The 106,242-nt window shown below is 46.7% G+C and overlaps 2 protein-coding genes across 3 annotated transcripts; both read right to left on the bottom strand.

The window, feature by feature from the left end:
• Window positions 1–32,482: 32,482 nt before the first annotated feature.
• LOC135900862 (scoloptoxin SSD14-like) lies at window positions 32,483–70,559 on the bottom strand. Its single transcript, XM_065430450.1, has 13 exons — window positions 70,384–70,559; window positions 67,804–67,995; window positions 66,517–66,639; window positions 57,364–57,461; window positions 55,992–56,184; window positions 53,004–53,167; window positions 49,699–49,852; window positions 45,038–45,106; window positions 41,240–41,309; window positions 40,539–40,726; window positions 37,265–37,502; window positions 34,060–34,188; window positions 32,483–32,898 (listed from the first exon to the last, which is right to left on the bottom strand). The coding sequence occupies exons 1-13, from the start codon at window positions 70,494–70,496 to the stop codon at window positions 32,755–32,757; spliced, it is 1,875 nt and encodes a 624-aa protein (XP_065286522.1). The 5' UTR covers window positions 70,497–70,559; the 3' UTR covers window positions 32,483–32,754.
• Window positions 70,560–71,601: 1,042 nt separating this feature from the next.
• On the bottom strand, window positions 71,602–105,337 carry LOC135900864 (scoloptoxin SSD14-like). Of its 2 annotated transcripts, XM_065430453.1 has the most exons (13): window positions 105,195–105,337; window positions 102,602–102,790; window positions 101,274–101,396; window positions 98,540–98,637; window positions 97,518–97,710; window positions 96,776–96,939; window positions 93,789–93,942; window positions 90,312–90,380; window positions 86,678–86,747; window positions 85,951–86,138; window positions 77,628–77,865; window positions 72,968–73,096; window positions 71,602–71,847 (listed from the first exon to the last, which is right to left on the bottom strand). In XM_065430453.1, exons 1-13 carry the CDS (start codon window positions 105,278–105,280, stop codon window positions 71,704–71,706), a joined length of 1,845 nt encoding a protein of 614 aa, XP_065286525.1. In that variant the 5' UTR covers window positions 105,281–105,337; the 3' UTR covers window positions 71,602–71,703. The 2 variants fall into 2 exon arrangements, with proteins under 2 accessions (XP_065286525.1, XP_065286527.1); XM_065430455.1 differs by lacking the exon at window positions 102,602–102,790.
• Window positions 105,338–106,242: the final 905 nt, after the last annotated feature.

Consider the following 106,242-nt stretch of genomic DNA (forward strand, 5'->3'; position numbering starts at 1 on the left):
AGGAAAAGAGGAGAAAAAGATAGGACACAAGGAAATAGGAAAGAAAATAGGAAAAGAACAAATTGCAGATGAGGAATCATAACGAAAACAGAAATGTTAATAAAACATGGGCGGCGGTTCCTTGCAAGTGTGTTTTAACCAAGCTAGTGTTTCTTCTTTCATTCTATCTTTTCTTTCTTTTTCTTTCTTTCTCTTTCTTTTTTATTTTCTTACCTGTAGCACATTCTCGCTTTTGCTATGCTAGAGCTTGTTATTCAGGATGTCGTACCGCGGGGAATGCTTGCAGATCTTTGAATTGCCGAACCGCCAATTTTCCCTTCGGGTACAGAAATGGAGGGAAAAAGTGGATTTTAGGCCTAATTCGCCCAATTTGCGCTGAGAGCTGCGATCTTTATTTTCTCGCGACATCTACCGTCTTATTTCACGCACAATTACACAGACAAACTTAAAGTGGTCATCTTAGTTCTTGTTTCGAACTTAAAAAGGGTCATTGGAAATGAATATCTTCCGGGCAGTCGATAATGAGCATGTCTGAACGCAACGCGAAGTGGTGTGAGTGAGTTCTGGTTTTCTTTTCCCTTTCGTTTTTTTTTTCTTTTTCATGCGCGCGTGAATGTATGCTCATATCGTACTGTAAAACACATGCGTCGCTACTCCCCGTCATTGCTTTTGAAATGTGTGTGAAGAATTTAGACAAAGCAAGTTCAAGCACGTTGAACAACTCGTATTTACACTTTTTACTTACCATTTGGTAATCGTTTTATTGTGTGGGGTCAGTTTAAGAAAAAATGTAAACCTCTATGGCATGACTTAAGGTAGGCTTGTTACACCTACGAGATTTCAACTTTTTTTTTACACGCATCCGACTGAAGCAAAATTAGTGCGATGGTTGCGAATAAGCAAAAAAAAAGAATTTTTCTCCGTTTTCGTGCATTTAGATAGGAACTCCAGAGATAAAGTTATAGTAGCTTCTTCATATTACGAGTGGGAAGTGAAATGAATGGAAGAGAGACAGGGAGGGAACGTGGGTCATAAGACATCATTTCCGGGTTCACCGAACATGGCCGTGAACACGTTTCGTCCATTACAGCGGCGGCGCTGTACGCTTGCTTCTCACTTTGCTCGACTTCCATTGTCCCTGTTATAACACCCTTAGCTGCTTCTGCTGTTGAAGTTGCTGATTCGCGCTGCCATTATTTCGACGACGTGACAAGGACTGACGATGGGCTTCTCGAGTTTTTTTTCGTGTTCCGCTTATCGCAATCTATAGTTTGATTGTGTTTTCTTACTTTTCTCCCGTACGCAAGTAGCGACGACCGAACAAAGAGGTCGAAATACACGACACCTTTACGCTCACTCGTTATCTCGTTCTGTTGCGCATAGCCGTGTTGTTTCAATTCACGTTGGCTTTTTGAGTGTGTTGCTTTCATCTCTTCGTGCCCTCTGTATTTCCCGTGCTCCCACATTTTGCCATTTCCAGGACGCCTGCTGGTTTTCTTTCTTTCTTTCTTTCTTTCTTTCTTTCTTTCTTTCTTTCTTTCTTTCTTTCTTTCTTTCTTTCTTTCTTTCTTTCTTTCTTTCTTTCTTTCTTTCTTTCTTTCTTTCTCTCTCTCTCTCTCTCTCTTTGTCTCTTTCTTTCTTTCTTTCTTTCTTTCTTTCTTTTTTTGCCTTGTTACCTTTAACATCTTCTTACTGCTTAACTTCGTCACTTCTGCTTCGTTGGCGTCTGCTGTACGCCGCCTGTTATGCGATGTTTACCCGAAAGTGGGGGCTGCCTCGGCGCGTCGTAGATTCACATTTCCGAAACGGGATGTCACTTCCCGGTCTCCCCGATTTCCTCGTGTAGGTGATAGCCGCAGGAGACGGTGAGCGTGAGAGGCAACTGGACATTTATTCTCGTTAGGAGTCTTTTAGGCGTCTTTAGGAGTCTTTTAAAAATGTGGGCCTCACCTAGTTCACGGCGCTCTTGTAGATAAAAAAAAAATATCCTTTAGTATTTCTCCAAATTCATTTTCCTTGGATAATCATAGTAAAGTCGAGTTCTACGCGAGTTTGCTGGTATATGGTATAAATACTGGCGACTTCGCGGCTCGCTTCTGTCTGCCGTTAGGCTTTGGGCAAGCCGAGACGAGCCAGGAGGGAATGCACGAACGGCCTGGGCAACCTCCCCCCCCCCCGCCCCCTCTTCCTGCCCCACATTCGAAGCAGGGAACTATACCGCGTACACTAAATGCTGTGAATGTAGAAATATACTGCAACATGGTCCTCTCCGTGTGCTCTAACTTCCTGTTTGCATTGCGAATAAGGGAGAACAATCGAGACGATCACTGCATTTCGTATGCGGAGGAATAATAGGCGCAACGACGCCGTGCTGCGTGTTCTGCATAGCGAGAGCCTGCGAAACAGCACAAGTGGCTCGTATTTCCTTGGCAGGCATCGGCGGCGAACGAGAGACGGCCTGCCCAAGGGGGCTGTTCGGATTTCGCATCCGCTTTGCGGAAACGACGGACACTCCGTGTCTCGAATAACGATCTCCTCGGCGTTGCACCAGCGAGCAAGGAGAAGACCCAAAGGGCAAATATGGACAGAGAGGAAAGGGCTTGTGCCGGAGCTGCACTGCGTTTCAAAATAATAGAAAGGAGACAATGCGGCGTTGTCGGGACTTCATGTAGCGAGCTCCAGCCAATCGAGGAACGGCTTCACAGTGCTGTTCACGCATGAGGTAGAAAAGAACAGAGTTTGGCGAGAGCCACATTGTCCGAAATAAATAAAATCTAAGAGAAACACGTTGCGGCTGTCAGAGCTATATACTAGCGAGCGCCTGAAAATGAAGAGGTTGAACTACAGTGCTGCTCACATTCGCGACTGGTAGGCTCACGTATGATGGCCTGTCACCACAGCCATTCATGCGATATACGTCGCAAAGTGCCACCTAATTATGAATCGCCACTCTTTGTGATAGCCGAATCACAAATCGTGTCTAATACCTTTCAAAATCACATTGATGGAAAGAAAGTACTAAAGGACGAAGGTGTAACACTGATGAAAACCAGCCAGACAGCTGGCTGTCTAAGTATTCACCGGCCACTCAATTTTGGTATCATAAGCTAACAAAAGATCATGATAATCATCTTCTTCAGCGCCGCCTTTCTTGTTGGCTTTATCGTCCTCATTTTTATGTCAAGCGCAGGAGGAAGGCATGTCCCGGCGCTCTCCTATTATACCTGTCTTGCTTTAGTTGACCCTGTCCAAGTGTTGAAGATTTGCTAATACCAATCACCACACACCCCCTCCCTCACCCTACTAATTTTCTGTCATTCTCGGCTAACTTTCTCTTATATTAGCAGAAATTATGTTACTCTTGTTCATAACCGTCTGTCTGCTCTACGCGTTATGCAAACTGCCGAACCTCCTTCTTCGTCTTAGTCTCAGAATATTAGCTATCCGTGTTTTCCTCCTAATCCATACCACTGTCTTCATGGTGGTTCAATCGCTCGTTGCGCGGTACATTTAGATACTTCTCACGAAAAAATAATGAAACCAGTGTTCGCGGTCTACCCTGCAGACTTAGGTTCACGCTTCCGAATGGTTCTTTTTGTCCTTACTTCTTTCTTTCTTTCTTTCTTTCTTTCTTTCTTTCTTTCTTTCTTTCTTTCTTTCTTTCTTTCTTTCTTTCTTTCTTTCTTTCTTTCTTTCTTTCTTTCTTTCTTTCTTTCTTTCTTTCACAGTAGCATGGCTTTTTGTCAACCAGGTACTTCTTTGTGGAATTTGAGCTCTTGATTAACCATTGCAGTCTCTCTCGAGCAGAAAGCTGCACTGTATCTTTCGGAAAAGACCAGAGAGGACATCGTAGAACTAGCGTCTCGTGCTGGCCATTTCCTCTCAGCTCAGTACTACTGCGCTTCATCCGTCCACAGAGGAAGTTAAGCATTGCACTACCAACACGTTAAACTAGCCGACCAACTCAGGGAAGCAGAGAACCTGAACCGAGCAAAGGCATTCAGACGCCGACTGTTGGGTCCCCGTACGACCCTCCACGTTTTCTTCCCTCCATCGAACGCAGTACACGAACGCGTGCGGAAGTTATACGACAGTACGACCGGCTCGCCGATCGTTAATGGACGCCGCTATCTCGCAAGACCAGATCGCAGAGCAATTACGAAACGAGGGTCCCTCCATCCTCGCTGTAGCGAAATTTGTGAAGCAGGCAGCGTAGAAGAGCGCCGTATATCTTGACCTGCAGTAGACAAATCCCCTTTGTTGGCCAAGCAGCAACGTTATCTTCAGTACCATAAAGCTGGACGCTCCTTTCAGTCATTGAATACAGGAGCGGGGGAACCACGACACATGGACCAGCTTTCTCGCTATTGCAGCTCTAACGGGTTCAGTCGGCTGTGCTGCCACGTGAACGGAGGTGCAGCGTTTATAGCAATAGTGAAATAGCGTGGGTAACCCGCTATTTTTCATATGGTATACGGCATATTCTTAATTTGTTGTGCTCTTTAATACGTTGGGATGGTGCAATGTCATATATGCGCAAGCTCAATGCTTTAAAGCAATAGTGGGCATACTAGCACGTACGTCTAAGAGCAAGTAGGTTAGAATTAGACCTGGTCAACCACTGTATAATTATTTACTACCGTTATAAACGTTGCTCTGGCGTACAAGTCAGTCACTTTTCCTGTTGCATGTATTCCTTCAGTTAAGAAAAAAAAATGGAATTGGAACTGAGAAGCAAATTGTACGTAAAGGTGCTGAGCTATATCACACTGTTTTAAGTTATCTATATGACACATAAGGAAGAACGCTTGGTGAAAAGCACTGGAAATGTAAACAAAACTTTCGGTAATTAATGGCTATACGCATGGAATGATTCTGGTCGAATTTTTTGAGCGTGAGACCCACGAAATGCTAAGAAGATAATAATAAAATTTTACACACGATTAGGAAAAGTAAGCTTCAACCTACACTAGAAGCCATTTCTCTTATATGGAAACAACGCCCAGTCACAAAGTCCCTTGTTAAAGTAAACGCCGACGAGAAAGGATTTGTTAACATAGCATACCTGGAGAAAATGGGTCATGCGTGAGACTGCGAACGTGGGATAGTGATTGATTACCCATTCCTCTGGCCTTCGCCGTAATTACCTTTAACCTCGACAGGTAAGCCTGTCGCAGGCAAGTTATTTACGGTCGCCTAAAAACAAATACGAAAAAATACGAAGAAAGAGAGAAAAACTATCGAAAAATTTAAAGCGACAAGGCAAGCATGTGAATAGCAGCGTATAAGGCGATCTCACAGATTTAAAATGACGTAATGTCCCCCCGTCTTATTATTTTACATCTTTTTCAGATAAGTAAAAATGTCGTGCCAGTCATGCAAGCTAAGCGCTTTTCTTTTGTGTTCGCTTTTTGTAATTGTCATGCACCACGTTTGCCCTCGGCATTTCTTAATTGGCTATCCCATTTGTCGAGGTAACTGATCTAATGCATGAGCATCGCGTGGCATGGGCAAGCCGCATACACCACACCAATTCCGCCTACATATATCGGGGAGACCGTCCCCGAAGCTTGTAGTTCAGCACATCTGGTGCAAAGTTTCTAGACAACGGAAATCGTGCTAAGCGCTGGACCACTACGGTCAAGAATAGCATCGCCCTTGGATTCTGTTCCAGTGTAGAGTAGACGAGGTCAGCGCCATGAGGAACAAACGGTGTCGAATGTCTGACACCACGAATACCTGGTGTGGATTGATTGATTGATTGATTGATTGATTGATTGATTGATTGATTGATTGATTGATTGATTGATTGATTGATTGATTGATTGGTTGATTGATTGATTGATTGATTGATTGATTGATTGATTGATTGATTTATCGCATATACGTGTGATGGGAGGCGAAGGGAAAAGCCATTCAAGGATGGCTTGAGGGAGTCCTTCATTCCATACCGGCAAATACAGCAGCAGAGGCACACACATTTTGTTCGCGTGGTCGTACAGTTTCACAAAACTATCGTATTAAACGCAACATCGTTCATGTTGGCTTCATTGCCGTCTTTTCTCATTCGGTGCCTTTTCCGGATCACTCACGGCTTCCGCTTCGCTGTACTCATAACCTTCCTTGTATTCCATTTTAGCAATAGAATTGAAAACTTGGCGCGTTGGGATCAGTTTATTGTTTTACTGGAGCTCGCACATGAGTCGCATGACCAATGTAGGCTAGGTGAAACAATTCAGCGGTGCTCGTTGATCCTGCCTTTGTCCTTCACGTTTCATGCGCACTCTAGAGTTAAATAACGAACGTCATTTACCCCTGCTAAATAACGTAATGTTTCAATTTAGTGCGCCTATCAAGGGGATGTTGTCAGTTGCGCTCCACAAGTTCGGTTTCTTGCTGTATTCTAGAACACGTATCATTGTTATTTATGCTTGTCTAAACTGTGTAGAGGAGGCACGAGCGCGTTATTGCAACGGGTATTTCTCTCCCCTGCCACAATGAACATTCTAGAGGCCAAATAACGCCGGAAAGAGCCATGCCTTTCACATCTGTAATTTCTCTATGTGTTGTTCATCGGCGATGCTGAACGGACACGAATATTTTTTAACATACAAGCCGCTATGAAACATGTAGTGCACTTTGCAACACCTCAACCGAAATGGTTCTTTTCTTTTTCTTCTTCGAGGGAGGGGGTGGGGGGGAGTGGGCGGGGGAATATAGAGCACATCGACGAAATAACAGAAACAGTAATCAGAAATCTTCAAAGCGCAGTGAAGTTTCCTTCGCCATAGCACTCGGAAAAAACTGTAGTACAAGCACCGAAGGGGGCAGCAGAAAGACGGCTGTGTCTCGGCGACAATCGATTCCTCCGAAATAGGATAGGAGCTCGAATCGAAGTCAGCTACTGTCGCGCGCACTTAACTATTTGTTCCCTTTTTGCCATAGAGCTGGGTTTCCCTTATTTGGTTGTTTCTGCGTTCCGAGAACACCTTACATCCTGCACTCTCAGCCGAGTTAAGTGCCGTACCAAGTTCTTGTGATAAGACGGTAACTCTCCAGCGCAGAAGCATTTCGATTACGAGGTAGCGATGGGGAATAGCGAGCTTATGATGGGACTCTTATCTCGACTCTTCCTTAAGTCCCGAACCGGATCAGCGGAACGAATAAAGCTAGCGCGCTGTTGCATCATGTTTAGCTGCATTGACGTCTTACTAATCAGCCGCGTTGCTGTCGCGAAACAAACGCAGAAGCAGCCGCCTGGGATTGAACACTACACTGGCGCACGAAATTAACTCATCTTAACGGCATCTCAGACCAAATTCACAGAGCTTTTCTTTAAAGAGAGATTGGCCTTCAATAATGATACGTACTATGTGACGACTGACGGGCAGCTATTTTGACAAGGAGCTCTAGCATAAGAACTACTTCGCGTATATAGGCCCTAGTTTTTTTTTTAGCATATTACTTAATTTCCAGTCATCACAACAGCACCTCACAAGACTTTAAGTGTCGTCCAAATGTATTCACTGCTCTCCGATAACAATCGGTCTCAACTTTCAGAAGCGGAAAGTACCTTTTTCATGGATACGAAGCTACTAGACGCTTACCCAATGCCATTCAGCTCGACTGGTAGCATTCTAAGGCATTTTTACAATAACGACCTGCTACAACCCGTCATGGTGGCTCAGGGACTAAGCCATCCTGCTGCTAAGCACGAGGCATTGAGTGTGATCTTGAATCGTGGCGGCAGCATTCCGGTGCGGTGAGTGTCTGAAAAACGCTGATTTATTTATTTATTTATTTATTTATTTATTTATTTATTTATTTATTTATTTAATCCGAGCTCCTAGAATTCTGGTGAAACCACGCATTTCACATTTTGAAATATTTTTGCTCCGATAATGCAGCGTAATTATTTCTTTGATATTGGCAGTGGAACCACATCACATCTGAGGTGTGTTTGTCGTGCTGCTTCATCGGCTGTTGTGTTGCCAGGAATGGTACAATGCCCTGGTATCGACTGGAATGCTACTTCCTGCTTCACTTGGCTTCCCTTTGTGAGGTGTTTAAGTGTTTCGTATATTATGCTGTCCCTGATCGTTTTTCCTTTCGTGCTGCAGAATAATGTTAGAACCGCCTGTGAATCGCTGAAAATTACCCATTACCAATTACCTTTTAAGACACACTTCATGCTTTCTCGCGCCGCGGTTGCTTTCTTCCCATTCGCTTGCTCCCGCATTGCTGCCTTCTCCCCTATCGGTATCCGCACGGGCGTCCACAGCTGCTGCGACTAAAGGCCAGAATACATGGAGCGAATATGCGACGAATAGTCGGCGTTCGACGCCCGGCGGCGTACGCGCGGCGCCCGGCGCCGGAGAAAACGTTCGCCGCCGATCTAGCTGGCGCAGAAAAGTTCGTCGGGCGTCGACGATACCGGAAGCGGCAAACGAGCGGCGCCCCAAAGCGAGCCAATCAGGTCTCACTATCCGCCCCGACTTCCGACCTGGCTTCCCCGCTTGTCCGTGTATCCCGATCCCGCTCTATCGTTCACGCTGGTCTCCCGCTTTTCGTCTGTTCAGAAGCGTGCCATCCTGTGGGACATTTCTAAACAAAATTTTACGCGTTTTTAGAGGGTTCCCCAATTCAAAAGCAATAATAGTTGTCGTTAAAGTTTTTTTTTTGTCACGTGTTTCACAACAGCGCTTTGGCTCGTCTAGCCACTCTGATAACAACGCAGCGACTCGCCGGCGGCGGCCGCCGTGTCTTCGCTCCATGTAGCGCAGCCCGACGAACATACGGCGTCGCGTCGCGGCAGATTTTCTGCCGCCCGAACTTCGTCGTGAAAGTTCGCTCCGTGTATTCTGGCCTTTAAAAGATTTCAGCGCGTGCCAGCACTGAATTTGCGGTTCCTGAATATCCTCTATACCACGAACTACGGCGCCGTCTGCCTCCCGACTTTCCCGTTGAATCAGTGCCGCAGCCGAGCGAACACTCGACGACTTTTGTCAGCCCGCTTCTGGCGGCTTCTGTGAGGCGTTCCCGCAATCTGTGGGCGAAGCGGGAAAGAAAGATGCACAAGCATTCAGGAAACATAAAGCTCAGACGATCGAAGTAAAACTGCAGAAAAATGCTGCGATCGGGCAATCCCAGCCTGGGTATCACATTTCCTCGTGGAGAGAGTAACGAAAAAACAACAGAACAGCCAAGAAAATAAAAGAAACAGAAAAGGAAAAAGGAAAGAAAATCCGCAGAGCTAGCAGGCTGGCGCTGGAGAAGTAATCCGAAGACTTGCGCGGAGGCGGAAGAGTCAAAGCGACGGATGTTAGGAAATTGAGGCAAACAGCCAGATGAAAGGCCTCCGTTCCAATCGGATGAACGACACCGTCACACCTAATACCACGACACCTGCGCAAGAAAGGAACCAGGAAAGTTGTATGAGCCGGGAGCTGAGAGGTGCAGAAAGCCCATCGCTCTAGCCCGGAGTGCAGTCATGGTTTCTCTCTTCGTCGAGTCCGCCCACAGCTCCCGCTGCTCGTCTCGGCTTGCAAAAGGAGATTTGCTCGCGAAAATCTCTCCTTTCTTGCGTCGGCCGCGGCAACAAATAAGGTTAAAAAAAATAAAGAAAGCAGAAAATAACGATGAGAAGAGGCGTCGGCAAGAGATCGAGATACGAGCTAATCACGTGTGTAATCTGAGCGCATCTTTCAAAGGAGCCGCCCGCAGTTCGCACTTTTTTCTTTCGCGTCCTGTTCTCACCGATGGGATCGCAGCTCATTGGTTCGTCTCCGGCTGACCGCTGTGCGGACCTTATCGGATGTTTTGTTTTGTCCCTTGGCACTTTGTGATTAGATTACACTCGACAGAATTAGAGCTGGGGACACGTCGCCACGATGAAGTGTACAGACGCACGTATACTCAATCTGGTTTTTGTTTTTAAGCGCCTTATTCATGTTGCATCGGGAAATTGCCTCCCGGCCGCGAATGCGTGCACGCGCCTGGCCGCTCGAGGCACTTTACGTGTATTCGCGAGCTCCTTTCATGCTTGGCAAAACACGTTTACGTAGCACGCATTGAGCAACAGCTGCATCGGTAGTTTTTCATGTCGTTCTACAATTTTGTCAATGACGCTTTTATTATAATTATAATACTTGAGAAGTTGATTAAAGAATCTAGACTGATTATCTAATTAGGCGGAATGAAAAAAAAAGTTTATCTCCAAGCGACGGCAAACAACATTACCTTGATTCTCCCCAGCTACGAGGCATTGGTATATTTTTAAACTCTGGCTAAAGTTAACTGGTATACCCTGTGTATACTTGTGTTTCGACTCTATACACTAACACAAAGCTTCGCTGATATTCATTCCAACTGGTTGAATCTGTCTCAATTTTTCATTTGACGCAGCTTAGTTGTTTTATTTCGTCAGAGGTAGGAGGGATTAAACACATCAGCGTGCTTCTAGAAAGATGGGAGCACGCACTGGGAGGTGACTTTGTAATAACTTAAGTTGCACTCACGTCGCAGTAGTTGCAAGCAGAGAAACAGATTTGCGTGTACAAGGCCTATGGAAAAGTAACTTCCCACTTGCCGGGGATGTCTGCGAAGCAGAGGAGTTACCCTAAGCAACGCAATAATAATAATAATAATAATAATAATAATAATAATAATAATAATAATAATAATAATAATAATAATAATAATAATAATAATAATAATAATAATAAATCAGAAAGAAGAAAGACGGTTATTGCGGCAGGAAATAACAACTGTTAGAATAAAAACAGCAACAACACAACACAGGATGAGCGAGTTAACAGGGCAGAGTGCTGTAGTAGTTTTTTTTTTGTATTACGTATAGATGCGAGCCCTGCAGGATGCGTGGGCAAGGAGGGACACGTACGATGCGTTTGGGAGTAAAGCACACAAATTGCTTGCACAATTTACACAAATTACACAAAGCGCTCAGTCCTGTTTACTCGCTCGTCCTGTGTCGCGCTGTTCCTGTTTTTATTCTACAGATGAACCAACCCGCCCCATTGAACACACTGCTAACAACTGTTAGTTCGAGGAGACCGAAAAAGACATGTAGCTGTAGTAACCCGATACGCAGATCTCGCTCCGCGTTCGACAGTAGAACGTGAAGTGCAACAAACATAACAGGCGAGCCTTCTTGTTTGCTTTATTTCGAATTTGTTATCTTTACTGATAGGTGAAGACATTAAGAATATTGAAGCTCTCATCTGCTCGCGATTCCGAAACTCGAAAGTGGCTTCAAATAAACATGGCGCTTTCTCGGCTGTAGTAACCTTACCTTAGACAATCACAAAGGCAGATGTCTCTATGTAACAAAATTTTCGATTAATTCATCCCGCAATTGTGGGCATGCATGACCAAAGCTTTTTTTTCACAGCATAATCTATGTTGATATTCGTTATAATGAAAAACTCTGCTCATTAATATGAACATGTTTTAGACGCTTGGTTTTCAAGTAACTACTCCCCAGCCTCTCTTGCAGGCGAAGCTTCAGTTTAGGCATGTGAAAAGCAGGAACACTTTGGTCTGGCCACCACTAAAATGATTCGGATTAAACTATAGTTCCATTCTACCAGCTGTCAGCGCACGTTCTTGCTTTATCGGCATGCCATTCAGCACTGTGTTTGTTGCTCTACCCATCTGAAAGCCGCATAAGCCACGGCATAAGCGCAGACGAGTTGCAGACGCCATCCGTGTCCTCTGCACTTTGTCCGCTTTCTTGCCTCACGTTTACCGCGTTCGAAGTGCTTCTCCAACACCCGCAGAGGAGAACCCATAATGCAACTAAAGCAGTAAAATAAGGGAGGCCATCGAAAGGAGGATTGCGTACAGCGCAAGGCAGAGGGAGAGTATTACAAGCTGCATGCAACCTGCTGAGAGCGCTGGTCTCTCGGGGCGCTGCGAGAGGGGCGAATTACGCCAATCGCACTTGGCACACAGCTCGAAAGCGGGTTTTGCGAATATGGCACTGCCAACCTAGGCCCTTTGGGCTGCTAGAACAGGCAGGTATCAGGAGCAGCTCGCAGCATCCCATCTTACAGGTAGAGCTCGGCTAGCGACTGGGAGCACAAGGGGGGATTAATCCACAATCCTCCTTCGTCTTTTACCCGAGACTATTCGAAGATAAGTTCCTTGCTGTTGCGGGTGCTCTACTTTTCGCTAGCCCAGGTAACATGCAGGCCATTTAATTAGGTTCCTATAAAATGTAACGACAGTACCTTCTTTTTTTTTTCCTCATTGACAATTCTCTCACTTCATTTGTCTTATTGCTTTTCCTTTAAAGATATTTTTATCCAGCGTTTTACGTAAGGAATTGTTGTCCATATAAAGGATTATTTGGGGCGCTTTCCCTACGTGGCGTTCTCGTCAACCAAGAGAGAGAAAACAAGGGTAAGAAAGGCAGGGAGGTCAACCAGAACAGCATCCGGTTTGCTACCCTACACTTGGGGTGGGGGAAAGGGGAATAGAAAGCGGAAGAAAGGGAGAGAGTAAACACTGAGTACGTGTGGGAAGGACACCAAACACAAGGACACTATAAACGGTCTGTTAAGCCCGTGCACTTCAAGTACTGCACTAGTGCACGAATCGCTTTTCGAGCCAGTGACGGGTGTGGCCACGGTCCGAGTATCTTTGACTCGGTGAAAGGTCTCGAGTCCAGTCTGCGTAAAGTTGCCCGCAGAGAGAGGCGTTCGACATCGTAGCGAGGGCAGGTACACAATAGGTGCTCGATGGTCTCCTCACACCCACAGGAGTCGCACATCGGGCTCTCGGCCATTCCCATACGGTAGGAATATGCGTTCGTAAACGCCACTCCCAGCCACAAGCGACACAACAAGGTTGCTTCGCCGCGGGAAAGGCTAGATGGTAGTTGTAGCCGTAGCGTGGGGTCCAGTTGACGTAATCTGCAATTGAAGCCACTTGAAATCCAGAGATCTTGGGACTTCTTGCGCGCAAGTTGGCGAAGTTCTCTGGCAGCGTCCGACCTCGCCAAAGGTGTTGGACGCGTCTTGGAATCCTCGTGGGCACACCGGGCAGCCTTGTCAGCTAGGTTGTTGCCGACGATGCCACAGTGAGCAGGGATCCACTGAAATATAATGTGGTGTCCTCTTTCCAGAGCATGATGGTGCAATTCCCTGATTTCAGATGTCATTTGCTCGTAAGTTCTGGGACGTAATGCGGACTTGATGCTGTGAAGGGCTGCCTTAGAGTCACAAAATACGACCCATTTCTCTGTTGGCTCTTCGGTGATGTACATCATAGCGGCATGGAGAGCTGCAAGTTCTGCCGATGTAGATGTAGTCGTGTGCGACAATTTGAATTTAGCTGTGACGTTCTTGGCTGGAACGACGAATGCGGCAGTTGAGCTGGTAGGTGAGGTCGAACCATCAGTATATATATGTATGCGGTCATCATACGTCTGGTGCATTACCAGGAGCGTAAGTTGCTTCAGAGCCGGCGATGGATGATTGGACTTTTTCGTAAGTCCAGGAATAGCAAAATTCACTTGAGGTGGTCGCAGGCACCAAATTTCCCCCAAAAGAAAGGCCCTAGTTCAGAGCAGCATTAGACAGTCCTTCTCGCTTGTTCTAGATTCTTGATGCCTTTGCTTTCGCTGAACTCTCACCATCAGGCTTAAGGCATACCAGCCAACAGGGCACCCTGCGAGGCTGTGGCTAGTTCGTGTATCGAACGAGCTCCGCAAGATGCCGCCTGGTTTATAAGACAGGTATAACCAACCCACGAAGAGTTTCCTAATGATAGCTCTCTTGGCGTCCGCATAACGGATTATCGTCTGTTGTAAACAGCTGTTGGAAGGCATTAAGGAGAGCAGCTGATGCGCCTCACATCCATGACCAAGAGTGTGGAGCGAACGCATTCTTAAACGACTAAGACAAGGTTGGTCTTCTGGCAGCGTCGACTTAATGGGAGTTCTTGCCCATATCTGTCATCTGCAGGGTGCGATCTTGTACGCGTTCCAAAATAGAACGGAGGCGGTTCGTTCTTTACGTCACGAAATAGGCGGTATGTTCCGTTCCGTTCTTCCGATAGCAGACGACACGGAATGATTGACAGCAGATATCACGTCACAATTGACGTCATGGCGTTCGGCACGGTTCAAATTGACGAATCGTATTTGGCTCGGTGGAACGAACCGCCTCCGTTCTATTTGGGAACGCGGACAAGATCGCACCCCAGGCTGCTGTCCTCTGTGCTGCACCTCTGCTTTGGCACGTGCGCGCATGGCACGTGCAGTTAGCAGCATCTGGCGTTGGGAGTCCATCGACCTTTGCGGAATGAGAGCCTGCAGGTTAACTTCAAATGACCTTTTCAGGCAGAACATAGATGTTTAATGCTAAAACTTCGCACAAATTGAGTGTGGCAACACTCGTGTGTTGCAATATACGAGAGGCAACACTGTCCAGACATGATGTTTTTTCAGCAGGAAACTTCGTTTTTATTCACCCGCTCGCGTATATAATACCTATAGACGCTCACCGATAAAATCCCTACACCACAGCGATGTTATTACGCAAGCAACACAGGTGTCGCTGTTCTCCGTTATCGTCTTACTGTCGGGTAGCCCGCGAAGAAGCGACGAAATTAAAAAAAAAAAGCGAAATGTCTTCTTTATTGCATCTACAAATCGTGCAGCGTTGTTATGCAAGGGGGTAAACGCCTCTTTTACGGTTTCCAATTTCATCACTCGTCTTTAGACAGCCCGCTACAAAGTAAGTGAACTTCTGCTTACGCAGCAAGGAACACATGCATGCATCCCCGCGGGCATACCCAAGCACACAAACATACACAACCAGACCGAGCTGCGTTTACTATTCTGCAATACCATACTGAATTCAATAGTAATGCTCACTCGAAGTGACGACGATGCGTCGGGGTTTGAGGCAGTCGACACAGCCGCCTGCAACCCGCAGGCTTCCGTCAAAAAAAAAAGAAAAAAAACGAAGAGAAAGAAAAACAGCCAGACAAATGAAAATTCTAGCCGCAGCTGACGTTGTTGTCTGGTTTTTAATCTGCTTTTCATCAGCTTTTCTAATTAAATCTTGACAGCCTGTTTCCTCAACGCTCTCTCTTTTCTATTGTAGAGGTAAATATTCTTGCAGGGAGTTCGTGCGCCACGACTGTCCCAACAATCCTTGTCCACTTGCGCTCCCTCCCCTGCCAAACGCCCCGCGCTTGCCTACATCCCCATCCCCACGCCCTTTCATTGGACCATCTATTGCGATGAGCATTCTTTGCCTTCTTCAGGCACTATGAGTCACCCCATCCACCCACCACGTTTACTGCCTCATGTATTTGTGTGTATATACTAAGCCTAGCAGCGGAAAGCGTCAGCTAGCGCCACTCAGAACCATGGGAACAGATGTGGAACGTTGTTTCGACGGCAGCACTCGCGTGGTGCGCGATCTTAGGAGCTCGCATCTGAAAAATAAATCTTCATATGCTACCTTGAGGCATCCTTACAGATTAGTTATTTGGAGGAATAATCGATTACACCGCAGATAAGTAGCTGTACATGTTGTAACATTCCTATGTGTCGATTCATATTTCCATTTCCCTTGAGTGACAGTGGAATCGGAAGCCCTAAATGTGAAAGAGGACATGATTCATCTCAGTGAAATTGAGGAAATTATTTCCATTCATATACAGAGCAATAAAGTTTCTCTTACACCTACAGCGCTTGTGTGGAAGTGGCATCCGACCACCGCCTTCCGACTAGGGCATTTTGTGTACACCTGGGAGTAGTCGTAAGTCTGTGAGAACGACACAAAAAATAAAATCTGTCAGATGACGTTCGTGCCGAGCCATGCACGCCACTAATTAATTATGCAACTCGTTAGCCATTTAGAAGCAGGCGAACGCTCTCTGTTAGGCCCACGTAACATTACCCTAGACAAAACAGATAGAATCTATGAAGCTTAAAAAGACGAGCAGCCCTTCGCTTCACTGGCAAAATTACCATCGCAACGACGTTCTATGCATTCTTCACTTGCCTCTATTTCTAGTGAGGTTTCCACGTAGCATGCGAAAGCTACCGATGTTTAATTAAGCGAAGACCCGAACGCAAGCAGCCCTGTGAGAAGAGTGTTTGCTCGCGTGACAGCCTATTTTGTCGTCACCTCTACGACCGGCTTAATATTTAGGCCGCGTTCTTTCCGTCAATATTATGTCTCGCTCTTTCTTATATGCGCACTCGTGCGAGGCGCTGGCATAATAAACAATGTTTGTGCTGCGCACGGTGTTACTCGCAGTAGCGTTCATTGATCACGCCACCAGCAATGGACGCTGACGCGCCTGTCATCACGTAATTACTCGGTGAACAGTGTCATATTTCTCCAGGCAAAATAAGTAAAAAACAAAGAGAATTAAAACCATCGTACTTACCACGCGACAATGGAGAGGCGCGAATGTGCCTGCACTCGTATGGCAAACATAGCGTCTCCGCCTCGCGGGTTCATATTGCATGAACGGCAAATGAGAGAGAGAAAGACACGTTTACTTTTTTTAGGATTATCGTTCTCTTATTTCAGCAACATCACAATTTACGAAGATTCTTCTATGACTCTATTTAGCATCGAGTTGCTAGGGGCGTAGGGCATATTAGTTAATGTTAGATGGCAGCGCGAGTAACTGGAGAAATTGTAAGCAGTTACATGACACATACAGCTGAAAGATTGGCACACGTAATGCAGTATAGCTACTGCATAATATGCATGGAATTACTGTGCGGTCAGCACCATGCCAAGATAGAACGTACAGAAAGAAAGGCGTGTAGATAGCTTGCAATCGCTTCACGTACTTCAGAGAAAAGGAAGCTATCACGTTACGATAAATAAAAGCATACAAAAATAAACAATCGAAAGGGCGGTGCAAGACACGCGAGACGCCGATATCTTCAGACGACACGTACGGGCTCCTCACAGTGGAGCCGATCTTCTTTCGTTATCTAAAAATGTGATGGTTCAGTTTCACTGAGCGAGGGTGTCAGCCGGGTAACCTGCTTTTCTTAGAGGAGAAAAGGGTTGGCGAGTACAGAAAGGGTCAAGGAAGGGAGGGGGACGACGACTTGGGAACGAAGTGGGAAGGAACGCGACTAGTAAGGCAGTAGTTAAATATACAAAGAAATAGAAATAGATAAAAGAGTAACGTAAGCCCGTTGACCGTGCGACAAGGTTGTAATACGACAGTGACGTAAGACACAAAAACGCACAACTGAAAGGAAGGCAAGTCCAGCGCGGAGAGTAAGGCGCCAACGGCCGGGGGACTGGAGAAGAGAACAAGGAAGCAGCGGAAAATATGCGTTGAGGAAAGGCCGAAGGCGGCAAAGAACATAGGCATGAACAGAAGGTGAGCGTGCAGTGACCTATATTATATATAACAAGAACGAAAAAGCAGTACAAAGAATCGAAGATGTAAATTGTCACAGAGGTCTCCGGTGACAGCCGGCGCAGCACTGCCCGTCTGTGCGTTATGGAAGAAAGAGAAAGAAAGGGAGAGAAGTTCAACCCTTTGACGCAAATAGGGCAGCCGAAGCAACCTTCATTTGAAAACCAAATCACGCCATTTTCTGAGAGGAAAAGGTTTAACATCTGCCCTCTAACCACTTCTTCCCACCCTTTCGTTCTCCCTGTTACATTTTGCTCCATTTCTTTCACTTGCTTGTTATTATTATTTTTTTTATCTGTCTTCTCATTGTTCTTTCACTACTTTTTCCTTCCTGAGACATGCACACGTCCGTGACTTCCAAGAAACTAAAGCGGAACATTTGCAACAAAGAAAATTAAATTGTTAAGCACGCACCACACTCAGAGTTTAAAGTTGTTGTGTTGCTTCAAAAGTTAGTTCTGCAAGCCGGGAGCTTTCCGTTGCTACTACCTATGTTTAGTTTTTTGCGCATGCGATGGTAGTACCAAAGCGTTTTTTTTTTGTGACCTCTTGGAGTAAAGCACCATATCGATCGCGCCCGTGTTCACCTTTTAATAAACACCGGGGGCTCTCGACTGCATCTGGACCGGGTCGTTTCTCGTGACTACAAGAACAGCGAGCGTCCATTGTGATCGCAACTGGAAACCGCAGTGAGTCACCACCGGACGCGAGCACGTGCAAAGTGTCCAGACTCCTCTTCACTTCTTTCTATCCCCACGTCCAAGTCCAAGTCCTCAAGCTTCATAGTTATCAGAGTTGCCATCTGAATTTTGAACGATTCAATGACTCAAGCTCGCAGGTTTCATGTACTTTTTGTACCCGAATATCACCCAATTAATTACGAGGCAATACATCGAAATCCACGACGTGACAACAGCGCGAACTTCAAATTTATTTACGTATTATGTGTTAATTTGTTCAATAATTTATTTATTGATACCTCAAATGACCCCTGAGTTGGGCCTAATGTGAAATGCGGATCAAATCAATGCAGAATACTTTCTTGGATCGCAGTCTTCATATAAGCGACGTCGAAGTGGTTTGTGCACAGCTACCCGGAGCAGTTCATTGCAGTCCTTGGTTGTTTAAACGACAAGAGATACGAGCAAAAATAATTGATAATAACGAGAACACGAACACCTTCCGCCTTCCTGATATTCCCTAAATGTGAACATCTTTTCACCTATAGTCAACGGACATTTATTTTCAAGGGAAAAAAAGTAATGCGTATCGAACGCATACGTTATAATCTGTGTCGCAGGACGCTTTGTTGAATCAGTTAAAAGCTAAGCAAGTAAATACGACGCCTACAATTATTTTTATTTCCATCCTGTGAAACGGTGTAATCTGATGTGAAGTTTACGTTTCGTGCACTACATCGTCCAGAAGCTATGCCGAGATGCAAACACCATATCCGGCATATGCACACTAACCTAACGTTACGCTCCAGTGCACCTTTAACTGCTCCGGAACTACTGGCGAGGAGCACTGCAAGGCTGTTGCAGTCTCCTGAAGTGGCTACAAGGTCTTCTGCAATATTAAAGCACAAACACTTTACTGCATTCGAATAGAAAAAAAAAATGCTACCGAAGTTCCTCGTGGGGGTGCGGGGGCAATCCTCAACACTTAAAGACGCCTAGCACGTCATTTGAGCGGTGGGGGGTACAGCTGACCGACGATACCCTGGCGGGACAAGGAGCTCTCGTCCAGCAAGTATACGTCGAGCAGCCATGGCCAGTGGAGTCCTGGAATGAGGACACCGCCCACTCGACCTCAAGAGCGACGACCTTGATAGTTCAAATAAATTTTTTTTTCTCTCTCTCTCTACCGAAGTTCCCGCTCCCCTATACTTGCACCACAAATTTCTCCAGGCCACCACGTTTACCGTAGTGGCCTGGATGGAGCAGGCGAGTGGCTCACTCACCTGCATACTGCACGGCAAATCGCGATAAAGACAGTGCAGGAGAATTAATGATACAGCAACTCTACCCGACGCTTTCAGTGCGAAATATCGAATTGCGACGCGCCACTTCTGCGCCAGTCGAGCAATGGGGGACCTGCTGCATGTATAACAATCATGGCGTCGAGACCACTGGTTGTCAACTCGTGCACTACCACTTCAAAAGATACAAAATGATGACGGAAAAGAATTTCGAAGAGGAAGAGAGGTGTAGCGAAAAAGACGCTGAAGAGTGGGGATGAGCAGGGAGTTGCAGGTTCCCACTTCGAAGGACACCGCAGCACCTACGGTTCTTTTGCATGAAAGAAGAAGAAAGCACCGGAAAAAGAGAGCAAAAAGCGCACCTTAACTGATGACCAAACCCATGTTCCCACCCACAGTGCTCAAGCGAGGTCTGTTGCGGGTTAGAGGTCCCGCTTCTTCCATTGTTGTGCCGCGCATTTGCTGGATTCTCTTCTCCTCTATTCTTATTTCTACATTTTTAAAATTTTTTCGCTGGTTCACCTTGCAAAGATAAAGCACTTGTGGGTGGCTATATGTCTTGGGATATTCTAAACTTACAACTTTGCGAGAGATTGCTGAAGTACGGTGTTGTTGGAATTTCAGAATTGGTTGGCGTCTTCTGTCAGTGCGAACAAAGTTCTACACTGCGAATGCAAAAAAAGGAAAAAAAAGGAAAAAAAGGAAAGAAAATAAAATAAAACAGGACGATATGGCACAGCGTAAGATTATTGCGTTCTGAGGGCATGTTCTTGGCCCGACACCGTTTAAGTGGTTACACTGCTATTTTACCTGAACAATGGTGGTCACAACAAAAGATAAAATCCTAAAATATACGCTGACATAGAAGAAGGTACTCAAATACTTTGCCACAGTTGCGTATAGAAGGAAGGAAGAAAAGAACAGTGAAATAAAGGATACCTATGTTTGCGGCGCTTTTTCTGGTCATAATGTCCACGGCAGGCGTTCGTGCTTATGTGCTCGGGTCCAGTTTCATTGCTATACGGTATCAGCTAACAAATGTTAAGTGTGCATTTTTGGCCATGCGATGTTTAGCGGTTTTCGCTCGTAAGTTCACCCCATATTTGTTTCCTATTTCCTTTGTTCTTTCTGTCTCCTTGCTATCTTCCCCACGAGTAGGGTAGAAAACGAGACGCTTTCAATTTAACACACCTTTCCCTTCTCTATTTATTTCGTCTCTGTCTCTTCTTTTTCTGTCTCTGAGCACGTTGTACTGCGTACGCATTTTAGAGCGCAGCTCTTTGGCGTCCGTTCCTGGGTTTCGCGTCGTCGTCGGCGTTGTCGTCGGCCTCGTAACCAGCTCGCCGACGAATCTGCTCCGCCGCCGCGCATGCGCGCTGTCGGCTCTCCGGGCGAGGGAGGATGATGGAAGGGAGGAGGAGAGACTGTGGAGGCGGGCTGGCTACACAAATGGCTCTTTGGCGTCCGTTCCTGGGTTTCGCGTCGTCGTCGGCGTTGTCGTCGGCCTCGTAACCAGCTCCGCCCCCCTTTCATCCCCCCAGCGCTAGCAGCGACCGACTGAGACCGCTTTCGTGAGTCCGCTACCGCACTCACGAAAGACGTCGTGCACTTCCTGCAACTCGCATTAACCGTCCATCGATCCACACCGATGTTAGTAGTGGGGGACTTTAATGTTGACATAAAGACAAACAGCAATTTCCTAACACTTATGCGGGAGAACATCCCGTTCCTCTCGCTCGTAACGCGTCCCACGGCTGTGACAACCTCGCGAGGCACTTGTATGGATCTCGTCTTTGAGAATCAAGCATTGGTGTACCAAGTCGAACATATATCAGTCTATTTCTCCGACCACAAAGCTTCCTTCATGACTGTGAAGAACTGTTAGTGGAGTCTTTGTTAAAGGAATACGTGTGAAAAATAAAAAAAAAATTCTGTGATAGCGCATACATGTGTTGCTCGATTTCTTTGCCTCAATCTATCGAAAAGGTGAAACAGCTTATTTGCTGCGCTCAAATTTCGCATTAGGAAGTAACGTAATCGTCGGTAATTTTTCTTTTATCTGTCTTTTCTTCTTTTGACAATCGGAAGTCGAACGAAGCTTCGAAACTATCAGCACGAGGTCGCGGGATCGAATCCCGGCCATGGCGGCCGCATTTCGATGGGGGCGAAATGCGAAAACACCCGTGTGCTTAGATTTAGGCACATGTTAAAGAACCCCAGGTGGTCTAACTTTCCGGAGTCCTCCACTACGGCGTGCCTCATAATCAGAAAGTGGTTTTGGCACGTAAACCCTCCCCCCCCCCAAAAAAAAAAAAAACCCGACACCGATTTCGGTCTGCCAGCTGTCGGCGACAACGTTTTTGGCTTCGTGTCGGCTGCTGTGTCACACTGTACCGACGCCGACAATCTGCCGATGGTCGGCGGGAATCTCGGCGTCGGTACAGTCTGACACAGGCGCCGACAGGAAGGTGAAAAAAAAGCACCATTGCCGACAGTCTGAAATCGGTGTCGGGTCAGCCTAGTTTGAGTGAGCCTTTACCGGTTTGCAGACACCACCTTTTTATACTGTCGCGATCCCGCTCACTTCACGCTTGTGCAACAGTGAGGTCTGAACAGGGATGTCACTCTTATGCTTCTGCTAGGGACGCGACAGATGCGCTCATAAATTTAAATTCTGGGGCTTCACGTGCCAGAAGTCCGATATTATTATTAAGAACGCCGTAATTGGGGACTCTGAATTAATTTTTACCATCTGGGATTCATTAACGTTCACATAATGCACTACTGGAACACGGGTGTTTTTGCACTTCACCACCATCGTGACGAGGCAGCCGCGGCTGGGATTCGAACCCGCGCCCACGGCCTTAGCAGCGCAACACCAAATCCACTACGCCACCACGACGGGTGGGTGGCTCTCTTCGGCAGTTCAGGTTGTTTTCTAGGCAAGATCACCCGTAATTCGTTACTCTGCAGAAATTAGCAGCGTCAGCTTTTTGCATATGTGAAACCGGTCATGAACATCTCGAGTGAGGGGGTCCGAATCTTACAGCAGAATGAATCGTTCGACTCGTTCGGTTATAAGGTTAACTAATCCAATTTTATAACTAATTATCTAATTATTACCCAAGAAAATTTATTATGGATCAATAAAACCAGTCCTGAGGAGGACAAATCATACCATCTTCCCTACTTTAAAGCTGTTTCTAGAGTATATTATGAAACACTTTTCACAAGGGAGGTGTAAAATTTATCCTTTATCTCAGCTTTACCACAACCGGCAGTCTCCGCAAAAAGAACAATTCAAGACATGGATGAAAAAAAATTCGCAAAAGCTCTTGTGCGTTTCATCTTTTCGTTCAAGTTAACGTAGCTAAGAAAAAACAGTGGATCCCGAGCCAAATAATTTCCCCTTTTCCATGTATGGTAGCGTCCGAGGTAAATAATAATGGATATTATTGCCGTAAAGTGTTTTGTTTCACATCTCCCCGTGCGGGCCGTGTCATTCCATGATGCGTCTCAGTGCGTTAGGCTTAACCAGAAGGGTCATTACAGCCCTCGTACTTTAACCACTACGGCGACCTCCTGACATACTTGGCGTTATAGAAGATCGGAACAAATCCAGCACCGCCGCCTCCACCGCCGCATCCACAGCAAGCGTCGCCTGCTCCGCCAACGACACCGCGGAGTAGGGATGGGTCATCCATGGTCTTGAGCCCTTGACCGTCCGCGAGATTGAGTGGTTAGCTGGTTGGTTGGTTTCTTTGTTGGTTGGTTACGGCGATAATGATGATGCCTTATTTAATGGCACGCAGCCACTGTGGGTGACAGGCTACGAACCGGGTGGTGATATGATAAAAAAGAAACAAGGCGATATAAATACCTAATTGAGGATGCGAAAGAAACCGATAAAAAATAAAATTAGTGTGTAATAAGGCAGTGAGCCTTGCCTATACAGATTGTTGGTTTGGCTTCTACGAATGACTCATACCCGCTATATACGATATTGGCCAAGCGTCGAATGAGTTTGCAAAATAGTAAATAAAATATAAAAAGAAAATTTTTTGAATAGATCAAAGCGAGGTAGCAGAAGCCCGACGCTCTTCAGATCGGGATCTCGGCAAGCACGCCATAGATAAGCCTCGTGTTCCCCGGCCCACTTTCAGAACTTCCCGTCAGACTTTCTTTACTCGAGTTTCATCTTGCATTGAATTATTCATCGCGTGTTAATTCTTGTACGTTCTGTTAGTGTAGTGTTTGCCGTGTTTAGTGTCGCGTGTATTTTTCATTTGTGTCGTGTATTTTTTGCTATTTCGCGAGTGTTAGTAGTTCCCACGTGGTGGGCTTGGTGTAGCGCGTCGGGTTAGGGCGTTTGTTGTGTGTGACCCGCACGCCGTCCGCGAAGCTAGGACCATCTGCTTGTAGTTTGTATATCCTTTCTGTCATTATGTCTCGGGCTTGATTTTAGTTTAATAAATTGAGCGTATGTTTGTACGTCGCCTCCCGTCTCATGTCTCTGGTTCACGGTCGATCAGGCGTGGACCTTATCGCCGGTCAGCAGTCGCACCATCAATAAACGCATGCGGGGTGGGTTTGGTGTCGCCCCATCCCCTCCAACTCGGAGAGTGCGACTAGCTCACCCCAACCCTTGACAGACACCCATAGAGTTTCTCACTTATTATAGTGAGAAACTCTATGGTGACACCACTGTGGTCACTGTGACCCCGGCATATCGCTCCTGCTGCTGTCAGTACCTGCTGTGTGAGCATAGAAGGATGGTTTCTAGGCGTCGTGTGCGCGCCCCTATAGAAAACAATATCACGCCCTTGATTGCTGAAATTCTGGAGTGAAATTATGGAACATTAAAGCAAACTTATGTTGCTTCCTACGAGATCGATTTGGCTCTGGTGTCTTTTATTCACTAACGCCGACGGCCGACGGTAACCGCACTTTGGTAACGACGGTAACACACCGTTTTGCATTTTATGCACTTCTCTCGCCCGCATTACGTGGGATTGCCAGAACAGGCCACCCATAATTAATACACCGATAATAACCGGCAAGCTTTCCGGAAGGGACCAGTGGGAGACTTGGCTCGCCAGCGAGGGTCCGGAGATGTAACTAGCGCTCCTCGACCAGGCACAGCGAACCGCACAAGCCAGAGGGTCCTGGACTAGGGGCTCCACCCACTCGCTTTTTGCACTTTAATTTTCTTTTTTCTTGTTTTTTCAATAAACGTTTTACTATATATATATATATATATATATATATATATATATATATATATATATATATATATATATGCACTTTCGACAAAGATATCTTTAAAAGTTCTTGAGTTTAAGGTTCTGAATGTATTTACCAAAATAGACTCTAGTGACACAAGTAGTGGGTTTTATCGCGAGTAGAATGTATACTAGCGTATTCGAGGAGCTGAGCTCATGTTTAGAAAAAATTCTATTTTCAGTCTTTTCATAGACCAAGAAGTCTATACTGTTTGTAGCCGTTTCACGACGCTCTTGAGACGTTCTGTGTTTCATGTGTTGGAAATCGCTGGAAGAGGCCTTGTTCCTGCCGTGGAAAGAAAAATAGGCTGATGATGATGATAATGATTCTCATGCTGATTCAGGGTGCGGACGCCACGGAAGAGCACTACTCTACAGTCGGTAGTGTGTGTGTGTGTGTGTGTGTGTGTGTGTGTGTGTGTGTGTGTGTGTGTGTGTGTGTGTGTGTGTGTGTGTGTGTGTGTGTGTGTGTGTGTGTGTGTGTGTGTGCGTGTGCGTGTGCGTGTGTGTGTGTGTGTGTGCGTGTGCGTGTGCGTGTGCGTGTGTGTGCGTGTGCGTGTGCGTGTGTGTGCGTGTGCGTGTGCGTGTGTGTGTGTGTGTGTGTGTGTGTGTGTGTGTGTGTGTGTGTGTGTGTGTGTGTGTGTGTGTGTGTGTGTGTGTGTGTTTTACCGCGCTGTTATACATTGAGCCATGCAGAACAAACTAGCTCAATTTTCGACGGTACCTTCAGAGGAAATGTCAGAATTGAGCACTCGTTCACGTTGAGGCACAGACGAACGGTATTAAGCGACACAGTTTCCACCACAAAAGGATCGTTTGCGTTAAGACAGATAGGAATCAGATCGCAGCAAAAGCAACAACGCCAACCAGCCCAGCTCTTTGATTCACGTATTACACCACTCTTCTAGTGTACGGATGCATATTTGTAGGCTTTTATACAGTTTCTTAACGTCCTTCGCCACTGAGGGAGGGAGGGAGGGAAAACTTTTGAGTCTTTCGAGAGTTTCGCGGTTATGAGGTCTCCGTCGTCTTCATCTTCTTGGCGCTGGAGACTGGAGACTTCTCTTCAGCAAGGGTGGACCCCTATTCCAGGGCTCCACTGAGTCGCGCTGCATCGCTCGCGTGCTGCACTAGGGCCCTTTGGGCCGTGAGCTCGCTGCTGGTGAGCCGACTCTCCCATTGCTCCGCACTCGGGTGTTCGTGTTTGTGTAATGCTTTGTTGCGTTCGCACTCCCAGGTGATGTGGTAAAGTGTAGGTTTGGCACCGCACCAAGGGCAGGTGGCCCTGTATTGCGTCGGAAACATCTTATTGAGCACGTGTAAGTTGGGGAAGGAGTTTGTCTGTAGTCTGCGCCAGCTGGTCGCTTCCTCCTTTGAGAGGTCTTTGTGTGGTGGCGGATACCTAATTCAAGTTCCTCTATGTAAGTTCAGGGTCTCTGCGTATCCCCCCTCGCAAGCCTGTAGGTGGGTCTCCGGGGCATTCGACCACCCAGCTCGGAACGCTTCACCTCGAGCTAGGCTGTCTGCCCTTTCGTTCCCCACTATGCCTACGTGACCCGGGATCCAGATTAGTTTATGTCGGGGCTTTTCCTTCTCGGCGGAGGTGGCTCCGCTGAGTATTCTGAGGGCAGTTTTGCTGATTCTGCCTCTCGTGTAGTTTCTGCACACCTCTTTTGAGTCCGTCAGTATGTTGAGAGATCGGCCTGTTCTATAACCTTCCGCTGCCGCCAGCGCTACGGCAATCTCCTCGGCCTCCGCTGTGCCAGCGACCTTTGCTGTGGCATACGTGATCGGGTTTCCTTCCCTATTAACCACTACCGTCGCGGCCACGCGTTCTCTTCCGTGTGGATATACGGCGGCGTCCGTGTATACTGTATTGTCTAGCTGGGCTAGCGTTCTCTCAACATATTCGGCCCTAGCTTTTCGCCTGCTTTCGTGTAAGTTGGGATCCATATTTTTTGGCAGTGGTCCCACATTAATGGTTTTTCTGAGGTGGTCCGGTACGTCCGCGTATCTGTCTGCCAGTCCGCTCGTATCCCGACCCAACCTCCTCAGGAGCGCTCGTCCCGTAGGGTTGCCTCTGAGTCTCGCGGTTTGCGTACCCAGCAGAGCCTCGGCGAGCTCGCTGAAGGTGTTGCTGATGCCCAGCTGGAGCAACTTCTCGTTCGACGTGTTTCTCGGTAGACACAGAGCCGTCTTGTACGCCTTCCTGAGGATGGTGTCTGCTTGCTCTCTTACTGCCTTGGTCGTCACGTGGTACGGCAGGGAGTACGTGACTCGGCTGACAATTAGGCTGTTGACTAGCTTCAGAGTGTCTTCTTCTTTCATTCCGTATCGCTTTTGGGACACCCTATTGATCATGCGGCCCACCTGTTCCGCCGCCTTGCTCAGCAGGCTAATGGTGTGGCTGAACTTCCGGCTGCCTTGTAGCCACATGCCCAGGATCCTAATCATGTTCTTCTCCGGGATGTTGTGTCCCTCGAGGGTCACCTCCAGTGTCGCTTGCGCACTGGAGGTGACTTAAATTTCGGTGCACGCTGAATTCACCAAGCGGTAAAAATAAATACGGAGTCCAGCACAATACGGCGTCCATCACAGTGATGTCATTTTTCGCGCGTAAAGCCTCATATTTCTTTTTGAATGAACATTTTGTGGATTTTGTTACGGCGAATTTCACACGCGTTCCGAAAATGATGATTCAAGGTGTTCGGAGTGAGACACTCGTTTGAAAAATCGCAGAGATGTGGAATTGCACGTATTAAACGTGGGCGGTATTATGTATATGCACGTTCGCTTTGGAAAGCAGTTATTTGTCCGAGATTAGCAAACGCTTGCCGGTGCTTGCCGACCCTGAGGAGCTCCGACTTCTCCGTGGAGCATCGCAGTCCCCTTTCTCTGGTGTAGTTTTCCACGCAGGTCGCCGCTTCCTGCAGTTTTTCTTGCTTCTCTCCGATGGATCCTTGGGTGACCCAGATTGTGACGTCGTCGGCGTATATCGCGTGCTGGATGCCTCGGATCTCCTTAAGTTTTCTTGCCAGGCCAATCATTGCCACGTTGAAGAGGACGGGCGATATGACAGATCCTTGGGGTGTGCCCTTGCACGGCGTGGGGAAGACGTTGCTTCTCAGCTCGCCCAGCCCCACCGTCGCCGTTCTGTTGCTCAGGAAGTCCCTGCCGTAATCGTGCACTCTCTTCCCGCAGTTGGTGTTGTTGATGCCCTCCATGATGGCCGCGTGGCTCACGTTGTCGGAAGGCTCCCTTTATGTCGAGGGCCATGACGACGTTTTCGCCCGTTTTCGGCATCGTCTCGAGCACTTCCTCCTTGAGTTGGAGCAGCACGTCTTGCGTTGAGAGGTTGGCTCTGAAACCGTACATGCTGTCCGGGTACCATCGCTCGTTTTCCAAGTGCGACTGGATTATCTTCGTGATCACTTTCTCGTACAGCTTGCCCACGCACGACGTTAGGGATATCGGCCTGAGATTTTCTATTTGGAGTTTCTTCCCTGGCTTCTGAATCATTACAACGACGGCGTGTTTCCACTCCGCCGGAACTCTTCCTTCTTGCCAGAGCTTGTTGAGGTAGGCCGTCAGTTGGTCGATGGCCTCGTCGCCGACATTTCTGATTAGCGAGTTCCGGATTTTGTCCGCCCCAGCCGCCGTGTTCTTGGTGGCCGATCTTATCGCCTCGACGACCTCTTCTCTCATGATGGGTCGGTCCGTAGTAGGGTTTTCTTCGCCGCGGTATTCTTCCTTGTAGCTCTCGACCTGCTCTTTGCCGTAGCATTTGACCCGGACTTCCTCAAGGAGTTGTTCGTCTGTGCCTTCGTACTGGTGGACTAGCCTCTGTATCGACTTGCTGCCTTCGGATTTGTTTTTGCTCGGGTCCATGAGGGCCTTGAGGATCTGCCACGTTCTGGCCGTACTGAGGGTGCCGTTTAGCGAATTGCTAAATTGCTGCCACCCCTGTCTGGCCAGCTGCGTCGCGTACTCCTCCGTTTTCTTGGTGATGTCCGCAATTTTCTTTTTTAGCTTTCTGTTGAGTTTCTGACGCTTCCACCTCTTGGTGAGCCCGCGTCTCGCCTCTCATAGCCTGAGGAGCCGCTTGTCCACCTCCGGCGTCTGTTCCGTCCTGTCTACATCCTTCGTGTATAGGTCTTGGATTCGCCTGAGTTGTTGGCTCCACTCTTCCGCCGAAACGATGCTGCCTTCCATCTGCTTGCAGTGCGCTCTAAAGGCGTCCCAGTCCGTCAGCCGAGCCGTGCCAATCTTCCTCCGGACGTTGTCCGCCACCGTGCTGATCCTTATTATGTGATGGTCGCTCCCAAGGTTCTCGAGCAGGTTTTCCCATTCCGCTTGTTTGGCGCCCCTGATAAAGGTTAGATTGGGACTCGTGTCTGGACTGACGCTATTCCCCTGCCTGGTCGGTTGGTTCTCGTCGGTTAGCAGCTTGCACCCTACGTTCTCTGCCGCCGTGCAGATGCCGCGCCCCTTTTTGTCCTCGTTAGTATAGCCCTATCTCGGACTCTTGGCGTTAAAGTCGCCCGCAATGATTAGAGTATTCTGCCCAGCTAACTTTTTCGCCTCCGCAAAGAGCCTAATAAAGTTCCCCTTTGTTTGTCTGGGTGGGCTATATAGATTTACGATGTAGGTGCTCTTGGCTTTTCTTTTCTTTTTGGGAATTATCTCCGTGATTACGTGCTCTATTTGGGTATCCTCTATCTCTCTGTGTGCTATGGCTACTATTTGTTTGCTTATGAGGGTCGCGGTGCGGCCGCTCTCTTGACATGTGTAGCCCCTGAGCGTTGGGGTGCTGTTTGTTTCTTGCAACATGATTACATCTGGTGGGGTTCCTCTGGTGTATATGAATTGCTGTAGGAGGCCCTGCTTGCGCTTGTACCCCCTGCAGTTCCATTGCCAGATTTCTAAGTGTTGTTGTTTCCGTTCTGCCATGTCTGATTATTGTTGGTTGCGTTGGGGGTTTCTGCGCCGAACCTACGTTCGTTGTATAGTCTGTCTCTGGCGTCGTTGGTGGTTCTTTGCGTATTCTGATTCTTTACGTAATTTCGGAAACTCTGCTCTTGCAGGGCAAGCTTTTGTTGTGTTTGCTGTATTTCGCTTTGCATCTGTTGCATTTGACTTTGCATCTGGCTCTGTAGATTCATTATGAGACTTCTGAGGTCGTCAATGGGGTTCCTCTTCTCGTTGTTTTGTTGTGCCAGCTCCATGGTCTGGGGTGGCGGAGAAGGTGTGCTGGTCGATGTGTAACCTGCCCTCATTTCTTGTATTTCCCTGATTAAGTCGTTTAGCTGTTTTTTTTAATTGTCTCGATTCCTCGCGACTTTGCTCGAGTTCGCGCCTGAGACTTTTGATTTCTTCAATTAGTTGTCTGTCTTGTGTTGTTTGTGTGTTGTTCGAGTGCGGTGCAAAAAGCGATTTGGGAGGGCCGTCTCCCCAGCTCACCTTAACTCCTTCGCCGCTCTTCTTTTGCTGCTGTTTCTGCTGCAGCTGCTTCTTGTCGGTGTTGCCCAGGGGTGGGTATGACTCGTCCCGGACGGACCCTCGGCTTCGGCTTCGGCTCCTGCCGCGGCTGCGGCTCCGCGATCCGCTCCGGCCCGGGCCCCTGGCTCTCGTCCCGGAACCATCGTGGTCTTCTTCCTCGGCTTCGGCTTCTGCTGCGCCGTAGCTGCTGCTGGGTGCCCCATCGCAGCTCGCTCGCTGACTTGAGGCGTTGTTTGCAGTCTCTCGTACCCACCGCGTGGTCACCGCCGCATAGCAGGCACTTGGGCGTGCACTGGTGCACCTCCTCCGGGTTTTGGCAGCCGCACTGCCTGCAGGTCCTGGTTTCCGGGTTCGGGCAGACGTCCATTCGGTGCCCCTGTTGGCACTGAAAGAGTGGTTGTTTGTTTTCCCCTCTGCTGGTGGTTCATACCCACTATGGGGGACCGAACAACATTCGAATGGAGTTTAGTGCTTTCTTAGGGCTATAGCAAACATGGAAAAGTTTAGAAACCCACGCGTGCGCACACACACACAGGCAGACGCACAAGAGCATCAGCGAACTTTCATGGCCACGCAACGCGAAGGTGGTGCTTTGCCACGGACCGAGAACATGCCGCAGTTTCAAGCTCCAGTCCCGCTACAAGTGCAGTTAGTCCTTCAAAGACTCGCTTCACGACATGTGGCGGCAGTATAGTCTCACATTATATGTTGTAGGTCTCTTCAGGGGCTTTATACACACAAAGCACGATGAAGAAAGAGTGAAAGCAAGCAGTGTTGCTAACCCGAAGAGCTTATGGTTGGCTAACCTGAAATCGGGGGAATAGAAATAAGGGATGAACATGTGCCCGTGCGGGCCATCTTCGAAAGAGGCACGAACCCTGATAGTCGAGAATCGGGTGGTATTACGGGAAAAAAAAGTAATCTGGTAAATAAAGCTTTTCTTAAATTAAAAAAAATGCGTAATGCAGAAGTTAGCCTGCCATGAAAAATAAGAGAATTAATAAAATGAATTAAGAAAAATACGGGGGAAAGCAATGGCAGAGTGTGGAAAAGTGGATCTCACCCTTTCGACGTATTGGTAAGGAAGCAGGCGCAAGACTTCCAAGGTAAAATAAGAATAGCTAAGCTACAAACAAAACACAAATTATTTCAGCAAATGAGGCGGTTTTACCTCGGGACCAAATATAATTTCCCGTTCGAATACACGAGAAACGCAGGAATGCTTAGACAACTGTTGTAGGAATTTGAACGAAATTTGTTGCAATAAAGGCAGTAAGGTGACTGTAGGAAGCACAATTTTGATTTTGAGCCAACAAATGACCCAAAGCGCGAACTTTACAAATTGGGATCTTTGCCCTGAAGAACTGATATCGCGCTTTTGTATTTAGAAAAGAAGTTACTACAGCATCTGAGGCGGACAAATGCGACATAATTGTTCCCGGCTTACATGGAATTGCTACCATACTTACGTATGTCTTACTAAAGTCCCGCTTACAAAACTGGGTAAATTTTATACCTGTGTACAATACATCAACTTTATTCGCTTGCTATTGCCATTGCGCGTTTCTGTTTGTATTGTTGATTTGCGGTATTGTAAGCTTGATGCTTCAGTTCTGTAAAAAATAAACGACGACTTAATAGTAAATCTACTGCGACAGTCGGTAGCTTTTAACTGCTGCTAGTGCAATATGCGCTACGAGAGCGTTCACAATCTTCGTCGCGTATACCCTGGCATGAACCAGACTCTCAAGTGAATTTTGACAGCGTTTCCTTGTGTTCGTTGCTGGTGTGTATTTTGTGCATGTGCAATATAAGTGCGTCAGTTATTTTATGCCTCACCCATGCCAACTGGAGTAGCTTGGCATTATAGCGTATGGTCATGAAGACATCTCTAGCACCCATTAAAGGATGCAACTCTCTCTCTGTCCTTCAGGCCCGGCAGAGCCGCTATATACGCATGAAATTAGACTTCCTTCCTAAAGTCGTATTATGGTACACAGTATTCGCTGCACATTTTCTGGAACATTGTCAGCAAATTATTCTTCAAGCTTTCTTGGGTAAACTACACGGTTAAGCATTCTTGACGAGGCTGCCATTTGCCCACGTATCCCTTTGGCGGATTGGACTCATTATTACCGTAACATTCAGATTTTTCCGCCTGCGAGTTTGTGTCAATAATTAGAGAAGGAGCTTACTCGTCACGTTCACGATGTTTCATATTTCCAGAACTACAGCGATTAGCGAGTACCGAGCGCTGCGCCGAATCATCCATATATTAACTGGATCCAGTCGTGGATGAAGATTTTATTCAGAAGCGTCGCAAACTGCAAATTAGAAATTACCTTTCATCGAGTAGTAGCAACTGCCACTAAGCTTTCGATGGAGAACTAAAATTTCCCCTACATCTCTTCTCTGCCACATAAGGGTGCGTAATAATTGAGACGAAGGGTCCCTGTCTTAGTGAATGGCCCGGAAGTAAGGTATTTTGAGGCGAAAGCAAACGACTTTTTTTTCCATCTTTTTTCTTCCGTCGTCGTAGGAGCGATGTTATTTTGCTCATCCTCCCGAGCGGCTGCCATCAACATGCTTCGTGTCACTGGGTGCAAGAAGAGAGCCGCTCTTCGTGACGATGATGCCCGTGGCTGCAGACATGATGGTCTTCTCTGTAACGCTGTCGCCCAGGTTGCGAAGAAGGGATATCTGCGACAGGGCGTTTCGTCAATCGCGTTATACATCATCTACGGGGCGTTTCATCAGCGTTATCCATCAATCTAACGTTGCATAGTAACTTTAGATTGATGGATATGGCGTCGGTGTAGGCACGGGTCCAAAGCCCCTAGGTAAAAGGCTTCAAGTTAGCACCATTCTTTCATCTGGCTGCAATCATTCTCAAGCTTGAGCTCACCCACCACTGAGCGTGCGTGATTGGCTAAGCGCAGTAACATGGCCCGGAAAAGATATCGAAGTTTTTATCACCAAGCATGATTTACCCGGACATACGCACGAACAAGCTTTACCGCACGAGAAAGTGGTTCGAAACGAGTTCTGAGAATAAATTTTGTGTGACACAACTAGTTTTTTGCACGCGCGTGAAGAGGTCTGAAACGTTTTGAGAGGGCGCTAGCGGCGCTCCATGTAGGCTTACAATGACTGGGGGAAGCGAGTGCAAGAGGGAGAATGACGATACATTGAGTCATATCTAGGCACCTTACACGAGCAGCGGCGTATCAACCAGCATGATAAGGATAGTATGTACCCGAGAGTTTCCAAAGCACACCTCGAGGGGGAAATGTGGCACTAAAATGTTTGTAGGTATACATGCTTAGCTGAACTGGCCTGCTAGCCTTGGTGAGTCGCGCGCGATCAAATAGGCATTAAGTGAACATATTTAATTAATGAACGCAGTAACCCTATGTTCCACGTTCACCCTTGTCGCTATGATTATCTCACCGCACTACGCAAGATGCCTTAATGCATAGCGATTTTCTCATGCGGCTATTCGTATGCTTCGCCGCGACGCTCTGTTTTCAGAAAAACTTCCTTCCTGGGCAAGTTGGAACGATTGGGACAACATGGCTTTAGGGCACGCAAGAGAGAAACACAGACACACTGGCTCCCTGCGTGTCTCGTGTTTCTCTCTCGTATGTGTTTCCTTAGCACCCTGAGATCATATTGTTCTCGGTGCGGGCTGTTTTTCATCAATTAGGAAGTGTCATCATTGCTTCAGCGTAAGATCATTTGTAAAATATGCTCTGCCTCAGGCACGTTTGTATTCCGGTGAAGCATACAAAAGCGCGCCCGTGAATATAGTACGTGCATGAAACATTTGCCACGACCTTCATAGCGATAGCGTATACTTACCGGGTCGAAGTGCTCGGTCCTGGGCTCCGCAAACACAGAGTTGGGCTTAGTAGAACGAAAGGTGGGCTGCACACGCGTATCGTTCCACACGCAGCGAGGCAGCGTGTACTTGCGAACGCAGGTGATAAGCTGTAATCAACAAATGTTGCGAACATACTCAGTACCCCGTAACGACGCTTACTAAGAGAAGAGGAGATTAAATGTTCAGTCGATGAAAACGAGAAGTGTAAGTGGGCGCACGCCAGAGCACCCAGAGCGCACGCCGTGCAGGCTATAGGACTGTAAGCCGCAGCTTTGGGATACTAGCCAAAGGACCTAGCGCTGTTCATCCAAAGCTTTTCGATAGCCACTGACGTTCGGTATTGGCCGCTGCCTTCGCTTAAATATATGTCTAACGTTTGGCTACCGTCACTTGCTAGGAACAGTTCTATCATAATAAATAACTTCGCGAATACACGACTTGTTTCGTAAGACTACACGCTTCGAATATTCCATGTTCTAGTGAGGACATTTTGCCCGCCTTAGAGAGGTAGCAAGATGGATAGCCATCTTTTAAGAATAACCGATGGGAACAGGCTCAAATGCGTATGATTTTCCAAGTATGGAAGTCCATTTTAAAGAAACGGCGTTTGGAGGTAATTTCGCGCAGTCAACAGAGATTTGCAAGTAAGCTGCCACCCAAGTGATATATTCTTAGTGTTTTCCAAACTACGATAACTCCGCTTTCAGTTTGCCTTGAAAGTGCGAATCAGTCCTGCCAAAAGTTAGTTCCAAAACCGCTGCCTCACAACAGAATCGAACCCATACAGATGCAAGTCCGATGGTGACACAGCGCATTCGGTCTGGCCGTCGCCAAGCTTCTTCGACGTATGGAGATCGAATTAGTTAGAAGGATGCACATAATTTTTCTGATTTGATGTCGGGACGCGTTATTTCTTTTTCTTTCGTAGGGTGGGCAAGGGAAGAACAGTTTCACTTAATCTCTTGGGCAGCACTCTCGTGGTGGGGCGGAGGGGAGTGGGCTGGTTGTCATTCGTTCGTTTGTTCATTCTTTCGGGTTTTTCTATCACATTGACAATTAACGTCAACGGTTTCTGCACAATTTTTTTTTTTACTATCTGTGATTTGAACTATGCAACCAACCACCTTCCTAATCTTTCTTGAAGTTAGCATTAAAAATCACAAAAAATAACGTTCTTGTTTCACTTACAAGTTTCATGCACTGCAAGAAAGTAAGCATTTGGGCTGGTTGGTTCATGATTACGAGCAGAAAACAGCGCTAAACAACAGGACGGAGAGAGGGACACAGACCACAGCACTGACCAAAAACCAAGTGTCTTTATTCTTTCAGTCAGCATCTATAAACTCTACCGCTATCTCAAAGCATAAAGGCGAGAGAAACTCAGCATGCGCAGGGGAAATAAAGTGCAATCAATGAGATATACTTCCGAAGCCTTTTACATTCATAATAGCGGCGAAGCATGTGTAAGCCTCCCCTCCATTTCTCTCCTTCCGAAGGCGATAGCCTTCCTATCTCATTGATTGCAATTTATTGCCCCTGCGCATGCTGAATTTCTGTCGTTCTTGCGCTTTGAGATAGTGGTAGAGTATATATATAACTTGACTGAAAGAATAAGGACGCTTGGTCATTAGTCAGTGCTGTAGCCTGTGTCCCTCACTTCGTCCTGTTTTCTAGCGGTGTTTTCTGCTCGGTTGGAGCACCTTTCGTTCTTTCACATAATAATTTTCAGTAAGCATTTCTCCCTTACCGTTTTTATCATCTGAATTTGTCATCACGAACACTTTCTTTATATAGCAGGTCATGAATGTCGAAGTAGAGCTTTGTTTCGCCCCCTACTGGTGGCGCGTTAGACAGTGTTCTTCCGAATATTGACACGCGGAGCTTTTCCCGACTTAGAAGGCGAGTTTCTGAAATAACATATCTGAAAGAGTGATTTATTTCTGGTTTTTTTTTTCAATGCCTGCCCAGTGACGCCAAGTACGGGCGTCCCTTCGAGGACGCCAGTTTCCCAGTAGCCTGTTACAGAACATGTGATACGGTTATGGTAGCGCGAACTTTCTTTCATCGCATGTCATGCGGAAGAGCGGCAGCGTTGCCGGGCGAATATTGTCCATGCTTTCTTAACAACAAATTCGAATTGTGTGTTACACGGTCCTGTGCCACCACAGCACCGGACCGTGGCTCCCTTGCCTTGCAGAGCAACTGGGCAGACATTGTAAAAATGCAGGACGCTGTAACAGAAGAACTGTGTGTTGGAGCAGGAAACTGCTCAGTGGTCGTCACGCCATGAGAAGCTCGTAGTTTTTTTTACTACTTATACTCGATGTTCTTTGAAAGTTTTCCTAAGAGTCGGCTCCTAAGAGTTGGCGTTGTGGCTGCTGAGTACGAGGTTCCGGGTTCGATTCTCAACCTCAGCTGCTGCATTTCCGATGAGGACGAAGTGAAAAAAAAAAACGTGTGCTGTGCTTTGCGCGCTCATTAAGGGAGACGCGGGTAGGGAACTATCCCACGTTTTCGCATTGCACTTGCGATGCTACCAGAGCATCGCAAGCGTAACGCGAAGACGTGAGATCGTTCCCCACCTGCGGCAAGTTCTTTTTTCCTCCACTTTCATTTCCATTACTTTATCCTATTTTAATTCACTTAAAAAGTACAAGTAATATCCCCTATGTTATCCTTGGTGTCAATGTTTGTTGGCTTCTTATCATATATATTTAATGCATGTATATATAACGAGAAAAAGTGGTTGCAGGTTGTGCATTGATTATGTCATTCGATAGCTGGGGAGGGGCGGGGGCTATTCTGTAAGTGTCTACCTAGTGGACCTGTTTATTTTGTCTGGTTCTAAAGTGCTGATTGCCTGGTGGCACCTGTCTCCTTCGGGCGCGTGCCCCAGCTCAGCCCACCAGAACTCCAGCAGAAGACAAAATGGCCATGTCCACTAGGCGGACACTTGCACAATAGCACACCCCTCCGCGCCCCCTGCTGTCCTCTAGACTCACCACTACAATATCTCTATGTCCTTTTACTACCTTCCCATACTGCATTTGTGCTGGCCACCGTTCAATTGTCAGCCTACCGCGCTACACCGTTACAATGCGGTCAGCCGTAATGTCCTTCCGATCCTTATCCGTTGTGTGATTTGTTCATTTTAATAAACCACCACTTAGGCCTACTTCTTACCTGCGCCACTGCAGAGATGGCCGGGAGGCCTCCGCTGCCACCGAAGGCGCCCACCAGCTCGGAAGGCGTGGCGAACTTGGTGATGATGGTGGGGACCATGGACGTCATGGGCCTCTTGCCGGGACCCAACTGGTTCGCCGGTGATGGGTCCAGATTGAAGTGCTTTCCAGGCTTGGCGAATGCGTCCATGTAATTATTGAGCAGAAGTCCGGACGAGGACTCGAAGCCACTGCCGAACCTGTGTTGTTAATTTATGCGGAGAGACCAGCAGTGACAGTGATGAAGCCCACTTCGCGACTCCGTCGCTCTCATAATCGCCAGAATTTGACTTAAAGACATGAATTAATTTCATCCAGCATGCAGCAATGAAAGCACATTATCATCAGTAATCTGTCAATGGCACTATAAGATTATGGTAATATTATTATGTGGAAAACAAATGTAATGTTGAATAACCTGGCAAGCGAAAAATAATTTATGATCTGCAGTCAGCCTCTAGAGTGCGTGCAGAAGTATGTCTATCTAGGTCAATTACTCATACGAGACCATAATTATGAGAAAGAAATTTACAGAAAAATAAAAATAGATTTGAGTGCATGCCGCAGGCCTTACGAAACCCTGAATGACAGCATACCATTATATTTGAAAAAAATGAAGTTACAATCATTGCATTCTGCTGAAGGTTGAAGAAAATCGAGAACAAATTAAGGACCGTGCAAAGAGTGATGGAAAGAACATTGTTAGACGTAAAGTAAGGAGCCAGTAAGAGAGTGTTGTGAATCGCAAAGCAAACAGGGATAGCCGACAATCTAGTTTGCATCAGGAGATAGAAATGCAGCTGGGAAGGCCATATAATGCGTAGAGCAGATAACGGTGGACGATAAGAGTCACATAATGGGTGCCAGGGAAAAGAAGCGCAGTTGAGGACGAGAAAAAATTAGGCGTACGAAATTAAAAGTTCATAACTTCAATATTATAGCGAAAAAATATTTACGTGCGTGCCTTCGATAGCTGCATTGCGTTACATTTGATAGCGGCGGCTGCTAAAGACGAGACATTCATTCTCAATCATAACGAAAAAGAGAGTTGTGATTGCTTTCCTTGCCATACGTGTATAACATTGATAGAAAATTTTATTTTTGTTGAATGAAATCCAACTGTTTCTTTTTTTTATTAAAAACGCTTTTTGTTCCTGAATGTTGGAGCGCTCCTCACAAAGTCGCGCTTCAATCGCTGCGCCCGCAACTATATACCCTTGCTGGTGTCCGTGACCAATGGCTCTGGACCGCTTTTCGCCGGAAGCTTCGCGACCCATTTGAATCGACCTTGAACGGACATGGTAGGCCTTAACATCATATTTTGCGCCTCGTTCTAAATGCGTAAGCATATCCATGCTTGCCCAACGAGAAAAACCGTCCGTCCATCCGTTCCGCAAGACGATCGCTTTCAAGATAGCACTGCCCCTCGCTTAAACGCCAAAGTGCCGAGAACACAGCGCTTACGGAGCTCTCAGCACATGCCGAATGCGCCCCTTTCGCTGATCGCTTTCAAGATGCGGGCCCGCGCGTCTCTATTGAATGCTGAGCTACCGGCTGGAACATACCACACGAAGTTATAAGCAGCCGGCACTCTATCTGCATCGCAGATCGCGTTCACGATATGGTCTACGCGGCGCATAACTGCTCACATAACCAACCTTGCTGATGTCCATGACCAATGGCGCTGGACCGGTTTTCGCCGCAAGCTTCGCGACCCATTTGAATGTACTTTGACCGGACGTGGTAGGTCGATGGATAACGCGGATGGATAAGGCGTTAAATAGCGATAATGGCTTATGACGATCGGAGCGTCATCAACGCACCTGGCACCGCCATCTGCAGTACTTTGCTTGCGCCATGCTTGCGCCGTCAATGCTTCTCGCGGCGCCGTCCGCACCAGTTCGTGTCGCCAGAAAGCTGTCGTTTGTACTGGCCGGATCAAGTTTCATAACATTCATAATGATACTGGGCTGCGTGGACGCGAGGAAGTGGCAAAATGCTTGCGCTTACTTAGATAATTCCCAGGGCAGTTTCTGTGCGACTTTTTCTTTAATCTTAAATCTGTGTGTGTGTGAGTGTGCGTGTGTGTGTATGCGTGTGTGTGTGTGCGTGCGTGTGTGTGTGTGTGTGTGTGTAGGCAGGGAGAAGGGAGGGAGGGTTGAGCAGATTGGCTAACGTTAGCTGGTACACCCTATTTACTGCAGCTGAACTGCTGCTGCTGTAACTGTAAACTAATTGTTGTAAAGATTTAGAGTTAGTACGTGCTACTTCACCGAGCACATGCGCGTAGGGAGACATGTTTAGGTATTCTAGGTAACGTTATAAGTATTCTGAACACGTTTCGTTATGAATTTCGTATTAGTCTAGCGTAGCTCCCTTTTTCTTCCTGGGAAAGGCCACGGAAGTTTGAAGGTGTCTTCCTTCACCTAACGCATTGAACGCAGCAAATTTAGGGGCAATGTAGAAGACGCTGACACAAACGCTGACACCACACGTGCTAGGTGGTGCGGGCACATCAAGATGGTGTCGCGTCCTGCAATTCACCTCTCGGAACGTCTTCTGGCATATCAATACTCCGTGGTTGGTCAAAGGGGGGCCGATGGTATCGCGTAAGAGTGATGTATAAATGAATTTCTACCGGCAATTTTCTTGCCAGTAAAAATGTTCGTGCGACTTTACGCGGCGCAAAACAACCACAAGAAACACGGACACCAATCGACGCGCGCAAAAATACAGTTAAGGTTCTGGTCCTACAGCTCCGGTTCTATCGCAACCGAAACTGCTGAACCACAAAAATGCCCTAACGCTATAACCAATAAGCGCACCCTTCACATTACCCTCGTTGACTCTGCAAAGTTTGGTTCCCTGGAATACGGGTTGAGATTCAGCAAGTTTGCGCTAGTCTGTCGCTATCTTGTTGCTGTCTTATCTCTTCTTTTTCGTTCTTTATAAATGAAGGTTTATACAGTTCTCATTAACCACTCCGCTACCTTATAATCAATAAGCTCATTCACAAAAACACAGGACACATATACAGCACTATCAATTATCACGATACAATCCTAAAAGACACACGACACTTAGACAAGCATGTATCAAAAGTTCAAAAGTTATAACTAAAATTACCATGCATTAACACCAAGTTTCACCTGTTTTGGCTCAGGACTGCGAACGAGTCCCAAACATCTCCCTTCTGTTCCCGGTGCCTTTTCGATCTGTAAGGTAAAGAAACTCACATTCCGTTGAGCCCGGACGTGACAGACAGAGCGTCGCCGGTGGGCGCGACGATAGTCAGCTGCGCGCCGCCAAAGTCCTCGTCGGGCGCGTACTTGATGCCGTAATCTTGTGGCGATGCCAGGGGCTTCGTCTTCACGTAATTTTGCGCAGCGAATCCTATTACGTCGGTCACTATGCTGGTCTGCCTCTGTAATACAGAGACAAATCAGCCCTTCTTGGCACTATACTGCTCGTGGATAGTCGGTTAGTTTGCGCAGAAAAGTGGTTAGTCAGGACTAGTTGGTTGACTAACCTTGAAGAAACAATAGTAAGTAGTCATAGAGGGTTTTCTAGATTAGATAGATAGATAGATAGATAGATAGATAGATAGATAGATAGATAGATAGATAGATAGATAGATAGATAGATAGATAGATAGATAGATAGATAGATAGATAGATAGATAGATAGATAGATAGATAGATAGATAGATAGATAGATAGATAGATAGATAGATAGATAGATAGATAGATAGATAGATAGATAGATAGATAGATAGATAGATAGATAGTACATGCGTGCATGTTTGTGCGTGCATGTGCCTGTGTGTGCGTGTGCGTGTGCGTGTGCGCACGCACGCACGCATAAATGTTTTGTCGATAACAACGACAATTAATCCTGTGCCTTTACATTTGCCAGCGAGTCCTTGGAATGTACTCACGTCTTTGACGTTTCGATCGTCTCCAAGCTCCGGCCGCTTTGCCAGGGCAAACTTCAAGGCCTCCACGAAACTTTGAGGAAGAAAGGGAAAGCCGGGTACAGTGTCTTATCGAGATGCGTTCAGCACAGCTTCAAATGAAATAAAACGAGCAGCTTATGCAATAAGCTGCTCGTTTATATATATATATATATATATATATATATATATATATATATATATATATATATATATATATATATATATATATATATATGTATATATATATAATATATATATATAATCCATATATATATATAATACATATATATATATAATATATATATGTATAAGAAAACTGCAGGGGATTTTTAAAAAGTTCGTTATTCTGAAATATTCGATAAACCGACGTTCGTACAACTGAGAGTTCAATATATATATATATATATATATATATATATATATATATATATATATATATATATATATATATATATATATTGAACTCTCAGTTGTACGAACGTCGGTTTATCGAATATTTCAGAATAACGAACTTTTTAAAAATCCCCTGCAGTTTTCTTATACATTCTATCCAAAATGTTTCACTTAAGCAAATTTCGGAGCAGTCAGTATTTCAGTTTAACGAACCCGCTCAGAGGACCAAGGCTTATTTTTACGATCAGAGGGGACGCCCGCCCTAATCAAACCGCCGCTTCAGCGGCAATGTAATGTCTCTGGAGCTACCGCGCCCCTCAGGTAAAGCGGTGGCGAGGAAAACGAAAGGCTATGAGGCATGGGCTCCGAGATCGCCCGGACAAAACGAGCAAGCATGCAATCTCGGAGGCCATGAACAAAGTAACATCGCTGGCGCTTAAAACGCTGCCAGAGCAAAGCGGCGATCTGTCACACCATAAAACCACGTGGTGCGTGTTTTTTTCTGGCCGGCTAGTCCTGGCATGGTCGTCGTCTCTTTCTTTCGAAGAAGAGGCCAACAAGACGAAGAATACATGAAGAACAGGCAACTGCCGAGCCAGTTTCAAGCCCTATAAATCTAGCTGAGGTTGTAGGGTACATTGGAAAGTTGAGAGACTGTGCCTCAACAGCAGGCTGTGCCACAACAAATGTACAAAAACATTGACTCTTCGGACAGTTTTGTTACTTCTTGTTCTTTAAAAGTACAAGGGCAGAAGAAGATTACAGATTTTTTTTTCTAAGCGAGAAAGGCAGCATTATAACCGTTATGAAGCTTGTACTCGTTGATATGTACAAATTCAATTTCACACATTTCTAACACTATGGTCTTTTCCTCCTAGTGAACTATTTTTCCTAGTGAACTATTTCCTTCAGTCCCTTGAAGTTCACTCAAGTGAGAGCTCACTGTATATATATATATATATATATATATATATATATATATATATATATATATATATATATATATTAAACCCAGAACGTAAAGGGCCCCGTGTTGCAGAAAATCCGGCGACAGCGTCCAGCGTCGGACGCCATTCCGCCAAAACATATTCGAACCACCTATCTCTCACGTGGCGCAAGGAAGTTGCTGAAATACTTGTATTTCTTATACTAAAATACGCATAAACATCGTAAAGTACGATTTACACACAACCTACAGACATGATAGCGTCGTATTGTAATTTCACTATACGAGAAAACCTAATTATGTTACGCAAGAACTCAAAGAAACCCCTTCTCCAGCGTTTCTACCAGTCATAGACCGGCCACGGCGTCCGCCATTTGCGCACGCCGGCACGCGATTATCTTGGGGGCCGTGGAGGGGCGCTCTCCACTCCTTGCAATACCTCCGGATGGCTCTCGCCTTCGCATCATCGTGGCCTACGCAAGAAATCGCGTTTCTGCCAGAAAGCCTGCCTTCGTTCATAGCGTTCGCGGCCAGCGTTTCCGGTGAACATTACGGTTACATACGCTCTAGTTGCTGGGAAGCGTGAGAAACAGTCAGGGATCTTTGAATGCTATCGCGTTCCACCCTTAAGAGGAAGCTTTAACTTGGACCCGATTCCGAAGCGGCCTATTCAAATACATGTACACTCTAAGAACAGTTTACACCCTTTTGCCTGCTAAGTCCATTGAGGGGCTTTATTGCCTGCCCCTTCTGACCCACAACAATAATCGTCATCTGCCTTGACGCGTTTCCTTTCTTTATCGCTGCGAGCCCGGGACCTTCCAGTAACGAACGGCACGCGCGTTATCAAAAGGGCCACTCCAAAGGGTGTAAACTGTGCCGGCCGTCATGCGGTGTGATTGTCGCGTTTCAACCTCTCAGCGCTACACACCGGGGGCTCCTAGCACTGCCAGGGTGGCCAGCTGCCACACACCTCCGCCAAGCCTCCTTAAAACCCTTCGGGAAGGAACTACGTTGGTTAACGGCCTATTTCTAAGCACAATTCGGAGACGTTATCACTCGATATCGGCGCCTGCATCAGTGGTCCTACGTGCATTCCTTTGAGCACCCACCTGCCTTAACTCTTCAATGCCAGTAATATTAGGCCACAGTAGAAAAAAGTTCTTTCAGCAGATTTTGACTTTATTTATCCCCTCGCAATCGATCCCCCCGAATATTTCGTGCGAATATCAAACTTCGTATGATTTTGGGGGTATTTCGGAAATTCACGATTTCGAGCACACAGGCCAACCAATGTTTCACACATATTGGAAGAAAAAGAAGGGATTCTGAGGCAGTTCCTGGCTTAACTTGAGCTAGGCTGTTTATGTTTCACTAAAGATGACCAGATAATTAACGAATTGCCGACGCAACGTTTTCTGGTAACCTATGACTGGTGAAAATACTGAAAGCCCTTGTCATTTCTGTTTTGCACATTGCGGTCGCAAAAAGATTTTTTGGTTTTCCTTTGCACCCTATATAATCGCTTCCACGCTTGGCGTGTGCCGCTGACGGCTGGTCGTTGTCTGGTGCTGTCACAGCTGACGCTGACTAGAAGCACCAGGAGTAGCAAGGTGGGAGGGGGAGGGAGAAGCATTGCGAACACGCACCTCCCCCCCCCCTCTGCAACCCTCTAAAATTTTGTGTACCAAGGATACCCGCCATAGATTGACATACGACAACACCCGCATGCCCCGACCCCCTACTCAGGTCCAGTGCTGCTTCATGCCCACAAGAAATTTTCCTGGCTACGCCATGCAGGTAGCTGCTTCGTCCGGCCTCTCATCCTTTCAGGCCGCTGTAATCGCTTATATATCTACCAGCGCAAGGCGCGCGTGTAGCCCCTTCAAATCGTTAAAGGACCTACCGTTCCTTCATTGCCGAAAAAAAATACAAAAAACAAGGTCATTTTCAAGTCCTTGAACAACATGTTGCTACAGTTATAAGTGCCGCTAATGCCGAATTACGCGAATTCGCCACCACAGGAGCGACAGCGGTAATGCAAACGTAAACTGCATCCTCAAGCTCACTATATACGCGTCGAAATATCTGCGACGTAAACCACCCGAAGAAAATTTTGTAAGCATGCCATTGCACTTCCGTGAAAGTAGTGTGTGCCATGAAGTAACGATCTCGCAGCGGCTGAGTAAGGACGAACCAGCACGTTTACTACGGGAGCCGGCCTCGCCAAGGGCTCGGGCGTGACGCCTGAGGAGCATTTAATATGGCGATCGCCCATTCACGCGCCGAGCGTGGTCTCTTTGGGAGCGATGCCAGCATCAAGTTCGCCGTCACGACTGTTATCGTGGAGCTACAGTCTAAAATCTTGATTAGTGAAATTGTTAATTCGGTAACATGCATGGCGTGCATCAAGAGCGCCCGATGTAAAGCGATTCACTTACTGGTGTATCCTGGCAGGAGACATGGTGGGATATGTTGGCGTTCCCTCAGTCTCTTCGTGGGACCTCACGCTGCGATTGAACACGAAGTGTACCACGGGTAAATGTGCGAGCGTAAGAAGTTTACAGTTTCCAGATTAGACAGTTCCTAGATCATGCTGCACTCTATTTAGCATATGCCTGTCTATAGAAAGCGGTAATGGTACATTCTTGCGCAAGGGTTTAGGCACCGCGCGATCTGAGAGAACGTAAGATTTCCGAGCAGCATATGTGACCGCATAACCAGTAAAACCGTACAACATCGTGTTGGTTGGAGCACACTTGTACTCAACGGTAAATACGCTCCAAGGCTGCGGTGGTATTCAGTATTTTCTCCTATCCTGCAGTCCATAAACGTTTGCGGTGGAATTTACATCCGCCGATTGGGTTGTACACTGCGATACATATGCGATGTCAGATCATGCGTGGCGGTAAAATGTGTTCACCAGTTCCAGATGAATGTAGATTAGGAAGGTTATTATTATTATTATTATTATTATTATTATTATTATTATTATTATTATTATTATTATTATTATTATTATTATTATTATTATTATTATTATTATTATTATTATTATTATTATTATTATTATTCACAGTGCTCAGCGATTGAAACGCGATACTCAGAGCACGCGGCTGCCCAGAACTACTTACGGTGCATATGGTTGCTGGGAAAACCAAACCGATGCATTTGTTTTAATCACCTGAAAGCGAGGTCGTTTGTGGTGCATTTTCTCATTCACTGGGCCCCTCAGCTATTACTCATGCCTTATCAGGGGCAATATAATGTAAAACTATTGCAATCTTTTTTATTCCACTCTCCTGACGTCAAACTTCCGTAACTGTATACCGACGTAAGCACCGGGAGATGACCCGCAGCGTTGTCTTAATAGCTCAATCAAACGTTCTCCTCGTTTGTAAGAGGTCACTTTTGTTTGCTTTAAAAACAAACAACAATACCTGCATTGCGCGGTGTTTATCATCTCAGTGGCAGGACAAGAAGTGATCAGAACGCTCAAGTGGAGAGGGTTTCGAGCGAGACAGACAGTAGAAGTAGGCTCAGCTCGAACACTTTTGACCAATAACAGATGGCTAATGGCAAAGAGGCGTCGAATCAGAAATAACACCGTTTCTATTGTTCGGCCTAGCCATGTATAATCAGTGTGCACATATATGTTTTCGTGGCATTTTCGTGACAGGTGAAGGGGGGGGGGCGAAAATGTTTTGAGCAATAGTGAAAGGCTGATTCCAGAATTGTAATAGAACATTTCGGAATAGCTTTACGTTATAGTGCCTCAGTAATGCAAAAATTTCACGCTACCTCTTCGCTGAGAACACTGCCTTTCAATCGCTGAGCACTGGGCATGCAACGCAGCGCGCTCCATACTGTGATTTATATTTTCCAGTGCAGATCAGCTGAAATGCAGTGGGAATATACTTCTCGTTAAATAGTCGCTCTATGCACTATCAACATAGTCATGCGTTTTAAGGAGAAGGCCAGTTGAGAGATAACTGTTTAAGCCCCCAAAATATTAGCTAACACAATTATTATCTCATGATGGAGTGCTAGCGGGGATTACTCAATTTGCGCACGTTCATGTGACGACCCTTGCAAATTTCTCTAGGCACACGCAATCGGTTGCAGTGGCGCCTGCCCGCTGTATATATCAATGATCCCTGCGAATCCGTCAATTGCAAGTTTTATGATTTCACTACATACTCATTCTGGCAGTCGTCAGCTCGGTCCATGCGAACATTCATCTCGGCACGTCTTCTCGTTCTGTCGTGGTGACGATCTTTTGAAATCGCCTGCAGACTAGTGCTGCGGGATCATGGATCACGACGATCATAGATCATGGACGATCATCGATAAGCCTTTGAAAAGGATGCTAAACAGCAACAAGCTTTCTCTAATTTGGTTTAATTGTTTGGAATGTTTTTTTATTTCATACAGTTAATACGTTTCAGTGGCGATTTAGCGGTATATGCGAGAGAAATGCGCTGACATTACGTCGCACCACCTTGAGGTCACGGATTCGTAATCCATACCGCGTTGACGACATTGAAAATTGTTGTTGGGGAGATCACTCGACACAGGTCCTGCATCTTATAGGAGCGAAAAGTACCTGACGGTGGTCCGGAGCAGATTATATATATACACGCTCTTGTAAGGCCTTTCAATACCCTAGCTCTACCACGTGACCAACTCCTCAAGCTTCAAACAAGTACCCTTTCTTCCTTCTTTGACACTTTGATTTCAGCGCATTACACAAAGACATCAATCACTTTGAGCTGCGGAAGTGTTGTCTCAAGATTTCGTTTTTGCTAACTTGTCGGGAAAATATTTGCTATTATCGCCGCAGTTATAAGCAGGAGTTCTCGTTCTTGAATGTAGTGTGAAATCTCATCCGAGAATACGTCAACGTGACGACGCAGATTTCCAAGTTTTTTTTTTCAATAGTATTTAGCTCGCCTTGTTGCAGGAAAAAGTGTCCAGCTTAGGTTACATATTTAGATCACTTATAATTGCGGTCTCTTATTTATCAATACAGAATTAACTATAATCCATAGGCAGGCAAAGTGCAAAACGTCATGGCATGTTTTCTTGTGATGATGTTGGGGACCTTCAAATGGCATCCCCTTTGATTCAAGGTTGCGACAGATGGTCCCCTATAACCTGTTTCAGCTACTTTCCTATTACCGTATTGTAATCTATCACTCTGCCATTCTATATCTGCTTCATCTCGCTAAATTACGTATTTGTGTGCCAATCGTGCACCCGTCTTGCGCTTTCTTTTTCATTATTGCTTATTTTTTTCATCAATACTCGTATTACCTCGACCTCTGACCAGTCAACGCTCATGTCGAACCCCTGCGCTTCTGAAATGTAGACGCGCCCTGCTATTCTGGCTGGGCAAACATCTTGGAATACTGTTACAACTAGATGCATGAGAATACCGTAAAGTAGGTTTCGAAAAAAATATTAAATCAAACCAAGAAAAAAAAAGCCGAATATCGAATCCTAGAAAATTTAACACAAAGTATAATGCGTACAAATTTTGTGTAAGAAAACGCGTGCATAGTTGTTTTTGAATTTGAATGTTTTCTGCAGCAGGCACATGCTTTACCCTGTTCTGAATATTTGTTCCTGTATATTTTTCCCTCAGGACACTAACCCGGGCCTCAAAAAGAAGTTAGCCTTTTTTTTCTCTTTTTTTTCCTTGCCTGTCTGCGAATAAATTCATGGCCTTACTTGTTTCCATCATTTGCGTGTATTTACCGTCCCTAGTTGTTTCTCTGACTTTCTTTTTGACCAGTCCGCGTTGTTTATTGGTACTTCCACTTACCTTGTACTTGATCTCCAACTTTCCGTCGTCTTTCCCCCTCGTGTGTCAACGTGTTTGTGGTGCAAATATACGTACATTTTCGCTGTCCATTCCGTTTCATCCATGCTCCGGCGCCCTTCTTTATAACTAACTTTGCTATGCGCTTCTCTTCATTCAGACCCAGCCGATGTCACCTCGCAGTGCCTAAATTGGAGTTTTACCGTGACCACCCAATAAGAATCGGCCCATGGTGCTTTCGTTAGCTTGCAACCCCGAAATGATATGCTATTCTGATCACATAACGGAGCTTGCAAACGTTAGCGCAGTGGGCATTACTCCTTTCCGAATTCCTCGCCCAATTCTCGTATTTATTGTAGCCCTAAAATATCGCATTTTTTTATAGGCGGATACCGCTCTCCACCTGGCTCTCGTTTCATCCTCAGCTTTTCTTTGTGGGCATTCGAGTAAACTATTCCTGCGTCTATGTATACGGCCAGGTATTCCATCGCTTTACTTCAATGTGACGGCGTCTGTAGTCAAGCACCCTGAAGACAATGACACTTTACCAAAGCCTATACAGCGCCTTGAGATGAAGGCAGGTAGCGCCACTTTCGTTTTCGGCTCTCTATTTTCTAGCTTACTTGTCGGCCTCATCTCAAGGTAACAGTGACCGTTGTCGTATTACAAGAATGTATAATTTACTGATACAGCTTAACGTATTGTTCATCTTTATCGTCTTTAGGTTCGGCATCTGATGTTGTCACATGCATGAACGCGTGTGTGCGCTCCGGACAGGTTCTGGCTTCAAACGTTCTAACAGCCGGCGCTGTAATAACGCGAATGCATCGGCTAGTTGGTTATCAATAGTGAGGCCGGAAAAGCGATAAATACACGAACACGGGTGAAGACGCATGAAAAACGGCACGTTGCGCAGCTTGTGTTTTTCAATGTGGCTTTACCTGCGTCCATGTCTTCAGGTCTGCTCCCGACTGATGCTATAATACTTTGACGTTTCAACTGCAATGTCATCCAAGCGGCAAATTCACAGCCGAAACCGATGCTCTCTCACGCCGGCTGTTCTCCCTATACGAAAGCTGACTCAAAGTGCCCCTCGCTATGCATGAAGATCCCTAATGGACGGGTTGATCAGTGCCGCTTAATGTAAGTGCATATATGGGCTTGCCGTTTTCGCCACGTCTCAAGGCAGTACCCTCGGCCTCTCGTGCGATACGCCCGCAGTTCGGCGATGCGACCCAAAAAGCAGGCGCGCACGTGGTACAGAATGAGGAAACTCACGCCACGTGTATACTGTGGACGGCCACGGCTAACACAACGCCGGCGCCCGGAATGGGAGCCGAGTGTATGTGCTGGCTGTCCCCTATCCTGGAAGACAGCGGATCCTGCCACACGGGTTGGTATCCGGACAGGTCGCTTTTCTTGAGGGACCCACCTGCGGAAAGAGTGAGAAAATGGAGCGAGAAACGCCGCCCGCGAATGACGTGTACTGTCGGTGCGGCCACTTCTCACGCGCAACCCGTCGCAGGATCGAAACAACTCCAAATTATGATTGCGAAATGAGGATGCCCTTGCTAAACGCTGGTTGGTTCCAGCTGACCTTGGACGAAGTTTCCAAATTGCATCTCCGTCTTTTCGCGGCCGACGTGTTCCTGTTCGCGAGTAAATTGTGCTTGAAATGAGGCACTCCCGAGGGACCTCACATTAAACTAGCTGTCCGGAAACATTTGTATTTTGCAAAATACTCTAACCCACCGAGTGAGCTCCGGCTGATTCGATAGCCTCCTACACTTCTACCTCGGGAGCGCCGTGAGTAGCAGCACAGCAGACAATCGAACTAGCCGGGCGACTGCCAGGACGTCGCGACGTCCTGCTGTGAATGTGCGCCTTGATTAGAGAACTCCACATTGCGCGTCCCCTCCTCGGTCGGATAACGCGTGAAATCCTTGAAGCGTATCAGACGGAAAAAAAAGTAAATCCTTTCTGCGTCAGCCAGCCATCCACACTGATGCGCGCCATGTTGTCCTGGGTGCCGTACTGGTGTTGTGGCAAGGCAGCTCCGAAAACGTAATCGCCCACGCCAGCGGAACTCTCTCTCGTACGGAGAAAAACTAGTCGACTACCGAGAAGGAATGCCTCGCCGCGACATGGGCGGTTATCAAATTTCGCCCATATTTGTACGCCCGTTTATTCAATGTTGTCAGCGATCATCATTCTCTCTGTTGGCTGACTAACTTAAGATACCCATCTGGCCATCCGGCACTCTGGAGACTCAGGCTTCAGGACTTCGACGTGACCATAATCTACAAATCATGGAAGAGGCACACCGACGCCGACTGCTTCTCGCGGTCAGCCGTTGAGTCCGCTGGTATCGATGACGTGGACGCGGCATTTCTTGGCGTCGTCGACGCCGTTACCATTTCACAGGAGTAACACCACGACCCACAGTTGCTCCCACTAATTCATTTCTTGGAAGGCCGAAGTAAATGCGTTCCGCGACTCTATGCCAGGGCAGTGCCGTCGTACCGGCAATCACTCAGATCACTCCCAATAAGGAACCCACTCAGATGTATTGATTTCATTTATTTCCAATACTGCCAGTCTCATTTCGTACGATTGCATGTACTTTTCTACTTGGGCAGCATGTACCTGCTTGTCGTACGGGCACCACTTCGAAAAAGAAACACAAAAAGCATGCCACGATGAAACCACCGCCAGTCATCGAGGCTACGCGAGGACATTGTCCCGACTTCGACTCAAGAACTGCTGCACGAAGCTGCCCGCTGCTGTAAACAATAACGTACAACCATGTGCCGACTGCCAGAGACGTAAAGCACCTCCCGGCAAGCCTGCAGGTCTCTTACATCCAGCCCAGGTACCAGGCCAGCCATTCGCCCAACTTGGAATGGATTTCCTGGTCCCATTTCCAACTTCTACAGCCGGCAAAAGATGAATCATTGTTGCCACCAATTACATGACGCGCTACGAGGAGACGAAAGCTACACAGCGGGGCACAGCAGCCGAAGCACCTCACTTTCTTCATCGAAAACATCGTTCTTAGGCACGGCGCCCCAAAACTAGTCATCACAGACAGCGGAACTGCCTTCACTGACGAGCTCCCTGACTCGGTTTTCAGACTCAGGGGTACAAGCCACTTGAAAATAACCGCATATCTCTCCTGACCAACATATCCACAACATAGTCATAGTCTCCTGACCAACATAGCCATACCTACCGACGTTCAATTCACTCAGCGCGCCGAAGAAGCCAGACAGCTTGCCCCCGTACTTATCTGCCTTCAGCAAGACCAAGATGCAAAGCGATACGATCTTCGACACAGAGTCTGGATACCCATGCGCCGTAGTGGACATTAAGAAAATCTGCTAAGACGGTACTTTGGCCCGTACAGAGTGGTGCATGATTTACGAGGCCGTTCCTGACACCGACAAATAGCTCCAGTCGCCGCAAACACTTACCCGAAGTGGTGCATGGGGTACAGATGAAGCCATACCTGTCGAACTGACTTTCGTTCGTTTCTTATTTCTTTGCGTTTTTTTTCCTGTTTTACTCTGTGCCGCTGTACACCGCCCTCATACACTTAAATTGCACACCGGGACGATGCCTATAGTTCGGAGGCACGCACATGCCGCGCCTGTACTCCGACGAATAAGAGGACAATGTGAACAAGCATGAACGTTTTTATCGAGGCGCGATTAATAAGTCCCGGTTGCGCTCAGTATTAAAAAGGCGACTTGCCGCGGCGCCTCCAGAATAATGCTCTACGACCCCTGTTTTTGACGTTGCGACAATAATAAGATGCCCCACATCTTAAGTATAAGGAACACACTCAGATCTATTCATTTCATTCATTTCCAGTACTGCCAGTCTCATTTCGTACGATTGCATGATTTACACGATGAAGAATGCCGCAGGTTTATGTATATGTGTGTGCAGTAGCCGTTTCCACATATTGAGCGTATAGATAGTAAAAATACAAAGCAGCACATTCGGTAACCTTCGGGCTCGGATATAACAATCAGATAGGCTCCCGTAGGCCGTTAACACTCAGTGAGAATCACTGCACAGATGCATATGTCGCACACATGCTAGAGGAAGTGTTGACACTTTCTATTAAGCTGCAGTATAAGATTTACCGATGTTACACGCGAATAAACAAGTACATAAAAACAGTAAGTCTACGTATAGTAAACGTAAGTTGGAATTGCGATGAAAAAGGATGGAAAAGTACCTTTTCTCAATACCTATAGAAATAAGACATGTATAGTGCGTTAAATTGTGGGGTTTTACGTGCCAAAACCACTTTCTGATTATGAGGCACGCCGTAGTGGAGGACTCCGGAAATTTTGACCACCTGGGGTTCTTTAACGTGCACCTAAATCTAAGTACATGGGTGTTTTCGCATTTCGCCCCCATGGAAATGTGGCCGCCGTGGCCGGGATTCGATCCCGCGACCTCGTGCTCAGCAGCCTAACACCATAGCCACTGAGCAGCCAAGGCGGGTATGTATAGTGCGTTAGCCCCCGTTATACGGGCGGTGCGAATATGCTGAAACCTGTCTACCTTACCGGCGTCCGCAATGTTCTGTTCGATCTCGTCGGCGAGCTCATGCTGGTAAAGGTACTCCGAGCCGTGTTCGGCCAGCTTCGTCAGCAGCTTGGCGAGTTGCGCCTGGACGAGCTTGTCCCCGCTGCGCAACGGAGCGCCGGTGGCGTTGTTGGAGAATCGCTTCCTGCATCAGAAAAAAATGGGACCACGCTGTTCCAACTAGGGATCCTTGTTTTTAAAGCGAAGATCTTTCTTTTTATTTCTTTTTTTTACGTGCAGGAACCATCCACGAATATTGTCCACGTAAGCGAATATCCGAACGCTTCTAGAAATTTATTCGCTCCATGTAAAAAGGAACGATGCGCTAGAAGGCGCGTATTTGTTGCGGCGAGGATATTTAGCTAACGTTTGAGGTTTCCCTGCATACTTCCGCGAAGAACAGAGCCGCGAATACACACAGTTGTAGGGGTAGTACAGCTAGATATACATGGAAAGCTTATTCGTCACGTGTGATGAGTCCTGTCTCCAGCGGCAAGAGCGCCGGCGCGCAACGATCCTCCTCTCCCGCTTTCGAGACCCTTTCCCGCCGCATCCAACAGAAGGGGGAAGAGGGCGACTGCCTTTCAGCAGCGCTGAATTCACCACACAGCGTCGTGCTGAGACAGGGAGAGAAACTTCAACGGACGGTGCGGTGCATATCTCACCGGCACAGAGCTCTGCAAGAAGAGCGTGTGCTGCTCCGACTCAGAGATGCGCCACTCATGGCCCGTTTTTCGGTGCCACATTCCACACACTAACCTCAACGAGAACCACATCATCTACAAATCTCTCGCGCGACACCAGGTGCGTTGCAAAGAGGTGTAATCGATCGCTTTCTACAGCGAACGCACCCCGGAACATGGCTGCGCGCGACCACGTGCCATTTTTTTACATCGTCGCCTTTGTATCAGCGGTAAAGGTGCGACCACCGCCAACCGCGGCGAAAGAGCCAAAGAAAGTTATCAGTGCGTAAGCACTCTTAGGGTACTTCACGCACTTCCTGGAAGGTACCTATCTATGTATGTTGGTATCAAACTGATTTCCCGCCTCCCTGGGCCGCTGGGTATACCCCATGGTCATATGGTTGTATCGCATTGGGCTGCTATGCGGAGGTAACAGGGTTCGAAACCAGCTATTGAACCAACTTGGGCCACTGAGTATGCGGCAATGTGCAAATATGTGCCGCCCTTTGAGGAGTCACTTTGAAGCCGACATAAGTCACTGTAGATGCGGGACTGGGTTGGCACCGCTGTTCGAAGAAACTGTTTGACGCCGACTTGGAGCACTCGGTACGTTACCCCCGGTCTGCGCTGGTCTTCAATGAACCTCTCTGATGACAACTTGGGTAACTATGTATGTGCCGCAAGGAACGTGCCACTCTACAATGACGAAAAAGGCCTCTTAAATTTCGCCTATGCTGAGCGGAATCGAGCCCACGTCACAACGGTTCGTCGAGGACGGCAACCCGACGCGTTAGCCAGCTGCACCACACATGTACCGGGTTCGTGCCGCTTTCAAATGAGCACTTTCCAGGCCAACGCTTTAGCTACCGGAGCCATAATTGCACTGGGTATACGTGCTGGTTGTCAATGAGCGTCTCGCCAACTTGGGTACCGCTCGTGTCGTTTTTATGTTCTCTTCCGCTCTCCCTGTCTTTATTTGCGGTCAGTATGACATGCAGTAAACACCAAGGCCAAACTGAAGTTCTTCTTGAGTCACTGAATATGTGCCGCTGACTGTGCGTCAAGCCAGAGAATAATTGTCAGCATTCACAGGCACCGGCGCGCTACGCTTCTCGTCTCGGAGGCTACGCGTGACTTTCTCGGCCGTATCCCTAGATGGCGCTGCGTACCCATAAAGAAGAACGAGAGAGGAATCCCCGCTGTAATACACGACTCATACATAACTCGTTTCGACGATGGCAATACGTTGTGTGGCTATACTGATTCAATGCTCACGCATCAATGTCGCCACTCATTCGGAGATGAGTCCTGCCAATTTTTTTTTAACTGAATGTTTGCACAAGCGACTGAAAGAAGCTCAGAACTGCCTCAAAGAGAGCAGAGTTACGTGGCTGTTTTCCCAGCACTCGCTGGCCCCGCTACTCGCCGAGAGCTATCACGTAGTCCAAAGTGACGGGAAATGTTCCGCAGCCCTGAGGAGAAGCCAACTATATGGACGCGACGCATACTTTCAGTTTCCTTCAGTCCTATCGACATCCCAGTTCAGCGCTGCTGAGAAGCTAGCCTCCGTTTCATCCATCGGCTATGGTGTCAGAGGATAACGGTGGTGTTCCCTTGTTTTGCGCATGTGAAGTTGTATGAACGACGTCATATTGACAAATATTATGTTCCAGTATGACAACGTGCAGCGCACCGAAGTATATACAAACCATACGGAAAGGCCAAACTATCTTGGAATGTCGACGCCGTGAGTAATCGCCTTTTACAGTAACAGACGCACAGCTACAGTTTGCACAACTACAGAGTGATAGGGGTAGCCCTGCTTTCGTTTTAACCACAACTGCCATGACGCATAGAATTCCATACTGAGTGTAGCAGAGGGAAACCAGCGGCGCTGCCCTCATGCACGATCAGTAAAATGACTAAGCCGGGGAGGAGGCGACAGGCATTTCACAGATGTGCGGCAAGTTGCATGGATTACATAAATGCGTCCTCATTATTTCAAAGGCTTCTTTTCTATTTACGATCGGAAACCTACGTTAGCAAGGAAATTAGTCGCACACAAAAATATTTCATTACTATATAAGGTTACGCCGTGAAGCTAGCACGCCGCTCAAGCAACAAAAGATATGCAACATTCTTTCTCACATAATTAGCGCCGCATCGTATAGTAATTTCTCTCGAGTGCAACGGTTACAGAACGATTGCAGCGTCACAGGCTTCTCCGGCAATCTTAGCATTAAGCTCGTCTGATACCAACTTTCTCCGGCTGAAGGGATCATATACCTGAGGGAAGCCGACACTCTCAGTACATTCTTATTATTCGCCAGGGCGGCGGCAAGGTGCGATCCGACGGTGAAGCCCTCCTTGGCCAAGCGGATGGCCGGCTGGAACACGGCCTTCCAGGGAAGCCTGCCCGCCTTGGCGTGCAGAGCCTTCAACCCGGCCAGCGCGCCCGGCACGATCGCAGCGTTGGCACCTGAGAGGACCGAACGCACGATCTGCAAGCACTGACGCGAGCATGCACTGGTGTTTTTTTCCGGTGACCATTTTCAATGCCGAACAAGTGTTCCATGTTACAACGGTTCACATTCGGGAACGCACGCGAGCGCCAGCGATTACGCTGGATTGTACAATGAGTCATGGATGAATTTCCGACGCCCCCCTTAGACCAAGTATGGACGACCGCCTACTGCCTGCCTGTCACTACTGCCTACCTCAATTCGCCAACTGGAAGAAGTTCCATAAAGTGAATAATTAAAGAGCTTATTAGTTTACATTTATTTATTCACTGGAACATCCCAATATATCCCACGAATAATTTCCGTCACCTCGTTTAAGTCATCTGAATACGCAGAATTGCGCTTTATGTGTGTTCCACGCGATATCTAAAATATATCATTCTATTACTATTATTAATAAGGAGCAATTGCCGCAAGTCATGTTCTCCCCAGAACTGCACTTCAGCCCCGAGTGCTCCCGCAAGTGCAAGTTTGCAAGTGTAGCGCACAGGTGAAAACGAAACTTCAGAGTGTTCGTTTTTTTTCTGTGCCCCGCGCGCTTGTACCGCACACCGATACATCCTCTCGTTCACCACAATTTATGGTATGCGAGCTAAAGTACATGTATTGAACTGGAAATTATGTTATAAACCACTGGGGGTTTATTGCTTTTACGCGTTACATATGCTATCCAACTACACTCCCCCCATCTCCTTTATTATCAAGCTCCCTAAATAACCTGCCAGCGTTTCACCTCTAATCCATGCTATTTTCTTTCTACCGTTCTTAACGTTAAGCCTAACATTATACTTTGCATCGTTTTGTGGTCATTTACTTACTTTCAATTTCCTGTGCACGCTTCCGTATGTCTTTCTTACATTAGGTTGCCAATATTAGAATATCCGTTACTGTACATATAATGCTCCGATTCAATTTTTACTATCGTTCAGGTTTAGGAACCAAAATTAAATTCAAGTTCAGCGCCCCAAAGCAATCCACGCTTTTTCAGACGTTCCCGTCTGGAATGTGGCCGCTGTAGCCAGGATTTAAACCCATGAGCTCAGCAGAAAGCCCTAAACCACCGCGAAGGGTGCTACAGGTTTCCAAGTCACGGTGTGGGTATACCCCGTGACCACGTGGTCAATATTATAGCGTACCGCGTTTCAACGCCGACGCGTTGGTTGAAAACATATCCGGTGTGACGCTTGCCGGAGACACTCCCAGGGCGTCCAAGGCTTGAACCTTCATCGTGGACCTGAAACCCGCAGAGAACATGATTCATTGTTCCTTCGAATCCTTCGAGACGACTCGTGTCTGTAGGTCACTCTGCATCCGTTATCAGAAGTTTAGTTCACGCATGACTCTTTTTGGCCAAGCTTAGGGTAAAAAAAAACGGTATTTGGACCTCGTATATTATTTTGACCACCACGAAAATCAACTTTGCTCGTGCTAACCATGTTACTAAAGGCCGGCGTGCGAACATGGACACCAATATAGGGACGACAAGGGCAACAAAAAAAACTGACTGTCATCAAAAAGTTCCACAGTGCCGGAGAAAAAGGTAAATAAAAAAAACTCATCTGCGCATGCTCAAACGCACACTTCTCCATTCCTGTGAAAAATATAAGCTTTCCTTGTGTATTGAAGCTTTGCATATCATTCATTTTGGTAGCACGCCCACAAGTCAGCCCTCTACTATCGTGCACAAAGAAAAGTTCTTGTGCACAAACAGTTCTCTATCGCGGGTGCAGGCGCGTGTCCAGAATTGACGGGGTGGCGCTGCCTACCCGTAAACCGGAGCCGGTGAGTTTTGTGTCCTCCTAGCTTTCGGCTACTGTGCGGCCCGTCAGTTGATAGCTAGCGTGTTGTGTTTTTATCCCTGCTTGCGGGTGTGTGCGCAGCACGCCTTCATTCCTACCTGTGACACTTGCGGCTGTCAAAAATAAAAAAAGTCCAACAATTTCTGTGCATCTGCCACCGTTAGAGTACACGTGAGGTTAATATCAGGTGCTGTGTTCCTCGTTAGAGACACTGGACAGGCGGCCACGGTCATAGCCAGACATACTTGGACAGTGGTCACAACGGTCGTGAGTGACCAAGGAAGCCAGGGTGCTGTCGTTCGCTTCGTGCAGTGTACTGACCTGCCAGATAGACTGTGATATAGTGACGCCTGCCACCAATTCCGTTTCAATACTCATCCTTCTCCCTCCCTAAATATTTACATCTCCTTTCATCCATCCTGGATGGCAAACCAGACATTTTCTAGCTAACTTCCCTGCCCTTTCTCTAGTTCTCTCTCTCTTACCAACTTGCTCAACTTCCAGTAGCTTTCAGACTGTAACTGCCAGTTGAACAAACTGCCATCACGTGAAAACCATGACGATAAAGTTGACTGCCGAGACGCTATGCGAAATTAGCGAGGTAGTGTGCATCTATGCGCGAAGGGGCAAATGCGACCGAAGAACACAGGGTCTTTAGTGTTTGTCCATATATGTGATTTCCTTATCACGAGACGCTATGCTGACGATGACATGATAAGTAATTTCAGGATATCACAAAAACAAAATTAATCGATGTCAAAACCGGAGCGCTCAAGCCATTGAATAGCTGGGTCTGACGATAAAACTTTAACTTTAACTTTACCTGGTGTTACGTTTCGCCTACGACATGCGGTATAGCCGGCGCGGATGCAACGGGCTCCGGGGCTTCGTTCAAAGCGGCGGACATTTTGGCCCGTTCAGCGCCGCCGCAACGCCTCCCCGCCAAGCGCGTCCAGGCAAGTTTCAATGCCACGTGTCTTCGTGTGCGCGAGTGTGTGTGTGTGCATGTTGATGCCCACGCTTGTCAAAGCGCGGCAGCCGGGGAGAGGAGCTCCCCAATCTGTGAAGCGAGGAGGTCTGTCCGGCGCCGGCCCGGCGGATGCGTCACCTTCTAGTCTCAACGTGTCCGCGCGGCTCCGTCACGTGGGCGTTATCCCGAGCCGTTCCTTCTTGCCCTCGACTCCGAGAGTAGAAAAGCAGCTGCCCCGGACGCCAAGAGAGAGGCTCCGATTTCTTCCGTCGAGTAACGTGCTCTCCCGTCTCTCCACTTCGGTCGACCTGACCGACCGCTCTTTTGCGATGCTAGAATAAACAAGTTGTTCTGTTAGCAGTCGACTCATGCTTTGCCAGGACCTTCGGATGCTTCCAGTTGTGCCCCAGGCCGCCAGGCCAACTCTACCCTTGGGGCTTGCGACCCAGATGCAACTGTTTGCCAGCGGTGAGATCGCGACAACAGAGGCCAGCAGCGAAGATATGCGGTTGACTGTATGCTGAGCAGCACAACGACCATCCGGGAGCAGTGCAACGATCCCTGTGGGATGACTGGTTGCCTGCAGCGGAACGACTGCGCCGAATTCTTGGCTGCGAGGTTTGGTGAGTGCGGGACTTTCTTCTTCTGCGTTTTGCCAGGCTTTTGTTAGTGTCAGAAACAGAGCTGGTAATTGTGGTTGTCGTTGCGTCCGGGTTAGTTTGCGGCAAGACAATAGTGGGCAGTAGAAAAAGCAGCATTCAGAGCAGCCATGGATTTGAAGTCGTTGCGCAAACCAAAATTGCTGGAGCTTGCAAGAGAGTTGGGTTTGGATGTCTCAGACAAACTCAGAAAACCAGAACTGCTAAGGGCGATTCTTGAGTTAGAAGCTGAGGATGACGAGCTGTCGGAATGCCTTGAGACCATTGAGGAGGGGGCAAAGAGACAGGAGCGCGAACTTAAAGAGCAAAAAGAGAAACAGGAGCGAGAACTTAAAGAGCAAAAAGAGAAACAGGAGCGCGAACTTAAAGAGCAAAAGAGAAAGAAGAGCGCGACCACGCATTGGAAATGAAGCATCTCGAGGTAGAGAAGGAACGCGCTCGTAATGGAAGTCAGGCACATGGGGCAGGAGAACGAGTATTGTTCAAAATGACTGACCTGATGCGGCCGTTTAAGCTTGGAGAGGACATTGGTTTGTTTCTGGTTAACTTTTAGCGAATGTGCGAGAAACAGGGGTTCTCTCGGGAAACGTGGCCACAGCGCTTGCTCACTTTGTTACCCGGCGAGGCGGCCGACGTAGTCGCTCGCTTGGAGAGAGAGGAGGCAGAGGATTTCGACAAAGTGAAATCGAGTCTGCTAAAGAAGTACAGGCTGTCAGCGGAGGCGTTCCGTCGGAAGTTTCGGGAAAATGAGAAAGGCAGAAGTGAGTCATCTACAGAGTTTGCCTACAGGCTAATGTCAAACATGCAGGAGTGGCTCAAAGAAGAGAAAGCGTTTGGTGACCACGAGAAAGTTCTGCAGTGTTTCGGGCTGGAACAGTTTTATAGTCGGTTACCTGAGAACGTGCGGTACTGGGTCTTGGATATGCCAGACGTTAGTACGGTGGCTAAAGCCGCTGAGCTAGCCGAGGAGTTTGTGACGCGTCGGGCTCGCGGAGCTAAGGACGATCAAAAGGGTGAATTTGGCTCCAAGTTTGAGAGGCCGAAGTTCACGCCCATGAGAGCAAGGGCGGACACACGTAGTGCAGATGTAAGTGAAAGCAGTCCGACCGAACGGAAGGAGACGGCGGCAGCCGAAGTCGAACGCAGAAAGCGGTTCGAGACGAGGCAAGTGCGCGTGTGTTATACGTGCCAGAAGCCGGGTCACTTTTCGGCGCAGTGTCCGGAAACAAAACAAAAGACGTGTTTTTGTCATTAAGCAGCACTGACGAGAACATGAAGCTTCTCGAGCCTTACATGCGAGACCTCCTTGTGAACGGGAAAGAGTGCCGAGTGCTTCGCGATTCCGCAGCTACAATGTATGTAGTTCACACCTCTTACGTAGAACCCGATATGTTCACGGGCGAGTGCGCATGGATCAAGCAAGCCGTGGAAGCTCATAGCGTGTGTCTGCCCGTAGCAAAAGTGCTTATTGAAGGACCTTTCGGAGCGCTTGAGACGGAGGCTGCAGTGTCATCTATGCTGCCCCCCCAGTACCCGTGCCTATTTTCGAACAGGTCCGATCACCTCCTGCGCGAGAAGGGGCTTTTGTTTGGTGAGGCTAGCGTTCAGGCCTTAACCAGATCTGAAGTTCGGGAGCTCGCTGCAAAAGCTGTAGTTGCGGGGCCGACGTTGTCCAACAATGAGAAAGGGTCGGAGGCGCAGCAAGCTGATATTCAGAGCACGTGCGAACTGAATAAAATTAAGCCTGTAGCGCTGAAGGCACCAGATACTGGAGAGGAAATGCCCGACACAGGAAAGTTAGAAGAGCTATCTGCAGATTTGCTCATCGCGCTTACGTCAGACGGACTTAATAGGTTGCTACAAGTCAGCCGGTCGGCTTTGATAGCCGAGCAAAAAGAGGATGGCAGCCTAGAAAACATACGCTGCAATGTCAAGGAATGTATCGCCAAGAAAAATGCTCGTTTTGTGGAAAGGAGTGGGGTCCTGTACCGGAAGTATCTAGACCGCAGGGGAGTGGAGTTCGATCAGCTGATCGTGCCTCAATGCTACCGTCAGGATCTGTTGCGTTTGTCACATGGAGGTTCGTGGTCCGGACACCTAAGAGTTAAGAAGACTAAGGACCGTCTCTTGCAAGAGTACTATTGGCCAGGGTGTTTTCGTGACGCAGACCACTTTGTGAGGACATGTGACACCTGTCAGCGGGTGGGCAAACCAGGGGACAAATCGAGGGCGCCGTTGAAGTTGGTACTTATCATTACGGAGCCTTTCAGACGGCTCGTTATCGATACAGTGGGACCTCTGCCGGTAACAGCCACGGGGTACAGACACGTTTTGACTGTGATCTGCCCAGCGATAAAGTTCCCTGAAGCAGTGCCGCTTAAAGAACTAAGCTCAGTTGAGATAGTCAATGTGCTACTGTCCATATTTGAGCGAGTTTCAGGGCAAAGTGTTTACTAGCGCTTTGACGACAGCCTTTCTCGAAAGGTGCTGGATAAAGCTGTTACACAGCTCAGTGTACCACCCACAGTCGTATTCCGTTGAGAAGCTCCACTCCGTCATGAACCGCGAGTTGAGAGCATTGTGGTTTGAACAAACTGACTGGGAGCTGTGTCTGCCTGGGGTGATGTTTGCATTGAGGACCGCGCCGCATGCGGCTACGGGGTTTTCGCCAGCTGAGCTGGTGAATGGTCGCTCGCTGCGATCTCCGCTTCGCATGCTTCGAGACGGATCACTGCCCTCTCCAGTGGCTGCGCACGATCTCTTCCACAAATGGCCGCCTCCTGCGCTGGAACCTCGCTTTGCAACAATATTCCTTTGAGGTGCGTTACAAAAAGGGGAGTCTCAACGGTAACGCCGATGGCTTACGTCGAAGCCCCTAACGTAGGAATCAGCCTTAAAGTTGTTTGTTACTGCTGTTTTTCTTCCTGAGGCAGGATTTTTAACATATTGCTTTTGTTTAGTGTTTAAAAGTCATGACGTGCTTTCTAGTGCAATTTTCCAATTTGTGGACGTGTTCTGAGTGCTGCTAGACTACTGTAAGGAACTAGGCAGTAGTATAAAAGCGGAAAGAGCCTGGTATGGCTTAGTGAGGGTTGTGTCGTGCTTGCTGACTGAGCGGTTGAGTTTCGGCGTAGTTCTAACGTTTGCTGGGAACGAGAGAAAAATGGCAACTCTCCCGAAGTCACTTTGCAGTGTCCTGTGTGAACCTGAACGTGAGAATGAGGCCTTCTCTGTGCACTGCGCTCAAGAAACGCCGAAGGACGACCGACTTCGGTTATGAGCGGACAGCGGATGCAGTCCCCTGACCATCAGTATCTCCTTCTCCCGGCGGGGCGGTCTGTTACGTTTCGCCTACGACGCGCGGTATTGGCCTCGAGCTCCACCACTGGAAAAGCTGGCGCCACCGTCGGCGTGACGTGCTAGGAGGGATCACGTGGACATAGCGGCCGCGTCGGCTGCTTCGGGCGCGCCGAAGCGAGCTGAAAACGAGCTTAAATTCCCTCGTACGCTGCGGTTTTCATTTAGTGGCGAAATTTTCCCGCTTCGAGTGTCTCCTTTACAACGCTTGAAAGCAGTACGATAGGTAGTGGCTGCCTTTGAAGGCGCGCGACATGGTAGGCCACTGCTCGGTGCCGCAGGGCCGGACGCACGTAACGGAGGCCGGTGTCAGCCTTATTCGCACGTAGCCGCAGGACAAGAAGCTGTGTGAAGCTTGGCTCGCGAAACATAAAACCGGCAAACAGTCATCGGCTACAACTCGGGTATGCAGCAAGCACAGCCGCGAGGAAGATTTCTGCTACGGCGCCCGGTCTGCGATGTTCTGAAAACGCGCGCCGAGACGCTCGCGCGAGTCCGCTGCCCGACTAATGTCATGACGGTTTAGTCTATGAACTTGTGATACTATAGATACTGTCAAGTTCAGTGGAGTGGAAAGGCAGCGGTTAGAAGCACATTTAAACAAAGCATGGCATATATATGGTCATGTTTGTGTTATGAATTAATGCACTGGATTAAAAAAAAGGAGCAGCGGGAAATTGCACGCTGAGAACGCCGATAAACATACAGTGCGACGCAACTCGAGAAATAGTATTGAAAGGTCAAATAATTTAGAAGAAAAAAAAAAGATTGAATCGTCGCGACGGCACATCACAGTCCTGTAGGCGTCAAGACTCTACAATGAAATTATTTTTGAACAGCTCTGATAGCGCCCACGCAACAATGGTTGCTTGTATACTGTCAAATGCTCATATTCTGCGGCCTTAAAGCTCATGGCACGGTGCGAAAACGCGCGCGCGGAGAAAGCGAAACAGTGCGCGGACAAGCATGCAGGCGCGCAGTCGGTCGCGGCGAATCTGCGCGATCGCTGCATTGAGGCTTCGTTCTATTACGCTCCGTTTAGTTATACAGACACTATAAGAACATATTTCACATAGTTTGCTCTCATCGTTTACCTACCTTTCACGCAAGAAGCCGGTTCGGGAGACTCCATCACGGCGACCGCGCGCTGTGGCGTTCACTGTACGTATTCGGTAAAGAGATAGCGGCTGTAAACGATTGTGTGCTTTCAGTTTGCCAAAGATTATTATTTAGACAGTAAGAAACTTCTCTCGTTTCGAAAGTACTTACAGAAATGTCCAGGAGAGCTCGCGCGTGGTGTTTTCAGTGAGCGCTGACAGCAAAACCTATGAGGAGCGCGCCACGTGATCCCTCATACTACGCGAGCGAGGCGCTTCCGATAGAGGGCGACTCCGTAACTCCTCGCCGCCAATAGCCGGCGCGGATACAACGGACGCCGGGGCTTCGTTCAAAGCGGCGGACATTTTGGCCCGTTCCGCGCCGCCGCAACGCCTCCCCGCCAAGTGCGTCCAGGCATGTTTCAATGCCACGTGTCTTCGTGCGTGCGTGTGTGTGTGTGTGCATGTTGGTGCCCACGCTTGTCAAAGCGCGGCAGCCGGGGAGAGGAGCTCCCCAAACTGTGAAGCGAGGAGGTCTGTCCGGCGCCGGCCCGGCGGATGCGTCACCTTCTAGTCTCAACGTGTCCGCGCGGCGCCGTCACGTGGCCTTTATCCCGAGCCGTTCCTTCTTGCCCTCGACTCCAAGAGTATAAAAGCAGCTGCCCCTGGACGCCAAGAGAGAGGCTCCGATTTCTTCCGTCGAGTAACGTGCCCGACCGTCTCTCCACTTCGGTCGACCTGACCGGCCGCTCTTTTGCGATGCTAGAATAAACAAGTTGTTCTGTTAGCAGTCGACTCATGCTTTGCCAGGACCTTCGGATGTTTCCAGTTGCGCCCCAGGCCGCCAGGCCAACGCTACCCTTGGGGCTTGCGACCCAGATGCAACACTGGTAAAACTTTAAAGCGAATGTAACTGAATGGTTCACTGACGCAGTAACATACATAAACATAAAGTGCACCTTGGCGTGGCCATTCTGCCCATGTTTATTCAATAAATTATTTTTTTTCGTTACCAGAACTTTAAGAAAGCTCCCGTAGCATGTATTCCAATTCTACTTTTTGAATTGGACTGCTCGAAGGAGCAGATATTATTTGCACAAGAAATCAAAATGCTTAATTGCCCAATCACCAAAACATGGTTAATTAGCTTTACGGCACACATTGCAATCCACGAATTCTAACCGCCAAGTTCGCAAGTCGTATCCATTTGGAACGAATTTTTATAAACACAGCCGCAATACATGCTTACGCAAATGCTTGATCACTGCGAATTAGTGCACTTAAGGTGCTATATTTTGCAAGGAGTTGTCAGTTCGCAAAGTCACAAACCTGTTTCAAGCGCAGAAGGACACAAGTTTAGGCAAACCCATGTACTGCTTATATTTCCTGTGACACCTGAACCATCATATTTGCAGCTCCTATAGCCACTTTTTTTTTTCATTGTTATTACAGACATGGAGACATAAAGGTTGGCAGTCTTATGTGGCATGAGTTACTGCTGGTCGCTTGCCAAATAAAAATACTATCGCAAAACAGTTCCCACAATATGTCACGAAATGAGTCACTAATAAAGTCGAGTTCCTTTACAACGAAATGACATGTAAAACGAAGGAAGTGTGAGCTGTGCGTTACGTGACTTTTGCTATGAAGTGTCCTGTACAAGCCCCAAGCATTTCGGTATGAAGGCGTTCGACAGCATGCATAGCAAAGTCAGACAGCATGCACACAAAGATGTGAGCATGACTACAGATATCCAGAGAAGACCAACACGTACACAGCTGCATACGCAAACACAGGCATGCACATTGCATGATTGTGTCCATAGTTTCGCAGACAAGGTCTCAAAACTTTAGTTCTATCGGCATGAAACGAAACGCGAACAGCAGATCGCATGGCACATATGAGTGGACGGCGGCATAGCTCGCCGTCCACTCATCACTATTGACAGACGTGCACATTCGGTTTCACCGCACTGCGCGATGACGCTTCCCCTTTACTGCGAAATTTTCGTTTGTGTTCTCGCCCTCTTTTATTGATAGCGAGAAAATATGGCGCCGCAAACTGTGCCAAGCGCAGCGCTGTTCTCTTTTCACTTGACGATGGTTACCATGCGTAATGTACTGCATAGTTGTTTTTGTGCCTAACTCCAGGTTAGATTGACGACCCACATAACCTCACATCTGCGACTTAAATGAATTACACCCTTCATATATTGGTGTTTTCTATGAAAAGCGACAAGCGCTTTTCTCCGCAGCCACGCTGTTGGCCAAGGGCGAAGTATTTTTTTTTTTTTTCTTCAGTGTGAATGGTCATTGATCTAGCACCAGAGTTCCCTATTGCGAGTTCTGCCTGAAATCACGTGATAGTAGCCACTGAGTCGCGCCAATATGCGTAGAATCCGGCTCACTTGTTGTACAGGACGGCCATTAGACCACCGCCGATGCCGGTGACGTGTGGTGCGGTGACGCCCATGCACAGCAGCGCGGCCACGGCGGCGTCCCCGATGGCGCCGCCCTTGTAGAACATCTCTCTATACGGATAACAGCACGAAGAAGTCATCTACAAGTTAAGTTTCTGTAAGTTTTCCATAATGTCCATTTAAGTCGTAGGTTCCTTTAGTATGTAATGCAGTTACTTTGTTTACACGTAAATATTTAACTATAAACGATAACAAGCTTCACATCTGAAACACCGGCTACGTCCGACTGAAATTCCAGTGGGAACGAGCAAGCGTTTTACCAGAAGAGTTAACAGAAGCCTGCGTCTTTCCCTGCATATAATTAAACAATTTCGTGTTTGCCATTACTCTGGTATTACTCGCATTTTGTATTAAGATAACACTCTATGGTACCGACCCTTCAATATAACACTTCTTTTTTTTTTCAGTGCAATGGACTGGACAGAAAAGAGTGTCTTTTCTGCTTTGTTCTTCTTTTACATGCTTTCTCATTTTCTTGTTTGTTTATTTTTTTGCGCACCGCAAGATATATGAACTAAGTAGAGCACAAACAAATTAAGTAGCGATACGTTGCCTTCGTCTGCACCCCTCGATGATGTTCACATTGCACACACCAGCGACAAGTCGTAACCAATCGCGAAGGACATGCCTTCCCATAACAAACCAAGGAAGCGACCAGGTGACGTTATGGCCGTCATACCTTCGTCACGAAAATTTTAGACGACGATAACACGGCATCTTTTTCTTGAAAACGAGCTAAGTAACAATGTCAAGAGTTATGTTGTACTATCCGAACCATAAGATGTCATCTTGCTGCGAAATTTGAGCAAGAACTAGACGGTGAAACAAACTGGACGACAAACAACGCACTCGCATGCACACACCCACACACGCAATCACTGCAAGACCCCTCAGTCGCAAGCGCTCTGTCTGGAGTGGTTGCGTGTGTTGTGCGTGCAGGAATATTGGCCTCATATTTTGCGCTCCAATTTGTCATATCATAATGAGTTACCTACTGGCCCAACAGCTAGTTCTTTTAAGAGCGGATGAGCAGCAAGCGCAAAATCATTTGTCGCATCCCAGTAGGTGATGCCTACTTCAGCGTTATTCTTGCCGGAACAAAAATATAATAATAATAATGAATTCACAGCGAAATTCCACTTCTGTGCGAGACGTCAGTGGGAGCTAGCCAGCAGATTTACATAAGGAAGTTCGGCAGACGTTTCGGAATCTCACTTGGCGACGTCTGCACAATGCGGCGCGTCGCAGACGACGGCCCACTTCTCGAACGTGGTGTCGACGGGTGCAGGCAACGCGTGGATGATCACGCCAGCGGAGGAGATGGAAAGCACGGCCCATAGGAAGCAGCAGCAGCAGCAGCACAAACACAAAATTTTGGCCTGGTCGCAGGGGATAGCGTCGCAGTTCCTGCGCAGACAGAATAATGGGGGGGGAGGGGGGGAGGGGCGGGACACCTTACACGAGAGTTGAGGTGTGCGAATATTCGAAACTTTCGAATAAGGAATCGAATTACGTCCTATTTTATTCGGTCTTCGAGTCGAAATAGTTCTCGATAACTTTTTGACTGCTTCAAAACGTCGAGCGCCCCCAATTAAACATACTTTTGGAGCAAAAGTATACGGTAAGTTTTAATCCCCGCGAGCATATGGGTATAGACATAAAACACGCGTGGTGCAGCAGGCTACGTCACTCCGCAGCGACAGTTCGCACTCTCTGAAGAGCCCTGTGCCTGCGAGGAATTAAACCACTCGTCTGCCGCTGATGTTTCATTTGTTCTTTCAATAAACGGCGCTTCATAACGTGTCATGTAAAGTACGTGACAGAAACTTGCTAAGGTTAATAATACTAAGATGCGAACATCGTTTTATATTAGTTGCGTGAACTGACGCCTGTTCATTATTGGTAAACAATTCGACATTCTATTCGATTCTATAGCGCTATTCGATTCGTATTCGATTCGGTCTGAAAAATCACTACTTGCGCACCTCTATATAAATAAGAAAAGCTAACAGCTACGAAGAAACTTTAGATTGGAGTCAACCGGGACTTTCCTATGCAAGTAATACATTAATTAGTGGTCACAGAAACTGGTTGCGATGTGTTTTTGAAGTGGTTATGCACAACCACTATGCGAAGGGGCTACAATCCTTGCAAAAGCATTGATGAATCCTATCGACAGATATTTGTTCCGCAGTGTCTCAGTATATGAGATCCTCCGGATTAGACGTGGTAACTGATCTAATCACAGCAAATGTATACAGAGTGCTTGAAAAAATGTGTTCGAAATTTCCTAAATATCGGGAATATCCGATAGCTCAGCGACATTTTTCGGTATTGCTTTATTCGCATACGCACACATCGTGAGACGATTCGATGTGTATTATAAACAAGAAATTGTGAAATTGAGGAAGAATAATCGATAATTTAAATGAAATAGACGGTTTATCCTCATGTAAGACTTTGGAAGTCTATCATCCGAGGTGTTATGGCTCACTCACACTAGGCCAACCCGACACCGATTTCGGTCTTCCAGATGTCGGCGACAATGTCTTTGCCTCCGTGTCGGCGGCTCTGTCACACTGTACCGACGCCGACAATCTGCCGACGGTCGGCGGAAATCTCGGCGTCGGTACAGTCTGACACTAGCGCCGACGTGAAGGTTAAAAAAAAAAGAACACGGTTGCCGACTGTCGGCAGACTGAAATCGTTGTCGGGTCGGCCTAGTTTGAGTGAGCCTTTACCGGTTTGCAGACACCGCCTTTTTATCAAGTCGCGATCCCGCTCGCTTCACGCTTGTCCAACAGTGAGGTGTGAACAGGGATGACACTCTTATGCTTCTGCTAGGGACGCGACAGATGCGCTCATAAATTTAAATCCTGGGGCTTTAAGTGCCAGAAGTCCGATATGATTACTAGGAACGCCGTAATTGGGGACTCCGAATTAATTTTTGCCACCTGGGCTTCTTTAACGTTCACATAATGCACAGCTAGAACACGGGTGTTTTTGCACTTCGCCCCCATCATGACGCGGCCGCCGCGGCAGGGATTCGAACCCGCGCCCACGGGCTTAGCAGCGCAACACCAAATCCACTACGCCACCACGGCGGGTGGGTGGCTCTCTTCGGCAGTTCAGGTTCTTTTCTAGGCAAGATCACCCGTAATTCGTTACTCTGCAGAAATTAGCAGTGTCAGCTTTTTGCATATGCGAAACCGGTCATGAATATCTCGGGTGAGGGGCTGCGAATCTTGCAGCAGAATGAATCGTTCGACTGGTTCGGTTATAAGGTTAGCAAATCACATTTTATAATTAATTATCTAATTATTACCTGAGTAAACTTAATATGAATAAATCAAAGCTGTCCCGAGGAGAACAAATCATACCATCTTCCCCACTTTACAGCTGTTTCTAGAGTATTTTATGAAACACTTTTCACGAAGGAGGTGTAAAATGTATGCTTCGTTATCCCAGCTTTACCATAACCGGCAGTCCCCGCTAAAAGGCAAATTCAAGACATGGACAAAAAAAAATTCGCAACAGCTCTTGTACGTTTCATCTTTGCGTTCAAGTTAACGTAGCTAAGAAAATACTGTGGATACCGAGCCAATGGATTTCCCCTTTTCCGCGTTGGTAGCATTCGAGGTAAATAATAATGGATATTATCGCCGTAAACTGTCTTGTTTCACATCTCCGCGTGCGGGCCGTGTCATTCCACGATGCGTCTCAGTGCGTTAGGCTTAACCACAATGGTCATTACAGCCCTCGTATTTTAACTACTGCGGCGACATCCTGACATACCCGAAGCGATGGCCGATCGGAACAAATACAATGCCACCGCCTCCGCCGCCGCCTCCACCGCCAGCCTCGCATGCTCCGCGAACGACAGCGCCGATTAGGGATGGGTTATCCATGGCCTTGAGCCCTTGACCGTCCGCGAGATTGAGTCGTTAGCTGGTTGGTTGGCTTGTTGGTTACGGCGATAATGATGATGCATTATTCAATGGCACGCACCCACTGTGGGTGATAGGCCACGAACCGGGTGGTTATATGATAAAAAAATTAACAAGGCGATGTATATAACTAATTGAGGATGTGAAAGAAACCGATGACAAATAAAAGTAGTGTGTAATAAGGCAGTGAGCCTTGCCTAGACAGATAGTTAGTTTGGCTTCTATGAATGACTCATACCCACTACATACGAGATTGGCCAAGCGTCGAACGAGTTTGCAAAATAGTAAATGAAATCTAAAAAGAAATGGAAACACTGATGAAAATTTTTGAATAGATCAAAGCGAGGTACCAGCAGCCCGACGCACTTCGGATCGGGATCTCGGCAAGCACGCCATAGATAAGCCTCGTGTTCCCCGGCCCACTATCAGAACTTTCCGTCGGACTTTCTTTAATCGCGTTTCATCTTTCATTGAATTATTCATCGCTTGTTAATTCTTGTATGTTCTGTTAGTGTAGTATTTGCCGTGTTTAGTGTCGCGTGTATTTTTCATTTGTGTCGCGTATTTTATTGTTATTTCGCGAGTGTAGCGCGTCGCGTTATATGTGCGCTGCACATTTTCTGGAAAATTGTCAGCAAATTATTCAAGATTTCTTGGGTAAACTACGCGGTTAAGCCTTCTTGACGAGGCTGTCATTTGCCCACGTATCCCTTTGTCGGATTAGACTCATTACCATACCACACTCAGATTTTTCCTCCGGCGAGTTCGTGTCAATAGAGAAGTTAAGGAGCTTACTCGTGACTTTCACGATGTTTCAGATTTCCAGAACTACAGCGAGTGCTGAGGCTAGCAAAGGTTATTACATGTGCTCCGAATCCTCCATATATTAACTCGATCCAGTCGTAGATGAAGATTTCATTTAGAAGCGTCGCAAACTGCGAATTAGAAATTACCTTTCATAGAGTAGTAGCAACTGGCACTAAGCTTTCGATGGAGAACTAAAATTTCGCATGCGTCTCTTCTCTGCCACATAAGGGTGCGTAATAATTCAGACGAAGGGTCCCTGTCTTAGTGAATGGCTCGGAAGTAAGATATTTTGAGCCGAAAGAAAACGACATTTTTTTTTCCTTCTTTTTCTTCTGTCGTCGTAGGAGTGATTTTCTTTTGCTCATGCTCCCGAGCGGCTGCCATCAACATGCTTCGTGTCGTTGGGTGCCAGAAGAGAGCCGCTCTTTGTGACGATGATGCCCGTGGCTGCAGACATGATGGTCTTCTCTGTAACGCTGTCGCCCAGCTTGCGAAGAAGGGATACCTGCGACAGGGCGTTTTGTGTAGGCATGGGTACATAGTAACGTTAGATTGATGGATGTGGCGTTGGTGTATGCACGGGTCCAAAGCCCGTAGGTAAAAGGCTTCAAGTTAGCACCATTCTTCCATCTGGCTGCAATCATTTTCAAACTTAAGCTCACCCCCCACTGAACGTGCGTGATTGGTTAAGTGCAGTCACTTAGCCCAGAAAAGATTTCAAAGTTGTATCACCTATCATAATTTACCCCGACATATGCACGAACAAGCTCTACTGCATGAGAAAATGGTTCAAAACGAGTGTTGATAATAAATAAGTGTGACACAACCTAGGAGCTACTTGTATTTTGCACGCGCGTGAAGAGGCCTGATACCTTTTGAGGGGGCGCTAGCGGCGCTCCGTGTAGGGGGACGATTACTGGCGGAAGGCAGCACGAGAGGAAGAATGGCGATACCTTCAGCTTTACCTTGGGACCTTACACAAGCAGGGGCGCATCAACCAGCATGATAAGGATAGCATATACTCGAGCGTTTCCAAAGCGCACCTCCTGGGGCAATGTGGCGCTAAAATGTTTATAGTTACTTCCGGAGCTGAACTGGTGCGCTAGCCTTGGTGAGTCGTGCCCGATCAAATAGACAGTAACTGAACATATTTAATTCAGGAACGCAATAACTCTATATTCCACGTTCACCCTTGTCGCTATGAATGTGTCTCACCGCAGTACACAAGATGCCTTGACGCATAGCGATTTGCTCTTGCGGCTATTCGTATGCTTCGCCGCGACGCTGGGCTCTCGGTAAAACTTCCTTCCTGGGTAAGTTGGTACGATTGGGACAACATGGATTTAAGGCAAACAAGAGAGAAACATAGACACACTGGCACCCTGCGTGTCTCGTGCTTCTCTCTCGTATGTGTTTCCTTAGCACCCTGAGATCATCTTGCTCTTGGTGCGCGCTGTTTTTCATCAATTATAAAGCGTCATTGTGCTTCAACGCAAGTCAACTTGTACAAAATGTTCTGCATAAAGCACGTTTGTATTGCGATGAAGCATACAAAAGCGCGACCGTGAATACCGTACACGCATGAGACACTTGTCCCGGCCCTCATAGCGATAGCGTATACGTACCGGGTCGAAGTGCTTGGTCTTGGGCTCCGCAAACACCGAGTTTGGCGCAGCAGAACGAAAGGTGGGCTGCACATGCGTATCGTTCCACACGCAGCGAGGCAGCGTGTACTTGCGAAGGCAGGTGATAAGCTGTAATTAACAAATGTTGCAAACATACTCAGTACCCCGTACAGACGCTTACAAAGAAAAGAAGCGATGAAATGTTCGGTTGATCAAAACGAGAAGTATAACTTGGCAATAGCCAGAGTGCACGCCGTGCAGGATATCGTACTCCAAGCCGCAGCCTCGGGATAAGGACTTAACGCCAACTACACAAAGCTTTTCGATGGCAACTGACGTTCGGTATTGGCCTGCTGCCTTCGCTTAAATACGAGTGTCGTTCAACTCCATCCGGGAGTTTTTATGCGAAGCATATTGCGAGAGCTCAACCCAGCTCCTCAGGCGCGGCGCTGTCGCCTTCAATGACCTTTGCCCCCATGCCATACCACGTGACACCGTGACGTCATGACAGAGGACGCCGTCGCTTGCGGCGGTATATAAGCAGCTGCGCTTGTTTCTAGGTGGCTTTGGCTCAACTCTTGCAAGATGGACTGGGTGGGAATCGAACCAGGGTCTCCGGAGTGTGAGACGGAGACGCTACCACTGAGCCACGAGTACGATGCTTCAAAGCGGTACAAAAGCGCCTCTAGTGAATGCGGTATTGCCTTAGAAACGAGCTGTTTCTAAGGCTCAGGCGTGCGTGGCTTGCTCAGGCGCACATTTCGTTGCCGCGCCGAACGCTGCGTTGCTCGACGCTCACCGCGTCCAATGCGGGGCGCGTAGTCGCTGCGCCGTAGCCCATTGTCTTACACCCCTTGGCGGGTCGACGGGAACGCTGTCGCGTTCCACTCTTGAAGGCGAAGCAGAATAACGCATGAGTTGTTTCTTCGTCTAGCCGAACCAAATATAGCCAAGCAACAGCAGTTCAGCAGGCTAAACAGTGTTTCACCAACTAAAATAAAGGCTAGTATGCTTCGCATCCTGGGCTTAACCTTAGCTAAGCCACAGCCATTTTTTTCTTTTCCGCTTTAAATGGACGCCTAGGCTGGAGGTTTTGTATGCAATACAAACTGGAGCTGTGTCCTGTTACTGGTAGACGGCGCTCATTTCCCGCGCTTCTGGATAGACTGTTATTCGAGATGGCGGACAACAGTGTGAAGGTCTACGTGGAACAGTGCCTCGTGATGAAGTTTTTAGCGAACGATGCCGTAAAACCTGCTGAAATTTACAGAAGGCTTCAGGCTCAGTACGGTGATGTGACACTCAGTCGCAGTAAGACATTTCAATGCTGTAAGCCTTTCAAAGATGGCCGTATCTTTATTACTGACGATCCCGATCGTGGTAGATCACAGCCCACAATAGTCACACCTGAGAACATTCAGCGCGTGCAGCAGCTGATCGTGGACAATCGTCGCATAACGTGCCGTGAAATTGCAAGGGTGCGTAATCTGTCGTTAGAAACAGTGAACACAATATTTCATGCCATTTGTTGTTCCGCAAAATGAGTGCACGCTGAGTCCCAAAGCTGCTGTCTGCTTTTGACAGACAGAGAACAGTTGAAGTCTGTAGGGAACTGAAGGAACGCTATGAAAGGGAGGGCCAGGATTTTCTGAATCGCATCATGACATGTGACAAAAGATGGGTTCACCATTTCACCCCAGAATCCAAAAGAGCATCGATGCAGTGGAAGCATACGAAACCACCACCTTCCAGGAAATTTCGAACAGCTGCGTCTGCTGGTTAAGTGATGGGAAGTGTATTCAGGGATAAACAGGGAATAATTCAGGTTGATTTTTTACCACATGGAGTAACTATCAACAGTGAATATTACTGCTGTGTTATGCGTGATGTGCACAGGAGTTTACGGAAGAAACGTCCGGGTTTGATCACAAAAGGGCGTGGTCTTTTTGCAAGACAATGCATGAACGCATACCGCTCAACGCACATTCCAAACAGTCCAGGAACTTGACTGGCAGATACTACCACACACACCCCTATAGTCCTGACTTGGCACCAAGTGATTTCCACCTTTTTGGGTGCCTGAAGGAATTCCTTGGAGGAAAACATTTGAACACTGATGAAGAAGTGAAGAGTGGTGTCCTACAATGGTTCCATTGTAATAACAAATCTTTTTATACCGAAGCATTTCAGGCGTTTGCTAAACGCTGGGAGAAGTGTATAAATGTACCTGAAGGTCATGTGGAAAAATAAATCCACTTTCCACACTTTGAAATTTGTTCTTCTATTTGTTTTTAAAAAAAAGTCCCGGATTGACTTGAACGACCCTCGTATATGTCTAACAACATTTGGCTACCGTCACTTGCCAGGAACAGTTCTATCGTAAGAATTAAATTCTTCGCTTATACAGGACTTGTTTCGTTGAGACTACACGCTTTGAATATTCTATGTTCCAGTGAGGACATCTCGCCCGCCTAAGGGATATAGCAAGACTGACAGCCATCTTTTAAGAATAACCGGTGGAAACAGATTCATTCGCGTATGATGTTCAAAGTATGGAAGTCTATTAAAAGCCCGCCGTTTGGAGGTAATTTCGCGCAGTCAACAGAGATTTGCGAATAAGCTACCACCCAAGTGGTATATTCTTAGTGCTTTTCAAACCACAATAACTCCGCTTTCAGTTTGCCTTGAAAGTGCGTATCATTCCTGCCAAAAGGTATTTCCAAAACCTCTGTCTCACAACAGAAGCCAACACTTACAGATGCATGTCCGACGGTGACACAGCACGTTCGGTCTGGCCGTGGCCAAGCATCTCCGACGTATGGAGATCGAATTAGTTAAAAATATTAGCATGATTTTGCTGATTTGATGTCGGCACGTGGTATTTCTTTTTCTTTTTTTTTCGTAATGTGGGAAAAGGGAGAACAATCGCACGCAAGCTCTTGGGCAGCACTCTCGTGGTGGGGCGGAGAGGAGTGGGCTGGTTGTCATTCGTTCGTTTGTTCGTATGTTCGGGTTTTTCACTCACATCGACAATTATCGTCAATGGTTTCTGCACAATTTTCTTTTACTATCTGTGATTTGAACTATGCAACCAACCACCTTCGTTATCTTTCTTGAAGTGAGCATTAAAAAATCACAAAAAATAGCATTCTTGTTTCGCTTACAAGTTTCAAGCACTGCAAAAAAGTATGCATTTGGGCTGGTTTGTTCATGATTACGAGCAGATAACAGCGCTAAACAAAAGGACGGAGAGAGGGACACAGACCACAGCGCTGACGAACAACCAAGTGTCCTTATTCTTTCAGTCAGCATATATAAGCTCTACCGCTATCTCGAAACATAAAGGCGAGAGAAATTCAGCAAGCGCAACCGAAAAAAACTGCAATCAATGAGATATTTCCAAAGCCTTTCACATTCATAATAGCGGCGAAGCATGTGTCAGCCTCCCCTCCGTTTCTCTCCTTCCGAAGGAGATAGCCTTCCTATCTCATTGATTGCAATTTATTGCCCTGGCGCATGCTGAATTTCTGACGCTTTTGGGCTTTGAGAAAGTGGTAGAGTGTATATATATGCTGACTGAAAGAATAAAGACACTTGGTTGTTTTTGTGTGGTCTTTGTTCCTCTGTTCGTCCTGTTGTTTAGCGCTGTTTCCCGATCGAATGGCGCACCTTTCGTTCTTTCACATAACAATTTTCGGTACGCCTTTCTTTCTTGCCTTTTTTATCATCGGAATTTGTCATCACGAACAATTTCTTTATATAGCGGCCATAAACTTCGAAGTAGAGCTTTGTTTCGCAACCTACTGGTGGCGCGTCAGACAGTGATCTCCCGAAAATTGACACGCGGAGCTTTTCCGGAGTTGGAAGGCGAGTTTCCGAAATATTATATCTGAAAGAGTGGTTTATTTCACTGGCATTACACTACAGTGTAATTGTACAGAGTACATTGTACAGTGTACATTACAGTGGCATTGCGCTTGCGATGCTACCAGAGCATCGCACGCGTAACGCGAAGACGTGAGATCGTTCCCCACCTGCGGCAAGTTGTTTTTTTCATCCGCTTTCATTTCCATGAATTTATCATTTCTTTAATTCACTTAATAAGTACAAGTCATTTCCCCTATGTTGTCCTTGGTGTCAATGTCTGTCGGCTTCTTATGATATATTTTTAATGCAGGCATATATAACGAGACCAAGTGGTTGCAGGCAGTCCGTTGATTATGTCATTCGATAGCTGGGGGGGGGGGGGGGGGGGGCTATTCTGTAAGTGTCCACCTAGTGGACCTGTTCATTTCGTCTGGTTCTGAAGTGCTGATTGCCTGGTGGCACCGTCTCCTTCTGGCGCGTGGCCCAGCCCAGCCCACCAGAACTCCAGCAGCAGACAACATGGCCATGTCCAATAGGTGGACACTTGCAGAAAAGCCACCCCCCCTCCCCGCCCCCTGCTGTCATTTACTTTATCCTCTCGTCTAGACTCACCACTATAATATCTCTATGTCCTTTTACTACCTTCCCATACTGCATTTCTGCTGGACACCGTTTATGTGCCAGCGTAATGCGCTACACAGTTACAATGCGGTCAGCAGCAATGTCCTTCCAATCCTTTCCCTTTGTTTGTTTTGTTCATTTTTATAAACCACCACTTAGGCCTACTTCTTGCCTGCGCCACTGCAGATATGGCCGGGAGGCCTCCGCTGCCGCCGAAGGCTCCCACCAGCTCGGAAGGCGCTGAGAACTTCGTGATGATGGTGGGGACCATGGACGTCATGGGCCTCTTGCCGGGACCCAACTGGTTCGCCGGTGATGGGTCCAGGTTGAAGTGCTTTCCAGGCTTGGCGAAGGCGTCCATGTAATTATTGAGCAGAAGTCCGGACGAGGACTCGAAGCCACTCCCGAACCTGTGTTGTTAATTTATGCGAGAGACCAGGGGTGACAGTTATGAAGCCCGCTTCGCGACTCCGTCGCTCTCATAATCACTAGAATTTGACTTAAAGACGTGTATTAAATTCATCCAGCATGGAGCAATGAAAGCATATTATCACGAGTAGTCTGTGAATGGCACTATACGATTATGGTAATATTATTATGCAGAAAACAAAGGTAATGTTGAATAGCCTGGCAATGGAAAAATAATTTACGACCTGCAGTCAGTATCTGGAGTATGCGCAGAAGTATGTTTATCCAGGTCAGCTACTAATACGAGACCGTAATTATGAGAAAGAAATTTACAGAAAAATAAAAAGGGGTTCGAGGGCATACGGCAGGCATTGCGAAATCCTGAATGAGAGCATACCACTATATTTGCAAAACAAAAAAACACAATCATTGCATTCTACTGAAGGTTAAAGAAAATCGAGAACAAATTAAGGACCGTGCAAAGAGTGATGCAAAGAACATTGTTAGACGTAAAGTTGATGATGTGTGGTGTTTTATGGCGCAAGGGCCAGGTTTGGTCAAAGAGCGCCATGACAAGTGCTAATGTTGACGATGTATTATGGATTGCGTGCACAATGAATTCCTCATGGTAGATGTGACATGGTTGCAAAACGGCCTAAAACCTGTAGCTATAAGTGGCGTAGAATATATAAGTGCTAAAATAATGACGTTGACAAGGCTGATGTGGGCTATGGCAATGGCGTTTTGTTAAAACATGATGCAATAAAACATAACACTGACACAGAGTTTCAAGAAAGCCCTTGAATGCAGGGCTGCTAGTCATGTGCTTAAAGTTGTCTGGCCAAATGATTTTCAGGGTGTCAGTTTCGGGTAAAAAATCCAAGACTGTTTGAAGATTAAAAAGCGATTCATCGCTAAGAAAAAATGCAGGGTGAAGGGGTATATTCTCGCGATATGCAGCAGGGAAATACTTCTTCCTCTCTGTTTCTATGGCAGGGCACTGAATAAGAACATGGTTGGCTGAGAGACTATTGCCGCACTTAATACAAGTTGGAGGATCGCTCCCAGTCGAGAGGTAAGAGTGAGTACCGTATGTATGGCCTATCCTTAATCGGCAAAGAAGTACTTCCTTGTACCGTGCTGTTTTTCCACTTATCCAGTTCCGCAGTTTTGGTTTTACAATGTGAAGATTATTCATTGCTTGTCTATCCCACTCGCCTTGCCAATGATTCCTCAATTTACGGCGCAGAAAAGGCTTTATGCCTGTGGCCGGGATAGGGATATTTCCATGATTGTCGCTAAAGCTCACTAACGTAGCCATTTCGTTAGCAGCCACATCGCCTTCTATACCCCTATGGCCAGGTACCCAGCATAAGACGATCACTTGGTTGCACATATTTGCAGCGCACAACAACTGATATAGTTCATTCAAAACGGAGTTCTTGTGTTTTCGTAGGCTAATTAGGGCTTTCACTACACTTAATGAGTCTGTGAAGAGAACAGCTTTAGCGACGTTTGTGAGCCTTATGTGTTTAATAGCCGAGAGTATAGCGTGTGCTTTCGCTGTAAAGATGCTTGTGTGTGTGTTTAGTACCCCAGATGTGGAAAATGAGGGTCCGAGAGCTGCGTAAGCAACTCCATCAGCTGACTTCGAAACATCTGTGTAAAAGTCAGCACAGGAATACTTCTCTTTAAGTTCAAGAAAATGTGATTGTATGTGAGCCTCAGGTACTCGTTTCGATATTTTTAAGAAAGACACGTCACATTCGTTAGTTTGCCACTCCCAAGGCGGTGGAAGATGAGTAGGAGCCATTGGGACGTTCTAAAAAAAAAGGATGCCTGTTCCTTCTGACAGTGCTTCCAATCGGAGGGACAGAGGAGGCCTGGTGGCTGGGCGGTTACGGAATAGCCTGGCAGTGGACAAGTCGCTAATTGTAACATGGCATGGATGCTGAATATCTGATTTACCTTCAATTTAACTTTCAATTTCAATTTCAATTTTAACTTTCAAGTTAAATATGCTCTTTGTAGATGTAGAGACCATTCGTTGGATTCAACGTACAGGCTCTCTACAGGACTAGTCCTGAAAGCACTTGTAGCAAGACGGATACCCAAGTGGTGAATCGAATCTAGCATCTTCAAGGTACTAGGCGTAGCAGAGTCATACACTATAGTACCGTAATCAAGGCGTGACCTCATCAGACTTATATACAAGCTCAAAAGGCACGTTCTGTCACTTCCCCAGGATGTACGGGACAAAAGTTTCAGAAGATTCATTGTCTTCATGCACTTCGCTTTCAGATATTTCAAGTGGGGGATAAATGTTAATTAAGAGTCTAAAATGAGGCTCAAAATTTATGTTCATGGCTCGCAGATAGTTGCTGTCAATTAATGAAAATAGCGGGTTCAAATACTATACCTCTCTTGATCTAGAAGAGAACACATGTGCTTTCTTGCGGGTTTAACTTAAGCCCATTCTCGTCAGCCCACTTTAACAATTTGTGTAGCCCAAGCTGTACATGTCGCTCACAGATGGAAAGAATACACGATTTAAAACCTATTTGTACGACATCCACGTACACAAAATAAAACATTGTACGTGGTACGATGGTATAAAGCGAGTTCATTTTTACAACGAATAGAGTGCAGCTCAGCACGCCACCTTGTGGTACACCCGTTTCCTGTGTAAATAGGCGAGATAGCACATTACCAACTCTGACGGGGAACTCGCGGTTAGATACGTAACTCTGGACGACATTCAGCAAATTGCCTCGCACTCCCATTTCAGCCAGGTCACGGAGAATTCCGAAAGGCCACGTGGTGTCATATGCCTTCTCCATGTCAATAAATACTGACAAAAGGAACTGCTTATGCACAAAAGCATCGCGAGTATTCGTCTCAATGCGGACAAGGTGATCAGTTGTGGATCTACCTTCCTTGAAGCCACATTGTAGGAGATCTAATAGTTTGTTACTTTCAAGAAAATGAAGGAGACGCCGGTTAACCATATTCTGTTAGACTTAAAGTTGGGAGCCAGGAAGAGAGTGGTGTGAATCAGAAAGCAAACAGGGATAGCCGACATTCTAGTTGACATTAAGAGATAAAAATGCAGCTGGGAAGGCCATATAATGCGTAGAACAGATAACCGGTCGGCGATAAGAGTTACAGAATGGGTGCGAAGGGAACAGAAGCGCAGTCGAGGACGACAGAAGTTAGGTAAGGTGACGAAATTAAAACGTCATAACTTCAACATCACAGCGAAAAACATTTCAGACGATGCGTTGGGGTGGTTCATTTGTGCCGTCATGTCACATAAAAAAATATCAACATTTTTTTTAACCTACGCCAGAGCATCCATGTCAAGACACTAAAGCCAACCAAAGTAACTACGTTCTTATTTATTTTTTCTACTTTGACTTTTATTCGCCGAGGACACATTGAGCCTCTTCATTTTTTTTTTTTTTTTTGTTCTCGCTACCCTACCCGCGGGCTGCCAGAGCGAGCCAGAGCGCATATGTTTTTCTCGTATGGCCCCGACCACCGCGCGGTGCACTTCGGTGGGCGTTCGGTTTGCTCTGGCCGAGTGGATTTTCACCTGACATAGTTTTGGAAACTTCCTTGTGGGGACTCGAAGGATTGCACCGCGTTCCTTGAGCGGAACCTTTCCGGAAAGTCTTGTTTCGCCGGTGTAGGATACTGAGCAGTATGCGTATGGTTCTCAGTGGGCCAAGCGTCTCATGTTTTCTTCGGTATTAATTCCGTAGCCCCATTTGGTGCCCGATGTAGGCATTCGATTCTGGCCAACATACTTCCCCATGCGTTTTTTTTTTCATTTCGGTGCCTGCGCCCCACAGAAAAAAAATACATTGTTGCGGCGCAGCGAATTGTCGAATGGTGAAAGTTCGATTTTGATACTTCTTTTGCGGAAAGTAATGGGCGACAGGACGCTTCAGTTGCCGGATACGTTTATTATATTATTGCAAAAGCAATTATATGGACACTCCAGGCGCATTCCTGCCGTCGCCGTCGCCCTCATGTTTCGTATAAAGTCCAAGGGTGATAAAATCGTGACCACGCGCTGCATGATGTATGTGCGAGTGAAAGCGTAGGAGGGGAGGTGGAATGGGTGAGCATACAATGGTGGTTCAGTCTTGTGTGCGCAAAGGGGAAAAGCGGGGAGCAAGCGCGCCGCCTTCCGTCGCGCGCAATACATCGGGGGGAGTGGATGGAATGGGGGCGGAATCTAGGATTCTGTGAATCTATGATTATGCAACATGTTTATTTGCCTTGTTTGACGCATCATATACAGTTACTTTTTCTTACATACATAGACTCATTGGAGACTTATACGTATACTTAAATATCTTGTTGCGAGGTTCTGTGTATACATGCAGTGAACTTTGTTTCCAGTGACGCTTTTTTGTCCTTTATCAAGCCGTATTTTCGCATTTGTATATCCCATTGTATCTTTGCATTTCTAATGTACGAGGGTGAGTCAAATGAAAGTGAGCCTACCCTAACCGCGCAATAATGGTTCGGTTCATTATCTGCGAGGCATGCGCGTAGGAGAACGGCATGTCTCATTTACAAAAGTGACACGCATGTGTGAAGATAAATGTTCTTTAATGCTTTCATGCACTGGGTTGAATATGGTTGCGTCACATAATGGACACTTCAAAAGTTGAACAGCTCGGTGTCGCGAAGTTTTTGACAGCTAAAGGTGTTTCCAAAACAGAAATTAATCGCCGTATGGCTGCCGTTTACGTTGAACACGGCATCTCATTGACCACTGTGAAGCGTTGGAGCAAACGGTTTAAAGGACGTTGTAAAGACATTCCAAGACCGGGCCAAAACCATCGTGCAATCACCCCCCACACAATTTCAAAGGTTCATGAGCTGATGAAACAAGAACGGAGGATAAGCATCGATAAACTGGCAGGCGGTCTGAACATCCGTCACGGTTCGGTTCACGCCATAATTCATGAGCTTCTCGGTTAACGGCTCTTTGGTGCGCAATGGATCTCCAAGATTTTGATCCATCGCGAGAAGACGGCCAAGTTTCGCGCTGCCTTGACTCATCTGATCCGGTATCACAATGAGGATGACGACTTCTTGTTTGCAATTGTGATCGGGGACGAACCTTGGTGCCACTACTACGAGCCTAAAACACGACGGCAAAGCTTACAGTGGAAACATTCGAATTTACCACGCCCAAAGAACGCAAAGGCCATCATTTCCACTGGAAAGGTGTTGTTGACTTTTTTTCGGTCGTCAGGGTCCATTACTGATAGAATTTGCTAAATCTTGAGAGGCTATCAATTGTTTCCGGTATTGTGGAACGCCAGAACGGCAGAACGAACAACGTGGAAAATTGACGAATGGGGTCATCTTGTTCCACGACAATGCCTGTCCCCACGTCGCTTATGTGGTTAATACAAAACTGGCAATGTTCAAGTGAGAAACGCTGCAGCATCCGCCATACAGCTCAGACCTGTGACCTTGCGACTTCTACATTTTGGGGCAACCGAAAAAACAGCTCAAGGGAATCAGATACAGACTTTTTGAAGCAGCAACCCAAGGAGTTTTATAAGACGGGAATCACGCGACTCGTTAGTCAATGGGACAAATGTCTAAATTCTCATGAAGACTACTTTTAAATAAAGTACCCCGTTGTTGGCTCACATTCATTTGACTTGCCCTCGTATATCTTGCAGAATTCCTGCTTTTTATACGTACCCTCTGTTGCGACTATAATTTCGGTGCAATTACTCACGATACACGACCGGTGACAGCTGCTCCTGCGTAATACATTAAAACAAATTACAGCATCATTGAAATTTTTGACTGGCCATTGCATATATACAAGAATGTAAGCACGGTTGTTGAATGACAAAGTTTCATTAACATATTTGCCCTCAACTTGCTCAGTTCATTGCCTTTTAATTTTTCATATCAGCGGCATGCACTGGTTTCCTGGTTTCGAACTGATATAGTTCTAAAGTTCGTGTGATATTTTCTTTACTTAATAAATAGACAAAAATATGGAAGCATTGATATCAGTTATTTTGGGCAAAATATTTGGCACATACGAGTATATTCTTTTATGAAAAAATACATACTTTATTGTTTTGACTGTGCGTAGGGTTCAAGAATTCGTTTGCAGCATCTTTGGCAATGACAATGCAGTTATTATTCATGGATTTGATCCCTTGACAAATTGTTTAAGAAGAAGCTTTAGCTCGGGCCCAATCCGACGCGGCCTATTCAAATACTTGTAAGACGCAGAAACGCTGTTCTTAGATAATCCTGCTAATCACTTTTATTGAACTTGGTTGCATTTGAGAGAGAAAGTTAAATCCTAGTTCTGTTGGAAACACAACTTCGATTTAGGGCCTGAATTTTGTTTAAAATATTTTGAAAAATTCGAAAGTTTGAAAAAATAGAAGCACGACGTTTACAAACTAATAGCTATGCATCAAGAACAGACATTGTGGTTCTGTAAACGGCATCTATTATAACAGTCAAAGCGGACAAGTTTGCTATGTCAATTTGTATCTTACCTGAATCGGTTACGTTGTGTACAAGAGGTTCTGCACAAGCCGTATTTGCACAATAGTAAATTTTTTTGAGATTGATGTTTAACATATCTATTTTGTCCGCTGTAGATGTACTATTAGGTGCAATTCACAGAATTGTGATATCGTTTTTTATTGTTGAGTCACGGAGTCTTAAACTTGATAGTTTCGTTTTCTGAAAACTTTCGATTTGGCCAATTTTTAATAAATAATGGACCACCTAAATGAAAAATTCGAAACCAGTAGTCACTAGAATTAAACCTTTTCTTTTAAATGCAACAAACCTCCTCAAATTTGGTGAAGTTGTTGCAGGGAAAAACGAATTTCCCTTCTACATGTATTAAAATAGGAGCACCCAAGCTAAAGCTTCCTCGAACAAAGTGTCTGGCTAAGCCACTGGCCCCATATATATATATATATATATATATATATATATACACACACACATGGGGCCAGTGGCGTAGCCCCCCCCCCCCCCCCGAACATAATTTCTGGCTACGCCACTGACTGCAGCTGAACTGCTGTAGCAGTAATTCTCAACTAATTGTTGTAGAGATTCAACGTTAGTGCGACTTCGCCAAGCATATACGCGTATGAGGACATGTTTAGGTACTCTAGGTAATATTATGAGTATTCCGAACACGTTTCGTTATGAATTTCGCGTTATTCTAGCGTAGCTCCCTTTTTGTTGCTGGGAAAGGCCACGGATGTTTTAAGGTATCTTAATTCACCTAACGAATTGATCGCAGCATATTTAGGGGCAATGTAGAGGACGCTGACGCAAACGCTGACACGACACGTGCTAGGCGGCCCGGGCACATCAAGATGGTGTCGCGTCCTGCAATTCACCTCTCGGAACGTCTTCTGGCATACCAATACTCCGTGGTTGGTCAAAGGGAGGCGGATGGTATCGCCTAAGAGTGATGTATAAATTAATTTCTACCGGCAATTTTCTTACCAGTAAAGATGTTCGTGCGACTATACGCGGTGCAAAACAACCAAAAGAAACACCCCCACCAATCAACCGCGCAACGAACAGTTAAGGCTTCGGTCCTACAGCTCCGGTTCTATTGCAACCGAAACTGTCGAACCGCAAAAATGCCCTAACCCTATAACCAATAAGCGCACCGTTCACAACAGCCTCGTTGTCTCTGCAAAGTTTGCTTCCCTGGAATACGGGCTGAGATTCAGCAAGGTTGCGCTAGTCTGTCGCTGTGTTGTTGTTGTCTTTTCTCTTCTTTTTCGTTCTTTATAAATGAAGGTTCATACAGTTCTCATTAACCACTCCGTTACCTTATAGTCAATAAACTCATTCACAAAAAGACAGGACACTTATGCAGCACTATCAGTTATCAAGACACAATCCAAAAACATACACGACACGTAGACGAGCATGTACCAAAAGTTCCGAAGCAGTAACTTTGATTACCATGCGTTAACGCCAAGTTTCACCTGATTTGGCTCAGGACTGCGAACGAGTCGCAATTATCGCTGTTAGATAAAGAAACTCACATTCCGTTGAGCCCGGACGTGACAGACAGAGCGTCGCCGGTGGGCGCCACGATAGTCAGCTGCGCGCCGCCAAAGTCCTCGTCGGGCGCGTACTTGATGCCGTAATCTTGTGGCGATGCCAGGGGCTTCGTGTTGTCGTAATTTTGCGCAGCGAATCCGATTGTGTCGGTCACCATGCTAGTCTGCCTCTGTAATACAAAGACAAATCAGCCCTACTTGGCACTATAGTGTTCGTGGATAGTCGGTTAGTTCGCGCAGAAAAGAAGTTAGTCGGGACTAGTTGGTTGACGAGCCTTGAAGAAGCATAGTAAGTGGCCGCATTGTTTTCGAGATGAGATGAGATGAGAATAGATAGATAGATAGATAGATAGATAGATAGATAGATAGATAGATAGATAGATAGATAGATAGATAGATAGATAGATAGATAGATAGATAGATAGATAGATAGATAGATAGATAGATAGATAGATAGATAGATAGATAGATAGATAGATTGATAGATAGATTGATAGATAGATTGATTGATAGATAGATAGATAGATAGATAGATAGATAGATAGATAGATAGATAGATAGATAGATAGATAGATAGATAGATAGATAGATAGATAGATAGATAGATAGATAGATAGATAGATAGATAGATAGATAGATAAGTGTTCGTCGATAGCGACGACAATTCAGTCAATTTACATTTGCCACTGATTCCTTCGAATTTACTCACGTCTTTCACGTTTTGATCGTCTCCAAGCTCCGGCCGCTTTGCCAAGGCAAACTTCAAGGCCTCCACGAAACTTTGGGGAAGAAAGGGAAAGCGCGGTGCCGCGTCTCAATCGAGATTTTTTCAGCACAGCTTCAAATCAAATAAAAAGAACAGCTTACGTATCAAACATAATCGTTACATATATATATATATATATATATATATATATATATATATATATATATATATATATATATATATATATATATATAAACGCGATAGCGATAAGGGCCAGGTGTCGTAGAAAATCCAGCGTCAGCGTCACACGTCGGCGCCCAGCGTAAATTGTCGGACATCATTTCGGTAAAAAACAATTCGAACCACCTATACCCCGGTCTCCCATATAGTGCAAGGAAGTTACTGAAATAATTGAACTTCTCAAGCTAAAATACTTATAAAAATCGTAAAGTACGACTTACACACAAGCTACAGACATGATAGCGTCGTATCGTAATTTGACTATACGAGAAAACATAATTCTATTACACAAAAACTTGAAGAAACCTCTTTTCAAGCGTTTCTACCAACCATAGACCGGCCACGGCGTCCGCCATCTGCGGGCGCTGGCAAGCGAGTATCTTGGAGGCCACGGAGCGGCGCGCCCGGTTCCTTGCAATACCGCCAGATGGCTTCTCGCTTTCGCCGCATCGTGGCCTACGCAAGAGGTCGCGTTTCTACCAGAAAGCTCGCCTTCGTTCATAGCGTTTGCGGCCAGCGTTTCCCGTAAACATTGCGGTTACATACGCTCTAGTTGGTGGGAAGCGTGAGAAGTGAGGGATCTTTGAAATACAAGTAAAACGCAAGAACGTTTGTCTGAGATAACTCCTGGACCGATTTTAATAAAATTTGTTGAATGTCAGAAGGAAGGTAAATTCTAGTGTACGTCGATCGGAATTTCGGTTTTGGGCCTGAATTTTGTTTAAAAGATTTTCGAAATTTGGGAGCTTGAAAAAACAGAAGCCCGAAGTTTATAAAGTGATAACTCTGCATGAAGAACAGATATCGCGGTTCTGTAAACGGCACCCATTAGAGCATGGAAAGCGGACAAATTCGATGTTGATGCTATATCTTACGTGAATGTGTTACGTATTGAACAAAGGTTCTGCAAAAGCTGTATTTCATATTTCTGATTTATTTTATATTCATGTGTAACATCGATGTTTTCCGCTTTAGATGTACTATTAGATGCAATTCACAGAAGTGTGATATCATTTTTAATTGCTGAGTTACAGTGTTGTAAACTTGATAGTTTGGTTTTCTGAATATTTTAGATATTTGCCAATTTTTAGTAAAACATTGACGACCTAAATGAAAAATTCGAAGCCAACAGTCACTAGATTTTAGGTTTTCTGTTAAATGCAACAAACCTCGCCAAATATGGTGCAGTGGTTGCCGAGAAAGACGAATTCTCCGAAACGTCCTCCAAATTTCTCAAACTGCAATGGCTGTGATGCCAATGGCTTCGCCGAACATTTCCTTTCATTTCGCCAGCAACGGTCTCCCTTGTTTTTGCCTCTAGCATTTAGCGCTGTTCCGTCTCGTAGCATGGATCATTACAGAAAAGGAGGGCGCGCCCTACAAATCACAATGGGAAATTGTCACTAAGGTTGCCAACCATCCCGAGTATGACACGACCAGGATTTGTTCATAATGCCTGAGAGCTGGCTCGATTGCACATTCTTTTTTTTTTTCCTTTGATGTGTTCTCGTACGCATAAAGCCTGTTTAGTTGTCGTCGCCGTTATATTTCAGTTGGCATTTGTGTTAGCGAGGCAATTACTGCACCTTTCTTGATGTAAATCGCCAACTAGAAAAAAAATTGGTACCTTTGTAACACGTAGAGTTCTCGGCGATTCAAACGCGATACTCGGAGTGCATATGACTGCCGGTCTTGTTGCGGCCACTGTGGGCGCTGGGGAACTGATGCATTGTAATGTGCCTCGAAAGGTCACACCGTTATGAGACATTGTGACTGAGATTCGTGCCCCAGCAATCAACCGGCGCTCACCAGTAAAAAGCGCCGGCCGCCATGCGGTGTGCCCCAGTAATATCGCGTTTCAATCTCACAGCGCTACACACAGGGGGCTGCTAGCACTGACAGGGTGGCCAGCCGCCACACACCTGTGCCAAGCCTTCTTAAAACCCTTCGGGAAGGAACTACGTTGGTTAACGGCCTATTTCGAAGCACTATTCGGAGACGTTATCACTCGATATCTGCGCCTGTATCAATGGTCCTACGTTCATTCCTTTGAACACCCACCTGCCTTAACTCTTCAATGCCAGTAATATTAGGGCACAGTAGAAAAAGGTTCTTTCAGCAGATTTTGACTTTATTTATCCCCTCGCAATCGATCTCCATGATTATTTTGTGCGAATATCAAACTTCGTATGATTTTGGGGGGTATTTCGGAAATTCACGATATTGAGCACACAGGCCAACCAATGTTTCACACATATTGGAAGAAAAAGAAGTGAGTCCGAGGCAGTTCCTGGCTTAACTTGCGCAGAGCTGTTTATTTTTCACTAAAGATGACCAGATAATTAACGAATTGCCGACGCGACGTTTTCTGGTAACCTATGACAGGTGAAAATACTGAAAGCCCTCGTCATTTTTCTTTTGCACATTGCGGTCGCAAAAAGATTTTTTGGTTTTCCTTTGCACCCTATATAATCGCTTGCATGGTTGGCGTGTGCCGCTGACGGCTGGTCATTGTCTGGTGCTGTCAGCGCTCACGCTGACTTGAAGCACGAGACGTAGCAAGGTGGGATGGGGAGGGAGAAGCATTGCAAACACGCCCCCCCCCCCCCCCCTGTGCACCCCTCTAAAATTTTTTCTATACCAAGGATACCCGGCATAGAATGACGTGCGAGAACACCCGCCTGCCCCGCGCCCCCTTACCCCGGTCGAGTATGCGGCTGCAAGCCCACAAAAAAACTTTTCTGGCTACGCCACTGGCTACAGGAACCTGCTTGGCAAAAACTCTCTTCCTTTTAGGGTGCCGTCATTGCTTATATCTTCCGGCAAAAGGCGCGCGTGAAGCCTCTTCAAATCGTAAAAAGACTTAATGTTCCTTCATTGCCCAAAAAAACGAGGCCCTTTCCAAGTCCCTCGACAGCATGTTTTTACAGCCATTGAGTGCCGCAAATGCCGAATCACGCGAATTCGCCACAGACAGGAGCGAAAGCGCTAACGCAAACGTAAACTGCATCCTGAAGTCCACTACATATGCGTCGTAATATCTAGGACGTTAACAATCCAAAGAAAATTTTGTAAGCATGCCATTGTGCTTCCGCGAAAGTAGTGCGTGCCATGACGTAACCATCTCGTATAGCGGCTGGGTAAGGACGAGCCAGCAGGTTTACTACGGGAGCCGGCCTCGCCAAGGGCTCGGGCGTGACGCCTGAGAAGCATATTAATATGGCGATCACCCCTTCACGCCCCGACCGTGGTCTCTTTGGGAGCGATGCCAGCATCAAGCTCGTCGTCACGACTGTTATCGTGGAGCTACATTCTAAACCCTTGATTAGTGAAATTGTTGATTCGGTAACATGCATGGCGTACATCAAGAGTGCGCGATGTATCGCGATTCACTTACTGGTGTATCCTGGCAGGAGACATGGTGGGATATATGTGCTTTTCCTCAGTGTCCTTGAGGGACTTCATGCTGCGATTGAACACGAAGTGTACCACGGGTGAACGTGCGAGCGTAAAAAGCTCACAATTGCCAGACCAGACAGTTGCTAGATCATGCTTCACACTGCCTAGCATATGCTTGTCTAGAGAAAGCGCTAATGGCGTATTCTACCTCAAAGGTTTAGGTACCGCGCGATCTGAGAGCGTAAGATTTCCAAGCAGCATATGTGACCGCATAACCAGTAAAACCGTACAACATCGTGTTGGTCGGAGCACACTTGTACTAAACGGTAAATACGCTCCAAGGCTGCGGTGGTATTCAGTATTTTCTCCTATCCTGCAGTCCCTAAACGTTTGCGGTGGAATTGACATGCGCCGATTGGGACGTACACTGCGATACATATGCGATGTCAGATCATGCGTGGCGGTAAAATGTGTTCACCAGTTCCAGATGAAGGTAGATTAGGTAAGGTATTATTATTATTATTATTATTATTATTATTATTATTATTATTATTATTATTATTATTATTATTATTATTATTATTATTATTATTATTATTATTATTATTATTATTATTGTTGTTGTTGTTGTTGTTGTTATTATTATTATTATTATTATTATTATTATTAATATTATTATTATTATTATTATTATTATTATTATTATTATTATTATTATTATTATTATTATTATTATTATTATTATTATTATTATTCACAGTGCTCAGCGATTGGAATGCGATACTCAGAGCGCGTGGCTGCCTCGAACTATTTACGGTGCAGATGGTTGCTGGGAACACCGAACTGATGCAATTTTTTATCACCTGAAAGCGAGATCGCTTGTGATGCATTTTCTCATTCACTGGGCCCCTCAGCAATTACTCATGCCTCAGCAGGGGCCCTGTAATGTAAAACTACTGCAATCTCTTTTTGTTCCACTCTCCTGACGTCAAATTTACGTAACTGCCGACGTAAGCACCGGGAGGTGACCCGCAGCGTTGTCTTAATAGCCCAATCAAACGTTCTACTCGTTTGTAAGAGGTCACTTTTGTTTGCTTTAAAAACGAACAACAATACCTGCACTGCGCGCTGTTTATCATCTCATTGGCGAGACAAGAAGTGAGGAGAACGCTCAAGTGGAGAGGGTTTCGATGGGGCCGAAGATAGCGCAGTGAGAATAGATAACCGGATGAGGAGGGTGGCGCCCACGTCTGCCATTGCTCAGCTGCACCTTACTTTGCTTGTGGTGGCAGGTCGAAAATTGGGACGGCATGCAACGGAAGGTTAAGAAGGATACTAGAACGGATCCTGAGCAAGGAAGAGTTGAGAGAGTGATGTCGTATACGTGCCGAAAGGGCTCGGTAACGTTATACAGCCACGCAAAAACTTTTATTATACGCAAATAAACCCATGCTGTCTGGCAGTGTCCAGCATAGGTTACATATATAGATCACTTATAATTGCGATGTCTTGTTTATCAATGCAGAATTAACTATAACCTAGAGGCAGGCAAAATGCGAAACGTCACGGCATGTTTGCGTATGATGATGTTGGGGACCTTCTAAAAGCATCCCCTTTATTTCAAGGTTGCGACAGATGGTCCCCTATAGCCCGTTTCAGCCACTTTCCTATTACCGTATTGTAATCTATCACTCTGCCGTTCTATACCTGCTTCATCTCGCTAGGTTACGTATTGTTGTGACAATTGCGCACCCTTCTTTCTCTTTCTTTTTTATTATTGCTTATTTTTTTCATCAATACTCGTATTGATGAAAAAGCGTGAGAATACCGTATAGCAGGTTTCGTAGCAAATATTAAGTCAAATCAAGAAATAAAAGCCGAATATGGCATACTAGAAAATTTAACACAAAGTATAATGCGTACAAATTTTGTGCAAGAAAACACGTGCCTACTTGTCTTTGAATGTTTTCTGCAGCAGGCACAGGCTTTACCTTGTTGCGAATATTTGTTCCTGTATTTTTTTCCCTCAGGAAACTAACCCGGACCTCAAAAAAGTAAGCCTTTTCTGTTCTTTTTTTCTTCCCTGTCTCCGTATAAATTCATGGTTTTTCTTGTTTCCATTCTTTGCTTCTATTTTACTGTCTCTCGTTGTTTCTCTGACTTTCTTTTTCACCAGTGCGCGTTGTTTATTGGTACTTCCACTTACCTTGTACTTGGTCTCCAACTTCCTTGTCGTCTTTCTACATTTTGTGTCCACGTCTTTGTGGTGCAAACATATGTACATTCTCGCTGCCCATTCGTTTTCATCCATGGTCCGGAGCCCTTCTTTATAACTAACTTTGCTACGCGCTTCTCTGAAGTGAGGTCCAACCGATGTCACCTTGCGCTTTCTCATTCGGAGTTTTACCGCGGGCACCTAATAAGAATCGGCTCATCGCGCTTTCGTTAACTTGCAACTTCGACATGATATCCGATTTTGATCAGATAACGGCGCTTGCAAACGTTAGCGCAGTGAGCATTACTCCTTTCTGAATTCCTCGCTCGATTCTCGTATTTATTGTAGCCCCAAAATAACCTGTTTCGTTATAGGCGCATACCTTTCTGACCTGGCTCTCGCTTCATCCCAGCTTTTTTCTTTGTGGGCATTCGAGTAAACTATTCCTGCGTTTATGTATACGCCCAGGTATTATATTGCTTTAATTCAGTGAACGGCGTCTCTAGTCAAGCATCCATGAAGCCCTGGAAACTTGAGTGAAGCCTACAGCGCCTTGAAATGAAGGGCGGTAGCGCCACTTTCGTTTTCGGCTCTTTATTTTCTAGCTTACCTGTCGGCCTCATCACATAGTAAGAGTGACCGCTGTCGTATTACAAGTATGTTTAATTTACTGATACAGCTTAAGGTGTTACTCATCTTTATCGCCGTTAGGTTCATCTACTGACGCTGTCACGTGCGCGCGTGTGTGTCCTCGGACAGGTTCTGGCTTGAAGCGCTCTCAACAGCCGGTGCTGTGATAACGTGAAAGCATCGGCTACTTGGTTGTCCATAGTGAGGCGGGAAACAGCGATAAAGATACGAACACATATGAAGGCACATGAAAGACGACGCGTTGCCCAACGTGTCTTTTTCAATGTGTCTTCACCTCCGCCCATGTCTGCAGCTCTGCGTCGCGCCTGATGCTGTAATACTTTAACATTTCAACTGCAGTGTCGTGCAAACGGCAAATGCACAGCCGAACCGATGCTCTTTCGCGCCGGCGGTTCTCGTTACCCAAGCTCGCTCAACGGGCCCCTCGCTTTGCCTGAAGCTCCCTAATGGAAAGGGTGATCAGTGCCGCTTAATGTAAGTGCATATATTGGCTTGCCGTTTTCGCCACGTCTCAAGGCAGCATCCTCGGTCACTCGTCGGATACGCCCGCAGTGCGGCAATGCGACCCAAAAAGCAGGCGCGCACGTGAGACAGAATGACGAAACTCACGCCACGTGTATCTTGTGGACGGCCACGGCTAGCACAACGCCGGCGCCCGGAATGGGAGCCGAGTGTATGTGCTGGCTGCCCCCGATCTTGGAAGACAGTGGATCCTGCCAGACGGGTTGGTATCCGGACAGGTCGCTTTTGTTGAGGGACCCACCTGCGGAAAGAGTGAGAAAAATTGGAAGACGCTTAAGCTTCGCCTTCAAGACCCGCCAAGGGGTGTAATACAATGCGCTACGGCGCAGCGATCACTTACGAGGCGCACCGCATCGAACGTTGCACCCACCAAACACGCGGTGAGCGTCGAGCAACGCAACGTTCGGCGCGGCAACGAAACGTGCGCCTGAGCAAGCGGAACGAACCAAAGAACTCGGTGTCTTGGAGGGGGAAACGATCTACGCCAGCCAAACGTCGTGATCGGCACGGGCAGAGAGATAGACAGATAGTGATCTAAAGAAAGGAAGGACGCTTGATTCTGCAACCCGTAAGGGAGCACGGCGAAGCGTCGTCAGGGGAGAGAGAGTCCGGTACGCGACGCGCCTCGCACCGGTCTCCGCGCAGCCCGAACGCGCGCGTGGCGCGCCAGCAGTCGGCGCAGCGCCGTGCATTGAGAGGAGGGAGTCTTCTGTGTTTGCCGCAAGATGGCTCTACGTGTGCGGAAAGCGCGAAGAAATGTAGCGCAAACGCACTTCGTTACTCGTGTAACGGCGACTTATGTAAGTTACATGTTCATAATTACCGATAAACACCGGTTTCAGCCGAACTCTCTCTCTCGTACAGGGAGAACTCGGCAAGACTCGACTACCGAGAAGTAATGAATCACCGCGTTGCGGGCGGTTATAAAATTTCGCTCGTATTTGTACGGCCGTTTATTCAAGGTTGTGAGCGATCATCACTCTCTTTCCTGGCTGACTAACTTAAAAGACCCATCTGACCGTCTGGCGCTCTGGAGTCCCAGGCTTCAGGAGTTCGACGTGACCATAATTTACAAATCATGGAAGAGGCACACCGACGCCGACTGCCTCTCGCGGTCACCCGTCGAGTCCGCAGGTATCGATGACGTAGACGTGGACGCTGCATTTTTCGGCGTCGTCGACGCCGTCACCATTTCACAGGAGCAACACCACGACCCACAGTTGCCCCCACTAATTCATTTCTTGGAAGGCCGAAGTACAGACGTTCCGTGACTCTATGCCAGGGGACTGCCCTCGTTTTGTCTGCGGAACGATGTCCTCTGTAAGACTTTTATACCCGTGGCAGCACGTACCTGCTTGTCGTACGGGCACCACTTCGAAAAAGAAACACAAAAAGCATGCCACGATGAAACCACCGCCGGTCATCTAGGCTACGCGAGGACATTGTCCAGACTCCGACACAAGTACTACTGCACATAGCTGCACGCTGCTGTAAAACATCACGTACAAAACATGTGCCGACTGCCAAAGACGTAAAGCACCTCCCGGCAAGCCTGCAGGTCTCTTGCATCCAGCCCAGGTACAAGGCCAGCCATTCGCCCAAGTTGGAATGGATTTCCTGGTCCCATTACCAACTTCTACAGCCGGCAACAGATGGATCATTGTTGCCACCGATTACATGACGAAAGCTGCACAGCGGAGCACAGCAGCCGAAGCAGCTCACTTTCTTCATAGAAAACGTCGTCCTTAGGCACGGCACCCCAAAAGTAGTCATCACAGACAAGAAAACTGCCTTCACTGCCGAACTCCCTGACTCGGTTCTCAGACTCAGTGGTACAAGCCACCTGAATATAACCGCATATCTCTCCTGACCAACATATCCACAACATAGTCATAGTCTCCTCACCAACATAGTCATACCTAGCGACGTTGAATTCACTCAGCGCGCCGAAGAAGCCAGACAGCTTGCCCCCGTACTTACCTGCCTTCAGCAAGACCAAGATGCAAAGCGATACGATCTTCGACACAGAGTCTGGATACCCATACGCCATCGTGGACATTTAGAGAATCTGCTAAGACGGTACTTTGGGCCGTACAGAGTGGTCCGCCGCCTGAGCGACGTTCATGAATTACGAGGCCGTTCCTGACAGCGACAAATAGCTCCAGTCGCCGCAAACACTTACCCGAAGTGGTGCATGGGGTACAGATGAAGCCGTACCTGTCGAACTAACTTTTCGTTTGTTTCTTTTTTCTTTGCTTTTTTTTTGTCTGCGTTACTCTGTGCCGTTGTACACCGCCCTCATACACTTAAATTGCACATCCGGACGATGCCTATAGTTCCGAGGCACGCACATGCCGCGCCTGTACTCGGACGAATAAGAGGACAATGTGAATAAGCATGAGCGTTTTTATCGAGGCGAAATTAATAAGTCCCGGTTGCGCTCAGTATTAAAAAGGCGACATGCCACTGGGCCTCCTGAATAGTGCCCTACGACCCCTGTTTTTGACGTTGCGATAATAATAAAATGCCCCAATAATTTTGGTAAAATTCTTAAACTCCTGCCTTCCTCCCACATCTTAAGTATAAGGAACACACTCAAACGTATTGATTTCATTTCTTTCCAATACTGCCCGTCTCATTTCGTACGATTGCATGATTTATACGATGAAGAATGCAGCAGGTTTATGTATATGTGTGTTCAGTGAACGTTCCCACGTATTGAACGTATAGACAGTAAAAATACGAAGCAGCACTTCCTGTACACTTCGGGCTCGGATGTAGCACGAATACTCACTGAGAGTCACTGTACAGACACATATATCGCACACAGGCTAGAAGAAACGTTGACACTTTGTGTTAAACTGCAGTATAAATTTTACCGATGTTACAAGCGAATAAACAAGTACATAAAAATGATAAGCTTACATATAGTAAACGTAAGTTGGAATGGGGATGAAGAAAGATCGAAAACTACTTTTTCCCATTATCTACAGAAATAGGACATCTATAGTGCGTAAGCCACTGCTATGCGGACGGTGTGAATACACTGAAACTTGTCTATATAGGTACATTACCGGCGTCCGCAATGTTCTTTTCGATCTCCTCGGCGAGCTCATGTTGGTAAAGGTACTCCGGGCCGTGTTCGGCCAGCTTCGTGAGCAGCTCGGCGAGTTGCGGCTGGACGAGCCTGTCCCCGCTGCGCAGCAGAGCGCCGGTGGCGCTGTTGGAGAATTGGTTCCTGCATCAAAAAAATGGGACCACGCTGTTCCAACTAGGGATCGTTATGCTTGTAACGGGGAGATTCTCTCTCTCTCTCTCTCTCTTTCTCACTCACTCTTCCTTTGCTTTTTTTTTTGATGTGCAGAAACCATTCACCATTATTGTCTACGTAAGCGAATATCCGAACGCTTCTAGAAAGTTATTCGCTCCATGTAAAAAGGAACGATGCGCTAGAGGGCGCGTATTTGTTGCAGTGAGGACATTTAGCCAACATTTGTGGCTTCCCTGCGTATTCCCGCGACGAAACAGAGCCACAAATACACACAGTTGTATATAGGGGTAGTACAGGTAGATATATACATAGAAGCTCATTCGTCACATATGATGTGTCTTGTCTCGAGCAGCAAGATCGAGCGCCGGCGTGCAAGGCGACAGCCGTCCTCCTCTCCCGCAGCTCAAATAATTAGAGCCGCATCGTATAGTAATTTCTCTCGATTGCAACGGTTACAGAACGATTGCAGCGTCACAGGCTTCTCCGGCAATCTTAGCATTAAGCTCGTCTGATACCAGCTTTCTCCGGCTGAAGGGATCATATACCTGAGGGAAGCCGACACGCTCAGCACATTTTCGTTGTTCGCCAGGGCGGCGGCAAGGTGCGATCCGACGGTGAAGCCCTCCTTGGCCAAGCGGATGGCCGGCTCGAACACGGCCTTCCAGGGAAGCTTGCCCGCCTTGGTGTGCAGAGCCTTCAACCCGGCCAGCGCGCCCGGCACGATCGGAGCGTTGGCACCTGAGAGGACGGAACGCACGAAATGTACGCACTGACGCGAGCATGCACTGGTGCTTATTTTTCCGGTGACCATTTTCAACGTCTATCAGAACTGCGCTTCAGCCGCGCGGGCTCCGGCTGGTGCAAGTTTGCAAGTGTAGCGCACAGGTGAATGCGAAACTTCCACGTGTTCCTGAGCCCCATGCTTGTATCCTGCGCTTTGAAAACTGTAACGGCTTATAAGAAAGAACCGCAGACCAACATCCTCTTGTTCGCCACAATTTATGGCTATGGCTATGGCGGGCTAAAGTATTTGTACCGAACTGGACTTGTTGCAATGAACCACTGCTTTATTGCTTTTACGCGTTACAGAAGCTGCACAACTACACTACCGCCTTTTTCCTTATCATCAAGCCCCCTGCCCCCCCCCCCCAAAAAAAAATAATCTGCCCGGGTTTCACCTCTAATCTATGATGTCTCCTTTCTATATTTCTTAACGTTGTGCCTAACATTATACTTTGCATCATGTGCGGTCAGTTGTTTACTTTCACTTTCCTTTCCACGCTTCCATATGTTTTCTTACATTAAGTTGTCGGTATAAGAACATCCGTTGGTGTATAGTGCTCCTAATCCATTTTTACTGTCATTCAGGTTTGGAAATCAAGTTCAACGCCCCAAAGCAATTCGTGCTTTTGCAGACCTTCCAGACCAGAATGTATATGGCCGCTGTAACCAGGATCCGAACTCATGAACTAAGCAGAAAGTACTCAACCACCGCGAAGGGTCCTACAGGTTTCTAAGTCACGGTAAGGGGAAACCCCCTGACCAACTGGTCAACATTACGACGCACCGAGCTTCAACGCCGACGCGTTGGTTGAAAACATATCCGGTGTGACGCTTGCCGGAGACACTCCCAGGGCGTCCAGGGCTTGAACCTTCATCGTGGACCTGAAACCCGCCGAGAACATGATTCATTGTTCCTTCGAGTCCTTCGAGACGACTCGTGTCTGTAGGTCGCTCTACATCCGTTATCAGAAATTTAGTTAACGCATGACGCTTTGCGGCCAAAGCTTGGGTAAAAAAACGGTATTTCGACCTCGCATATCATTTCCACCGCCACCAGAATCAACTATGCTCGTGCTAACAATGTTACTAAAGGCAGGCGTTCAAACATCGGCACTAGTATAGGGACGAAAACGGCAACGAAAAAGCCGACTGTCCCTAAAAATTCCACAGTGCTGGAGAAAAAAAGTACGCAAAAAAAGGAAGCTCATCTGCGCATGCTCAAACGGACACTTCTCCGTTCTTTTAAAAATGAATAGCCTTTCCTCGTGCATTGAAGCTTTGCATATTATTCATTTAGGTAGCACATGCATAAGTCAGCCCTTGATTATGGTGCACAAAGAAAAATCCTTGTGCGGTGTGCCAACCCATAAACACGAGCTGGTGAGTTTTGTGTCCTCCTAGCTTTCTGCTACGCTGTGGCCCTTCAGTTGATAGCTAGCGTGTTGTGTTTTCATCCCTGCTTGTGGCTGTGTGCCCAGCACGCCTTCATTCCTACCTGTGACACTTGCGGCGGTCAAAAAAAAAGTCTAACAATTTCTGTGCATCTGCCACCGTTACGGTACGCGTTAGGTTAATATCAGGTGCTGTGTACCTCGTTAGAGACACTGGCCAGGCGGCCACTGTCATAGCAAAAGACACTCGGACAGTGGTCACATCGGTCGTGAGTGATCAAGGAAGTCACAGTGCTATCGTTCGCTTCGTGCGGTCTACTGGCCTGCCGGTTTGACTTTGATAGTGACGCCTGCCACCTTATAATGTTGTGCTCCAATTTCCGTTTGAATACTGCTCTTCCTCCCTCCCTAAATATTTAGACCTCCTTTCCCCCATCCCGAATGGCAAACCAGACTTTTTTCGAATTAACTTGCCTGCCCTTTTTCTCTTTCTATCTTACCAACTTGCTCAACTTCCTGTCGTTTTAAGACCGTAACTGCTGGTTGAACTAACTGCTGTCACGTGAGAAACATGACGACAAAGTTGAGCGCCGAGGCGCTATCGAAATGAGCGAGATAGTTTGCATCCATGCGCGAAGGGGCAAATACGACTGAAGAACACAGGGCGTCCAGTGTTCTTTAGTCTTCTTTGTCCCTGTGTGCTTTCCTTACCACGAGACGCTATGCTGACGACCGTGGCATGTATTACAATTCTACTTCTTCAAGTGGATTGCTCGAAGAGACAGATATACTTTGCACCAGAAATCAAACTGCTTATTTGACTAATTACCAAAACATCGCTAACTAAATTTACTGCACGTATTGCAATCTACCAATTGTAACCGGCGAATTCGCAAGTCGTATCCATTTGGAACGAATATTTATAAACACAGCCGCAATACATGCCTGCGCAAATGCCTGATTTTTCTAGGACTTGTCAGCTCGCAAAGTCACAAATATGTTTGAAGGGCAGAAGAACAAAGTTTAGGCAAACCCATGTACTGCTTATATATCTTTACTGCGACACTTGAACCGTCATATTTGCAGCTGCTACAGCCACTTTTTTTAATTATTATTACTGACATGGTGACATAGAGGTTGGCACTCTTAGGTGGCACCAGTCACTACTCGTCGTTTGTCAAATAAAAATGTTATCGCAATACACTTCCCAAAATATGTCACAAGATGTGTCACTAATAAAGTCGAGCTCGTTTACAACGAAACGCCCTGTAAAACGAAGGAATTGTGAGCTGTGCGTTGCGTGGCTTTTGCAACCAAATGTGCTGCACAACGAATGATCTCGGAGGCCCCAAGAATTTAGGTATAAAGGCGTTCGACTGCATGCATAGCATAGTAAGACAGCTTGAGCACAAAGCTCTGAACGTGGCTCCAGGAGCCCACAGAAGACCAACAAGTACACAGCTGCATATGCAAACACAAGCATGCGCTTTGCATTTTCCGAGGACTCGCACAGAAGTTCAGGGTTTAGAAGAACGAGTAGGCAAAACTTTAGTACTATCGGCGTGAAACGAAACGCGAACAGCGCTGCACGTGGCCGAAGCATAAATAAAAACAATAAGCGCGCCGTCCGTTCGTCGCTATTGACAGACGTGCACACCCGGTTTGACCGCACTGCGCGATGATGTCCCCCTTATGCTGCGATACTTCCGTTTCGGTTCTACTTCTCCTTTATTTGAAAGCGAGAAAAGCTGGTGACGCAAACTCTACTAAGCGCACCGCTGTTCTCGGTTCATTTGACGACATACGTAGCCTACTGCCCAGCTGCTTTCCTGCTTAACTACTAGCCTAGACTAACACTACGCTTAATCTTTCATATGATACCTAAGTGTATTATGCACCTAATATATTCGTATTTTTTATGAAAAGCGACAAGCGTTTCTTCGCAGCCTCACTCATGGCCAAGGGCCAAGTATCGTTTATTTTTTTCTTCAGTGTGAATGGTCATTGATATAGCACCAGAGTTCCCGATTGCGAGTTTTGCCTGAAATCACGTGATAGTAGCCACTGAGTCCTTGCGGCAGGTGTCATCGCAATCTGTCGCGCCAATATGCGTAGAATCCGGCTCACTTGTCGTAAAGGACGGCCATTAGACCACCGCCGATGCCGGTGACATGTGGTGCGGTGACGCCCATGCACAGCAGCGCGGCCACGGCGGCGTCCCCGATGGCGCCGCCCTTGTCGAACATCTCTCTATACGGATAACAGTACAAAGACATCAGCTACAAGCTGAGTTTCTGTTTTTTATAAGGTCCATTTAGGCCGTAGGCTCCTTTAGTATGTAATGCAGTTACTCTGTTTACACATAAATACTTAACTATAAACGATAACAATTCTGACATCTGAAACACCGGCCACCTCTGATTGAAATTCCAGTGGGAACGAGCTAGCGTTTTACCAGAACAGTTATCAACAGAGGCCTGCGTCTTTCTCTGCGGGTAATTAAACAATTTCATGTTTGCTACTACTCTGTTATTACTCGCATTTTCTATTGAGATCACATTCTATGGTACCAACCCTTCAATATAACACTTCTTTTCTTTCAGTGCCAATTTGGTTTCGTCTTTCTGGCGGTCCAAAACAAGCAGGAACATGTAAAAAAAGTAACTGACATATAAGAGTGTCTTTCCTGCAATGTTCTTTATTTACGTGTTTTCTCATTTTCTTGTTTTTTTTCGTTTTTTTTTCGCACCGCAAGTATGAACTAACTAGAGCACAAACAAGTAGCGATACGTTGCCTTCGTCTGCACCTGTAGATGATGTTCACATTGCACACCAGCGACTAGTAACCAATCACGAAGGACACGCCTTCCCGCACAGCAAACCACGGAAGCGATCAGGTGACGTTATAGCCGCCATACTTTGGTCACGAAAATTTTAGACGAAGATAATTAACACATCTTTTTCTTGAAAACCAGCTAAGTAACAATGTCAAGCGTTATGTTGAACTATACGGACCATAAGATGTCATCTTGCTGCGAAGTCAGAGCAAGAACAAGACGGTGAAACAAACTGGAGGACAAACAACGCACTCGCATGCACGCACGCAACCACACACGCAATCACTGCAAGACCCCCCAGTCCCAAGCGCTCTGTCTGGAATGGTTGCGTGTGTTGTGCGTGCATGAATGCTAGTGTCATATTCTGCGCTCCAATTTGTTTTATTATAATGAGTTACCAACTGGCCCAATCGCTAGTTCTTCTAAGAGCGGATGAGCAGTAAACGCAAAATCATTTGTCGCATCGCAGTAAGTGATGCTTACTTCAGCGTTATTCCAGCCGGAACAAAAAGTAATAATAATGAATTCACAGCGAGATCCCACTTCTGTGCGAGACGTCAGTGGGAGCTAGCCAGCAGTTTTACATTAGGGACTTCGGCAGACGTTCCGGAATCTCACTTGGCGACGTCTGCACAATGCGGCGCATCGCAGACGACGGCCCACTTCTCGAGCGTGGTGTCGACGGGTCTAGGCACCGCCATGGTGATCAAGCCAAGCAGGGAGAGGATGGCGAACACGACCAAAAAGAAGAAGCAGCCGCAGCAGCAGCACAGCATTGTGGCAAGTTTGCACATATCCTGGATGGGGCTGTGCAGACAGAGTATTGGGGAGAAAACACCTTACATGAGGGTTGGGGTGTGCGAATATTCGAAACTTTCGAATGAGGAATCGAATGACGTCCAATTTGACTCGGTGTTCGAGTCGAAATAGTTTTCCATAACTTTTAGAATGCCTCAAAACGTCGACTGCGCCCACGAAAACATTACAACTGGAACAAAAGTATACGGTAAGTTTTAATCCTCGCGAGGATATGGGTGTAGACCTTAAACCCGCGTGGTGCAGCAGGCTACGTCACTTAGGTAGCCTTACGTTACAAGCTGCGCAGCAAACGTTTACAATCTCTGAAGAGCCCTGTGCATAGAAAAAACCACTCGTCAGCCGCTGATGTTTGATTTGTTCTTTTAATAATCAGCGCTTCATAACGTGCCATGTATAGTACGTGACAGAAACTTGCTAAGGTTAAGAATACTAGGATGCGACCATCGTTTTGTATTAGTTGCGTTAACTGACGCCGGTGCATTATTCAAAAACTATTCGACATTCTATTCTATTCTATAGCACTATTTGATTCGTATTGAATTCGGTATAAAAATGAGATTTGCGCACCCCTATATACATGAGAAAAGCTAACAGCTACGAAGCTAACAGCTAACAGAAACTTTAGATGGGAGTCAACCGCGAATTTCCTATGCAAGTAATATATTAGTTGGTGGTCACAGAAACTGGTTGCGATGTGTTTTTGAAGTGGTTATGCACAAGCACTACGCAAAGTGGCTACAATCCTTGCAAAAACACTTATTAATCCAATCCACACATATTAGTTCGGCAATGTCTCAGTATATGAGATCCTCCGGATTGGATGTGGTAACTGGTCTAATCACAGTAAATGTATACAGAGTGCTTGAGAAAATGTGTTCGAAATTTCCTGAATATTGGGAATATCCGATAGCTGAGCGACAATTTTCGGTATTGCTTTTACTGCATACGCACCCATCGTGAGACGATTCGATGTGTATCATAAACAATAAATTGGGAAATTGAGGAAGAATAACGGATTTTTTAAAATGAAATAGACGTTTTATCCTAATGTAAGACTTTGGACGTCCATCATCCGCGGTGTTTAGGCTCACTCACACTAGGCCGACCCGACACCGATTTCGGTGTTCCAGCTGTCGGCGACAATGTTTTTGCCTTCGTGTCGGCGGCTCTGTCACACTGTACCGACGCCGACAATCTGCCGACAGTCGGCGGAAATCTCGGCGTCGGTACAGTCTGACACTAGCGCCGACGTGAAGGTTAAAAAAAAAAGAACACTGTTGCCGACTGTCGGCAGACTGAAATCGGTGTCGGGTCGGCCTAGTTTGAGTGAGCCTTTACCGGTTTGCAGACACCACCTTGTTATCAAGTCGCGATCCCGCTCGCTTCACGCTTGTCCAACAGTGAGGTGTGAACAGGGATGACACTCTTATGCTTCTGCTAGGGACGCGACAGATGCGCTCATAAATTTAAATTCTGGGGCTTCAAGTGCCAGAAGTCCGATATGATTATTAGGAACGCCGTAATTGGGGACTCCGAATTAATTTTTACCACCTGGGGTTCCTTAACTTTCACATAATGCAGAGCTATAACACGGGTGTTTTTGCACTTCGCCCCCATCATGACGCGGCCGCCGCGGCAGGGATTTGAACCCTCGCCCACGGGCTTAGCAGCGCAACACCAAATCCACTACGCCACCACGACGGGTGGGTGGCTCTCTTCGGCAGTTCAGGCTGCTTTCTAGGCAAGATCACCCGTAATTCATTACTCTGCAGAAATTAGCAGTGTCAGCTTTTTGCATATGTAAACCGGTCATGAATATTTCGGGTGAGGGGCTCCGAATCTTACAGCAGAATGAATCGTTCGACTGCTTCTGTTATAAGGTTAACTAATCACATTTCATAAATAATTATCTAATTATTACCCGAGAAAACTTAATATCTATAAATAAAAGCACTCCCGAGGAGAACAAGTCATTCCATCTTCCCTACTTTAAAGCTCTTTCTAGAGTATCTTATGAAACATTTTTCACAACGGAGGTGTAAAATTTATGCTTCGTTATCTCAGCTTTACCATAACCGGCAGTCCCCGCTAAAAAAAAATTCAAGACATGGACAAAAACAAAATTCGCAAAAGCTCTTGTACGTTTCCTCTTTTCGTTCAAGTTGACGTAGCTAAGAAAAAACAGTGGATACCGAGCCAATGGATTTCCCCTTTACCGCGTATGGTAGCGTCCGAGGTAAATAATAATGGATATTATCGCCGTAAAGTGCTTTGTTTCGCATCTCCCCGTGCGGGCCCTGTCATTCCACGATGCGTCTCAGTGCGTTAGGCTTAACCACAACGGTCATTACAGCCCTCGTGTTTTAACCACTACGACGGCCATATGACATACCTGACGCCAAATCCAGCACCGCCGGCTCCACCGGCAGCGCCGCATGCTCCGCCAACGACAGCGCCGAGTACGGCTGGCTCATTCATGGTCTTGAGCTCTTGACCGTCCACGAGATTGAGTGGTTAGCTGGTTGGTTGGTTTGTTTGTTTGTTGGTTACGGCGATAATGATGATGCCTTAATTAATGGCACGGACCCACTGTGGGTGATAGGCCACGAACCGGGTGGTAATATGGTAAAAATGAAAGAAGGCGAAATAAATAAATAATTGAGGACGCGAAAGAAAGCGATAACAAATAAAATTAATGTGTAATAAGGCAGTGAGCCTTGCATAGACAGATTGTTGGTTTGGCTTCTATGAATGACTCTTACCCGCTACATACGAGATTGGCCAAGCGTCGAATGACTTTGCATAATAGCAAATGAAATCTTAAAATAAAAGGAAACACTCATGAACATTTTTGAATAGATCAAAGCGAGGTACCAGCAGCGAGGCACCAGCAGCCCGACGTTTTTCAGATCGGGATCTCGGCAAGCACGCCATAGATAAGCCTCTTGTTCCCCAGCCCACTCTCAGAGCTTTCCGTCGGACTTTCTTTAATCGCGTTTCATCTTTCATTGAATTATTCATCGCGTGTTAATTCTTGCATGTTCTGTTAGTGTAGTATTTGCCGTGTTTAGTGTCGCGTGTATTTTTCATTTGTGTCGCGTATTTTTTTGTTATTTCGCGAGTGTGAGTAGTTCCCACGTGGCGGGCTTTCTGTAGCGCGTCGCGTTATATGTGCGCTGCACATTTTCTGGAAAATTGTCAGCAAATTATTCTTCAAGATTTCTTGGGTAAACTACGCGGTTAAGCCTTCTTGATGAGGCTGTCATCTGCCCACGTATCCCTTTGTCGGATTAGACTCATTACCATACCACACTCAGATTTTTCCGCCGGCTAGTTCGTGTCAATAATTAGAGAAGTTAAGGAGCTTACTCGCGACTTTCATGATTTTTCAGATTTCCAGAACTACAGCGAGTGCTGAGGCTAGCAAAGGTTATTACATT

This window comes from Dermacentor albipictus, chromosome 2, assembly GCF_038994185.2.
Source record: "Dermacentor albipictus isolate Rhodes 1998 colony chromosome 2, USDA_Dalb.pri_finalv2, whole genome shotgun sequence".
In the NCBI taxonomy this organism is placed as follows: Eukaryota; Metazoa; Arthropoda; class Arachnida; order Ixodida; family Ixodidae; genus Dermacentor; species Dermacentor albipictus.

Excerpts from the sequence above, each read along its gene's own strand:
- LOC135900862 (XM_065430450.1), bottom strand. The coding sequence starts at position 70,496 with ATGGATAACCCATCCCTAATCGGCGCTGTCGTTCGCGGAGCATGCGAG. Across the intron at positions 45,107-49,698 it reads GTCCACAGTATACACGTGGC|CGTGAGGTCCCACGAAGAGA; the intron begins GTGAGTTTCCTC and ends GTTCAATCGCAG. Across the intron at positions 40,727-41,239 it reads ACGATCGAAACGTCAAAGAC|AGGCAGACCAGCATAGTGAC; the intron begins GTGAGTACATTC and ends TCTGTATTACAG.
- LOC135900864 (XM_065430453.1), bottom strand. The coding sequence starts at position 105,280 with ATGAATGAGCCAGCCGTACTCGGCGCTGTCGTTGGCGGAGCATGCGGC. Across the intron at positions 93,943-96,775 it reads AAAGAACATTGCGGACGCCG|GTGGGTCCCTCAACAAAAGC; the intron begins GTAATGTACCTA and ends CTCTTTCCGCAG. Across the intron at positions 86,139-86,677 it reads ACGATCAAAACGTGAAAGAC|AGGCAGACTAGCATGGTGAC; the intron begins GTGAGTAAATTC and ends TTTGTATTACAG.